Below are 144,179 nucleotides of genomic sequence, written 5' to 3'. Positions count from 1 at the left end.
AGACACTAGTAAAAGAAATTCAATAATAATATGTTATTGTTGTTCAAATTTAAAAAAAAATATATGGTTAGAAAGATTAGAAGATGGGTGAAAATATGGTGGCAATTTTAGAAATACCCACTTGATGAAGTGTAAACCCGATGATGACAAAGTCAAGAAACCAAGTTGATAAAATAAAACACATCAAAAAGGAGGGAAATGGAGGGAAATCAAACTTCCAACCCATAGCTTTGCCATCGAGGCCTATTTCCAAGTCTAAAAAGTCAAAAGCGCATACGAGGTACCTATGGTATAAGAAGCACGTATGCGTTGTCTTTACTATAAACAGTGCATACGTGCTACTTTTATTTAAAATTTGGGAGTGTGTATAATATGTATAATACGATATTGTATATATAATATGTGTATATACCTATAATATATAATATATATTAAGTATATATACACACACATATGTGTGTATGTATGTGTATTGTCTCCCTCTCTCCCCCTCTCAAGCGTGTATAGGGTCTCTCTCTCTCTCTCTCTCTCTCTCTCTCTCTCTCTCTCTCTCTCTCTCTCTCTCTCTCTCTCTCTCTCTTCTTCTTCTCCCTTCCTCCATACCCCATCCCTCTCTCTCTCTTCTTCTCTCCCTCCCCACTCTTTCTCTCTCCCTACCCCCTTTATCTCCCTTACTTTATATTGTTGTATTGCAATTAGGTTTGCCATGTAGTGGTCACCATTTGGGTGAATAGTAGACCTAATAATCCCAAGGTCCATAGTTTGAGCTCAAGAGGCTATGATTTCCTTTATAGACATAGCATTTGACTCAGTGTACAAAACCCATTGTGCATCATCCCTCCACCACACTCCTCCTGTGGTGGGCTTTGGGCAATCATCTCTCTCTCTCTCTCTCTCTCTCTCTCTCTCCCTCTCTCTCTCCCTCCTGCTTGCTCCCCCTCCCCCTCTCCATGCCCCTCTCCCTCTCCCTCCCTCCCTTTTCCTTCACATTTACTTTACTACAAATAGCGTGTACAGGGTACTAAGCCTATTAGTTTTCTGCCCTACCATAACATTTTTAAGGCCTAGGAGTGCATACAGGGTGCCAAAAAATACCGTTGGGCTTGCAAATATTTTAGGGACTAATAGCGCATATGCGGTACTTAGACATAACTTTAGTTGCCCAAGAGCCTCAACAGCGTCAAAAGAAGTTTTTGAGGTCATTGAAGGCCCCACTGCAACTGTGTCTGCACTTCTGTCACTGTTTTATACATAGAAGTAAGTGAATTTTTTATTTTTTCATGATTTCAAAAGATTGAATTGTTGTTCTTATTAGTTTTGTCAATATTATTGTGATTGTTTAATAGTTTTGATTCAAAAAATTTCTTTCATTTACATATATATGTAATATGACTCTATTTAGGACAACCAATATCAACCATGGGAAAGAACAAGCGAGGAATGATGGAACAAGGAGAGGCTAAAAAGGAAAGACAAAGGTAGTGTATGAGGAAATTATGTGACATAAGAACAATGGGACAAGAAGGTATGTCATCCTCAACATATCAATTCCATTTACCAAATGAACATAATGCACCTAATGCAATTGAAGAAGACACAATTGATTTACCATATGAACCTAATGCAATTGAAGAAAAGACATCATTGAATAATCAATTAAATGATGAACATACACCTCCACACAATGCATGCAATGCACCAATGTTAACACCTCCTAGATGTTGCCATTGAGTTGTCATTGATGTCAACTGGTATTGCAGGCTACCGGTAGGGTATGTCAATATTGAAGAAGATTGAACCGACATAAGGTAGTTTGACATGTAGGCTTGTCAACAGGTATGAAGGCATGCAAGACAAGTGGGTATTGAGATTGTCAGTGACACTACTGGTAAGAAGTGATATGAGGTTCGTTGTCAGCATCACCAGTTGTAACTGGTATGAAGGTTGGTTGTTTGAATGTGATAATGTTCATGATAAAGACGCAGAGTGACAAAGAGACCACAAACCACCATAGGTGAAGTTGAACTACCAGTGTAGCATATACTACTCGATAGCAGCAGGAGAAGGTTTCACCGATAAGGGCTTGTGCCAGTATGAGTTTGTTGAATGTTCAAGACTAAACCAACCCAGTGTCAGTGAGCTGAGTGTATGTCGATGTGATGCCACATGGAGCTGAGGTGGCGAGCATGTAGAGGCCGGTCAAGTTTCCATCGACATGGTTGTTGGAGCAATTAGTCGACATTAAATGAAACAACCACAAATCATGAGTCAATAACAGATTGTTGCGGCTTGAGGAGGAATGAACGATAGATAAAGATTAGGGAGTAGTTGGCACCTAGATTGAAGAAAGGAAATCAGATTGCAAGAGGACCTTGAGAACGAAATGGCTGAGACATAAATGAGTCGACAGATTTCAAGGCCGGAAATCATGGTCATGTTTGCTATTTTTTGCAAACATACCTTGGATAGATGGAAAACGCATGATGGCTTATTCCTCCAATGCAAGTGTGTGATCCAAGGCGGATTGGATTAGATTGAATGCAGATTTGGTCAGTAGAAAGAAACCCTAGCCACCTTCTGTCTGAATTAATTTTTGGCGGGATATGGTGATCTAAGATAGATAGATGTGTTGCTAAAGTGTGAAGGAGAGAGTGAAATTGTTGTCTGAGAGCCAAAGAGAAAAAAAATTGAAGTGTTTGTAAGAAAACATTATATCAGTAAGGAGAAGTAGGATAAATAGGTGTAAGGAACAAATCGACAAAGAAAACATAGAATGTAGAGGTGACAAACTGGAAAAAGCAGTACCTGATAGAAAGTGACCAAGAGTGATTTGAATTCAACAGATCAGAGGAAGAGAAGATTAAGAAAAGTCAGAACTAGCGGAAAGGCGAAGTTGTAGCGTGTGTTGAGTTGATACAAACCGATTAGATAGAAATCAGTAGTGCAAAGCTTTGAAGGGTTGAAAAACTTCATTTACATTAAGGATCTCATTTGTATATCTGAGTTTCATATTGTTTTCACTAAGTAGGTGTTTAGTGCAGGGGTTGTAGCTCTTTTAGATTGTAGCCTATAAATTGTGTAGAGGTTGGTGCTTCTTTGAGTTGGTGCTCATAAATCAAGGGTTGGTTCTCCTTGGGTTGATACCCTAAAGTTTGTAATCAGATATTTTTATTGTGAGGCTGGATTGGAGCAGAATATCTCCAACAGCTATTCTCACCAAGGTTTTTCCCACATTGGGTTTTCCTCGTACATATGGTGTTATGTGTTGCATTTTCATGTGTGTGATGTATTAAACTTGTAATTATTTCTCTTACACACATTGTGTGCACTATTTTGGTAACCAGTCTGCATCTTGGGTATTTCATATTGAACCAGTGTAGCTTTGATTAAGTGAAAATTTCTTAAATCACTAATTCACCCCCCCTCTCAGTGATTCATTGTGTCCAACAATTGGTATCAGAACCTAGGTTCCCTATTTTGTAAAAGTGTTCTATAGCTTGGGTAGATCGTGTTAAGTTTTCACAATGGCAAGAAATGAATCAGCCTCCTCAAAAGCCCCTATGTTTGATGGTATCAACTATGCCTTTTGGAGTAGAAGAATGGAAACCTATTTGTCCTCTCTAGGTTGTGATGTATGGATGTTGGTTGTGAATGGGTATATAGTCCCTAATAATCCTCCTACTATTTCAGAAGCTGAGAAGGAATATGAGAACAATGCTAAGGCAAAAAATGCTATTCTTTGTGGGTTATCTGATAATGAGTTTGTTAAGGTCATGCACTGCTCATCTGCCAAAGCAACTTGGGATAAGTTGCAGAAAATATTTGAAGGTGATGCTAAAGTCAAGGAAGCCAGGTTACAAACATTGAGAGCACAGCTTGAGGGTTTGAAGATGGGAGATGAAGAGAAGATTGTTGACTTTCTTCAAAGGATTGATGAAACAACAAACACCATTAGAGGGTTTGGGGAAGAAATAAAAGATGAGGTGGTAGTGAAGAAAGTACTTAGATCCCTCACGCCTAAGTATGATACAAAGGTTTCAACAATAGAAGAAGCAAAAGTTTTGAAAGTCTTTACAATGGATGAGTTGTATGGTTCCCTAATCGATGTCAATACTCAGGCTGTGAAGAAGGAAGTTGCATTCAAAACATCAAGAAAAGGAAAAGAAGTGTCTGTTCATGATGGAAACGGTGCAAACTCTGATGATTACATGGAAAATTTTGTCAAAAGACTCAAGAATGGTTTAAGAAAATACAAAGGCAAGCTACCCCTAAAATGTTTCAATTGTGGAAAGATTGGACATTTTGTTGCCAAATGTCCTTATAGTGTTAAGAATGAAGATGATCAATCAAGTGGTAATAGATCATATGGTAAGGATAGGAATAAGAATGTCTACCGGTATGGTAGAAGAGGCAACAGGAAGTAGAACAGGCTTTACACCCATGAAAATGATACCACAGATGAGGAAAGTATCTTAGATGACTGTTGCAGTGAAGATGGTGTCAGTACAACCCTTTTCATAGCCCAAGAAGTTTTGATACCTAAAGAAGGACAAGAGGAAGAGCACAAAGGAGAAGTGGATCTTGAAGCAGAGCTCATCAACGCCTTGGAAGAGCTGAAGAAAACAAGAAGAAATCTGAAGAAGCTGGAAAAGGTTGCAGCTGAAGAACAAGTGATGTTGGAGAAATCTCTTGAAGAGTCTAGGAAAACAATTGCAGATCTAAAAATTCAATTGGAAGAAGCCAAGAGGATCTGTGAAGTTACTAGCATCGATTTGAGTAAAAAGGAGAAGAAGCATCAGAACCTAGAAGAAGAAATTGTCAAGTTGTGGAAAGAATTAGAGAAAAGCAAGGAAGAAATGAAAGTGAGAAGCAAATATGAAGGCAACACCGAAGCTTTAGACAAGATGTTGAGAAAATAGAAGCAATCTAAGGATACCAATGGCTTAGGGTTTGAAGAAGGTCAAATCTCAAATATCAAAGACACATCTAGTAAGGAGATAATGTTTACTTCTTTAAATGAAGGTGAAGATAAGAAGACATTCACGGTAAGCAAAGATACCGGTAAGAAGACATATGCAGATGTTGTTAAGAATTGTCACACAAACCGATATATACAATCAATGAACTGGAGACCATACTCAATGCACCGACATGTAGATCCAAGGAGAAATACAAGAGTTGATCATTAAGGATTTACCAGTGTTAGTAGCATGAAAGGAAGACCCCCGGTGAGGCAGCCATTTGCAGGACCAACACAATCTAACCAGTATGTTCCAAACATTCATGGTTATTGTCACCGGCGTAATAAGTTCGCTCATAAAATGGTAGACTATAGGAAAATAATTGAAAACCCTAGTTTCTAGAGTAGAAACTCATTTGCTGCATTACAGAGTACAAATGTCACTTGCTATAACTGCAATGAGTTTGGTCATAAGAGTTATGAGTGTAGGAGAAGTGTGCAGATGTCCTATAAGAAAGCTTTGGATACACCTTTCAATGCTAATATAAAATGTTATAAGTGTCAAAATAAGTGTCAAGTCAGGTGGTTGTAAGGCTGAAAGGGGCACATGAGGCTACATGCTTGTAGGTTGAAGGAATGTTTTTAGGTTGGCCATATGCTTTTAAGATGGGCATACCATGCATGAGAATTATTGCATCCAAATTAATAGATTTTTATGCGTATGTGTAGGATCATGAGGGGCCAAAAATGGCAATATTCTGACTAAAGTCTTGATTAATAGGCTGATTGAAAAATATCTATAACTTTCAAATGCTATCACATTTTTTGAATCCAAAATATGTGTCACATTCTATGATTTGTATACTATAGGATTAAGAAAAAAAAATGAATTTCATGAAGTTTTGACCAAGTTATGGTGGTCAGGCATACGAGTTTTTTATATTTTTAAAAAGTCGTAGTAAAGAAATCGTAATTAATTATTTATTTCAAAAAAAATATATGTCACATTTAAACATGATTATTTTACTTATGTCTAAAATCTTATTAAAAAGTATTATGATTTGAATGTGGTTAGGGTGGTCAGACAAACACCTACTTCTTTTTTTTTTCTTGAAATTTTAGTACTACTACATTGAAATTTCAAATTTTCGTCAAATAGATTTTTATTTTTTCAGAAAACAACTAGTAGCTTAGAAATTACATTCAATTTGTTATAGATTCTATTCTTACATATTCTTGAAATAATGTTGGTCACTTAATCAATTTTTTACGTCAAGTTGCATAACTCTGTTTTTCTGATTTTCATTTCTACTTAAGGGTTTGTTTGGTCCACCATGATCCTACACATACCCTTATAATGTTTCTTTTTTTATGAAAAATAAAATCCTTATTGCCTGGGCCTCTTTGATATTTTTTAATTTCTTTTACAAATAGAAACATGAGATTTTTTAAAAATAGCTAGTTTTCAAGAAAAATGAATAAAAAATCAATGATTATTTTTTATTTTAAAATCTTTTGGGGCCCTATTTTTATATTTTCTATGAAAGCGAAAGGCTAAAAACTAGAGAAAAATTGAGTTAGAGAAACAAATAAAAAAATCTAGTTACAAAAAAATCATTGTACCTATGCAAATAGATTGAAAAATTTGCAACAAGATTGCACAAATTTCTATTCAAAGATATTGCCACCAATTTTTTTAAAACTTCTTGGATTTTGGAAAATTGATAGTCAATAGTTATGTTTTGGGCATTGTGAACACAATGGTGAGGCTAAATTTAACATAAAGTACACCAAAATTTCTCTTAATATTAGATGCCTCAAAATTTGAACAAGAACCTAGCAGATATGGATCTCTAATACCATGTTGGAATTATGTGTTCAACCCCAAAAACTCATGAACCACTTGCATGCAAAAAACCTATCACAAATGGAGATCAAGATAGATTTTCTTAATAACCTAGAAATTGTATTGATACACAAAAGATTCATCATAAAATGAATGAATGAATCATATGAAAATTCCATGTTCACGTAACCGTAGACTAAACCCTAGAGAAAGATTAAAAAATATTTTAACAAGTGTTAACATCATAATGAATGAGACAATAGGTTCAATATATAGCTCAATCTAATTACAGATAAAAGAACTTGTAAGTTTAGCTTAAGTGAATAAAGTAATATAGGACCTAATTAGTAAATTAATTAAGTGACTATCTTAATTGCACTAACATACATACATACATGCATGCATGCATACATATATACATATACATATACATATAGATGTGTGTGTGTGTGTGTACATACATACATATTCTTGTACGTGTAAAGGTATGTAGAAATATAATTGTTGGCTAGCATGGCAAAGTGGTCTTTTAATGATGAAAATGAAGGAACCCGCATGGTCATTCATTGCCGAGGCACTTGCTGGTACACCGTATACGAGCAGCACTGGCAAAGTGTAAGGCTTACGGCAGTAGGGCCTAGGCTATGGGGTGTTGTTTAAAGGGCCTCATAGCTAGTGCCCATTGCCAATGGGAAAAATCCGTGCAAAATAAAGACGTCTTACAGCGAGCGCCCCAAATTGCGTAAATTTGTAAGCAAGCCCACTTCTTTTTGGGTACGAGTTTTCATTCTGTGATAGTGGAAAAGTGAGAAACACCATTGTAAAAGAGGCCAGAATTTTTTTTCTTAGTGGCAAGTTACATTATAAAAATTAGATTGAAATAATGAAAGAATATAAATATTTTGGGATTGATTTTTACTCTAAGTTCATTTGGGAGACTTATAGAATAAAGAGGTTAAGGGAGGTTGGAAGGCTATGAGGTTAAGGGAGGTTATGTTTCTAAACAGGGCCTCGTTATGGTCTGGGACCCATTAACAACGAGGCCCCATTTTTAATTTTTGTATCTGGTCCCCGAAGCATAACAAGGCCTCATTCCTAGCAGTACACTTTCCAATGCGTGCACTTCCCTCAAAGTTGGACTCAAATTTATGCGCATACCCAATGGTGCTATGTTGAATTATTGAAGAAAAGTTTCAAGTGAATGTACTAAAATATAAAATACCTTGGGATCTACAATAAAAAAAAATGATATTAACTAATATTCAACTTCGAATCAAAATATTCCTCTTTCTTTATACATGGTTGATTCTATAGACACAAATTTGTCCTTACTTTCTTTTCTAAAAATAGGTTAAACCATGTAGAAGAACTACTAAATTTAATGTAGAGGTACAAAAAAATTGATATCATAAAATCATAAGAAGTGTATCTAAATTTATAATATGTTGGCTCATGTTGACCTATTTCTTGCCCTTAAAGAAAAGAGATATATTCTTAAAAGAGATCCTAGTGTTCCAATTAAACCATATGTTAGAACTCAAAGTGAGCACCTTTAGGAGCAATCTTTAAAAGATCATTGATCCTAAGGAGAAAGGGAAAACCATTGAGTTCATTGATGTGGAGGATGTAGCAGAAGAGGTTTTAGGACAAGAGACTTTGAAGACTGAATCTTGATATTCAAGAGTAATTGTGCCAATTTTTCATACAAGTGAGAGATATTGAAACCTTAAGGTTACCAAAAATAACACAAATGATATCAGACCTATGGCCTATTATAAATTTTTGGCTAATGATGATTTAATAAAGACCCAAGAGTTTAGATATTTTGTGATGAGGGTCAAAAGACATGAAGATCAAAAAAGGGTTTTTTTTATGAAAGAAATAAAGTGTACCCTTCTCATTAGCAAGAGGTGACAAATTAGATATTGCCACAAATTAATTTCAAGGCTGATAATATCACTCATAAAGAACAATGGGACCTAAGAGAGTGGATTATTGTTGCTTTCCAATTAAGATATTACTATTGCATTGTCTTTTGATACTATTTGGAAGTAGAATAAAGAAGTATATAGTGGTGAGGAGCAAGCATAGAAGGTTTTTTGAGGTTCAAGGTTTAGCCCTAGTTTTGAAACATTGGCAATTTGGGCCTTAGCCCCAAATAGTAACAAGCCAAATATTGTTCCTAGTGTTGAGGATCTAAGAGGAGATATAATTATAAAGAGGGTGTGAGATAGCCCTACTCCATAAGGTGCATCATTGGTAGCAAACATCATTATGTTCAATGAGGCCACAATCATGAAATTATAGGAAAACTATGATAAACATAAGATAAAACCTACTGCAGTGAATCACAAGAAGGAAAAATAGTCACATTATCTACATCATCGAGTGTAATAGGTGTTGTGATATCAATAGGAAGAGATGAAATGCAAGGCTCAAGAATGGGGTCACATTTGAGAATCCCCAAGTTCAAGTACCCAAACTTCTCCTCAAAATTTGAACCATCACAATAAGTGTGATCATCATATGTAAAATCATCCTCATCAATAGGAACAAAATCTGAAAAGGAGTATAACCGAGATGCATGGTCCACATCCCCAGTCGCAATGATAGCTCTACTCTCCAAGTCTCTAATGATAACTGACTAAGGTGCGAACTCCACATTTTTCTTTGCTGCCCCATGTGTGATTTGATAGATGGAAAGAAGATTGTTTGTCAAATGGGGTACACACAACACATCATTGAAGGAGTTATCCCTAATGGCAATAGATACTTTCCCAATCACATCCATATATGTATGATTTCCCATCAAAATATACGGAATGGTGCAAGGCTCAAATGTAGAAAACATAGACTACAAAGATGCTATATGATGAGAAGCCCCTGAATCTAGAAGCCATTTCCCTGAATCATGACTTGAAGTAGCAAAAAGAGATTGTTCATTTCTTGTCCCAAAAGAGTGAGTCTTCCCACTTTTTGTTACCATAAATGCTTGTACTTTCCCCTTTGATTGTGAGGAAGTGGAAGGTGATGAATCCTCCTTCTTGTAGGCATTAGGCAAATCGATGTTGTTCATTTTGAGGATATGGAGGAGCTCATCAATCTTCTTAGAATGGTAATGACACTCCTCATGACCAACCTTTTTACAATAGACACAAGTAGGTCTCTCCTTCTTTAGTGAATTGTCCTTCTTGGAAGAGGATGAATCTCCTTGTGGTGGAGAAGGTCGGCGCTTTGTACTTAGGCTTTGATTGGCCTTTCTTCTTGTTTGAGTTGTCCTTTCCTTGATTTCCTTTGTTCCCTTGAGTTGCCACATATGCTTGACACATAGAAGTCTTAAGAATGCCCATGCTTATCAACTTAGTTTGTTCAATCATCAACATGTCGGTGAACATACACTGTCGATTGGATAAGCTGCTGAGAGGATACACTCAAACAGGTCCTCTAGGGAAGACTAGGATAACAAATAGGGCTAGGATTGACAATTCTGTGATAGAACATACGTTACCAATTAGGAAACTACTCAAGAGGATTCACTCAAGCATAGGCCCTAGGATAAGATAGATCAAGGCACTTTGTGATGAACAGTGAGTATCAAGATATAGTACTTTGTGATGAACAGGGAGTACTAAAATATGAGCAGCACTTTGTGATGAACAGTGAGTGCAAATGTGAGCAGCACTTTGTGATGAACAGGGAGTGCCAAACACATAGTACTTTGTGATGAATAGGGAGTACCACTAGGATAGAAGCAACACTTTGTGATGAACAGTGAGTGTCACTAGGGCTGAGATGATTGATTTGTGTGACTGCAGGAGTATTTGCCTATGCTGGAGTCACGGGAGAGATTCCCATCGACTTAGAGGTTGCGACCTGAGCTAACATTCGAGGACCGAGCTGCTATTGAGGTTATGGGTCTGAGATACATTCTGTATGTGCCTGAGTTTCGGGTGAACATGGGATTGCTGACTGCACTGGCAGAGAGGTGACACTCTGAGACTTGCGCTTTTCATTTGTCGATGGGGGAGATGACAGTCACCCTGGAGGATGTATACAGGATTCTGCGGATACCGATCGATGGGGAGCTGATTCCATACGATCGAGATGGAGACAGGGATGCCCTTAGATGAGTGTTCTAGGATCCGGGACTAGAGATGAGGGTGGGACATGTGGCATGGGATACCATGACATGGACAGGATTAGCACTACCAATAGTGTTGGCAGGAGTTATCAATGGGTTCTTGTGTCTGGATAGGGTGACACAAGGATTGGTTGTAGCCATATGTATTTTGACATCATTGTATCATGACACTTATGATTTTGATATATATATGAGATGATTCATCTTTGTGGCAGCTATATGCATGTGTACCTATATGATGATATGTTTCATGATGTATGTTTCTATGATATGGATGCAAATATGTATATGATGCAATGCAATATTTTTTTTTTGTTCTTTTATGTTTTATATGTGTATGCATGATGCAAATGTGAATGTATGTAATGCAGATGAATATGATAATGCAAATGTAAATTATGCTAACAGGTGTTGTGTGCAGGATGTGATGCAGTTGTGATATCTATATGTATGTATGAAATGCTTATATGTGGTAATGCAGGTGCAACTACATGAAATGCAAATGTTTTCGGTGTGTCATTATACTCAGTCATGTGATAGCAAGCTACGCGGACTCGAGAAGGATGATGGAAGTCAATCAAGAAAGGGGGATGGAAGATAGAAGATATGAAAGTGAAAGAGCTTCTTGTGCGTTATCATCATTGAGCTTTATTATGGCAAGTAGGTTATGACAATCAAGGCATATGTTCGACCCAGAAAGTCATTGTACCTGTTTGCATGGAGATAAGACAGTCACAAACAAGGAATGCCCCAGTTCATACTAGACTCACAGTGTCCTCATATCCTTGGACAAGTCATAGCATTACTAAGAGACAATCCACAAACAACAAATACAAATAGGTGACGATACCTCATCCTCGCCTTTCTAGTCAAAGACATCCTGGAGATAGAATCTCTAGTCAGAGACATCCTGGAAAAGCTAAAAGACATGTGACCAAAAGATAAAATCAAAAGAAAACCAAGACTCGACACCAACACCACTGTAGTCCTCAAGTTTAGTGTCTCTTGTCACTTGTATAAGTCTTATTTGATTGTGGTCACAATGTTTACTTTCACAAAAAGGATAGATAGCACTGAACCATAATGTTGTCTAAGTCTATTGAAAGATTTGATTTGTTGAAGTTCATTGTTGTTGTTGTGTCTCATCTAAAACTGACTAAATCCATGAAACTGATACTTTATTGCAGAGAAGACCGAACTTTATTGTGGATCTGTGATGCAAATGCTGCTTTATTGTGAATTGTACGCGGATAGACTAAAGGAAGCTGGAAGAAATTGCACTCCTCGAAACATGTGATGCTCTTAGTTCCACACCCATCACTAGACGTAGGATTTGCCTTAGCCACAGATAGGAGCTGATTTATTATGGATGGAAAGGAGGTTTATTATGAATGGCTAACCAATCTTGGGTAGATCAATAACAAGCCATGATGGGAATGTGTAAGTTTATTATGAACGAATAGGTTGTGAGTGTGTGCAAAGTGAAGGATGAAATGGAATCCTGAAGAAGGGAGGAGCAATGTCTCTACGCATGGCATTAGTGACCCAGTTTTCACCATGGTACTTGCCCAGGGTGCCACCAAAGTGGTTTTCACCGTTGGACAAAATTATTTCTCTTTCCTTTTTTCAATTTTTCAATGTTTTTTGTGTCACAAGGCGCCTGTTTGCCAGGTTTTCACCAAGTAACGATTTTTTTTGTTTTATAATTTTTTTGTATTTTTTAATTTTTTAATTTTTTTGTATTTTTGAAATTTTTTATTTTTTTTGTATTTTTTGAATTAGGATATTCCAAAGAGCTATGTGTAGAACCTGCGAAGGTGCATGTTGTTGATAGGATCCTCCAAAGGTTCACCTTCTGTAGTTGAGAGTTGATATGCCCCAGATCCATATGCTGCTGTAATGATGTAAGGACCAAGCCAATTTGGTTCGAACTTGCCCTTCTTCTCTCTGTCTTGCTGATTTTTGGGGTTTTCTCTAAGAACCAAATCACCTACCTCAAATGTGCGAGGCTTGACTTTATGATTGTAGTTGCATTGTTCTTTGACTGAATGATGTGTAGCTTGAGTGACTGTCTTCCTTGATAAAGGAACTGAGATAGAATTACTAGTGTGTGGACTACGTAGGCCCATATGTGTGTCACCTGAAGAAGTTTGGGCATCACTGATAGAAAAGTCCTTCGAGGAAGCTCCATTAAAGGTCCATGATGTATCACCAAAAGGGGATGGATGTGCGGAACAAGTGGATGAGTTATGAAGGCTTATGATTGTGAAAAGAAGTGAAAGTAGGATAGCATGATGGAGACTTAGGATCAACAAGTAATCTTTTTGACTTGCAATTGTAGAATTTTTGCCCCCAGTTATTTTGATATTAGGGGAGATCAACTCTTGCTCTTTTTCTTTCATAGGATTTTTATCCTTGACTTTGATTAGTGTAGAGTCCAATAGCTTTTGATTTTGATTTGGACTAAAGGACTTTTCTTTATTTTTGACTTTTAAATTTTTCTTTTCAAAGTGTGATTTTTGATCCCCAGTTAGTAAGGGCTTTTGTAATTCTTGTTGATCCAAGTCTGGGAGAGAAGTGGAAATGGAATTAGTGGATGAAATGGTAAAGCTATGTGAGTTATCAAGAGGGTTGGTGATACACTCAATAGATTCTTTGCTAGAACCACTCTTAGGACTATTGATATCAAGAGTTTCTTGCACCACTAGAGGAGATTTGCATTTGCACTTAGTAGCCACAACACTAGGTGGTTCACACCCAATTCCTTGGCATTTCAAATTGTTTGTAGATTGTTCCTGTCGACTGAATACCTTAGGAGATAGTGGGAGTTTATCAACATGAAAGATATACTCACCACATCTCAAGTCTTTAAACTTGAACTTTTCTTTGAGCTCTGTTTGTTTTGATGTAGAAGCTTTCAATGATTCTGGATCCACATATGCTGAAGATGGAACATCTTCTCGATTAGCTAGAATTGTTATTTCTGATCTAGGTCATAGATTGTTGCAATATATGAATGGATTTGGATCTGCTTTGATAGTCACTTCAACTCCATTGTGTGGAAACTTGATACATTGATGATATGTAGATGGGACTGCACTCATCTCATGAATCCATGGACGTCCTAGCAATATGTTGTATGTGAGATCTAGGTCTAGGACTTGACAAACCACATCCTTTGTAACTGGCCCAACTCTGAGAGGTAAAATGAATGTACCCTTAGATGAACGCTCTTCATCATCATATGCTTTGATAGTAATTTTGTTTGTAGAATTCACAGCTTTGTCGGAATATCCCAATTGTTTAATAGTGCTCAATGTACAAATGTTTAGACCTGCACCTCCATCTATTAGGACTCGTTTGATTCTATGTTTGTGTATGAAGGCTTCAATGTGTAAAGGTGCATTATGTGGCTGACTTACAGAGGCTTCATCGATTTCTGTGAATGTAAGGGAGTGTGGAATGGAAAGGTATCCCACCATGGCTTGAAACTGGTCCACGTTCAAATCAGTAGGAATGACGGTGTCTCTCAAGGTTTTGTCAAGAATGGCTTTATGAGCGGGGGATATGCGTAAGAGCTCAAGGATGGAGATGAGCGCGGGTGTCTTCCCTAACTGTTCTACAAGGTCATACTTAGGTTTGGTTGATGAGGAGGCAGTGTTCTTGGCTGGAGCACCTTGCAAAGTGATTTTACCTCGACGAGTTGTGACATGACATTCAGAGGTAGGTTCAGAAGAAGATTTAACGCCGTTTAGGACAATCCTAGATCTCCGGGTAGAATTCTCAGACGTTTTGTCCTTGATGATAATGGTAGAGACATAATTGTCCATCGAGATGTGATTGATAGCTGAATCATAGTTGTAGGATGCTCTTGTATAGTTGGTTTGATCCTCTGTGGCTTTAATTTTTCCCTTGTCATGTTTTGGGAATGGTTCCTTAAACATCTCATGTTCTTGATTGGAGGAATGTCCCTCAATCTCAACGTCACCTCTATCAATGAGATCTTGTATGATGTTCTTCAGTCGATGACAATTTCCTATCTTATGACCCTTGCTCTTATGAAATTCACAATACTCATCATCATTCCACCAATTTGGTTTAACCTTTGGTTCATATGGAGGAAAATCTGGAACTGTGATTACCTTATTTGCCACTAGCTTTTTGAAAATTGACTCAAGTGGTTCTCCCAATGGGGTGTACTTCCTTCATGATTTAGAAGTTGTTTGAGTTTTCACCTGATTTGATCCGAAAAAAATGAATTTGGGTCGCACTGTATTGGCATCAACAACACCATCATTGACTGTGTTCTTGTTTTTATTCCAAAATCTTGGCTTGTCTTTTCCTTTAAAGTCATCTTTGTTTTCCTTGAATATCTTAATGACTCCTTGTTCAATTAGGACCTTCTCTGTCGCTAAGCCTTTTTCAATGACATCCTTGAAGGTGGACAAACAAGCTTTCCTTAAGTCATAACCAATGTCTTTGTTAACATTTTGGGTGAACATTTCTACCATTTGTTTTTGTGGAATTTCACAAGAGCATCTGCTAGCTAGATTCCTCCATCTTTGTAAAAATGATGAAAAAGACTCTCCATCTTTTTGCTTGGTGTTGCACAAAGTAGTGACTGATATGTCTGTCTCTATGTTGTAGGAGAAATTTTGAATAAATGCCTCTGCTAGATCACCCCATGACTTAATTCCAGGTGGGAGTTAGGAGAACCATTCCATAGCTTGATCAACTAGGCTTTGTGGGAATAATCTCATCAAATATGTCTCTTCTACTGCTACCTCAATGCAAGCTGTGAAAAACTGTCTTATGTGTGCCTTAGGATCTCCTTTTCCTCTATACTTATCAAACTTAGGTGTCACAAAGTATGTAGGAAAAGGAGGCATTGGAATGCTCTTGTCAAATGGATAAGGACATATGTCTCTCATTGTGTATGTTGGCTTCGGTGTATTTATGTCCTCCATTTTCTTTTGTAAGTCCTTGATTTGTTGCTCCAAATTGCTCTTAGGTGGAGATCGACTTCTTGGACCATACCCCATGCTTGAGGCACCAATAGGAGGAGGAGCATGTTGCATATATGGATGATATTGATCATACACATGTTCATATGGAGGAGGTCTATAGTGATGCTACATATATGGACCACTTGGTATAGATTCATGTTGAGGAACGAAATATCTATTTTGTCCATGTATACCATACTCTACAGGCATGTCATGTTCTAATGTGTTGCCCCCAAATTTGACACGGGGTTTCCTTGTGTCCAAATTTTGAGCATGCCTTTGAATATCCAATTACTTTGGTGGTTGATCCTTAGCATTGATATGTGATTGAGCATATTTCTCTGCATAAGACTTCCATAATGGTCTGCGAAGGTGAGTATCATATGCTTGACCATGTGTATGTGGGACCTCTGGTTTTTGAAACAAAGATGATGGTGATTCAGGCACAAGATGTTGTCTTCTATTGCCTCCACTATTAGGCCTCCTTTGATCCATGTTGGAGTGAGGTTGTTGCAAAGGTCAATTTTCCATTATTTGAGACATGTCAAAATCATGAGGTATCTTGGCTCCACTTTGTGCCATCATTTGTGAGAAGTATTGTCTATCCCTCCTCATTATTTCCTCAACCAATCAATTGAAACGGGGATCCATAATGGATTCTTCCACATCTGCTGAATGTACTGAAAAGTTGTCCATATCATCACTGTGTGTATCATTGTTGTTTGTAGTGTCCATGTTCTCAACATTTGGAATGTTTCTATAGGCATCCATGTCAGGTAATGTAGTATGATCAGAATTGAAAAAGATATCATTGTCATACTCATAAGAACTCATGTTTGCGGACTCTTGAGCCTCTTTAGTTTCTCTCCTAGATTTTTGAAGACGGGTTTCAACCATGAACTAGGTATTGACCAAGATGTGTGAGACTAGATGAAAATGGAAAGAGTATGGAAGACTAAGAGTTGGATGGAATGTAAATTAATCTGAGGTGTACTTGCAATGTCCAAAGTGTAAGACCAAGTATGTATGTAGTACAGTAGGTGTGACTTCCAAAGAGAGGATAGTTTCTCTTGATGAGGTAAGTTGACATTGACTCTAAGTAAGACCAAATCAGACCCAAAAGTAAGAAACCTTGATGAGGAACCACTTAGCAAAATGTTGTTGTATGTAGTGTGTTGACAAAGTATGATGAGGACAAGCAAGTGACCTTTTGACTCAAGTTTAGACAAATGTGAATGTAATGTAAGGTGTAAAGCAATGATGGATTTTGTGAGACCCAAAGACAAGTTGAATGGTAGATGAAAACCTGGAGAAACAACCTAGGAAGCTCAAGAATTCTGAAACTAATTGCTCTTGTTTGCTAGACTATAAAAAATTTTCAATTTGTGAAGTTTTTGGTTGTGACCAAATCTGAATGTTTGACTATTTTTCGTGACAAGAAGACACAATGTTGATGAGGACTCAATGTTTGCAAGTGTTTAGACTCAAAATGACTCCAAGAAAAGTGTGTTGTTTGATTTAAAAATGTTTTGCATACACTTGAAGACACAAAAGACACAATGTTTTGCTGTTTGGTCTTGAATGTTTTGAATGTTTAAAATAAGTCAAGCAAAATTCTTATGGCTGGCCAAGACAATAGTTGTTGATCCCACATGAGGTTTTACCCTCGAGGCTACGCTATTCAGAGCGGATACTTAGATGCTTGACCTCACTGGCTCCACCCTCGGCACTCACTTCTCGGGTCAGCCAAGCATCAGTCCCCACGAAAACTCCCCGTGGCAAACTTTGTATCTCTACTAAGAACCGTATGTGTGTGGGCCGCTACTAGAGGTCTGACCTCCTGCCCCAACAACTAGAAGGATTTGGGCTTCTAAAACAAAAAGGTTCTAGTAAGGGCATCCGCTCGTGTGGCCATACATGCGGCACTTTCAACTCTGTAAATACAAAAGGCTCCCAGTCGGTAGGGGTTACGCCCTACAAATGATCAAATAAATTTAATCAAACGGGTTTATGGGGAGACATAGTGTCGGTATGAACCAATCAGCACACGTTATCCATAGTTTTCACCATGAATACAGTTGTTTATAGTGGTTCAGAAGAGGTGGGTTTTCCTCACTACCACTTGGGTCGTTCTCTTCTCACTAGTAGTCCTAATGACCACACGGGAAGACAAGCCCTCTAAAGATTAAACAAAAAGAGCCTATTGCTCAAGACACAAAAGACAATGATTCAATTTTAGTGCACCAATTGAAGTGTTTGCTAGTCTATGAAAACAAGGCACAGAAAAAAAATCCAAAAACCCTTGCCAAGGACCTACAATAAAGATTTATTAGTAGTTTGGATTGTTTCAAATGATCACCCCTTCTTGCAAGCACACAAGTTAGGTAAATTTTAGATCCAAAAGACTTTGTGAAATAGGGGCATTCAATAATGCGTTTTGTTGACCAATTCAAAGATCTAATTCATCATAAAAAAAGACCACCTGTAAAATTTCAAGAGATTTCAAGAAATGTAAGAAAATCCAAAAAATTTGCTAAATTTCTCCACAAATTAATTTTTTATGAAAAATCATAAAAAATTCATATAAAATGCAAAATCGATGCAAAAAATCTGAAATTTTTACTGGAGAGTCCTGATGGTCTTCCAAACCTGCACAAAAACTTTTTTCAACAAATCCAAGCAGTTTGTGAGATATGAGTAAAATAATGCAAAACCCTAATTTTCAAAGATCTGATTTTTGAGGAATGATTTTGCATCAAATTTAAAATAACAAAGAACAGATCCTATGTATAATTCTGAGAGATTTCCAAAAATGTAAGAAAATCCGAAAAATTCACTAATTTGCTCTCAAAATTAATTTTTTATGAAAAATCATTAAAAGTTCATATAAATTGACAAAATGATCCAAAAAATCTGAAATTTTTATTGAATGCTTCCAATATGTTTCCTGACCTGCACAAACAATTTGATGTCAAAATTCGAAGTCGTTTGTGAGATTTGATCAAAATAAGGAAAAACCCTAATTTTTAAAGATCTGATTTTTAGGGAAATATTTTGCATCAAAATTAAAATCACAAAGAATAGATCCTATGTATAATTATGAGAAATTTCCAAAAATGTAAGAAAATCCAAAAAATTCTCTCATTAATTTTTTATGAAAAATCATAAAAAATTCATAGAAAATGAAAATGTGCACCAAAAATTCTAAATTTTGGATTGAGAGCTCCTGATACTTTCTTCAACCTGCAAAAAAAATTTGGTGCAAAATTTCATAGCCGTTTGTGAGATATGATTGAATCTCTCCAAGATCTTGATTTTGTGTCCAAAACCCTAGCTGCACAAGATTATTCTCCAAATTGTTTTACAAAACAGCAATATAGGGTTAGAAAAATCTGCAAAAAACACATATCTAACAAAAATCCATGTCCCACCAGGCGTGCCAAAATGTATATGGTGAAAATGGATAACAATAATAACGATATTGAAAGGCTAAATGAATTCAACCACAAAACCCTAGCCTAACAACAACAAAGATCCACCATAACATATGAAGATTACCTAAGACAATGCAAATCAAATTAAATCACAAAGATTATACCATCAAATGTCCAATAGGGTTTGGATCTCCATTCTTCAATTCTCCATTGATCTTGTTTGATGTATTTGCTCTCAGATTTTATGTGCACAAGAGCTCAACAAAGAATGGAATGTGGTTGCAAGTAGGATTACATATGCCAAGTAGTCAATTGATCGAGTAGTTAGGTCATTAGGATGATTGATTAGAATGCATAGAATGATTAGGGTTTGATAATGAAGGAAGCATCTCCTTATATAGAAGACACTATATGAAATGGAGGGATAAGATTGAGAGGTGTAAAAGGAGGTCGGCTATGATTAGAGGGTAGGTAAAAGAAATAATAAAATAATGAAAGGGGTAGGTAGTGTATGAATTAAGAGATGAATGACATGTATCATGGGTAGAAAAGACTAATGAATTAATTAAATAAATAAAGATTTATTTAATTAATAGAAGAAGTGGGATCAAATTAAATAAATAAGATATTTATTTAATTTTAGGAAAAGGATAATTTAAATAAATAAATGAATTTATTTAATTGAGAAATAAGGCTAGAAGAGGATAAATGAATTAATTAAATAAATAAAGATTTATTTAATTAATAGAAGAATTAAGCTTAGATAATTAAATAAATAAAATATTTATTTAATTAGACTGGACAATTTTGGGTGTCTACAGTACCATATAGCCAAATTGGCTAAATTTTTCCTCTAGTGGCCAAAATTTGATTTTCACCCAATATAGGCAAACTTATAGTCAAAATTCATGGAAATGCCCACCCAAATGCAATAGTGAGGTCAAATCTGGTCTAGGACACCTCTATAAGATGCTTCTCCTTGGATCTACCTCTTGACCTCCTTCAATGATGCAATAAAATCTCTCTAAAGGCTATGCAATGGCGCTCCAACCACTTTGATACCACGTGAGATTATTCTTGAAGAAACCAATATCAAAGAGACCAATAGATAGCACAATGACAAGAGAGATAAAATTTGACAAGAATAAACTATATTCCTGTCAAGATGTAAAAGAGATCAACTGGATCATTAAGAATTGTTACATACAATGTAGATGAGCATGCTTATAAAGGTAAGACTAAGAGACAAGAGAGCACACAATGTTGACATGTGGCTCAATGACATGCAAGGGTAGGTAGGGGTAGGTAGGAGAAATAGTAAAATATTCTACATGAGGTGGATCACCCACCGAAGGTGGAATGTAACAATAATATCACACGATAAAAGGTGGAAATTCTCCAATATACACACTCCCAATATATGCACATCTCCCTAGGTGTCTCATATGCAAACTACAATGTTATGCATGTACCTATGTAAACTTAAGTAAAGTGTAATTATATCCAACATGAATAAATAATTACACCAACAAAAACAAACTTATTTTTTGATGATTTTAATTTTCCAAATAGAGGACATATATATGCAGTGTTAAAAAAAAATTCAATTATATTTTGATGTATATTTATCTCGTAATAATATTTTAAAGTTCAACATAGCTGAATTTGGTAGTTTTCAGTCAGTGTGACCTTTTGTCTACTAAATTTATGATTATCAAAAAAAAAATTATACCCTTTTGAAGAAGATTCTTTCATCTAGTGAAAAATATATTTTTTAAATTATTTTAATATCATTTAATATATATTTTTAATTTCTAATCAGTTTCATTTTTAACTTAAAAAACCTACTCGTGATGTTTAATTAATAAAAAATATTAAAATTAATCAAAATCCTAAACAAAATTATATGTCTAGATTCGTGACTTCAAGCTCTACAAAAGGGTATTTTTTTATTTTTGTAAAAAAATATTCTACCTGGAGAAAAAATTGAGCAAAAGTGAAAATTTTCAAAAATATAGACAAAATAGGTGATTTAGATGCCACATCACCTTCCACATAAGGGAGTCCAACCGAACTCAGTCCGGTCGAACTATTTTGAATTTTTTTAAAATTTCCAAGTTCAAGGGCTCACAAAAAGCACCTAAATGGTGCCAAGAGTCTAGCCAAAGTCTTGGCACCATGAGGCACCACATGGCATGGTGGTAGTCTGGCCAGACTACCCCCAGTTAGCCCCAAGTGCAACACATCTTCATTCTTTTGCACCCTAACTATAAGCAATAGCAAGCTATCTATGACATCATCGCCAATATAATTGTCAAAAACTCTATTCAATGTGAATAGAGTTTATTAAACATCATAGAGGCACCACATGGCAGGGTGGTAGTCTGGCCAAACTACCCCCAGTTAGCCCCAAGTGCAACACATCTTCATGCTTTTGCACCCTAACTATAAGCAATAGCAAGCTATCTATGACATCATCACCAATATAATTGTCAAAAACTCTATTCAATGTGAATAGAGTTTATTAAGCATCATACACTATTACTATAGATTATATTGAACAACTATATCTCGTACTCCAAAACCTTTTTCTCATAGCAATACAAATACCCATGTAACCAAGGTGACAAAGAACAATCCTTGCTAAATAGAATTCACATTAGACAATTTTACAAGATCTATACATATCCAATATCTCATAGGAGAAATACACAATCAATGCTCTCATGATAGAACAAATGGATTAAAAAACACATTAGTATCATGCAAAATAGAGGTAACTATATATAACATGTATATTTCCAAGAATTAAACATTGTGATCTATATCATAAGTAATTTACAAAATAAATCCACATTAGAGTAGTAATAGATCAATTTGAACTTAACAAGCGGTCTTGCAAATTTGTATTTGTTTCCCTCTAGAAATCTCCAAGTGTTTGAACACAATATTTCCACGTATATATAAAACCACTAATTTTGGTTAACATGTAAGACTTGCAAAACATCTCTCTTTGAATATAAATCCACTTAAACATCTAGAAATTCACAACATCAAATATTTAATCTAAAAAAATAGAATACCCTAGATCTACAAACCCATATTTTTTAGAATCATGAAAATTATAAAACTTACCAAAAAAAAAAACTAAGTCATCCAAAAGCATTCAAATCATAGAATGATTTACTCCACAACTCACAATGAAATACATGAAATAACTTGTCCAAAATATTATAAAATATAAAACATACTAACTTTACAATCCACCAAAAAAAGCATTGGACAATCATCTAGTGCTTTCATATAACCAAGGACTAAATCCATGAACGCAATCTAAGCACTTCATATAATTGTCTAAATAGTAACTGCTTTTCCATGTGATAAAGGGGTCAAAAGCACCCACCAAAAATGAACACCCTTTCACGGACATGACCACAAAGCAAAGAAACATAAACGTTGTATAAGAGAATAGTGGCATAATGCAAATCGTGAACTTCAGGTCACCACCATGCAAGAAGAAAATACATTATAAACAAGATCCTCACCCATGGGCTTCTACAGATCCCATTCCATTGATAATATCTATCCTTAAAACTATAAATTTTGCTTTCAGATCTATAAAAAGCAAATATCAAGCAGCACGGGTGATTAACCTTGACTCCTTCTGAATGGGCTTAAAGTCTTAAGACAGACCTAAAACTGTGGAATTTGAAACAGAGAAAATAAACACAAGCAGCTACAGAAAACAAAGGAAACAGAGAATGCTTTTCTAACATATAAAAATCTTTGTTCATTCAATCTGAGAAACTCCATTACATCATGCCTTTTTAGAGCTCTTTCTTTGGGTCGGCAGTTACTCTCTTCACGCTGATTACTCCTCCTATATCCTTTGGTGGCAGGGATTAAAAAAATATGCAGCAGCCTGATGTGTATGTGTGTTCCGCATAACACACATTGTGTGGTTTTGGTTTCCTGTTTTCATCATTTTGCTCAAAGTTGCCAGTTTGGAGTTGCCTGGCAAAATGAGGGAAAAAGTGAGTTTTCAATGTGTTTTTGTTTCGAAAGTGTTTATACATGTTTGGTGTTGGTTTTTAGGTGTGAATAGTGTTTCTAGTTGATTTGTAATGTTTGAGGTCAACCTTGCATCATCTAGGCATTAAAAGTTGTCATTTTGGACATGAAAGTGTCAAATTTGAGTGCTCTTGGACATGTACCTATCCGTACAGGAGGATAACTGACATGTAGAGGTATTTATTCTCTTGTTTGAACCATTGTAAGGGTTGATCATTCAAAGTTATTAAGCATTTTGAAAGTTTGCACTCATTTTACCTTGTTTTCCTCGATGTTTTGACTCCATGTGAATAGCAGTCCGTACACCTCCTGTACTTGTCTGTACTGTTTTTACAATTTCATGTTCTCTTATGCTTCTTGAAGCTTTTCCTTTTGGTGGCATCAAGTTTCATTAAGTTTTGAGTAAAATTATTTTGTTTTTACTGTTTCACTGCCTTGTCTAGGAAATTGGCAAGGATGCTTGACCAACTTGGCTTCTTGAAGTCCTAAATGTTCATGGCTTCCCAAGAACTAGTTGGTCAACTTGTAGGATATGTAAATACATGCTTTTATTTCAAAAATGCAGGTGCAAGAGGTTTTGTGGCCACAGAGCCCTAGGCAAGTGTGCTATTCGGCTAGGGTCTTTGAAGAAATTTGATGCTTTGCTCTTCTATAGCAAATGCATTTATGAAATGGACAAACTTGCTTTGATGTTTAAGGTTGTATGTCAAGGCAAAGAGGCTTTCTAAGCTATAATGAGGATGATTTCAGTTTTAGTTTGTGAAAAAGATGTAAAAGATAGTGAGTCATTGTTTTGGAGTTAATTTCCTTTCACTTGCTTACTCTCCACCATACATTGGAGTTTGTAAAGCATTGTACCTCTCTCTATTTGTTTGCAAACAAGATCAAGGAATGGTTTTTGACCCTGCCCATGGGTCTTGAGGTTGCCAAAGATCAATTAATGATCCTTTAGGCCTGGTTGTAATGCCCAACTGGCTGTCACAGTCATTTATGACTGATTTTTGTATTCTTGGTTGATTAGTTTTTGTAATTTTCCTCTTTCAAGTGGTAGGTATGAAAGACATCAAGCATCCAAAGGCAGAGCATTGCTAAAAAGAAGAAGCACAAATCAGACCTTCAAATAAGAATCTTGACAATGTAAAGTGCAGGTCTAAAGTGAAAAACAGTGAGAAGGCAAAAATGCAGTCATAATTTCCTTGACAGTGAACAACTCTTTGTTTGTAATTACCTAATGCCTTTTGTGCAGGGCTAATGTGATTCTTTTGTATTTCTAATGATAGATGAATTCACATGATTTGAATGTATTTGGGTACTCATGTAACTGATGTGTTTGTAGACAGTAAGAATGGAAAAGTTGTCAATGTTGCATACTCCTTATGAGCAACTTTTGTAAATCTTGTTCCCTAACCTTGGAAGGGTGTGAAACTGTCTTTTTGTGGCTTAACTAGCATGTAACATGGTAGAACCAAGTTGGTATGGTTCATATTGAAGGTCTTTTACTTGTTAGTCCATGTTTGCCACCCAAACCCTTCCAAACCCTCCTTTTTGCACCCATTTTTGGAACAGTCATGGAGAAGGCCTAATGGACCTTAAAACTTAGAAAATCTTCAAGAACTCCCAAAAGGGTATCCATAAATGAGATTCTTTCAGTCTGGAAGTCCATCATTGGAGCAGGGTGAGCACAAAACCCCAAAAGGAGGGCTAATTCCTTGTAGCCCATTTTAGGCCTCAAAATTGGTTTTTTGTCAAATCGGGTACACAAATGGAGGATGTAAAGCCTAAAACCCATCAAATCCAGTTGAGACAAGTTGTTCTTGCATACAGTTGACTTATTTGGTGAGGTAGACTCCATAAGTTGGTTTGTAGCACTTGTGAAGGATCACTATACTCCAAAACGTAGAATGCCAAAGACACCCATGGGGGTATAACTTGACACAAACTTGCAATCCAACCCAAGGAGACCTTGTGTAGTCAGAGAATAGATTAGGGACAGAGGGGATGAATCCCAAATGAGAGATTAAGGTGTCAGACCACAAAGCCAACAATTATGGAGTTGAAACCCTTGAGCAACCAAGGAGAGTTTGACTTAGGGAGGTGGAACTACGAGAGTTGCTAGGTTACCTTTGAGCTTTTTGCACTCTGATTTTGGTGACTACACTTTGAAACTAGCAAAGAACCTCTCACCTAATAACATACAAGCCTACTGAGCAACCCACTTGCACTACAACCCTATCATAGTGGTATCAGAGCACAGTTACACTTGGGAAGAAGTAGCAATTTGGCAACCATGGTGATAGATGTAGAATTAGCAAAGAAAGTGGAAGACCAGGAAGAAGAAAATAGGTTACTCAGAGTGAAGCTAGACCTCCTAGAGCAAAAGTTGGGTGAAGTAGAAGTGAAGGCAGATGAAGTCAGCAATAAGATAGAAGGAATAGAAGACAGGGGTAAGCTATTAGCTATAGAGGATGAAATCCCTCTACCAAACCCTGTGATAGAGAATGAACCCTTTTTTAAGGCCTTAAAGGCTATGAGTGGAAGAACACTAGAAGGAGTCCTACTATTCAGTGGTAAAATGGACCCAGAAGTGGTCATGGAGTGGATTGAGGGTCTTGAGAACCATTTTGAATTTGATGGCATGACAGAGGCCCAAAAGGTGAAGGTGGCTAAGTCCAGGTTGAGGGGAGCTGCCTTAACATGGTGGAAGTTCATTCGGGATGAACGTGAGAAAGAGGACAAAAATCCTATAGCAACTTGGAAGGGAATGTTGTCCAAGATCAGAGAGGCTTACATTCCTGAGGACTATGAAATACAGCTTCATAGGAAAAGGCAAAACCTTAGGCAAAAGGAATTAGATGCCAGTAGTTACACCGAGGAGTTTCAAAAGCTACGCCTTAGGTCAAAGATCCAAGAGGATGAAAATGTCAAGGTTGCTAGGTATCTCAATGGTTTGAGATGGAACATACAGGAAGAGTTAAGTTTGTTGTGTCCTACAACAAGTCAGAAGTGCTATAAACTTGCACTTAAGGTAGAGGAAAGGAGTAGGAAGAAGCAAGAGTAGCGCAACAGAGGTAGAGGAAGAGGCAGAGATGCAAGAGGCCATAGAGGCAGTTTTGGAGGAAGACACATAGATCAAAGGTCTCAGGGAGAATCTAAGCTTATAGAGAAAAGCGAGGATTCTCAGAGAAAGCACAACTACAGGGGTAGGGGATCAAGCAACCCAGGAAGGGGTAGATCTAGTGGCCCAGGTAGAGGGTCTTACTTCTCCATAATGAAATGCTATAACTATTAGAAATTGGGTCATCCCGCTTATAGGTGTCCAGAAAAGCCTAGTTCTTCTCATGGAGGTGAAAAGAGAGTGAACTATGTTCAGGAGGAAGGAAGTAGTACAAGAACTCCAGCAATGAACCTAGCACCCAAAGATGGTGAGAGTCTAATGATGAGGAGAGTATTGATGCAAGAACCTCACAAGTGTGAAGTGTCTCAGAGAAGAGCATTGTTCAGGATAAAGTGCAAAATATTGGGCAAGGTATGTAAGGTGGTTATAGATTCAGGTTCCACAGATAACATTATCTCAGAGGAGGCAGTTAGCAAATTGAACCTACCTAGAATGAGGCACAGTGAACCCTACAAGGTAACCTGGTTGAACAAGGGGCAACATGTCCTAGTTAATGAAAAAGCATGGATAGACTTCAACATAGGTGAATACAAGGATAGGATACTATGTGACATCCTTCCTATCGATGCTTGCCATCTACTATTGGGTAGACCTTGGCAATTTGACAGAAGGGCACACCATGATGGTGAAAAAAACACATATTCCCTTCAAAAGAATGGCATCATCTACAAAATTTAGTCCCTTAGTGAAGAGACAGAGAACAACAAACCACAGGCACCTAAAGTGTTATTAGTCAATGAAAAAGAGTTCATCCAAACCATGGAAGAGGGAGATGGGATTGGTTATGCACTTGTAGTGAAACCTAAGGAGGAGAAGAAAGAAAAACAAGTTGAGATCCCACAAGAAATGCAGCAAATTCTTGATAACTTTAAGGACATCATCAGTGATGGACAACCAGCAACATTACCTCCTCCTAAAGCCATTAGTCATCAGATTGACTTTATACCAGGAGCTTCTTTGCCAAACAAAGCAGCATATAAGATGACTCCTAAACAGAACAAAGAGGTAGCTAAACAGATTCAAGAGTTGTTGGATCAGGGATTAATAAGAAAGAGTATAAGTCCTTGTGTCGTACCCACTATGTTAGCACCTAAGAAAGGGGGCACATGGAGACTATGCACAAACTCCAGAGCCATCAACAAAATCACAATAAGGTACAGATTCCCTATTCCCAGGATAGAAGATTTGATGGATTGTTTAGGGGGTGCAAGGTATTTCACAAAAATATACTTAAAGAGTGGTTACCATCAGATAAGAATAAAAGAGAGTGATGAGTGGAAAACTTCTTTCAAAACAAATGAGGGTCTTTATGAATGGTTGGTTATGCCTTTTGGACTCTCTAATGCTCCCAGTACCTTTATGAGGCTAATGAATGAAGCATTGCAGGATTTTCTTAGTAAGTTTGTGGTAGTCTACTTAGATGATATTCTCATTTTTAGTAAGACTAAAGAGGAGCATTTGAAACACTTAGCCATTGTTTTGCAAAGATTATCTGATGAGCAGTTAACCATAAACCTTGAGAAATGTGATTTCATGAAACAAGAACTAGTTTATCTTGGTTTTGTTGTGTCTAGTGGAGATCTCAAGATGGATCAATCCAAAGTTGTTGCCATAACAAGTTGGCCAACCCCAAATTTAGCCAGTGAAGTTAGAATTTTTCATGGTCTAGCCCAGTTTTACAGAAAATTTATCAGAGGATTCAGTGAGATTTGTGCACCCATGTTAGATACAATAAAGGGTGGTCATAAGGTTAAGTTTCAATGGACATAACCAGCCAATAAGGGGTTTGAGTTACTAAAAACTAGAGTTGCTACACAACTAGTGTTAATCCTTCCTAGTTTTGATAAGCTCTTTACTATAGAATGTGATGCCAGTCATCTTGTAGTAGTTGCAGTCTTGAGTCAGGATAATAGACCAGTTGCTTTCTTTAGTGAAAAATTGAATGATGCAAAGAAAAAGTACTCATCTTATGATTTAGAGTTATATGCATTTGTGCAGGCACTCAGGAAGTGGAGGCATTAATTGCTTCCTGAAGAGTTTGTTGTAAATACAAACAACCAGACAGTCAGTTTCTTGAATTCTCAGGATAAACTCAACCATAGGCATGTGAAATGGGTAGAATACCTACAAGCATATACTGTTACTCTTAAGCACAAGAAAGGTCAGTGTAACAAGGTAGTTGATGCTTTAAGTAGGAGATTGTTGACTATTCAGGAGATCTAAGTTAAGAGTATTGGTATTGTTTGCTTTTAGGATTTGTATCCTAATGATGATGATTTTGTTGTTGCTTATAAAGTTTGTCTTTCTTTTGAAAATCATTTCCATAGCGAGCATGCTGACTATACATTGCAGAATGGTTTGTTATCCAGGGGAGGACAACTGTGTGTTCCCAAAGGTTCCATGAGAGAAAATCTTATCCAAGAGAAACACAATGGGTGTTTGAGTGGCCATTTTGGTCTCAATAAGACCTTAGAATTGGTTCAACGCTTCTATTACTGGCCTAAGATGCAGAGAGATGTCGTGAGATATGTTGAGCAGTGTATGGTATGTCAGAAGGCCAAAGGTAATAGCACTAATGCTGGTTTATATCAGCCACTTCCCATTCTTTCTAGGCCATGGGAGTGCATCAGCATGGATTTTTTTGTAGGTTTACCAAAGACAAAAGCAGGGTATGATAGTATCTTTGTGGTTGTTGACAGATTTAGTAAAATGGCTCAGTTTATACCTTGCAAAACTACTAATGATGCTAGTCATATTTCTTTCCTTTTCTTTAAAGAAGTTGTCAGAATACATGGTTTTCCATCTAGCATTGTATCAGATAGAGATGTTAAGTTTTTGGGTCATTTTTGGAAGACTTTGTGGAAGAAATTGAGTACTAACTTGTCTTTTGGCTCAGCTTATCATCCATAGCTAGATGGCCAAACAAAAGTGGTGAATAGAACATTGGGTAATCTACTCAGATGTCTCACCAAGGAGTATGGACAAAGTTGGGATCAGCTCATTCCACAGGCTGAATTTGCCTATAATGATAGTGTAAACAGATCCACTGGTAAGAGTCCATTTCAGATTGTTTATGGTATGCATCCAAGAGGTGTTTTTGAGTTACATGATGTGACTAACTTGCAACATGTTAGTGGGATAGCAGAGGATATGGTACAGTCTCTAAAAGAGATCCATGAACAGGTTAAGAAGTCTTTGCAGGACACCACAGTAAGAGTCAAGGCAAGGGTGGATGCTTCAAAGAGGGATGTCCAATTCTCAGTTGGAGATTTTTTGATGATGCATCTCAACAAGTCTAGATTGGAAAATGGAGTTCCTAACAAGTTACAAATGAGAAGGATAGGGCCTTGCAGGATTTTGGCTAAGTATGGTCCTGATGCTTATAAGATTGCTTTACCTATTGATGTTTCCTTGTCTCCTATCTTTAATTTTGTAGATTTGGTACCTTTCAAGGGGTAGCCTCCAGAAGAGAATTAGAGAGCTTCAAACATTTCACATTCCCTTTCTGATCTATCTCTCCCCTCTTCTTCTTTTCCCATTCCTGAACAGGTACTTGATTCTAGAATCATCAAGAAGACTAGGCAACATACCTGCTTTGAATATTTTATCAAGTGGAAAGACCAACCAGCCTTAGAAGCCATAATTTCCTTGACAGTGAACAACTCTTTGTTTGTAATTGCCTAATGCCTTTAGTGGAGGGATAATGTGATTCTTTTATGTTTCTAATGATAGATTAATTCACATGGTTTGAATGTATTTGGGTACTCATGTAACTGATGTGTTTGTAGACAACAAGAATGGAAAAGTTGTCAATGTTGCATACTCCTTATGAGCAACTTTTGTAAATCTTGTTCCCTAACCTTGGAAGGGTGTGAAACTGTCTTTTTGTGGCTTAACTAGCATGTAACATGGTATAACCAATTTGGTATGGTTCATATTGAAGGTCTTTAACTTGTTAGTCCATGTTTGCCACCCAAACCCTTCCAAACCCTCCTTTTTGCGCCCATTTTTGGGATAGTCATGGAGAAGGCCTAATGGACCTTAAAACTTAGAAAATATTCAAGAACTCCCAAAAGGGTATCCATAAATGAGATTCTTTCAGTCTGGAAGTCCATCGTTGGAGCAGGGTGAGCACAAAACCCCAAAAGGAGGGCTAATTCCTTGTAGCCTGTTTTAGGCCTCAAAATTGGTTTTTCGTCAAATCGGGTACACAAATGGAGGATGTAAAGCCTAAAACACATCAAATCCAGTTGAGACAATTTGTTCTTGCATACATTTGACTTATTTGGGTGATCTCCATAATTTGACTATTAAGGACAAATTGTATTGGAAACAACGGTCTAGCATTTAATGGGTCAAGGAGGAGGATAAAAATATGAAGTTTATCCATCAATCTGCTATTCATGATAGAAATAAAAGCTGTATTAAGGAGATTTAGAGGTTTTATGGTACCTCGGTGACTAGGGAATTGGATATTAGGTAGGTTTCTATCTCTCACATCTCTTCTCTACTCAATCCTAGGCCTTCCTTGGATCTTGTTGTTGATGAGACCTCTACCAGATTGGTCAATTGAATTCCCTCTATTAGCAACCATGATGACACCTTGTCCATGGAGTGGAATTTCTCCAAAGAGGAGGTTCAGGTTGTGGTTTTCTCCTTTGGCCCCTTCAAAGCCCTCAACCTGGATGGGTTTCTACCCATCTTTGTTGAGGATTTTTGGGATATTGTTGGTCCTGACATTATCTTGGCAGCTAGGGAATTTCTTTCCTCTACCAAGATCCTCCAAGAAATTAATAAAAAATTTAGTGTTATCATCCCTAAGAAATATGGGGCTAAGAGAATGTTTGAATTCAGGGCCATTAGTCTCTGCAATAATTTGTACAAAAATTTAGCAAAAACTTGTTGTTAATAGAGTCAAACCTCTCCTCAATTCCCCGATCCATGCTAATTAGAAAGGTCTTGTTCCTGGGCACCAAATCATTGATGCTACGTTGGAAGTTCATGAAACCTTGCACTCTATAGATCATAATGACAAAGAGGGTATTATTCTTAAACTGGATATTTTTAAAGCTTATGATATGGTTTCTCAACCCTTTCTTTCTTTGGTATTGAGGAAATTTGGTTTTGATGGCAAGATCCTTCAGACTATTCAGGCTTGTGTTAAAACTCCAATGTTCTCGGTCCTTGTCAATTGTTTCCCCCATGGTTCCTTTAATTCTATTGGTGGCTTGCAATAGGGAGATCCCCTCTCACCCTACTTTTTCATCCTCATGGAGAAGGTTTTGGAGAGGAATTTAATTCTTTCTCTTCAAAATGGTGTCATTAAAAGGGTTAAACCATCCTTGGGTCTCTTTGTTATCCCCCATCAACAATTTGTGGATGATACCCTTCTCCTTAGTGAGGTTTCCATTGTTGAAGCTAAATACTGGAGGATCATTCTCTTAGACTATACCTTTGCTTCTGATCAAAAACTCAATTTGGACAAAAGCACTCTCTACTTTATGAACTCCAATTAGGCCATCTAGAATATAATTGAAAATATCCTTAATTGCAAGATTGCTTGTGTCCGATCTTCTTATTTGGGTCTTCCTCTCAGTGATAGGAAGGTGGAAAATCCATTTTCGGTCTTTCTTGAGATAATTTAGGGGAAATTAGCTGGGTGAAAAGGTTCTATTCTAAGTTGTGTTGGTAAGCTTCAACTCTTAAAAGCCTCCTTGAAAAGTACTTGCATTTATCTACTCTCCCTTTTCCATATTTTGATTTTTTGGGCAAAATAATTTGTTCAAATTCAAAGATGCTTCCTTTGGGCTGGTGTGGAACAACGTAATAAAATTTCCATTGTTGATTGGCAGAAAGTCTTCTATACTAAATATGCTATCAGTCTGAGTATCAGAGGCTCAAGGCTAGTTAATGAAGCACTTTTGGCTAATATTGGTTGAATACTTCTGTTTGAGGTTGCCAAGTGGTCTTTGATCATGGCTAGTAATTATTTAAATGGGAGAGAACTATCTTTCTTGGATTTGAATGCTATGATTAGAGGGTCTCATATCTAGAATAATTTTCTCAAGACTCAATAATTTCTCTCTAAAGGTTTGATTTGGCAACCTGGGAATGGTCTAATCATTCACTTTTGGAAAGATCCCTAGATCTCCCCCACCCCTCTCGAGTTCCACCCTATCCGCTCTATTGTTGAAGCAGAGCTCTCTGCCAGACTTGGGACCCACCTTTATGATTATTGGGTCCTCTATTCACCCCTTGGAATGGAAATGTAAAGCTACTGAATTCCCTCAACCCCTCAAACCTATTGTGATTGAGCTCCTTGGAATACTAAGCACTGCCAAATTTTATATAAGAGAGGAAGATGATATCTTGATTTGGGCTGCCTTGAAGGATGGTAACTTTTTGGTGAAATCTAGCTTTAAGCTCACCAATTCTTACTTGGTGCCCACTTTTAAGTGGGACTTTATCTAGAGGATGTCTACTCTGCCAAAGATCTGTTTCTTTTGGTGGATTATTTGTCATGGTAGAATCCTTACTTTGGATAATCTTATGAAGAGGGGCTTTCATTTAGCCAATAGATGTGTTCTCTACTAAAATGAGTTAGAATGCATTGATCATCTCCTGTTTCATTGTCCTTACTCTTGGAATGTTAGAAAAAAAATCATTGGTATGTTTTCTTTTGAATGGGTTTGGAACTCTCTGGCCAAGGATACTCTCTTGGGTGGCTTTCCCTCTAAGCACCCCTATCTCTCAATCTTTGGAAACAATCTTTCTTTCAAACTAGTTGGTGTTTGTGGAAGGAGTGAAATAATAGAATTTTTAGAGGAAAAAGTATGGCTGGGAGGATCTATCCAATAGAATTATTTCAAATGTCAAAGAAAATTTAAGTTGTTTTGTGAAATAAACCTATTCTCACCTCCAATTCATTTGGATTGAGCGAGTGCTAGCTCCTAGAAATGAAACCTACCCTTTTTGAACTCTTGGCCCCTCTAGGTTGGCTTCAGAAATGCTATTAAATGGACCCCCCCACACTACATGGATAAACTTGAACTTTGACAGGTCATCCTGTGGTAATCCAGGTTAGGCAGTAGTGGGTGGTGTCATCAAGGATACACATGGTAATCTAATCCTCACATATGTAGCCAACCTAGGTTTCCAAACCTCTAGCATCATGAAGTAGCTATCGTGTTTCATGGATTTGACATGGCAAGAGAGATGGGTATTTCTAAACTCATTGTGGAAGGTGACTCTCAAAAAACCATTATGATGTTGAATGAAGAGGATAGGCCAAACTAGATTGTTGCTCCTCTCATCGACAAGTGTTGACCCTCTGCCTTACATTTGATGAAGTTATATTGTGCTACGTGCGATGTGAGGGAAATAAGGTGGTAGATAAGTTAGCTAGACTGGACATGTTGATTAAAAAATCCTTCTTGCATGGCCAAGTTCAGGTCCATTATTGCCTCTAAAAAAGACATTGTTGAGGAACCCTAGATTAAGGAGCAAATGGAGGTGGAAATTGTTGAGTTTTCGGAGTCTTCCTCCATTTCCTCTGAGGAATCGAACTCCTCTAAAACCACGAGCTCTAATTGGTCCCCTACCAAGAGTACTACTGAAGATGCTAACCCTCCTTCCCCTTTGACAAACACCGCCTTCTATTAACACTAAGACCCCAGACTCTGTCACTATCCACACCAAGCTTGTGAAGAATATTCATGATGACATGCAAAGGAAAGATGGCCTACTCAAATGGCTTTTTGGGCAGGTGAATATTTGCTATTAGGAAGAATAAAAAGTTGGAGGTGGTTGCAGAAGTTGAAGTTAAAGCTAATACTTGGGTTGAGGATGCAGATGAGGACAGACTCTGAAAGGTGACCAATGATTTTGGTTGGACTTGTGGACAACTAGGTTAAGATGAAAGGGAGAATTGATGACGTGGATGCTAAGATGGGAATGACTGGAATGAAGGCTAAGTTGGAATAAATTTGGCATTCCCAAGAATCCTTAAAATCAAAAATCGAAGAAGCCAATTTAGCTTGCATGAATGTTGCCAACATGCATAACTCCTCTCTATAGGCTATCTAGACCATTCACTAACTAAGCCTTATAATTAATGACCTCATATACTGGAGGGTCACTATCCACCAGCTCACGATTAGGGACATGGTATGGAAGCCATATCGGGAGATGATTGTCTGAAAGAAATATAAAATTGGAACACAAATAATTTATTCTATAGATTCAAGAGATTACATGAACTTCTTGATCAAATGACCAAGGATCGAACTAACTGATAGAGAATGAATTACAATTTCCTCGTTATATAGATGTCTTTACTTTCTTCAATAGCAATTACTACTGGGTCAAATTTAGGAGGAAGACACCTCAAAAAAAATCCTACAATTTTTTGGTCTGATATTGGTTCACCTTGAGTGCTAAGTTGATTCATAATACCTTGAGTCCTAGTAATAAATTCATGAATGGACTCAGATTCCTTCATCCTCAAATTTTCAAATTCTCTTCGAAACATTTGAAGTCTTACCAATTTGGTTTTATCTGTACCTTGGTATGCAGCTTGTAGAGCCTCTCATGCATCCTTTGATTTTGTCATACTTGCAATTAAAGGGAATATTGAAACATCCAAGGGAGATTGAATGGTGAAAAGAGCTTTATTATCCTTATTTCTATCTTCTTTCAACTGATTTTTTGTTGTGGTGTCCATGTATTTAATGTATTTTGATTAGCAGGTTCTCAGTATCCACCTTCCACTAGTTCCCAGAGATCTTGGGATAGAAGTAGGGTCTTCATCATTCTATCATCATTTCATCTATTGAATATGTGAATAGAAACTACTTCTCTACATTGACTTGTATTTGGTTCATGAGGGTCATCATGAAGAGTAAAAGGTGGTAACCTCAACCCTATTGATAATCAAGTAGTAGCTAGAACAAATGGTGGATCAGATATTTTGCACCCTCAAATTTACATGACCTGATATTTTATTTACTTCCAGGATCCAAACATTCTTGACAGTGCAATGTACAAAAATACAATTAAAATATAAATGAAACAACTTAATTATCATAACAAAGACACTTCCCATTTCCTCCGTATAAAAAAATATCACATACATTACTACTACACATATCGATCAAGATTAGTGATTTCTTGTAAAGCAAGAAGTATTTGAAATGACTGAAATGACCAATTCAATTATTTGAGATCCTGTACATCTCACAGTTCAAGAGATTACATGATCTATTCTTGATCAACTGACCAAGGATCAAACTAACTGATAGAGAATGAATTACAACTACCTCATTATATAGAGGTCTTAGATACATATAGATATTGGACAACTTGTCTTATTGGAAATAAAGAAAAATAAAACTAAAAAACTAAAACAACTTTTATGATAGTCATCCCAAATAAAGCTAAAAAATTAAAACACATAAAGCTATGCAAGTGGGAGGAATTACTAAATAATATTCCAACAATCTCTCCTTGATTTCAACCACTAATTGACGTAACACAAAGAAAAAAATTATTTTCAACTGGCTTCAATGACCTCAACTCCTACCATGACCGATCTTTGTTTAGACTGCAAATTATTTACTTTTAACTCCTTCAAGCATTTTTTAAGACTTGGATCTGACTTCCTCACACGATTTCATATTGGTGGCTTAAATTATTTCTCCATCTTTCACAAAACATGTGTTCTTCTCTCCTTTCGTAGAAGGCTTCTCTCCTTTTTTTAACAAAAAGCACTATAGCCTCTTCAAAGACCATGATTGGGCTTCCTCAAAAATTGAGGGCTTCACCATGCATAGATGGTTTTAAACTTATAGTTTGTGCCAAATTGCAATCTCCTCTTTCAAGTATTGACTTCACCTCATTGAAGAAGGCTTGATGTTGTTGGACTCAAAAATACTTCACCCTTTGAACATGGGTGGATTGCTTTGATTGAAAAAAGGTATCACAAAAAACATGTGATCTTAATCAATCTCCTCTAGCGGCTTCCTGTGGATTGCTTATTTTGTCTTCGCCTATGAATGGATTTAGTAATTGCTTCAATGTTTCGACTGGTTCTTCAACCCACATTCTCTCGCTTCTTCAAATTCATGAACCTTGAAAACTTTGTCAAACCCGCTCTGATACCAAATGAAAGAAATATAATTTTAAATACACAAAGAAAAAGAGCTAAAGAAGAAGACTTCAATTGAAAGAAATATATTGATATTGAAAAACTTGAACCCAGAAAAATATTGTATTCTTAACTTGAATGAAAAAAATTAAATATGTCTCTCATATATAGAGAGAGCTAATCATTGATTAAAACAAAGCAAAAAAACTAAAAACCAGTCGATGACTACCTTACTACATGCACAACATGAACTTCTTGATCAAATGACCAAGGATCAAACTAACTGATAGAGAATGAATTACAACAGCCTCATTATATAGAGCTCTTAGATACATCTAGATATTGGAAAACTTGTATTATTGGAAATAAATCAAAAAACTAAAATTAAAAAACTAAAACAACTTTTATACATTTTCATCCCAAATAAAGTTAAAAAATTAAAAACATAAAACTATGCAAATGGGAGGAATTACTAAACAATATTCCAACTATCTCCCCCTTAATTTCAACCACTAATCAATGTAACACAAAGAACAATTGTATTTTCATCTTGCTTCAATGGGCTTAACTCCTACCATGATCCATCACGCAGTGATCTCTGTTTAGACTACAAATTCTTGACTTTTAACTCCTTCTAGCCTTTTCTAATACTTGGATCTAACTTCCTCACACAATTTCATATTGGTGGCTTAAAATAATTTCTCCAGCTTTCACAAAACTTATGATATTCTCTCCTCTCATAGAAGGATTTTCTCCTTTTTTTGACAAAAAACACTATGTCCTCTTCAAAGACCATGATTGGGCTTCCTCACAAATTGAGGGCTTCACTTTTTTGGAAGTGGTTTTAAACTTATAGCTTATGCCAAACCGCAATCTCCTCTTTCCATGGTTGACTTCACCTCATTAAGGAGGTGGCTTCTACATTGAAAGCAAGCTTGACATTGTTGGCTTCAAAAATATTTCACCCTTTGAACACTGGTGACTTACTAATGCAAAAATATCATAGAAATGGTTTGTGATCTTCACCGATCTCCTCTGGAAGCTTCCTTAGTTATGAATGGATTTAGTAATTTCTTCAATGCTCCAACCAGTTCTTCAGAATCTTTAACCTCTCATTTCTTGAATCAAAATACATTCTCAAACCTACTTTGATACCAAATGAAAGAAATATAAAATTAGAACACAAATAAACTATTTATTGATTCAAGAGATTACATGAACTTCTTGATCAACTGACCAAGGATCATATTAACTGATAGAGAATGAATTACAACTGCCTCGTTATATAGAGGTCTTAGATACATCTAGTTATTGGAAATAAAGAAAAAAAACTAAAACAACTTTTATGCATAGTCATCCCAAATAAAGTTAAAAAATTAAAAACATAAAACTATGCAAATGGGAGTAATTACTAAACAATATTCCAACACGGTATGGGTCATAGATCGGACATAGCTTCCACAAACGTATCAAGACAATATCCTACTCAGGCAACAAGATCACACAGTCATCTCATATTACTGATGTCGGTGCATGCAGTCATTTAGACAAGTGCAAAAGATTTTATTATGCATATCCTCTTTGATAGATTGGGAAGGAAGATCCTTATCATCTAAGGCCTCACCTTTACTTAATGTTATCTGGGGAGATAGATCATAAATGAAATTCATAGTATCATCTTGTCTACAAATGTTTTGATAATTAAGATAGGCTCTAGGAGAATAAGGGGGATCTAGAGAGATGGAAACACCAATATTTGGTTCTTGCCCCTCTTGTGCTAGGGTATGTCTATGAGAACAAGATGGTGCCATGTTTCTCTTTAATTATTTCTCTCCATTACATAGATCATTGATTGGAGTATTCACTTGTTCTTCATTCATATTAGACACCCTAGGAGAGGTACAAGTATTAAGATTTTCATTAATATCTCTAGGATTGGGATCTACAAAAGCTTTTAGGTAATATACATATGAAATGCATTTCCATAAACATATCACCATAAGACAACATGCACTATGGATGAAAGATTTGATACCTAATTTATTGATAGAAAGCAACTTGGAAACTCTAAAAATACAATATGTCAGTGCTATGAATGAAAAGAAGCAATGTAAAATGAATGAAGCCATTATCAAACACATGATTATGAGAAATAAAAGTGAAAATCAATGTAATCATATGTGAAATAGAAAATAAATCAAATCTATTAAGTGTCATTATTGATGTTAAAAATCAGATCTGAAAATTGATTTTAAAAATTATGCAAACCATGAATCAAATTAACCAAAATAAATTAGGGTTTTTGTGAATGAAACCTCTAAATTTATGTAATTTGATTAAAATAAGATCTATGAATGAAAATTTTGAAAATTAGAATGTTCACAAATCAGATCTGAAAATAAATAATCCAAATTAGACAATCGACATGTTCAATTTTAAAATCATGAATTTGGGTTTTGTGAAACCAAGACCTCTAAATTTATTAAATTTAATTGGAAATTAAACTTGTAAATGTAAATTTGAATTTTAAATTGCATAAATACACATATCTGAGAATGTAATTGGAATTAAGGGTGTAAGACATCGATTTCACCAAAATGTAATGGTGAAAAATTAGAGTTTCCACCATAGGAGAGAGAAGATCACAAATTTTCACTTAGAAACCATTACCTTAAAGAGGGGTGAACCTAATAGATCTAGCCTCAAATAAAAAAGGATAGGGCTAATAATTCTTATTAGATTCACTAGGTTTGGATTTCATTCACTGGATTTTTATAGTTGAATGGTGAAAATGCTAAAATTAGGGTAAATGTGTTGGAATGTAAGTAATTATGCACAAAGAGTGAGCTACAGTCATCGAATCGAGCCACAAACGTAGATCTGAGAAATGTAAGAGTATGTAAACCTATTCCTAGAAGGATCTCTTGAAATGTCAGGACTTGTATGTTTGTTGCTATGGTCCTCACACTTTTCATCGTCTAAAGGGGAACCTATTCATCTTAATGAATAAAGCCAATCCTAAATACCACAGCTCCATACATGTTACTGCGTATAGTAGGGAGGGGAAATATGTTGGGAATAGGGGTTTTCCTAGGTCAAACCCAGGTTTAGGAATTAACCTTGAATGAAATGTTGTGAATACTGAAATAAATGGTGGAAGGATATACCTCAAATTTGCAATTTTTTATAATGATGCTTTTCTTCATAAATGTAATCACATATATTATATGAAATGGTATGAACATGAAAAAACCCTAATCACAAACACATGCTTGCATAGTTTTTGATGTAATTTTGCTCTACAATGGTTTAATGAAGGATATGCAACCTTGAAGACCTTTGAAAATGCTTGATGATAAACGCTTGAACTCTTGAATGCTTTAGGTCAAAAACTTATGATGCTTGGATGAAATTAAGTTGATCAAATGTTTTATATATGGGGATCTAAGTTAATTTACCAATTAGGCTAACCTCTAATGATCATTTTGAACCATCAATTTCATTTCCCACTAGAGAGATAGGTCCCATCCTCCACCTTAAAATTAGGCCCAACTGAGCGGGACCAGGGCCCTCGTTACTCTGGTCCTAGGACTAGGTTAGCACCCTAGCCCTCCTCAATCAAGGACCATGATTTTGTCCTAGAGAGGACACCTATCCAAAGAATCATTTGGTATGTATACATGACATCAAAATTGGAATTTGGGCACTAAAAGAACCCAGATAAGTGATGAGGGGAAGACACACTAACATAGGGGTACAAAAATGAGGTGTAAATTGGCTTGTCGACAATTTACAATACTATGTAAATAGACAAAATCCTTCAAATCAAGTCTTGCTTCACCATGATAACAACAACCATGCAAGACTAATGTAGTATTCTAAGGAAAATAGAAGATCTTCATATTGCAAATACATCATCCAAATACCCAATGTTGGTGCAACTTGAACAAGTATCCAGAATTAAACTTAGAACAATTAATAAGGCTCAAGATAACTTTGCATTGTAGCTTACAATCAACAAACTACCAAAAGAATGAATCAAGGAGTTCATCGCAATATCTTCATAACCATTTACCATAATGAGTGAACTTTAATTAAACTATGAGAAGTAGAGACCATGCAACACATTGAAATAGAACACCAAAATTCACCATATCTTCAATGAAAAGTATGTTCATTACAATAAGCTTTTGGCAACAATCTCTTTTCCTCCTACTCTACTCTAACTATTTGGCTATTATCTATTGTTTATTATTGATCTATCAACTATTCTTTGCTACTCTCTATTGACCTTTACAAATGAGAATCTCGAGTCTTATATACAAGGCTCATTACATTTTAATGGCTTAGATTGATTCTCAAACCAATGGCCAAGATTTTACAATAAAACCTAATTAGGGTTTTTTATAACAAACTCATTTTGGCCAGTAATAAAACTACAATATATTTAATAAGCAATGAGAAAATACGAGCTATTGCAATAATTTAATATCTTACACTCATATATTCTACTTCATTGCACCTACACATGTCTAACTTGGAAGCCTTTGATTGGTTCATTGATGATTGGGATGCCACTTGAGCGTGCCTTAAAAATTTGATTCCTTATCATGAAGAAGTATTGATACCCTAGGCAATATCTCTTGACACTCAAAATTCCCAATTACTTGATGTGATGAAGATGTTGGGACATAGTCCCGAATTGCATCATCTTTGGATGATCAAGTCTTCTAACTTTGATTATTTCTTCTTAAATTGTCTTTCCTTCTTGATCATTCTTACATTTTCCTCTCATATTTGATATTTTTTCTCCTTTGTAATATATTTCATCCTTGATCTTTTCTTTAGTCTTGAATTCATTTACATGATGTAGGGATACCACCATGTTGAAATGTTTCTCAACCAAGATCACCTCTTTGTACTAACTCATATTCTTGGATTTTTGAAAGAAAATCAAGATTTTTAAATTTTCATATCTTCATTGTGATGTCTTAAATTTATTTAACTTGTAGACCAATCATCATTTATTAGTTGCAATTCCCTGAATCCTTCATCTTCATGTTGATTTTCTTTTGAATGCAATCTTTCATCTTCATTGTCCTCGTGAATTCCTTGATATTGTCTTGGCATTTCATGATGTTGATCGTCATTCTCTTGGATTTTTCTTTTATGGTCTTCTTATATTCCTTCTTGAAGTGTGAATGTTGTCCTTTCCTTGTATAGTTTCCTACTATCCACTTCGTTGAACCTTTTTGAACATATTGATCTCTCTCGCATTGTGAAGTTATTTGTATTACTTAGAGCTTGACCTTGATCCTTTTTACAATATTGAGTCCTTGAACATCTTGATGATGTCCTTCTTCACATAAAACCTGAAAAAGACAAAGAAAACATTTAAATCTTGATTATGAATGAAACCTTAAGCAAGAAAAATGCAAGGCAATTCACAACACACAGTTCTTGAAACCCTTCAAAAATCTAGAAATTGTCCTCTCAAAACTTTTTTAATTGATGTTCTAGATATGATTTTAGCAAAAATCACTCTCTTCTATCCTTGTGTGTAATTTTCATGATCTGAATTCCTTATGGTTGTTGTGGTGAATATTTTCTTCCCTCTTGTATGAATTTATTTACATCTCTTTGAGAAAACTTGGAGCAATTATCCACTTAAAAATCACAAGCTTGATGGTTATGATCTTTTTTCTAACTTGGAGACAATCGATCTTGGAATTTGAATGGTTGAATTACTCTTCCTTAATCCTCTTTTATAAGCTTACAAGTCTTCTCTTAAGGAGGTCGTCTTATGTGATTTTTCCCTTTTTGTTTTTTCTCTTTAGAGATTAAAAACAATAAATATTTCTATTCTTCCCTTCTCATAGGTGATTTATAAAAAAAAAATTGTTTTAAAGGTTTGGATTTCTTTTTTCTCCTTTTTTTCTTTTAAAACCCTATTTTCAAAAAAGCTCAAAGGGTGTGATTTGTCCTTATGAAATTCGTTTTACCTAAAAGTAGTTTTTCAACTTAAACCCAATTACCTCTTCACTTGGAAAATTCATTCTCTGAGTGTATTTTCTCTTTGGAATTTCATTTTACCTCACAAAGAATTTTCAAGGAATTAGGAACATTTTTCTCACCTCTACTTTTGAAAATTGGACCTCAAGTGGACTTTTCCTCTTGCCAAGTGGATTTTCCTCTTTAGCTTCAACTTGGGAAAATTGGACCTTAACTGGATTTTTCTTCTTTTCAAGTGGATTTTACTCTTTACCTGGAATAGGAATTTCTACACTTCCTTGACGAATTTCTTTTCACAGTACCTTTCCACAATAGTAACCTCTATTACTAGCACTTTCTAAAAATAGAACCTTTTCCAATCGACCCATCAGTGCTAAAAAGAAACATTCTAAAAAAAGCAAAAAGAAACTCTCTAAAAAATAGAAAGTTCTCCAATTGCATCCTAACAAGTTGCATTCTTCTTCATTAACCTATTTGAAAACACTTGTAGTATCATAATATCCTTCCAACCATGTTGACACCAATTTGAACACCGACACTAGTTATAATACTATGAGAGAGACCTATTTTCTCTTCCTAGCCAAGGCATTTGCAATAGTGACTTGATGACATCTTTAAACCCGATGAAACGCCCCAAAAAATAACTTGACACTTTACACAAGCAAGAGAGTGAAGAATCAAACCAAGACACCTAAACACTACCCTAAAAGCAAAAACAAGGGGCATCCTTATTTGTAATGGGGTGATCTATGGAAACATCACAACAGGTTCAAACTAGAATCCATGGTTATTCATGAGGATACTGGGACATTAAAAGGTATGCCACACACTTGCGGATTGATTTATTGTTGATCTATGACATTTCAGTTTGTTGTCATGATGGGTTGTTTGTAGATTTGGGGTTTGAAAAATATTTGGTCAAATGGGTTTCCTGTGGATGTATTTATGAAATATCCCCTGCGGTAGGTAGACTGAATGTGCAAGGAATCAACTGCATGTTATGTGGTTTATATGTTTTGCGTGTTATGCTGATTTGTGTTTTAGTCTGATATAATGCATGTCATTGACATCACAGCACTAATGCAGCTTACAAAATAACTTCTGTAATGTTTAAACTAGTAGCACAATGCATGAACGATTTCTATTTAACCTTTCCAATGTATATACATAACTTTCAAAGAGAGAATATGAATCTACAACAAACTGACATTTAATCAAATAGTTGGCATACCATTATATGACACATAAGATCTGAATGCAACCTTATCACTCCTTGATTTAGATCAATAGTCATCTTATAATGACTTGAATGAATGCCAAATACTTGTCCATTAACAGTGAACTTCAGAATGTCTGAAGACACATGACAATCATTAATATATGCATACAACTAGGAAATATTTAGAGAAAATGATACCCAAAATGAACCTGGTAAAATCACCTTGCTTGGAATTTGAAGAAGTAAGCAATATCACCAATCTTTGGGCCTCAAATGATCAATTTTTACCCTCCTACCAAATTGCCCCTATTGTTTTCATGAAGGTCTGAGAACTATTAATTGCCAGCGTCTAAGTCTTCTTTCTCTCACCAAAAGTAGTCACTATCTTTCTGAAATCAAGATGCCAATGTCAGATGCCAAATTCAATACAAATATGGTTGTCTTGGAGCAAAGTCATGGGACTCAGCAGTCTGATATAGTTTGTCTTCAGAACTGATTTGGGACTGGTTTCCTCTTGAATGCTCTTTTGAAATACTCCCAAAAGGATCGCCTTATGCTTCCAAAACCAGAGCTGACCTTTAATGAAAGTTGTGATGCTTCAATGAAGAGATACTAGCAAAATCGTGGTGTGAGAGGACTGTTATATAGCTTGACTATAGATTTCTATTTATCACTGAATCCTTCTTAATTCTCCCTTCAAATGTTCCTAATAGTATCGCCCTTCACTCCTTGCACCAACGCTACCCATCTTGATGAGATTTGATGCCACTATGGAAATCTATAAGTAAATTTTGTAGGGAATGGAGGTCTGATACGTTTTTGACTTCAGACCTGATTTGCCACCAAATCCCTCCTATTTTCTTTCCCAAAAGCTTCAATATGAAATGCCTCAAGTCCTCAATGATATCGTTGTCATCAATGTGTGTTATGCTGCATTCAGTGATGATATAGGAACAAAATCATGGGTTTAGAGGAGGAAACCTGATTTTATCTCAGACCTACAATTTAATCAGCAAACTCACAATCTCCACATTTAATTATCCTTCAATAAGATATCCTCTTTCTCACATAAAAATCGGTGCACTAGGGACGTCCAATATAATGATCTGAAAATACCATGAATCCCAATCACCATGAAATTGAAATAATCCCAATAAGCACAATATGGAAGACTGAGTTGTCTCCCACTCTCAGCTACAACTCTTTGGAAGGTATTTCACTCCTTCAGTTATGATATCAATGGGAATTTTCGTTCCCAAAGACAATAGTCTACAGACACCCCTTGGTTCTACAAAACTCAATCAATATCAAAATCTAATCCCCAAGATACTTTGAAGCTCAATTAGATCTCCCTTTATACTTTTTCCGGCCCATCTCTAGAAGCTTCTAGAAATAATATTAAAATTATTTTACTCTAGTGACTTTATGATATAATATTTAATTAAGTCATTTTATTAAATTAATTAAATATAAATTCATCTTTTAATTTTTAATTTATTTGATAACTTTATAAATAATTAACAATATTATTAGTTAAAATAATTAATTAAGCTATCCATGAAAAATAATAATAATTTGGTTAATTTAACTAATTAAATTAATTATTTAATTCCTCTCCAAAAATGGGGACATTACAATTTAACTAAGGGTTTTTTGGGGGGATTTTGCAAAACTATCTTCTTGGAAAAAAAAGACCTCACCATTAGATCCATGTTGGCTAAAAGACAAAGATTGATATAAAATTTGATCCCTTTTAGCCAAAATTGAAAACAATGCAAAAAAAATTTGTTTTGATGATCCAACAACCATCAAACTTGGGATGGCACTTAGCAAAATTCAAAAATAATTATATCAATCCCACAACAAAATTTGTAATTGCAAAGTTTCAAAATTAAAAAAAAATGTGATTAATAATCATGGGGGGAGGCATTTTTGTTTTATTTTAAATAATAAAAAAATAAAAAATTATATTGGGCAGAGTTGGGCCACCACACACGACCCCCGTACCACCCTATAGCAATGGAAACAACAATACCTACTGACAACATGTATTGTTAGCATTGCCAATAGTATCTACTGCGGACAAGTACCCTGGCCCCCACCATCGATGGTTGTGATACCATGTGCAGTGGCCCAATTACCTTACTCAATACTTCTTACAAAATCATTGCTAAAGCAGTAGCCTTGGGGATTTTACAAAGGATATTGTCAGGCCAGAACAAATTGGATTCCTTGGTGGGAGATTTACACTTGACAACCTTATTCTTACTTGAGAAACAATAGAATTAGCACACCATTTAGATCAAAATGCTCTCCTAGTCAAACTATATTTTTATAAATCTTAAGATAAGATGTGTTTGAGCTTTGTTCTCAAAATTATACAATGGCTAGACTTTGGTCCTAAATTATTTAATCATGTTCATATTTTCTTCAACTATGCCAATGCCCAACTCGTGACAACTAAAGTGTTTTTTGATATTTTTTCTTTGCAACATTCAATTAGATAGGGTTTTCCCTTGTCCCCTTTTCTATATGTTCTTGTGTTGATGCTCTCGGGTACCTGGTACAAAAACATAATTAGATAAACTTGATAAGGATTAATATATTCTCATTAATGTTGTAATTATTAACTCTTGTTTTGTTGATAACAACGTGTTTTTTATTCAAAATTCTAAAAGGGAGATTAGTAATGTAATGGAAGTTCTTAATGTGTATAGTGAAGTTTTATGCTCAAAGTTAGCTCACCATAAACTTTTTTTTTAATGGTACGATTGGATCTAGTTTGTGAATCTAAGTACAAAATATTAGGAATGGGACTAAGATTTTTTTCAACTAAGCGATAGACAAGAAATGGTAAAGAACAAAGAAGTTTGGAGAAGTTGTATGTGGATTTTTTTTAAGCATTAAAATTTCATGTTACAAATAATCAATTTTCTAACTCTTTTGTGTCCTATGAGAAATTAGTCAATATTATTCCTATTACTTTTCATTCTAAGTATTTATTTTATTTTTATATAGAATTTTAGTAACTTTAAATTAAAGATAAGTCTAGCATTGAGTATAATTAGACCATGCAATTTTATTGTCATTAATCGTATGTTTTTTTTTATCTATCTTATGGAGGATGTGTTCATTTTCAGCCACTTCCCATTCTTTCTAGGCCATGGGAGTGCATCAGCATGGATTTTGTTGTAGGTTTACCAAAGACAAAAGCAGGGTATGATAGTATCTTTGTGGTTGTTGACAGATTTAGTAAAATGGCTCACTTTATACCTTGCAAAACTACTAATGATGCTAGTCATATTTCTTTCCTTTTCTTTAAAGAAGTTGTCAGAATACATGGTTTTCCATCTAGCATTGTATCAGATAGAGATGTTAAGTGTTTGGGTCATTTTTGGAAGACTTTGTGGAAGAAATTGAGTACTAACTTGTCTTTTGGCTCAGCTTATCATCCATAGATAGATGGCCAAACAGAAGTGGTGAATAGAACATTGGGTAATCTACTCAGATGTCTCACCAAGGAGTATGGACAAAGTTGGGATCAGCTCATTCCACAGGCTGAATTTGCCTATAATGATAGTGTAAACAGATCCACTGGTAAGAGTCCATTTCAGATTGTTTATGGTATGCATCCAAGAGGTGTTTTTGAGTTACATGATGTGACTAACTTGCAACATGTTAGTGGGATAGCAGAGGATATGGTACCGTCTCTAAAAGAGATCCATGAACAGGTTAAGAAGTCTTTGCAGGACACCACAGTAAGAGTCAAGGCAAGGGTGGATGTTTCAAAGAGGGATGTCCAATTCTCAGTTGGAGATTTTGTGATGACGCATCTCAACAAGTTTAGATTGGAAAATGGAGTTCCTAACAAGTTACAAATGAGAAGGATAGGGCCTTGTAGGATTTTGGCTAAGTATGGTCCTAATGATTATAAGATTGCTTTACCTGCTGATGTTTCCTTGTCTCCTATCTTTAATTTTGTAGATTTGGTACCTTTCAAGGGGTAGCCTCCAGAAGAGAATTAGAGAGCTTCAAACATTTCACATTCCCTTTCTGATCTATCTCTCCCCTCTTATTCTTTTCCCATTCCTGAACAGGTACTTGATTCTAGAATCATCAAGAAGACTACGCAACATACCTGCTTTGAATATTTTATCAAGTGGAAAGACCAACCAGCCTTAGAAGCCACCTGGATACCTAAAAGTGACTTCCACAAGGCTGGTATTCCTCTCTCTTTTCTGCCCAAAGGAGTCACATGACTTCTTTGTCACCGGGGGAGTATGGTGCAAGAGCACCTAGCTTCTTTTCAAGCTTCATTTCATTACAGGTTTGATAGCAAGTTTGATTTTCATTATTTTTGAGTTGGAAAGTTTGTCCAAGATGTTTTTAAGTTGTTATAGGTTGTTTGGATGAGTTTTGAACTCATTGTGTTGTTTTGGTTTCCTGTTTTCATCATTTTGCTCAAAGTTGCCAGTTTGGAGTTGCCTAGCAAAATGAGGGAAAAGGTGAGTTTTCAATGTGTTTTTGTTTTGAAAGTGTTTATACATGTTTGGTGTTCTTTTTTAGGTGTGAATAGTGTTTCTAGGTGATTTGTAATGTTTGAGGTCAACCTTGCATCATCTAGGCATTAAAAGTTATCATTTTGGACATGAAAGTGTCAAATTTGAGTGCTCTTGGACATGTACCTGCCCGTACAGGAGGATAACTGACATGTAGAGGTATTTATTCTCTTGTTTGAACCATTGTAAGGGTTGATCATTCGATGTTATTAAGCATTTTGAAAGTTTGCACTCATTTTACCTTGTTTTCCTCTATGTTTTGACTCCATGTGAATAGCAGTCCGTACACCTGCTATACTTGTCCGTACTATTTTTGTAATTTCATGTTCTCTTATGCTTCTTTAATCTTTTCCTTTTGGTGGCATCAAGTTTCATTAAGTTTTGAATTTTGAGTACAATTATTTCGTTTTGATTGTTTCACTGCCTTGTCTAGGAAATTAGCAAGGATGCTTGACCAACTTGGCTTCTTGAAGTCCTAAATGTTCATGGCTTCCCAAGAACTAGTTGGTCAACTTGTAGGATATGTAAATACATGCTTTTATTTCAAAAATGCAGGTGCAAGAGGTTTTGTGGCCATGGAGCCCTAGGCGAGTGTGCTATTTGGCTAGGGTCTATGAAGAAATTTGATGCTTTGCTCTTCTATAGCAAATGCATTAATGAGATGGATAGACTTTCTTTGATGTTTAAGGTTGTATGTCAAGGAAAAGAGTCTTTCTAAGCTATAATGAGGATGATTTCAGTTTTAGTTTGTGAAAAAGATGTAAAAGACAGTGAGTCATTGTTTTGGAGTTAATTTCCTTTCACTTGCTTACTCTCCACCATACATTGGAGTTTGTAAAGCATTGTACCTCTCTTTATTTGTTTGCAAACAAGATCAAGGAATGGTTTTTGACCCTGCCCATGGGTCTTGAGGTTGCCAAAGATCAATTAATGATCCTTTAGGCCTGGTTGTAATGCCCAGCTGGTTGTCACAGTCATTTATGACTGATTTTTGTATTCTTGGTTGATTAGTTTTTGTAATTTTCCTCTTTCAAGTGGTAGGTATGAAAGACATCAAGCATCCAAAGGCAGAGCATTGCTAAAAAAAAAGCACAAATCAGACCTTCAAATAAGAATCTTGATAGTGTAAAGTGCAAGTCTAAAGTGAAAAACAGTGAGAAGGCAAAAATGCAATCATAATTTCCTTGACAGTGAACAACTCTTTGTTTGTAATTGCCTAATGCCTTTTGTGGAGGGCTAATGTGATTATTTTGTGTTTCTAATGATAGATGAATTCACATGGTTTGAATGTATTTGGGTACTCATGTAACTGATGTGTTTGTAGACAACAAGAATGGAAAAGTTGTCAATGTTGCATACTCCTTATGAGCAACTTTTGTAAATCTTGTTCCCTAACCTTGGAAGGGTGTGAAACTATCTTTTTGTGGCTTAACTAGCATGTAACATGGTAGAACCAATTTGGTATGGTTCATATTGAAGGTCTTTAACTTTTTAGTCCATGTTTGCCACCCAAACCCTTCCAAACCCTCCTTTTTGCGCCCATTTTTGGGACAGTCATGGAGAAGGCCTAATGGACCTTAAAACTTAGAAAATATTCAAGAACTCCCAAAAGGGTATCCATAAATGAGATTCTTTCAGTCTGGAAGTCCATCGTTGGAGCAGGGTGAGCACAAAACCCCAAAAGGAGGGCTAATTCCTTGTAGCCTGTTTTAGGCCTCAAAATTGGTTTTTTGTCAAATCGGGTACACAAATGGAGGATGTAAAGCCTAAAACCCATCAAATCCAATTGACACAATTTGTTCTTGCATACATTTGACTTATTTGGGTGATCTCCATAATTTGACTATTAAGGACAAATTGTATTGGAAACAACGGTCTAGCATTTAATGGGTCAAGGAGGAGGATAAAAATATGAAGTTTATCCATCAATCTGCTATTCATGATAGAAATAAAAGCTATATTAAGGAGATTTAGAGGTTTTATGGTACCTCGGTGACTAGGGAATTGGATATTAGGTAGGTTTCTATCTCTCACATCTCTTCTCTACTCAATCCTAGGCCTTCCTTGGATCTTGTTGTTGATGAGACCTCTACCAGATTGGTCAATTGAATTCCCTCTATTAGCAACCATGATGACACCTTGTCCATGGAGTGGAATTTCTCCAAAGAGGAGGTTCAGGTTGTGGTTTTCTCCTTTGGCCCCTTCAAAGCCCTCAACCTGGATGGGTTTCTACCCATCTTTGTTGAGGATTTTTGGGATATTGTTGGTCCTGACATTATCTTGGCGGCTAGGGAATTTCTTTCCTCTACCAAGATCCTCCAAGAAATTAATAAAAAATTTAGTGTTATCATCCCTAAGAAATATGGGGCTAAGAGAATGTTTGAATTCAGGGCCATTAGTCTCTGCAATAATTTGTACAAAAATTTCTCAAAACTTGTTGTTAATAGAGTCAAACCTCTCCTCAATTCCCCGATCCATGCTAATTAGAAAGGTTTTGTTCCTGGGCACCAAATCATTGATGCTATGTTGGAAGTTCATGAAACGTTGCACTCTATAGATCATAATGACAAAGAGGGTATTATTCTTAAACTGGATATTTTTAAAGCTTATGATATGGTTTCCTGACCCTTTCTTTCTTTGGTATTGAGGAAATTTGGTTTTGATGGCAAGATCCTTCAGACTATTCAGGCTTGTGTTAAAACTCCAATGTTCTCGATCCTTGTCAATTGTTTCCCCCATGGTTCCTTTAATTCTATTGGTGGCTTGCAATAGGGAGATCCCCTCTCACCCTACTTTTTCATCCTCATGGAGAAGGTTTTGGAGAGGAATTTAATTCTTTCTCTTCAAAATGGTGTCATTAAAAGGGTTAAACCATCCTTGGGTCTCTTTGTTATCCCCCATCAACAATTTGAGGATGATACCCTTCTCCTTAGTGAGGTTTCCATTGTTGAAGCTAAATACTCGAGGATCATTCTCTTAGACTATACCTTTGCTTCTGATCAAAAACTCAATTTGGACAAAAGCACTCTCTACTTTATGAACTCCAATTAGGCCATCTAGAATATAATTGAAAATATCCTTAATTGCAAGATTGCTTGTGTCCGATCTTCTTATTTGGGTCTTCCTCTCAGTGATAGGAAGGTGGAAAATCCATTTTCGGGCTTTCTTGAGATAATTTAGGGGAAATTAGCTAGGTGAAAAGGTTCTATTCTAAGTTGTGTTGGTAAGCTTCAACTCTTAAAAGCCTCCTTGAAAAGTACTTTCATTTATCTACTCTCCCTTTTCCATATTTTGATTTTTTGGGCAAAATAATTTGTTCAAATTCAAAGATGCTTCCTTTGGGCTGGTGTGGAACAACGTAATAAAATTTCCATTGTTGATTGGCAGAAAGTCTTCTATACTAAATATGCTATCAGTCTGAGTATCAGAGGCTCAAGGCTACTTAATGAAGCACTTTTGGCTAATATTGGTTGAATACTTCTGTTTGAGGTTGCCAAGTGGTCTTTGATCATGGCTAGTAATTATTTAAATGGGAGAGAACTATCTTTCTTGGATTTGAATGCTATGATTAGAGGGTCTCATATCTAGAATAATTTTCTCAAGACTCAATAATTTCTCTCTAAAGGTTTGATTTGGCAACCTGGGAATGGTCTAATCATTCAGTTTTGGAAAGATCCCTAGATCTCCCCCACCCCTCTTGAGTTCCACCCTATCCGCTCTATTGTTGAAGCAGAGCTCTCTGCCAGACTTGGGACCCACCTTTATGATTATTGGGTCCTCTATTCACCCCTTGGAATGGAAATGTAAAGCTACTGAATTCCCTCAACCCCTCAAACCTATTGTGATTGAGCTCCTTGGAATACTAAGCACTGCCAAATTTTATATAAGAGAGGAAGATGATATCTTGATTTGGGCTGCCTTGAAGGATGGTAACTTTTTGGTGAAATCTAGCTTTAAGCTCACCAATTCTTGCTTGGTGCCCACTTTTAAGTGGGACTTTATCTAGAGGATGTCTACTCTGCCAAAGATCTGTTTCTTTTGGTGGATTATTTGTCATGGTAGAATCCTTACTTTGGATAATCTTATGAAGAGGGGCTTTCATTTAGCCAATAGATGTGTTCTCTACTAAAATGAGTTAGAATGCATTGAGCATCTCCTGTTTCATTGTCCTTACTCCTGGAATGTTAGAAAAAAAATCATTGGTATGTTTTCTTTTGAATGGGTTTGGAACTCTCTGGCCAAGGATACTCTCTTGGGTGGCTTTCCCTCTAAGCACCCCTATCTCTCAATCTTTGGAAACAATCTTTCTTTCAAACTAGTTGGTGTTTGTGGAAGGAGTGAAATAATAGAATTTTTAGAGGAAAAAGTATGGCTGGGAGGATCTATCCAATAGAATTATTTCAAATGTCAAAGAAAATTTAAGTTGTTTTGTGAAATAAACCTATTCTCACCTCCAATTCATTTGGATTGAGCGATTGCTAGCTCCTAGAAATGAAACCTACCCTTTCTGAACTCTTGGCCCCTCTAGGTTGGCTTCAGAAATGCTATTAAATGGACCCCCGCACACTAGATGGATAAACTTGAACCTTGACAGGTCATCCTGTGGTAATCCAAGTTAGGCAGTAGTGGGTGGTGTCATCAAGGATACACATGGTAATCTAATCCTCACATATGTAGCCAACCTAGGTTTCCAAACCTCCAGCATCATGAAGTAGCTATCGTGTTTCATGGATTTGACATGGCAAGAGAGATGGGTATTTCTAAACTCATTGTAGAAGGTGACTCTCAAAAAACCATTATGATGTTGAATGAAGAGGATAGGCCAAACTAGATTGTTGCTCCTCTCATCGACAAGTGTTGACCCTCTACCTTACATTTGATGAAGTTATATTGTGCTACGTGCGATGTGAGGGAAATAAGGTGGTAGATAAGTTAGCTAGACTGGACATGTTGATTAAAAAATCCTTCTTGCATGGCCAAGTTCAGGGCCATTATTGCCTCTAAAAAAGACATTGTTGAGGAACCCCAGATTAAGGAGCAAATGGAGGTGGAAATTGTTGAGTTTTTGGAGTCTTCCTCCATTTCCTCTGAGGTATCGAACTCCTCTAAAACCACGAGCTCTAATTGGTCCCGTACCAAGAGTACTACTGAAGATGCTAACCCTCCTTCCCCTTTGACAAACACCGCCTTCTATTAACACTAAGACCCCAGACTCTGTCACTATCCACACCAAGCTTGTGAAGAATATTCATGATGACATGCAAAGGAAAGATGGCCTACTCAAATGGCTTTTCGGGCAGGTGAATATTTGCTATTAGGAAGAATAAAAAGTTGGAGGTGGTTGCAGAAGTTGAAGTTAAAGCTAATACTTGGGTTGAGGATGCAGATGAGGACAGACTCCGAAAGGTGACCAATGATTTTGGTTGGACTTGTGGACAACTAGGATAAGATGAAAGGGAGAATTGATGACCTGGATGCTAAGATGGGAATGACTGGAATGAAGGCTAAGTTGGAATAAATTTGGCATTCCCAAGAAACCTTAAAATCAAAAATCGAAGAAGCCAATTTAGCTTGCATGAATGTTGCCAACATGCATAACTCCTCTCTATAGGCTATCTAGACCATTCACTAACTAAGCCTTATAATTAATGACCTCATATACTGGAGGGTCACTATCCACCACCTCACGGTTAGGGACATGGTATGGAAGCCATATCGGGAGATGATTGTCTGAAAGAAATATAAAATTGGAACACAAATAAATTATTCTATTGATTCAAGAGATTACATGAACTTCTTGATCAAATGACCAAGGATCGAACTAACTGATAGAGAATGAATTACAATTTCCTCGTTATATAGATGTCTTTACTTTCTTCAATAGCAATTACTACTGGGTCAAATTTAGGAGGAAGACACCTCAGAAAAAATTCTACAATTTTTTGGTTTGATATTGGTTCACCTTGAGTGCTAAGTTGATTCATAATACCTTGAGTCCTAGTAATAAATTCATGAATGGACTCAGATTCCTTCATCGTCAAATTTTCAAATTCTCTTCGAAACATTTGAAGTCTTACCAATTTGGTTTTATCTGTACCTTGGTATGCAGCTTTTAGAGCCTCTCATGCATCCTTTGATTTTTTCATACTTACAATTAAAGGGAATATTGAAGCATCCAAGGGAGATTGAATGGTGAAAAGAGCTTTATTATCCTTATTTCTATCTTCTTTCAACTGATTTTTTGTTGTGGTGTCCATGTATTTAATGTATTTTGATTAGCAGGTTCTCAGTATCCACCTTCCACTAGTTCCCAGAGATCTTGGGATAGAAGTAGGGTCTTCATCATTCTATCATCATTTCATCTATTGAATATGTGAATAGAAACTACTTCTCTACATTGACTTGTATTTGGTTCATGAGGGTCATCATGAAGAGTAAAAGGTGGTAACCTCAACCCTATTGATAATCAAGTAGTAGCTAGAACAAATGGTGGATCAGATATTTTGCACCCTCAAATTTACATGACCTGATATTTTATTTACTTCCAGGATCCAAACATTCTTGACAGTGCAATGTACAAAAATACAATTAAAATATAAATGAAACAACTTAATTATCATAACAAAGACACTTCCCATTTCCTCCCTATAAAAAAATATCACATACAGTAGTACTACACATATCGATCAAGATTAGTGATTTCTTGTAAAGCAAGAAGTATTTGAAATGACTGAAATGACCAATTCAATTATTTGAGATCCTGTACATCTCACAGTTCAAGAGATTACATGATCTATTCTTGATCAACTGACCAAGGATCAAACTAACTGATAGAGAATGAATTACAACTACCTCATTATATAGAGGTCTTAGATACATATAGATATTGGACAACTTGTCTTATTGGAAATAAAGAAAAATAAAACTAAAAAACTAAAACAACTTTTATGCATAGTCATCCCAAATAAAGCTAAAAAATTAAAACACATAAAGCTATGCAAGTGGGAGGAATTACTAAATAATATTCCAACAATCTCCCCTTGATTTCAACCACTAATTGATGTAACACAAAGAAAAAATTTATTTTCAACTGGCTTCAATGACCTCAACTCCTACCATGACCGATCTTTGTTTAGACTGCAAATTATTTACTTTTAACTCCTTCAAGCATTTTTTAAGACTTGGATCTGACTTCCTCACACGATTTCATATTGGTGGCTTAAATTATTTCTCCATCTTTCACAAAACATGTGTTCTTCTCTCCTTTCGTAGAAGGCTTCTCTCCTTTTTTTAACAAAAAGCACTATAGCCTCTTCAAAGACCATGATTGGGCTTCCTCAAAAATTGAGGGCTTCACCATGCATAGATGGTTTTAAACTTATAGTTTGTGCCAAATTGCAATCTCCTCTTTCAAGTATTGACTTCACCTCATTGAAGAAGGCTTGATGTTGTTGGACTCAAAAATACTTCACCCTTTGAACATGGGTGGATTGCTTTGATTGAAAAAAGGTATCACAAAAAACATGTGATCTTAATCAATCTCCTCTAGCGGCTTCCTGTGGATTGCTTATTTTGTCTTCGCCTATGAATGGATTTAGTAATTGCTTCAATGTTTCGACTGGTTCTTCAACCCATATTCTCTCGCTTCTTCAAATTCATGAACCTTGAAAACTTTGTCAAACCCGCTCTGATACCAAATGAAAGAAATATAATTTTAAATACACAAAGAAAAAGAGCTAAAGAAGAAGACTGCAATTGAAAGAAATATATTGATATTGAAAAACTTGAACCCAGAAAAATATTGTATTCTTAACTTGAATGAAAACAATTAAATATGTCTCTCATATATAGAGAGAGCTAATCATTGATTAAAACAAAGCAAAAAAAACTAAAAACCAGTCGATGACTACCTTACTACATGCACAACATGAACTTCTTGATCAAATGACCAAGGATCACACTAACTGATAGAGAATGAATTACAACTACCTCATTATATAGAGCTCTTAGATACATCTAGATATTGGAAAACTTGTATTATTGGAAATAAATCAAAAAACTAAAATTAAAAAACTAAAACAACTTTTATACATTTTCATCCCAAATAAAGTTAAAAAATTAAAAACATAAAACTATGCAAATGGGAGGAATTACTAAACAATATTCCAACTATCTCCCCCTTAATTTCAACCACTAATCAATGTAACACAAAGAACAATTGTATTTTCATCTTGCTTCAATGGGCTTAACTCCTACCATGATCCATCACGCAGTGATCTCTGTTTAGACTACAAATTCTTGACTTTTAACTCCTTCTAGCCTTTTCTAATACTTGGATCTAACTTCCTCACACAATTTCATATTGGTGGCTTAAAATAATTTCTCCAGCTTTCACAAAACTTATGATATTCTCTCCTCTCATAGAAGGATTTTTTCCTTTTTTTGACAAAAAACACTATGTCCTCTTCAAAGACCATGATTGGGCTTCCTCACAAATTGAGGGCTTCACTTTTTTGGAAGTGGTTTTAAACTTATAGCTTATGCCAAACTGCAATCTCCTCTTTCCATGGTTGACTTCACCTCATTAAGGAGGTGGCTTCTACATTGAAAGCAAGCTTGACATTGTTGGCTTCAAAAATATTTCACCCTTTGAACACTGGTGACTTACTAATGCAAAAATATCATAGAAATAGTTTGTGATCTTCACCGATCTCCTCTGGAAGCTTCCTTAGTTATGAATGGATTTAGTAATTTCTTCAATGCTCCAACTAGTTCTTTAGAATCTTTAACCTCTCATTTCTTGAATCAAAATACATTCTCAAACCTACTTTGATACCAAATGAAAGAAATATAAAATTAGAACACAAATAAACTATTTATTGATTCAAGAGATTACATGAACTTCTTGATCAACTGACCAAGGATCATATTAACTGATAGAGAGTGAATTACAACTACCTCATTATATAGAGGTCTTAGATACATCTAGTTATTGGAAATAAAGAAAAAAAACTAAAACAACTTTTATGCATAGTCATCCCAAATAAAGTTAAAAAATTAAAAACATAAAACTATGCAAATGGGAGTAATTACTAAACAATATTCCAACACGGTATGGGTCATAGATCGGACATAGCTTCCACAAACGTATCAAGACAATATCCTACTCAGGCAACAAGATCACATAGTCATCTCTTATTACTGATGTCGGTGCATGCAGTCATTTAGACAAGTGCAAAAGATTTTATTATGCATATCCTCTTTGATAGATTGGGAAGGAAGATCCTTATCATCTAAGGCCTCACCTTTACTTAATGTTATCTGGGGAGATAGATCATAAATGAAATTCATAGTATCATCTTGTCTACAAATGTTTTGATAATTAAGATAGGCTCTAGGAGAATAAGGGGGATCTAGAGAGATGGAAACACCAATATTTGGTTCTTGCCCCTCTTGTGCTAGGGTATGTCTATGAGAACAAGATGGTGCCATGTTTCTCTTTAATTATTTCTCTCCATTACAGAGATCATTGATAGGAGTATTCACTTGTTCTTCATTCATATTAGACACCGTAGGAGAGGTACAAGTATTAAGATTTTCATTAATATCTCTAGGATTGGGATCTACAAAAGCTTTTAGGTAATATACATATGAAATGCATTTCCATAAACATATCACCATAAGACAACATGCACTATGGATTAAAGATTTGATACCTAATTTATTGATAGAAAGCAACTTGGAAACTCTAAAAATACAATATGTCAGTGCTATGAATGAAAAGAAGCAATGTAAAATGAATGAAGCCATTATCAAACACATGATTATGAGAAATAAAAGTGAAAATCAATGTAATCATATGTGAAATAGAAAATAAATCAAATCTATTAAGTGTCATTATTAATGTTAAAAATCAGATCTGAAAATTGATTTTAAAAATTATGCAACCCATGAATCAAATTAACCAAAATAAATTAGGGTTTTTGTGAATGAAACCTCTAAATTTATGTAATTTGATTAAAATAAGATCTATGAATGAAAATTTTGAAAATTAGAATGTTCACAAATCAGATCTGAAAATAAATAATCCAAATTAGACAATTGACATGTTCAATTTTAAAATCATGAATTTGGGTTTTGTGAAACCAAGACCTCTAAATTTATTAAATTTAATTGGAAATTAAACTTCTAAATGTAAATTTGAATTTTAAATTGCATAAATACACATATCTGAGAATGTAATTGGAATTAAGGGTGTAAGACATCGATTTCACCAAAATGTAATGGTGAAAAATTAGAGTTTCCACCATAGGAGAGAGAAGATCACTAATTTTCACTTAGAAACCATTACCTTAAAGAGGGGTGAACCTAATAGATCTAGCCTCAAATAAAAAAGGATAGGGCTAATAATTCTTATTAGATTCACCAGGTTTGGATTTCATTCACTGGATTTTTATAGTTGAATGGTGAAAATGCTAAAATTAGGGTAAATGTGTTGGAATGTAAGTAATTATGCACAAAGAGTGAGCTACAGTCATTGAATCGAGCCACAAATGTAGATCTGAGAAATGTAAGAGTATGTAAACCTATTCCTAGAAGGATCTCTTGAAATGTCAGGACTTGTATGTTTGTTGCTATGGTCCTGCACACTTTTCATCATCTAAAGGGGAACCTATTCATCTCAATGAATAAAGCCAATCCTAAATACCGCAGCTCCATACATGTTCCTACGTATAGTAGGGAGGGGAAATATGTTGGGAATAGGGGTTTTCCTAGGTCAAACCCAGGTTTAGGAATTAACCTTGAATGAAATGTTGTGAATACTGAAATAAATGGTGGAAGGATATACCTCAAATCTGCAATTTTTTATAATGATGCTTTTCTTCATAAATGTAATCACATATATTATATGAAATGGTATGAACATGAAAAAACCCTAATCACACACACATGCTTGCATAGTTTTTGATGTAATTTTTCTCTACAATGGTTTAATGAAGGATATGCAACCTTGAAGACCTCTGAAAATGCTTGATGATAAACGCTTGAACTCTTGAATGCTTTAGGTCGAAAACTTATGATGCTTGGATGAAATTAAGTTGATCAAATGTTTTATATATGGGGATCTAAGTTAATTTACCAATTAGGCTAACCTCTCATGATCATTTTGAACCATCAATTTCATTTCCCACTAGAGAGATAGGTCCCATCCTCCACCTTAAAATTAGGCCCAACTGAGCGGGACCAGAGCCCTCGTTACTCTGGTCCTAGGACTAGGTTAGCACCCTAGCCCTCCTCAATCAAGGACCATGATTTTGTCCTAGAGAGGACACCTATCCAAAGAATCATTTGGTATGTATACATGACATCAAAATTGGAATTTGGGCACTAAAAGAACCCAGATAAGTGATGAGGGGAAGACACACTAACATAGGGGTACAAAAATGAGGTGTAAATTGGCTTGTCGACAATTTACAATACTATGTAAATAGACAAAATCCTTCAAATCAAGTCTTGCTTCACCATGATAACAACAACCATGCAAGACTAATGTAGTATTCTAAGGAAAATAGAAGATCTTCATATTGCAAATACATCATCCAAATACCCAATGTTGGTGCAACTTGAACAAGTATCCAGAATTAAACTTAGAACAATTAATAAGGCTCAAGATAACTTTGCATTGTAGCTTACAATCAACAAACTACCAAAAGAATGAATCAAGGAGTTCATCGCAATATTTTCATAACCATTTACCATAATGAGTGAACTTTAATTAAACTATGAGAAGTAGAGACCATGCAACACATTGAAATCGAACACCAAAATTCACCATATCTTCAATGAAAAGTATGTTCATTACAATAAGCTTTTGGCAACAATCTCTTTTCCTCCTACTCTACTCTAACTATTTGGCTATTATCTATTGTTTATTATTGATCTATCAACTATTCTTTGCTACTCTCTATTGACCTTTACAAATCAGAATCTCGAGTCTTATATACAAGGCTCATTACATTTTAATGGCTTAGATTGATTCTCAAACCAATGGCCAAGATTTTACAATAAAACCTAATTAGGGTTTTTTATAACAAACTCCTTTTGGCCAGTAATAAAACCACAATATATTTAATAAGCAATGAGAAAATACGAGCTATTGCAATAATTTAATATCTTACACTCATATATTCTACTTCATTGCACCTACACATGTCTAACTTGGAAGCCTTTGATTGGTTCATTGATGATTGGGATGCCACTTGAGCATGCCTTAAAAATTTGATTCCTTATCATGAAGAAGTATTGATACCCTAGGCAATATCTCTTGACACTCAAAATTTCCAATTACTTGATGTGATGAAGATGTTGGGACATAGTCCCGAATTGCATCATCTTTGGATGATCAAGTCTTCTAACTTTGATTATTTCTTCTGAAATTGTCTTTCCTTCTTGATCATTCTTACATTTTCCTCTCATATTTGATATTTTTTCTCCTTTGTAATACATTTCATCCTTGATCTTTTCTTTAGTCTTGAATTCATTTACATGATGTAGGGATACCACCATGTTGAAATGTTTCTCAACCAAGATCACCTCTTTGTACTAACTCATATTCTTGGATTTTTGAAAGAAAATCAAGATTTTTAAATTTTCATATCTTCATTGTGATGTCTTAAATTTATTTAACTTTTAGACCAATCATCATTTATTAGTTGCAATTCCCTGAATCCTTCATCTTCATGTTGATTTTCTTTTGAATGCAATCTTTCATCTTCATTGTCCTCGTGAATTCCTTGATATTGTCTTGGCATTTCATGATGTTGATCGTCATTCTCTTGGATTTTTCTTTTATGGTCTTCTTATATTCCTTCTTGAAGTGTGAATGTTGTCCTTTCCTTGTATAGTTTCCTACTATCCACTTCGTTGAACCTTTTTGAACATATTGATCTCTCTCGCATTGTGAAGTTATTTGTATTACTTAGAGCTTGACCTTGATCCTTTTTACAATATTGAGTCCTTGAACATCTTGATGATGTCCTTCTTCACATAAAACCTAAAAAAGACAAAGAAAACATTTAAATCTTGATTATGAATGAAACCTTAAGCAAGAAAAATGCAAGGCAATTCACAACACTCACTTCTTGAAACCCTTCAAAAATCTAGAAATTGTCCTCTCAAAACTTTTTTAATTGATGTTCTAGATATGATTTTAGCAAAAATCACTCTCTTCTATCCTTGTGTGTAATTTTCATGATCTGAATTCCTTATGGTTGTTGTGGTGAATATTTTCTTCCCTCTTGTATGAATTTATTTACTTCTCTTTGAGAAAACTTGGAGCAATTATCCACTTAAAAATCACAAGCTTGATGGTTATGATCTTTTTTCTAACTTGGAGACAATCGATCTTGGAATTTGAATGGTTGAATTACTCTTCCTTAATCCTCTTTTATAAGCTTACAAGTCTTCTCTTAAGGAGGTTGTCTTATGTGATTTTTCCCTTTTTGTTTTTTCTCTTTAGAGATTAAAAACAATAAATATTTCTATTCTTCCCTTCTCATAGGTGATTTATAAAAAAAAAATTGTTTTAAAAGTTTGGATTTCTTTTTTCTCCTTTTTTTCTTTTAAAACCTTATTTTCAAAAAAGCTCAAAGGGTGTGATTTGTCCTTATGAAATTCGTTTTACCTAAAAGTAGTTTTTCAACTTAAACCCAATTACCTCTTCACTTGGAAAATTCATTCTCCAAGTGTATTTTCTCTTTGGAATTTCATTTTACCTCACAAAGAATTTTCAAGGAATTAGGAACATTTTTCTCACCTCTACTTTTGAAAATTGGACCTCAAGTGGACTTTTCCTCTTGCCAAGTGGATTTTCCTCTTTAGCTTCAACTTGGGAAAATTGGACCTTAACTGGATTTTTCTTCTTTTCAAGTGGATTTTACTCTTTACCTGGAACAGGAATTTCTACACTTCCTTGACGAATTTCTTTTCACAGTACCTTTCCACAATAGTAACCTCTATTACTAGCACTTTCTAAAAATAGAACCTTTTCCAATCGACCCATCAGTGCTAAAAAGAAACATTCTAAAAAAAGCAAAAAGAAACTCTCTGAAAAATAGAAAGTTCTCCAATTGCATCCTAACAAGTTGCATTCTTCTTCATTAACCTATTTGAAAACACTTGTAGTATCATAATATCCTTCCAACCATGTTGACACCAATTTGAACACCGACACTAGTTATAATACTATGAGAGAGACCTATTTTCTCTTCCTAGCCAAGGCATTTGCAATAGTGACTTGATGACATCTATAAACCCGATGAAACGCCCCAAAAAATAACTTGACACTTTACACAAGCAAGAGAGTGAAGAATCAAACCAAGACACCTAAACACTACCCTAAAAGCAAAAACAAGGGGCATCCTTATTTGTAATGGGGTGATCTATGGAAACATCACAACAGGTTCAAACTAGAATCCATGGTTATTCATGAGGATACTGGGACATTAAAAGGTATGCCACACACTTGCGGATTGATTTATTGTTGATCTATGACATTTCAGTTTGTTGTCATGATGGGTTGTTTGTAGATTTGGGGTTTGAAAAATATTTGGTCAAATGGGTTTCCTGTGGATGTATTTATGAAATATCCCCTGCGGTAGGTAGACTGAATGTGCAAGGAATCAACTGCGTGTTATGTGGTTTATATGTTTTACGTGTTATGCTGATTTGTGTTTTAGTCTGATATAATGCATGTCATTGACATCACAGCACTAATGCAGCTTACAAAATAACTTCTGTAATGTTTAAACTAGTAGCACAATGCATGAACGATTTCTATTTAACCTTTCCAATGTATATACATAACTTTCAAAGAGAGAATATGAATCTACAACAAACTGACATTTAATCAAATAGTTGGCATACCATTATATGACACATAAGATCTGAATGCAACCTTATCACTCCTTGATTTAGATCAATAGTCATGGGACTCAGCAGTCTGATATAGTTTGTCTTCAGAATTGATTTGGGACTGGTTTCCTCTTGAATGCTCTTTTGAAATAGTCCCAAAAGGATCGCCTTATGCTTCCAAAACCAGAGCTGACCTTTAATGAAAGTTGTGATGCTTCAATGAAGAGATACTAGCAAAATCGTGGTGTGAGAGGACTATTATATAGCTTGACTATAGATTTCTATTTATCATTGAATCCTTCTTAATTCTCCCTTCAAATGTTCCTAATAGTATCGCCCTTCACTCCTTGCGCCAGCGCTACCCATCTTGATGAGATTTGATGCCACTATGGAAATCTATAAGTAAATTTTGTAGGGAATGGAGGTCTGATACGTTTTTGACTTCAGACCTGATTTGCCACCAAATCCCTCCTATTTTCTTTCCCAAAAGCTTCAATATGAAATGCCTCAAGTCCTCAATGATATCGTTGTCATCAATGTGTGTTATGCTGCATTCAGTGATGATATAGGAACAAAATCATGGGTTTAGAGGAGGAAACCTGATTTTATCTCAGACCTACAATTTAATCAGCAAACTCACAATCTCCACATTTAATTATCCTTCAATAAGATATCCTCTTTCTCACATAAAAATCGGTGCACTAGGGATGTCCAATATAATGATCTGAAAATACCATGAATCCCAATCACCATGAAATTGCATCCCAATCACCATGAAATTGCAGTAATCCCAATAAGCACAATATGGAAGACCGAGTTGTCTCCCACTCTCAGCTACAACTCCTTGGAAGGTATTTCACTCCATCAGTTATGATATCAATGGGAATTTTCGTTCCCAAAGACAATAGTCTACAGACACCCCTTGGTTCTACAAAACTCAATCAATATCAAAATCTAATCCCCAAGATACTTTGAAGCTCAATTAGATCTCCCTTTATACTTTTTCCGGCCCATCTCTGGAAGCTTCTAGAAATAATATTAAAATTATTTTACTCTAGTGACTTTATGATATAATATTTAATTAAGTCATTTTATTAAATTAATTAAATATAAATTCATCTTTTAATTTTTAATTTATTTGATAACTTTATAAATAATTAACAATATTATTAGTTAAAATAATTAATCAAGCTATCCATGAAAAATAATAATAATTTGGTTAATTTAACTAATTAAATTAATTATTTAATTCCTCTCCAAAAATGGGGACATTACAATTTAACTGAGGGTTTTTTGGGGGGATTTTGCAAAACTATCTTCTTGGAAAAAAAAGACCTCACCATTAGATCCATGTTGGCTAAAAGACAAAGATTGATATAAAATTTGATCCCTTTTAGCCAAAATTGAAAACAATGCAAAAAAAATTTGTTTTGATGATCCAACAACCATCAAACTTGGGATGGCACTTAGCAAAATTAAAAAATAATTATATCAATCCCACAACAAAATTTGTAATTGCAAAGTTTCAAAATTAAAAAAAAATGGTTGTGATACCATGTGCAGTGGCCCAATTACCTTACTCAATACTTCTTACAAAATCATTGCTAAAGCAGTAGCCTTGGGGATTTTACAAAGGATATTGTCAGGCCAGAACAAATTGGATTCCTTGGTGGGAGATTTATCCTTGACAACCTTATTCTTACTTGAGAAACAATAGAATTAGCACACCATTTAGATCAAAATGCTCTCCTAGTCAAACTATATTTTTATAAATCTTAAGATAAGATGTGTTTGAGCTTTGTTCTCAAAATTATACAATGGCTAGACTTTGGTCCTAAATTATTTAATCATGCTCATATTTTCTTCAACTATGCCAATGCCCAACTCGTGATAACTAAAGTGTTTTTTGATATTTTTTCTTTGCAACATTCAATTAGATAGGGTTTTCCCTTGTCCCCTTTTCTATATGTTCTTGTGTTGATGCTCTCGGGTACCTGGTACAAAAACATAATTAGATAAACTTGATAAGGATTAATATATTCTCATTAATGTTGTAATTATTAACTCTTGTTTTGTTGATAACAACGTGTTTTTTATTCAAAATTCTAAAAGGGAGATTAGTAATGTAATGGAAGTTCTTAATGTGTATAGTGAAGTTTTATGCTCAAAGTTAGCTCACCATAAACTTTTTTTTTAATGGTACGACTGGATCTAGTTTGTGAATCTAAGTACAAAATATTAGGAATGGGACTAAGATTTTTTTCAACTAAGCGATAGACAAGAAATGGTAAAGAACAAAGAAGTTTGGAGAAGTTGTATGTGGATTTTTTTTAAGCATTAAAATTTCATGTTACAAATAATCAATTTTCTAACTCTTTTGTGTCCTATGAGAAATTAGTCAATATTATTCCTATTACTTTTCATTCTAAGTATTTATTTTATTTTTATATAGAATTTTAGTAATTTTAAATTAAAGATAAGTCTAGCATTGAGTATAATTAGACCATGCAATTTTATTGTCATTAATCATATGTTTTTTTTTTATCTATCTTATGGAGGATGTGTTCATTTTTAGCAAGTATAAAAGGGAGGAAACAATTAGAGATCTTTATAAAAAAAAATATTTTATCTTTAAAGAACATTGGTTTGAAGATAAGAATAGTTATACAAAATTAAAGAAATGAAACAAGAAAAAATATAAAATGATTATATCAAATTGAGGTTAATATTTTAGAAACATTTATTGCATTAAAAAAAATTACTTAAAAAAGATCTCCTAACATATTTTATATAAATTTAGCTAATAGGATATTTTAAGTGGAGAACCCCCCCACCGCATCCCACAATTCTCAAACTGGAAAAAAACTTGATGTCGAAAAGTCTCATCGGCTAAAAAAATATGTTAAGAACATGACATTTTCTCCATTTTTGGGACACGAACCCAATCTAAATTTCCTCATGGGAAGCCAAAATTTGCTTGGCTAAAAGTGTTTGCAATCCTCAACTACTGTCATTCAAATGATTATAAAACCATGAAACCCCAAAAAAAGATACAAGAACAAAACATCCAATAGAAAGAAGCCCTAAAATTGTCACAAAAAGGAAGGCTCCTATAGGGATCAATAAGGAAATTAAAATAATTGAAACAAGGGCCAACACCAATATGGCTAGCCTTATCAAAAACCAAAAAAAATTCCCTAGATGTAACTAGGGTTGTAGCACCCAAAACTTTCCTAGACCTTGGTGCATATGATAACCATGAGCCATCTTCAAACACCAAAGTAGTTTCAAAACTCTACTTTGTAGATCTAGGTTTCTTCAATCTATTTTTTCATAGAACTTATAGTAGATTTCCTATCTTAATATTGGTAAATCTAATGTTTGAGGACTAGAATACATAAGAATAAAATTGGCAATATAGGTGAGTGTGGCATTTGATCTTTGAGATGCAATTACTTAGTTCATAATTTAAATGACTACTTTATATATTCCTGAAAATAAAGGATTTATTGTTTTCATTAAAAGAAGAGGTTTTCCTATGTTTATTAAGTATTAATTATTTAACTTCGCTCAAAATTTTGGGGCTCAATTTTAGTTCTACAATAATTTTGATGCTTTCACCTTGGAATATTTGATTGCTTCGAAGGTAAAGAATTATAGGATAGGAAGGGATTAGATAAACAATTAATTTAGGTTTAAGAGTTGAAATTTGTATCGACAATTTAATTAACATAGAATTTAAGTAGAATAATAAAAAGTATTTTTTTTAGACTTAATGGAGATATTATAAATCATTTTTCATAGGATCAAAAAAATGGGTTGTAAATTTATTTAGTTCACTTTTATGAGTCTAGGAATGATTTTGAAGTGTATGAACTTGAATTAATGTGTGGGTTTTACTTAGAGTCATGGATCTGAAGAAAAAAAAAATCTAGGCTTTTTTAATATATGTTTTTCTTTGTGTATGTGATTTATATATAGAAAAATGATGTTTTCAAAAAGCATTAGAGCACTTATCAAGGGAGGGTTTTGTTCTCCTCAATCAATTGCCTAATCCTAATAATGATCTCAATAGTGATGAACCAAGATTTAAGACAATTAATTATATAGATTGCTTAAGATAAAGATGCAACCAAATGATGTATTTATGATACTCTATGATGTTGTAGTTATTGTCTCATATATTTCTCCTATGATAAACTTAGATGGTTAAAATGAATTAGGGTTATTATCATATCCACTATCCAAATATAATCTAATACAAGTTGCACTTTAACTATGCTTTTTTAATATGTTTGTTTATATTATACTTCAAATATTTTCTATTTTATATCGGTTCTTATTGTGTTTGCAAAGATGTATTTGGTAGTGTGGAAGCATCTTCAATAATATTAAATTGTATAATTTTTTGAAATAGTTTATTTATGATCATTTTAGTCTAACTTTTAATCTTTGGACAATTTATATTTTTCTATTTTTATTTTCTCCACAAATTAAAAAACTAAGGATAACAAATTTGAAAAGGATTTTTTGAAAGGAATAATGTTCACTTAGATTTTCATTTTTCCATACTAAATTCTTGTTATATTCTTAAAATACAAAAAATTATTCTACATATCCTATTATTTAATTTTGTGTGTTGGAGTTATTCTAAATTCCATTCTATTCTTTCATTTCACTTCTCCACTCGAACATTCTATTTTCTTAATTACACTATACTCTACGTTTTTAGCTTTTTATTAATATAAAATTATTAGAAACCAGACCCGAAACCCCATATGTCTTTCTATATGTTATGCAGATTTTTTTAATAATATTATTTCTAGTTTTCTATGAAACACTTAATCTTTCACAAATCCTGATTTCATTTATGCAAAAGAACAATAACAACCTTCATAAATTATTATGACTACCAAAATTCAAATTTCACATTCTTCCATTTCATACACTTCAATATATTATTTAATATAACTAACATAACAAGTAGTAGTGAAGGAAGGATGCCTCAAGGGCTAATCGTCTCTTCTGGCATCAAATCCTTGGTGATAAGAAATAATCAGCTCAGCGGATCCTTCCTTCCTTCATTTACCAATGGTACATATTTACAAGTACTTGATATTGGGCACAACAAATTCACAGGACATCTTCTAAAGTCAATTAGGAATATTTCATCTCTACAAGTGCTAGTGATGAAGGACAATCAGATCAGCGGTAACATTCTTCTAGAAATCAGCGAGTTGAAGCAGCTCTAGATCTTAGACCTTTCATCCAACAAATTATCAGACTCTATTCCACGCAGCATTGTATTTTTACGCGCAATGGTTGTAGCAAGAGAAGATGACTATGTGTTGCAGAGTGAACTGGCGTACGGGCGTTGTGGTATCATGAAATCTTCTCTTGGATTGGATATGACTCCCAAAGGTACAGAACTACACTACCCATATATTCTTTCCACACTCACTAGCATAGATCTCTCGAGCAACTAATTGAATGGAGATGTTTCTCTTGATCTGGGAAAGTTGAAAGGGTTGATGTTTCTAAACCTATCCATGAACAATCTTAGTGGAATTATTCCACATAGTTTGGGGGATATGAGTGGAAATATTTTTGCATAATACCTTACTGATGAGTATATAATTGTAAAAAAAAATTATATGGATTATAAATTTGAAATTGTGTTGCAGTAAGATTGTCTTAGATGTTGGGATCAAATCTTATACTAATGAAATGGTAATTGTACTAAGAGAATTTAAAACATACGTGTCTAAGCTAGAACAACAGATAAAGAGAAAATCACAATTATTGGAGAGCATAGAGAAGAGGATTATGCCCTACATTTTGGACATGAATGGGATCATCGAGTCACTAGACTAGTGGAAGGTGGATTTGGTATAGTGATTCCCACATTGTCTTCATTCATTTGTGCCAATAAAAAACTAGTTACCAATCTTTTGAACAACACAACAGATAAGCTATTTGCACTAGAAATAAGCCTAGATAGTTTCAATAAGGAAACAAAGGCAATTTTTTATGCAAAGTACAATGTTCACAACAATAAGGTCACAAGATTGTTTTCATTTCAATGTCCTACAAAGAAAATTTATGTAGCATGGATACAATGAATAGAGCATATTTGCATTTAAATCAGTCATCAAGCTTTAATATCAATATCCTACTCATCAAATGGCAATGTATGACAAATTTCAGAATCTTCAATGGTTTTACAATGATGCAACAATTTTGGTTCAACTTTTGGATTATATGGCATGGTCACTATTAGCTCCAACTTCTTTCAACAGTTTCAACATATTCAAAAAGTTTATTTTAGAAAGTTATTGTATCTTGAACCAGGCTCAGTCCCCACTCAACTGCAACAAAAAAGTGAAAAGTGAATTATAAATGTGAATAAGTCACATGAGTCTTGTGACTTTTGTCGTGTTCTTGCATGCTCACCTTTTCTACTTAAAGGGATTTATGTTTTCATTTGAAGGGTTTTAAAAATGTAATCAGGGGGCATTAGACAAAGAAGTCAGTTTTGTCTAAATAATAGGAAAGGTGACCAAGGCCAATAAATTTCAACCTTTATAACAATAATTTTTAATTCAATTTCAAGATATGAAGAAGATGTATCTACTTGCAACTATATCCATGATGTACACCATGAAATCTTATAAAATAAAATGATAGAGGATCTTTGATTTCATCTATATGAATTTCTTGTTTTGGATATTTTGTATACTATTTCTATTCAGGTAATAGATAAAAATTTATAAACAAACTATGGAGAATTGTTTGTTTTTTATTAAGATAAGTAGGGGAAAGGCCCCCAACTCATAGATCCGCACATAGAGAGTCAAAAAACAACCAAGAGTCTTGTAGATCAAGCTAGAAAAATATAGCTTACAAGATGACCATGCGAATTAGATAGAAACTATAAAATATATCAATAGGTACAAAAAATAGCTCAAAGTTACCCAGGAGATAAGCAAAGTTAGGAATGAAAATCATTTGAAACAAAATTAGACACCTCCACATCTTTCTTCCTTCTTTGAACTATCATCCAACTACAGTTGTTTCCGGGAAATCAAAGACCTAATTGAAGGGGAAGAGGAAGCCCATTTAGAAGCCCCGAATAAAACATTATCTTTATAAATAATCCCTTCACATGGCCCATTAATTACATAAAATTTCATTGTATATGTAATAAAATCATTTGACCATCTCTTTATGTCTATGGTAGTTGGTTGATTTTGGTGTAGTTCAAGATAATTTTAGCTATTGGTTTTGTCTCTGGTCCTTTTTCTTTTTAGTGGTCTTTTGTTGTTTTTTATTTTTGGTCTCTTTTTGCTAGGTGTGCACTTCTCATGTGGCCTAGGTGGCATTTTAGAGGATATGTAAAGGTATGGGCTTGACCCACATTTTATTAATTAGAACCATTCAATAGAGATCATAAGAATTCTTAAAATTTTAGAAATTTAATGGTTAACAACTCAAAGTCTTTTAGAAAAAATTGATAAAAATAATTTAAACATTGTCCTAAGGTGGCATGATATTTTCATTCATTTCTTCTTTGTCTTAAATGTGAGATTGTGGTGTTTGAGATAAAACTTCGGACTTGTAGACACATAATTCCTTAATCATATTGTTGATCCTCAACTTCTAGGTAGACCTATTATGTCAATGTTTGCCAATTTTCTTTGTAATATGGTCAAATTGTGAGATTTTGCCAAGATCAAGAGGCAATGGAAAGCACAAATAAGAGAGACAAAATATATGATAGAAATAAACTGTATTCTATCAACATGAAAATACTGACTAACTGGATCATCAAGCGTTATATACAATGAATATGAGCCTGCTTATATAGGTAAGGCTATATGGATATGTGACCACACAAACATGACATGTGGCTCAATAAGAAACAAGGGTAGGTAGGAAATAGGTGTGGGTAGGTAGGAGAAACAATATAATATTCCACATGAGGTGGATCACCCACTGAATGTGGAGTGTAACAACAAGATCAACACCATAAAAGGTGGAAATTCTCCTACACACACTATCCCAATGTGGCACAAACACCCAAGTGTCTCATACCCAAACTACTATGAAATGCATTTCCTAAGTAAACTTAAGTAAGGTGTAATAATATCCATGATGAATAATTATTTACACCAACACCCCCCCTTAAGTGCAACTTAGGGGAATGCACTTAACTCTACAATGCAACTAAGTAATGCAAGATGGGTCCCAGCTACAAGGCCATGTTAGGTACCCATGTACAAATGCAAATGCATGCAAACCAATGCAATTAAATCTCTCACAAAGCGGGGAAAGAGAGAAAAACCCAATGGGAAAAAACCCTCCCCCAAAAGAGAGATGAAAACTAGATACAAAGAGCTCATATAGAAGTATGTGAAGGACAAAACCCCATGTGAGGACTAGGAAGCCCCCCCTCATTGTGGAATCTACACCAATGATAGAAGCTCGAAGATGAATGAAGAAACTGCTCCATGAACATCGAACAATATTCCTCCCCTTAGGAAGAAACAAAACCACAGGTGTATCCAAAGAGTCTTTGTAACCATGAAAGGAAGATGGAGAAAAAATACTCATGATGAAAGGAATCTCTGAAAACTGCTCAAGTGTCCCCATGTCGATGTTGAAAGGTACTCCCTCCAAAGGTGGTAGACTGTGCCACACTATTGAAAAAGGAACTCCAAGATCTAGTGGAGATGAATGTAGAACAATTTCCAAAGACTCATATGTCTCCTCAAAAGATAAAGAGACCTCCTCCAAGTGTTGTACAAAAATATCCACAATCATGTCAACCTCTAAAGATTGATCATGTAGAGAATGCACAAGAGGGTCAGAGTGCTCCCTTGCAACAATCGAAGAAGGATCATCTTCATCAAAGAGAAGATGAATATCATCAATGATGTCTCCCAAATCTGTAATGTAGGACTCCACAAAAAAACCTACAATGTCTGTCAAGTAGGCATCCCAATCAATTGAAGCTAGAAGACATGTAATATCCTGCTGCACTGAATCAAAAGAAGGCAAAACTATCACACTAGCTGCATCATCAGGTGCAATAGGTGGTGTGATATCAATAGAAGGGGATGATATGCAAGGCTCAAGAATGGCGTCACATGTGAGAATCCCCAAGTTCAAATGCCCAAAGTTCTCCTGAAAATCTAAATCATCAACATAGGAAGAATCAACCTCATCAATAGGACCAAAATCTAAAAAAGAGTACAACCGAGAAGCATGATCAACCAACCCAGTCACAATAATAGCTCCACTCTCCAAGTCTCTAATGATAACTAAATCAGGTGTGAAATCCACAGTTTTCCTAGTTGCCCCATGTGTGATTTGATAGATGGAAAGAAGATTATTTGTCAAGTGAGGTACACACAACACATCATTGAAGGAGTTATCCCCAATGGCAATAGATCCTTTCCCAATCACATCCATGTATGTATGATTGCCCATCAAAATCTGTGGCATGTGGCAAGGCTCAAATGTAAAAAACATAAATTGAGAAGATGCCATATGATGAGAAGCCCCTGAATCTAGAAGCCATCTCTCTAAATCGTAACTTGTAGTAGCATAAAGAGCTTGTCCCTTCCCTTTATCTATCCCAAAAGAGTGATCCTTTCCTTTATGCTTGGAAGAAGAAGCCAATGCAGACATTCTAGAAGGTAGGTTTATTCTATTCTTCTCAAGAAGATTCTTCAACTCATCAATATCCTTCTTATAACAATGATGTTCATCATGTCCTGACTTCTTGCAATATCCACAAAAAAGATTGTCCTTATAAGATTTCCTCTTAGGTGAGAATGGTGTATCACCTTGTTGTGGAGAGGAATATTGTGCTCCATCTTGTTGTGGTTTTGACTTAGGTTGTTTTTTATTCTTGCCTTTTCCTTGATTACTTTGATTCCCTTTGTTAGCCACCAAAGCTTGTGACTTTGAAGATTTGAGAATCCCCATCGTGGTCAACTTAGATTGCTCAAGTATCAACATCTCCGTGAATGAATCAAATGAGGGAGAAATGTATGAGGAACCTTGAGCTAACCTATGGGTGTGAAAGCTAGATACAAAGGTTGCATACTCTAAAGGAAGCTTGTCCAACAAGTTATAAACCAATTGAGCATCTTTTTTGTCAATTCCACAATCCTTTAGCTTTTCTCTTAGCTTAGTTTCTTTTGTGACATAATCTTGGATTGTATCAAAATCATTGGGATCCAAAGTTGTGAGTTCACTATCAAGCTTGTAGCCCTTAATCTCATCAATTGGACCATACAATTTCTAAAAAATATCCCAAGCCTCTTTAATTTTTGTAAACTTATCAATGTGAAAAATGAGGTCATCTGATAAATGCTTTCTAAGAGTTACAAGTGCCATAGCATTCTTAGTAAGTCATTCAATTTGAGTATTAGGATTGGCTTGAGGATCAGGTGTTGCTGTAATAGTTTCATTTACATAATGAATGAGTCCTTTTTCCTTTAGTTTACTCCATGCCTTAATCTTCCATGATGCATAATTATGAAGAGTTAAAAGTGGAAATTTAGGAGAACCCATAGCACCAAAATGAAAAAACATAAGATAGAGAGAGGCACAATCACACAAGACACCCCCCCAAAATACTCAATCAAGAAACCCCCCCAAAATGGTGATTTGACACTTTATACTTAGTGCGTATACAATGGGCCACTTGAAAGACAAGGCAAAGTGGACTTCTGATTTCAATTTACAACTTCTCAAAATAAGATCTAAGAGACTTCAACAAATACTTCTAGTGATCTAAACTGAGATCCAAGCGAAATACAAGTACCAAATAGGCCAAAAATGACCAAATACTGAAAGTACAATTTCTACTCAAAATCACTGCAAACAAATGGCATATTACGAAAGTAGATAAAAAATTATGCACTTTCATAAAAAATGACACCTGAAAAGGAGTCCATATGAGCCCAAACAAAGCCTCCAAAGTTGTAAAAATCAGGATTTCACAATTTCTAAAAAACCTGTATCCGAAAATCAGAAAACTCCTACACCATTGTATAGATCACAAAATTCTACCCCAAAACAAAAAAAAATTGCTCGAAAAAAGGAGTCCGGATGAGTGAGATATCGCTATTTGAAAATTGCCTAGAAAATTATAATTTTTCAAAAAATTTCGTTGCAACTTCAAACTTCAAATGTCTCTAGATTCGACCTCCGAAGTCCGATTTGGATGAAACAAAAGGCAAAACTGACTTTCTTGGACCTCCTTAATCCAATGGTGACCTCAGATTTGACATATTAAGCTCCAATAATAATCTGCAATATAAATCTCCAAAATATACAACCCCAAATAGCATCAAATTTCTCTCAATTGGCAAACCAATGACACTCTAATGGCTCTGATACCATGTGAGATTTTGCTAAGATCAAGAGGCAATGGAAAGCACAAATAAGAGAGACAAAATATATGATAGAAATAAACTGTATTCTATCAAGATGAAAATACTGATCAACTGGATCATCAAGCATTACATACAATGAATATGAGCTTGCTTATATAGGCAAGGCTATATGGATATGTGACCATACAAACATGACATGTGGATCAATAAGAAACAAGGGTAGGTAGGAAATAGGTATGGGTAGTTAGGAGAAACAATATAATAATCCACATGAGGTGGATCACCCACTGAATGTGGTGTAACAACAAGATCAACACCATAAAAGGTGGAAATTCTCCTACACACACTATCCCAATGTGGCACAAACACCCAAGTGTCTCATACCCAAACTACTATGAAATGCATTTCCTAAGTAAACTTAAGTAAGGTGTAATAATATCCATGATGAATAATTATTTACACCAACACAAATAATTAGTACAATGTATCATGATTATGTTTATTGTGCTCATTTTTTTATAGCTTCTACATTAAAAGTATTTAGTAAAAGACTTTTTAATCATTTCTTTCAATCTTACCTTGATAGATTGAGTGTACATGATATATAAAATTACTCTTTTTTTCTAAATATTTGAGTTGATTGACAGAAAAATGGTATGATTTTCAATCTTCAATTGATCATATTATTTTAAGAGTTTGGTCTTCTCCAAGATGTTTTGTCTAATGGATAATATTTTTCACTCAATTATTTTTGTTGTAAACTTGAGTTGTGTTGTTACATATGTTGTCATTGATGTCATCATATTTGATGTTGTCATTGATGTCACTGTGTGTAGTGCAGATGTTGTAGATGGTTTAGAAGTGAGTTCTCAGATGTTGTTGTGTGGTCTAGTGGTGATATTAAGTAAGTATGAGGCCTTTTCAGAAGGTTGGTGTAGTGCAAGTTTCAGTATGCAGAAAATAATATTTATATGCACGAAAGAGTATTTAATATTTTTTGTGGTCTTGATGTTCATTGCATGTAGTTTTGGATATAATGTCTATGTTCTTTGGATATTGTAGTATCATGTTTTCAAGTTCCCAATTGCTAAGATGATGTAGTTCATTGTGGTAGTTTACTAACAATGAGATTTCCTATCAAGATCGGTCTATATAATAATTTACATTGCTCCGCTATGTTGATTATATGTTGTAGATTGGTGAAAATTTTTATATGGTTCATGTGGCATTCCAGTTCAGTTTTCAAATGATAATTTGAATGGCAAGTGATCAATGTTGTCAACTATGTTGATCTCTGGCTAACTCAGGTGGTATAAAATATTTGGATCATACATTTTAGTTTGTATATGCATTAGAGGTTGAGTTAGGATATTGATATGGCTCTCATGGTGGCATGTGTAGATCCACATTGAGCATCTTGCAATAGGTAGTGCATTTGGGTCAACTAGTTAACATTTCTCATTGTAGTTCTACATGTTATGATTGATGTTGACTTTGGTGAATGTTCTAGCATGTGTGATTCATTACAACTAGCTTAGGAAGATGTTTTGTGATGTTTTGGGTCCCCTTTATCTCCTGGAGTGAACTACATGGTGTAGTTTTGGTCTGGGTGGCCTACCTTTTGTAATTCATGTTTATGTTATCTATGGTTTCAATGTATGACCTCGTGTAAACAGATGTGTGAATGTATGAATTGAGGTATGGAATGTGTGTGAATTATTGAGAATTGGATATGAATGAGTTATAAGCAACAAAAGTGTGAATTTTAGTTTGTGATGAGCTTTGATGATCATATCTTCGGTGTGATAGTGTGTTGAGATAGTGAATGAAGTCAATGATGTTTTCCATGATAGTGTTCATTTTATCTAGTGGTTCAAGAACCATTTCATGATTGGGAGATATTGGTCATTACAATTTATTATTATTTGTACTTGGTGAAAGACAGTGAGTCCTTTGGTAGTTTGTCCACCTCTTTGTATCTTTCCCTGAGATTGCGCACCTTAGTATTGCAAGTACTAGGTATTTTCCCCTAAGTTTTTGTGCCTTGGTTTTGCAATTCATATCAAGTGCAGTGAGCTCCTTGGCCTTGATACTGAAAAATTGTTATTAATTATCCATATTGTGAGTGTGATTCTCACTATTGTTTTTTCCTCCTTGGGTTTTCTGCATAAATTTGGTGTTCTTGTTGTGTTGTGATTTGTTCTTTCAAATTTCATAATTGCAAATATATTATAATTCTAGTATGAATTTTGAAAGAGCATAGGTAATTTGATTCATGGTTCAGACTGATTCACTCCCACTTCCCAGTCATGTGGTGTGTTCGACACTTTTCTTTCCACAAGAAGTACATATTCTTATTTGTATTTTGAAAGATCTATTTTGTAGCCTATTTAACATTTCCTATCTTAGTTATTTCCTTGATATATTTATCTACTCATGTCCAAATTATTTATTCCTAGCTTGATGTATTCATCTTATCATCAATATCCTTTTTGGTAATTTTAATTTTTTTTGTACAATTTATTTTCCTCCTCGATGAATTTTAGTCCTTTGGTTACAATCTCATTCACCCAATTGAACTATGTTTCCATAAGATTGATACATATTTTTTAATTTCCTCTTTTCAACTTCCTAATATAGGATCAAAAGAGTAATCAATGTCATCTAGTTGTTAGGATGAGGTGTTGACTATGGACTCAAGGCAAGTAGTTAAATACTTTATCTATTACTTAAGTTCATATTAGTAATGTTTATCATTTTCTCTTATCTCAACAAGTTTGATGTAGGAGAATTGGGGTACATGAGTGATCTCACATCGACCAAAAATATTTTTATTTTTAATTTTGGTTTTTAATTCAGTATTGTAGTTTTGGACTCGTTGGTGATGGCAAGGCAATTAAAGAAAATTAGTTGCAATTTCTTAACAAAATATTGTTTGGTTGATGTATACTTTGGCTATGTAAATTTTATTGTGGATTTAGTTGAATTTAATTATCCTTTTCTTTTGGAAGCTTGATCAGTGACAAAATAAAATTATTATTTATTCAATTACCAAGCATAGATTGGTCATGTTTTATAAAGTCTATAAATTATCACATGTAAGTGTTTACAAATACAAGATCAAAGAATTTTATTTTATTCTAGCATACTAACTTTGCACCAAAAATTGAATAAGAAGATAAATAACCTTATTCCATTTTAATTTGTTGAAAAAGACAAAAATAAAGGAAGTTATTGGGTTTTGTGGAATGGAATTTGAAGTGGAAATGATATATGATATCTATGGTGGAAAAGAGAGAGGAAAATACTGACATAGTACAGTTAAAGTTTGTGCAGAGATAGAAATGAAAGACATGCATGAAGAATGGAAAAGAGTAAGTTTAAAACCAACACAAAGAAGCATATTCCCCTTGGATAGTGTTTGATAGAAAGGGAGAAGAGAATATGTGAGGATAATTTGTAAGGTGAGTATAAGGGAGAATGAGAAGACCACGTTAGAGAAAAAGAAGGCAACGTGGAAGATAGAAGAGATGCTTATAGATTAAGAGTAAGAAGAGCATGGGAGTGAATAGGGAAAGGTGAATTTGCATAGAGTAGAAGAATGTATAGAAGTTGATCATAAACTTCCACATCCAGTATCAGAGTGTAAGGAAAGCAGAGTACAGAAACGCCTTCCAAAATGTCAATTTCTTAAAGGAGAGAAGCACGGATTATTTTTTAATTCTAATTATAGGCATTAAGATGCACAATGAAGAAAACAGAGCAACACAAAGAATTTACAAACATGGAATTAACACCATATTTTCATGTAGGAAAACCCTTACGGGTGAAAAACCCACACACCAAAGCACTACCCACTTGTATTACAGTAAAAATTAAATACATACAAGATACAAGATACAAGATTTCATGCTCTGACCTAGCCTCTATTCAAGAAACAACATAGATTATCGAATAGTTTCAAATGACACAAATTACAAACACAGTCGGTCTGCACTTTAGTATCCAACAGAACCATCAATTGACCATCATCATTTGTAACTTTTTTTTTCATAAGTTTATATCTCCTACATAGAAAATGGTTCAATTTAGTTTTCGTGGCTTCCAACCGTCTAACCCATGATCTGTCGAACAGACATAGATAACTCTAATGAATTCCCAATGCTCCAACTTGGACCAATCATTTATAGACAACTCAACAGGTCAGCATGAGTCCATCATGTTCCCACCATATTTCATGGCTTATCAACAAGAGGTTCACCTTCGACAATGACGTAGAACTCTCTCATCGAACTTCAATGTCTTATAAAAATTGATTGTATTATCCAGACAATCCTCCTATCTTATCAACATGGTCTTATTAGCCAAGAGTATGTCTTTAGAATCCTCCTTGACAAGTCTTATCGAACCCTTAAGTCACACTGAAAAGAACATCTCATCGCCAAGACTCAACAACGTCTCAATGACATGGTCTTATCGACCAAGAGTATGTCTTTGACAACCTCCTTGACATGTCTCGGCGAACACTGAAGTTACCCCAAAAATATCTCTTTGCCAAGACCACTCGAATGAAATACTGATATGGTATATCATCATAGAAAGATGTGAATTCGGCTTGACTTCTTGGAGAGTCTTACTGAACTCCAAAGTCACATCGAAATCCCTTCATCACCAAGACTGAACAAAGTCCTATCGATATGGTCTTCATTGGAAAAAGCACATAACTTTGGCTAGCTACTAGAAATGTCTTCCCAAAATTGAGTCTCACAAAAAAATTCCTAACTTCACCAAGACCCATCAACCATCTTATCGATGTCATAGAACATTAGCAAGAAACATGCCTCTGGCAAACTAATCGAACTGTCTCACTGAACACTAATGTTATATCGAAAAAATATTTGTTCAAATTCGCCAAGACACTGAATAGGTCACACCAAACTTTCTAAAACTAGTCCTTTGTGAGAGGTTTCAACCAATAAGTTTGAGGCATACTACCTCAACACAGAGTTGTCTTGTCAAGCTCCTATCTGCATGCCTGAGAGATCCAACTTGGGGTCAATTTTTTGTGCACTTTGGGCTCAAATGGATGTTTGCATCATTTCTACAACATCAAAAAACCAAGTCAAATTGGCTAAGGGCACAAAAATCGGGAAAAGTTAAAAATCAAAGCACTTTGAAGAAAACATAGGTCACCATCATGCTTAAAAGGCCCAAAAACCCTAGAATTGCACGTCCAAACATAAAAATTAGAGGTCAACGAATATTTTGATAAATTTTGGTGGGGCACAATTTTCCATACTAACCATACAAATTTATATGGTTGTACAGAGCTATATGTCATACTGCACAAGTTCCTTGGTCAACTCCCACACAAGGGGTAGAAACTTTTACTTTCCAAAATATTATCAATTTTTTATTAAACATTTCATTATAACCTAGGTGAAATTTTTTAAGGAGGTTTAAATGCTTTTTCAAAAAGTGAACACACTATCTAGTTAGCATACCAAGTTGTCCCCCCCACATAATGCACAACCATTTGCTTACATTTGTGAATTGTTTGGGGATTTTTTTGCTAAGTTTAGAGTTGGCCTATTTTTAGTGGAGCTCCTTTAATTTTGGTGATAGGGGAATATTCTAAGGAATCTTGGAGAGAATTTTATAGGGAGGCTATTTTTTTCTTTTTATAATAAGAAATATTCAAAGAATATTTTATTGACATCAACAATTGACCACTTTGACCCTATTCCTCCAAGCCCTAAATACTTGTAGTTGTTTTTTTGCCTATAACATTGTCATACAAAGTTGAAATCAATAAAACCATGTCTTGTCGAAAGATAGTTCCATCTTTGATCTACTCATGGTAGTGGTTTTGTCAGATCCTACATTGATTTTTCATATCAGGCCTCTAAAGTCAACCTTTAGTTTTGCACTTTCAGGGCCACAACTTGCACATCTGGACTTCATCTTTTGAAAACTAGACATCATCAGAAAAATATTTGAGTCCCCTATTCAGATATTAGGTCATTTTCTACAAATTTTTTCTCAAGTACAAAAAGATTTCAATCTTCTCCTTTTGTTATTCTTTCTTGAAAAATGTGCTAATAAGTTGTTTTCCCAGTGATTCAAGTGAATTTTTTGGCAATTAAGAGGATATATATTGTTGTATTTCTACTGCTTTTTAATATTTTTTTATGGATCCAAATCATATGTCTCACCTTACTCCATTCAACTACCATGGGATGAAAAAATAAATGGAGATTCACGTGAAGCACAAGGGGTTATATAGAGTGACTGTGGGTACAAAAGTTGAGCCTACAACTACTAATAAGAAGACAAAATGATATAATAGGTGTTATGAGACTTTTGGAATATTATGCATGTCTATGTCTCTAGATCTTCTCTTTCATGTTGAGTCTTGCACCACATCTAATCAGATCTAGACTATATTGGAGCCCTGATTTGGGAAGCAAGATGCATTGAAGGATTTTTAGTTAGAGAATGAGCTTATTGGCTTGAATCCTAATGTTTTTGATAGCATCTAGGAATTCTTCACCAAACTCAATTCTCTAAGGTTACAATTGAATAAATAAAAAATTGAGAAGACAGACTCTCAATTGATTCTCTCTATCCTTGTCAAGCTTGGCCCAATTTAGTCCAAATAATTCAATTCTTGTTTTTGCATTTTATGCTCCTAAAGATGCTCTTGGTACTCATTATACCATGCCTTCACTTGATGATTTTTATTATCAACTCACACTAGAGAAAACCAAGTTGGTTTGGATGGGGAGATTGAAGTCTTCCAAATCACAAGCTCTTGTTCCTTCCCAAAGTTCCACATATCAAAAAGTTTCACATGGCAAAAACAAGAAACAGAAACACAAGGATTACAAGTCACATGAGAAGCCCAAGGACACAAAATCACATGATTCTTTGGATTCTTCTTCCTCTTCCAAGAGGCCACCATTGAAGAAGGATAAGCCAAAGTGTGCATATTGCACTAGGCCAAGACATGATGAGTAAGCTCAAACTTGTCCTTAGGTACGCAACATGAAGTATTCTCAACTCCAAACTCTTGTTTCCTTCAAGAATCATCAAATGTAACTTGAGAGATACCTCTACCTTCAATTAAGTCCAAAGCATCCATGCATTCCTCATTGATTCCTAAGAATATAATTTTGGGGGATGTAGGGGACAATCTATTTTTCTATGACTTTTTCAAGTAAAAACATAGTCTTCTAAAGGATTGTTTATTTCCACATCATCTTAAATATTTTGTCTCCCTCATGTACATTCATTTATAGTAATCTCTATATTTCTTCAACAACAAAAAAATTCCTTATTCTAGAATTACTTACTCCATCTCAACACAACATCTTTGAGTGTTATTGGAAGAGATTCATTCAATGTGTATTTGTAGTATAGCTATAGCTTCTAAAAAAACATTAAATTTGAATAATAATTTATTTGAGGTTCATAGAATCCATGAATATGGAACTAGCTCCATACGTACAATATGATCTAGGGTGGTAAACAAGACATGTAGAAAATTAAATTTTATTTTTTTGAAAGATATAATGACGACACAAAACAAAATCACATAAAATTATATATGTCACTTATAAAAAAATTATTACACAAAAGATAGTCTGATCTAAATAAACACAAGAAAGAAAAAAAGACTACATTTTTTGCCGCTACAACAATTAATTCAGAATTAATTCACATCAATCTATTAATAAACTATTTATATAAGTTATATTACTCCAAATTTTAAATATCTTAGAAAATTAAATCAAAAGGAAAGCTTATTATTTTCTCCAACATTTAATTCATATGTTTGCATATTCCACATGACGTGGATGTAAGATTGTGCCAATGTCAACTGAAGGGCCCAAGAGGAATGATAACATCGTTGACATTTTTCTTCCATACCTAGTTGATATGGATGCAAACCAAAAACACACGGAAAGGGAACGACTTGACCTTTACTGAATGGTTGAAACTCCGCTTTCTCAGTAACGCAGCTGCCCCGATTGAAACGTTGAATGACTCGCTAGCTAATATGGACTATCCATTCGAATGCTTACACGTTGATTTTATCTTTCTTTATTTCAAGCTATGTCGTTAGCATTTGCAATTTCAACTCGCCCTTTTCTATCACCCCATGTAAATCATGAGTGCATTGACAATAGCATTGTTTTCTGTTTACCCGAGGGCTGGGGTCGTTCTCCCCTTTCGTGCAGTCAATGAATTACAGGAGTATTAGAATTAATCTATCCATCTAATTTTATGTGTTCACTATGTTAAACTCCTTTCCATGGCTAGTTAATGCCACTAATATGTTTCAGTCAACTCACTGGAAGGTTATATTACAAATATGCATCTAAGTAAGATTTTCTGTTCTTTGCGTCTTCATTCAAGCAATGGTTGTTTCTTCAATTAAGTTTGCCTTTGCCAGCGCAGTTTATATTATCCTTTTCACAAACCCATCTGTTTCTCTATTCCATTGTCCTACCCAAGAATCCCAAGCTCTTCTTTCCTTCAAAACAGCCTTGAACGTCTCTGATGGCAATCTCAGTTCATGGGTTAATGGAAGTGACTGTTGCTCCAAATGGGATGGCATATCATGAAGGGCAGGGCGTGCAGAGTGAAACCTTCCTTTCTTGGTAATATTCCTCCATGTCTACAAACCAACTAACTAGAGTATTGCCTCCATGTCTACAAAAACTCCCTTTGCTTAAGTTCTTAGGTCTACAAATTCCATGGAAAACCTCAGTGGAGTTATTCTACACAGTTTGGGGGAAATGAGTCAGTTAGAATCAAAGGACCTTTCTTCAATCTCTAACTTCATTGGAATGCTTAGATTTGTCCAACAACAACCTCTCAGGCAACATACCTCAAGGAGGACAGATGATCACATTTGACAACACGTCATATTCTGGAAATCCATATTTGGAAGGATGCCCACTTCCAAATAAATGTTCTTGGCCACAATTTGCTCCTCCCCTAAACTCTACAAATGAAATGCAAGATAGAAATGAAGGTTTTAGAAAGCAAATATCATGGTATGTGATTGGACTAGGATTTTCACATGTAGCTGGTTTTTTGTTGTGTAATGCTACTGCTTGCAGTGAGAAAGGCGTGGAGGGAGAAATACTTCAATAGGGTTGATAAGATTTTGAAGATTTCGTTTCCATCCATACGAAATAAGAGATTATGAAGGCTTATTTCGACAACGAGATCAAGTAAGACTCTACTACGATGGTTCGAGACTTCAGATTTTTAATTGACATTCATTATGTTTTGTATTGTGAAAGTCTAGTATTAAGGTATTAGGATGTGAGCTCATAAATAAAAATACAAATATATGCTCTCACGAGATTAAATGTCTCTAAACGGTGGCCCGTCGTCACCCCGTGTGAATGTTTCACTCTGTATCTTGCTTGCATGGAATTATCCACTTTTTACGTCTGTGTATTATCACTAATTATTAGAATATTTATATTTAAGAAAATATATGAAGAGATATTATTTTAAAGTATGTATTTTATTTTATTTGACAAAATGTCACAAAGAAAAATAGTTTTACAGGTTTCAATGATAGAAAGATATATTCAAAATGAGTTTATTGAAAATACTTGAAGAACTCTCATACAAATGAAATTGAGAGATCCAAAATCAGAGATCATGAACAAATAAAACATAGACTATTAAAATGATGTTTAATATCAATTCCCATAGTCATATTGCTTGTAAAATCTTGTAATTATGTTATTCTCAATTACAGTCAATCATAATGCTATAAAATACAAACAAAGATAATTTTTTCCATTTAAACATACATACTTGACATTGTTCACAAGGTTAAACAACTAAAATAATGACTATAAATAACTTTATATAGTGATATGCATGCCTACACACAAATATGATCAAATGTACATGGTTATAGGTGTCATTACACCATAGTATTTAAAAATTAATGGTATTCAATAGATGTGGAAGATGTCATGGCCTTATAGGCCATGCAAGAAAATAGAATATACAAACTCCATTTTCGCGGTCCTAGCAACCCTATTGCAAAGTTAGATAAGCATGAACAAAGTTTAAGGACTATATGTTTAGGCTCCATTGCTATTATAAATATATAATAATATTATAATATGTGAACACATTAATCATTTGATATCTAGTCAATATGCTATCCTCTTTTAGCTTGTGACAGGTGACTCATCAAATAATATTGTTTACATTTATTCTTCATACAATGAGTCTACATGTGAATTGTGGCCAAGTAATAAATATTTCTAAGAGTGCTTGAATGGGATGGCCCAAATAATCATCTAGTCCTTGTTGAAAATAACAATAGCTCCAAGGCTCCAAGCAAAGTTGGTGCATGTCCCTGTGATGGGAGTCATAGCCAAGTGAACTAGGAAAAAGGTAAATCCAATTGGGAGGGTGGCCAAAAGCTACAACACTCTCTCAAGGGTTACTAAAAAAATAGTAGGTATGTCAATGAATAGCTAAAGGGAGAAGAAAGCAACATACCAAAACATGGGAATCCATCACGCTTTGCTCGGCATCAATGACATGAAATATGGAAGGCCATGGAGAGGCAAAGCAGAGAGAGCTCCTAGTATCTGTATTGGAGTTAAAACCCTTAAAACACAACAAAGATAAGCTCTGATACCAAATGTTAGAATTTAAACTCCCCCCAAAAAAACACAAACCATAAAGGTTGTTGCTCAGTTTGCCAATCAAGTAGCAATGCAGAAAATAAAACCCAAAACAAACAGAGCTGAAGACGAACAATACTTGTCTTCTTCTATTAAATCATAAAATTAACATTTACAAATAAGATTCAAACTCATGTGGCAATATTTAATACAAAATAATTTATCTACAGCAATCTAGAGCTGCACTCAACCACACACAATCTGGAGCTACTTAAAACTCCTTACTTTGTTCATGTGGAGCTTTACATTGACTTCTTATTTTGTCTAGAGATATCATGTTGCTCACTGCACACTTCTTCACAACCACAAGTGCTGCTACACATTCCTTCTACTCAAAATTGTTGTAAAAAAAATCTCTCACAAACTCAAACTAATTGTCTATTACAACGTTATTCCTATTTGTCTCTTGTTTACCACTTTTGATTACCACTCAAAATTCAAATTTAACTTACCTACCAACATTAAACTTGCTATCAAAATGTTGATGTGTGTCAGGAGCAAGAGGGATCAAGATCCCAAGAAATCAACAAGATGCTCCTAACAAGTAAGTTGCTAATGGGGAAGCTCATGAAAAATCAATTTTCTAGCATTCCACCTATATCTTGAGCCATCATCCATGTTCAAACTACATCCAAATCAACAATTCCCGAATTTCTTCTTAGGTGCTCAAAACTTTCTCTCCTTAATGGCTTTATGAAAATATTAGCAAGTTGCTACTCAGGCCTACAATACTTAACTTTTATATCACCATTTTCAACTAGCTCCCTAATGAAATGACATTTGATTTAAATATGCTTGCTTCTTCCATTCAAAAAATATATATTTTTCATCAAATCTATTGATGATAGATTGTCACAAAATATAGTTGTACCATCCACTTGTTCTTCATTCAAATTAGCTAGAATTCTCCTTAGCCGAATAGCTTGGCCTGTTGTTGCATTTCTTGTTATATACTCAGTCTCGACTATAGAAAGGAAAACTACAGGATTTCTCTTGGAAGACTATGAGATAGCTCTCAATCCCAAATGGAACACATATCCCAATATGCTCTTTCTATCATCTACACTTCCTACCTAATCACTTTCCATGTATCCAACCACCCTAAACTCATTTTTTGTAGTATAGAAAATGTCATATTCTTTGGTCCCATTCACATACCTCAAGATTCTCTTACCAACTTGCCAATGTGTCTACTTTGGAGTCTCCATAAATCTAGATAAATTAGGCTTATTGTATGCATAATATCAGGTCTATTTGTTGTCAAATACACCAAACTTTCGATTGAACTTTTAGACATAGTTGGATTCACATTGCTACTATAATATTCCTTGCTCAAATTTAGACTTATGGTTGTTGGTGTTGGTTTGGGTTTACTATTTTGCATTCTAAATCTCTTTTGCATAATTTTTTTGAGAGATAAATATACCATCATGTATTTTTTACTTCTATGGCCTCCTTAAAATCGACAATGAGGACATCATCATCGTAGTAAAAACTAAATCATCTACATACAAAAGAACAATAAAAATCTTACAATTAGCTTCCTCGATGTAAAGAGTGGGATCACCATCACTTTTACTAAAGTCATTGCTCAACAAATATGATTCAATCCTAATACACCACATGCTCATGGTGCTCGATTTCACCCATGAAGAAATTTCTTCAGCCTATACACTTTGTTTTCTTGACCTTGAATTTCATAACCAAGTGGATGTTCCACATACAGTTCCTTTTTCAATGCTCCATTCAAGAGCGTAGACTTCATATCCATTTGAAAGACCTTACACTTGTATTGGGATTCCTTTTCTATAATTGCCCACATAGTTTCCATCCTAGCAACTATAACATATGTCTCATCATAATCTATATAAAATTGTTCTTTGTACCCCTTGAAAATCAATCTTTTCTTATGCTTCTCTATTCTTCATTTGGCATTGCTCTTGGACTTATAGACCCATTTCATTCAAATAACTTGCTTACCAAGAGGTAAATCAATTAGCTCTTATATTTTATTACTCTCTATTACATCTATTTTCTCATCCATGTCCTCAAGCCATTTCTCTTGTTTCACAACATCCATAAAATAAATCAAATCACCATGAGAAAAAAAATGCAAAATTCACATTTTCATCAAACTCATTATCATAACTTTCATTTTGTTAAACGTCCCTTAGACTTTTGGTCTTTCTTGGTATTAGGAAGGGACAATGAGGTCTAAACTATTACTAATATTGCTGCCTTAATGTGTAGAGTGTGTCTAGACCTATCTAGAGCCTGTATTCATTGTCTATGTAGTGGTATGGAGCTATCTTGAGCTTTCTCCAAATAAACTTTGCAATTGTCTATTTAACTATCTATCTATGTTAAGAGTTGTCTGGAGTTTATTGTTTGGCTACCTATGTGAGTCTATAGCTCTTTGGAGCTATTTGTTCATCTTCATACCTTCTATAGAATCACCTTGTTTCTCTTCATTTTCTTCTTCTTCATCATCAAGAGGTACTCTAATAATTGAGATACCCAAAGAGCTCTCCACTAATCTATCCCATGACTCATTTTCAATAAACATGGCACCTATGTTCATCACTATATTTTTGGTGGTTGGGTTATACAAACTATATTCCTTAGACTACTCACTATATTTCATGAATATGCACTTATCACCCCTTTAATCCAACTTTTTCCTATTATCCTTCAACAAAACTACATATGCCACACATCTGAACACTCTTAAGTGCTCAATCATCCACTTGTGTTTTCTCCATTCCTCTTGTAAAATCTTCTCATGAATAATCTTTCTGGAACTTCTATTTATCAAATAGACTATTGATGATATAGCCTAACCCCAATATTAATTAGGGAGCCCCTTAGCTTTCAATGTACTCCTCGTCATTTCCATGATGGTCCTATTCTTCCTCTTAGCCACTCCATTTTGATGCTTGCAAAAATTCACAAAATAATTTGAGGTATACTTTCCTTCTCAATTTGGGCCTTAAAAACCTTGAACTTCTCAAATACTTCTAATCTATGTTTCTAAAAGTAGACCTATGTATTATGGTTGTATTCATCTATTAAGGTCATGAAATATTGACTCTTCCCTATTGAAATGGTTTGCATAGGGCCACAGAAATCAATGTGCGCCAATTGGTGCTCTTTCCCTTTTAGAGTTGTCCAATTGAAAGGGTTACTTATATTGCTTGCCTAAAATGCAGGCTTCATATCTACCACTAGGCTCTACTATGGTTGGAAAACCTCTAGCCATACCCTCCTTGGACAAAAGACTCAAACTAGCATAGCCTATATTTCCATACCTTAAATACCAAAGTCTAGAGGGATCTTGAATGAAAGTCATAAATAATGATTGTCATTGTACACTGATATACATTTTTCATGCTTGGTAGGTGTAGCTACGAACTAATATGGGAACAATTTATCTACCCTCAAAGGAAGCATCTATTTCTTTGTCATTTGAACTGCTATAATAATACTCTCCCATTCTTCTCAAAAAGGACACATTCACCCTTCTCTATCAACACTTTGTAATCTCTCTAGATCAGTTGTCCAACATTCAAGAGATTATGCTTTATACTATGACAAAAATAAATTATGAGTAAGTGCACAAAGATGGTGGTCAAAAAGGGGGGTATAAGTGGACACTTTTTTTTCTGAAATTAGGTGAACCTAAATTTGGAGGCAAAATTTGAAACTCATCCGCTCAAGATATGAAGATAATCAAAGAACAAATATTGTAGTACTCTGAATCTAGTTTCCAAACTACTAAACTTTTTCAAAATTGGATAAGATTAAGGGGGTCAAATCCTTCACGCACGAAAAAAAGACCTTGATTTTTTCTGAAAACATAACATAGCGTCTGACGTTGGCATCAAAAAAGTCATAATTAGATTTCGTAATTTGACAAATCCTTTGGCAGAAAAGATAGTTAAGAGTGAGCACTAGAATTTGTGTATTTTTTTGTAATTTCTGGTTGAGTATTTATTTTTTTTCATGACTTTTCCAATCGAGCACATCTTGAGAATTAGGTACCTATTCGTGTGCAAAGTATAACATGAACTAAAAAAATTGAAAAATACAAAAAAAAAAATTACATTGTAAAGAATCAAGTGCACTACAATAATATATAGTTTTTTAAATTGGGATAAGTATATCAAAAGTTATTAAAAAAATGGTACGTGTATGTCTATGAGAACTATTGAGACACTAGTAAAAGAAATTCAATAATAATATGTTATTGTTGTTCAAATTTAAAAAAAAATATATGGTTAGAAAGATTAGAAGATGGGTGAAAATATGGTGGCAATTTTAGAAATACCCACTTGATGAAGTGTAAACCCGATGATGACAAAGTCAAGAAACCAAGTTGATAAAATAAAACACATCAAAAAGGAGGGAAATGGAGGGAAATCAAACTTCCAACCCATAGCTTTGCCATCGAGGCCTATTTCCAAGTCTAAAAAGTCAAAAGCGCATACGAGGTACCTATGGTATAAGAAGCACGTATGCGTTGTCTTTACTATAAACAGTGCATACGTGCTACTTTTATTTAAAATTTGGGAGTGTGTATAATATGTATAATACGATATTGTATATATAATATGTGTATATACCTATAATATATAATATATATTAAGTATATATACACACACATATGTGTGTATGTATGTGTATTGTCTCCCTCTCTCCCCCTCTCAAGCGTGTATAGGGTCTCTCTCTCTCTCTCTCTCTCTCTCTCTCTCTCTCTCTCTCTCTCTCTCTCTCTCTCTCTCTCTCTCTCTTCTTCTTCTCCCTTCCTCCATACCCCATCCCTCTCTCTCTCTTCTTCTCTCCCTCCCCACTCTTTCTCTCTCCCTACCCCCTTTATCTCCCTTACTTTATATTGTTGTATTGCAATTAGGTTTGCCATGTAGTGGTCACCATTTGGGTGAATAGTAGACCTAATAATCCCAAGGTCCATAGTTTGAGCTCAAGAGGCTATGATTTCCTTTATAGACATAGCATTTGACTCAGTGTACAAAACCCATTGTGCATCATCCCTCCACCACACTCCTCCTGTGGTGGGCTTTGGGCAATCATCTCTCTCTCTCTCTCTCTCTCTCTCTCTCTCCCTCTCTCTCTCCCTCCTGCTTGCTCCCCCTCCCCCTCTCCATGCCCCTCTCCCTCTCCCTCCCTCCCTTTTCCTTCACATTTACTTTACTACAAATAGCGTGTACAGGGTACTAAGCCTATTAGTTTTCTGCCCTACCATAACATTTTTAAGGCCTAGGAGTGCATACAGGGTGCCAAAAAATACCGTTGGGCTTGCAAATATTTTAGGGACTAATAGCGCATATGCGGTACTTAGACATAACTTTAGTTGCCCAAGAGCCTCAACAGCGTCAAAAGAAGTTTTTGAGGTCATTGAAGGCCCCACTGCAACTGTGTCTGCACTTCTGTCACTGTTTTATACATAGAAGTAAGTGAATTTTTTATTTTTTCATGATTTCAAAAGATTGAATTGTTGTTCTTATTAGTTTTGTCAATATTATTGTGATTGTTTAATAGTTTTGATTCAAAAAATTTCTTTCATTTACATATATATGTAATATGACTCTATTTAGGACAACCAATATCAACCATGGGAAAGAACAAGCGAGGAATGATGGAACAAGGAGAGGCTAAAAAGGAAAGACAAAGGTAGTGTATGAGGAAATTATGTGACATAAGAACAATGGGACAAGAAGGTATGTCATCCTCAACATATCAATTCCATTTACCAAATGAACATAATGCACCTAATGCAATTGAAGAAGACACAATTGATTTACCATATGAACCTAATGCAATTGAAGAAAAGACATCATTGAATAATCAATTAAATGATGAACATACACCTCCACACAATGCATGCAATGCACCAATGTTAACACCTCCTAGATGTTGCCATTGAGTTGTCATTGATGTCAACTGGTATTGCAGGCTACCGGTAGGGTATGTCAATATTGAAGAAGATTGAACCGACATAAGGTAGTTTGACATGTAGGCTTGTCAACAGGTATGAAGGCATGCAAGACAAGTGGGTATTGAGATTGTCAGTGACACTACTGGTAAGAAGTGATATGAGGTTCGTTGTCAGCATCACCAGTTGTAACTGGTATGAAGGTTGGTTGTTTGAATGTGATAATGTTCATGATAAAGACGCAGAGTGACAAAGAGACCACAAACCACCATAGGTGAAGTTGAACTACCAGTGTAGCATATACTACTCGATAGCAGCAGGAGAAGGTTTCACCGATAAGGGCTTGTGCCAGTATGAGTTTGTTGAATGTTCAAGACTAAACCAACCCAGTGTCAGTGAGCTGAGTGTATGTCGATGTGATGCCACATGGAGCTGAGGTGGCGAGCATGTAGAGGCCGGTCAAGTTTCCATCGACATGGTTGTTGGAGCAATTAGTCGACATTAAATGAAACAACCACAAATCATGAGTCAATAACAGATTGTTGCGGCTTGAGGAGGAATGAACGATAGATAAAGATTAGGGAGTAGTTGGCACCTAGATTGAAGAAAGGAAATCAGATTGCAAGAGGACCTTGAGAACGAAATGGCTGAGACATAAATGAGTCGACAGATTTCAAGGCCGGAAATCATGGTCATGTTTGCTATTTTTTGCAAACATACCTTGGATAGATGGAAAACGCATGATGGCTTATTCCTCCAATGCAAGTGTGTGATCCAAGGCGGATTGGATTAGATTGAATGCAGATTTGGTCAGTAGAAAGAAACCCTAGCCACCTTCTGTCTGAATTAATTTTTGGCGGGATATGGTGATCTAAGATAGATAGATGTGTTGCTAAAGTGTGAAGGAGAGAGTGAAATTGTTGTCTGAGAGCCAAAGAGAAAAAAAATTGAAGTGTTTGTAAGAAAACATTATATCAGTAAGGAGAAGTAGGATAAATAGGTGTAAGGAACAAATCGACAAAGAAAACATAGAATGTAGAGGTGACAAACTGGAAAAAGCAGTACCTGATAGAAAGTGACCAAGAGTGATTTGAATTCAACAGATCAGAGGAAGAGAAGATTAAGAAAAGTCAGAACTAGCGGAAAGGCGAAGTTGTAGCGTGTGTTGAGTTGATACAAACCGATTAGATAGAAATCAGTAGTGCAAAGCTTTGAAGGGTTGAAAAACTTCATTTACATTAAGGATCTCATTTGTATATCTGAGTTTCATATTGTTTTCACTAAGTAGGTGTTTAGTGCAGGGGTTGTAGCTCTTTTAGATTGTAGCCTATAAATTGTGTAGAGGTTGGTGCTTCTTTGAGTTGGTGCTCATAAATCAAGGGTTGGTTCTCCTTGGGTTGATACCCTAAAGTTTGTAATCAGATATTTTTATTGTGAGGCTGGATTGGAGCAGAATATCTCCAACAGCTATTCTCACCAAGGTTTTTCCCACATTGGGTTTTCCTCGTACATATGGTGTTATGTGTTGCATTTTCATGTGTGTGATGTATTAAACTTGTAATTATTTCTCTTACACACATTGTGTGCACTATTTTGGTAACCAGTCTGCATCTTGGGTATTTCATATTGAACCAGTGTAGCTTTGATTAAGTGAAAATTTCTTAAATCACTAATTCACCCCCCCTCTCAGTGATTCATTGTGTCCAACAATTGGTATCAGAACCTAGGTTCCCTATTTTGTAAAAGTGTTCTATAGCTTGGGTAGATCGTGTTAAGTTTTCACAATGGCAAGAAATGAATCAGCCTCCTCAAAAGCCCCTATGTTTGATGGTATCAACTATGCCTTTTGGAGTAGAAGAATGGAAACCTATTTGTCCTCTCTAGGTTGTGATGTATGGATGTTGGTTGTGAATGGGTATATAGTCCCTAATAATCCTCCTACTATTTCAGAAGCTGAGAAGGAATATGAGAACAATGCTAAGGCAAAAAATGCTATTCTTTGTGGGTTATCTGATAATGAGTTTGTTAAGGTCATGCACTGCTCATCTGCCAAAGCAACTTGGGATAAGTTGCAGAAAATATTTGAAGGTGATGCTAAAGTCAAGGAAGCCAGGTTACAAACATTGAGAGCACAGCTTGAGGGTTTGAAGATGGGAGATGAAGAGAAGATTGTTGACTTTCTTCAAAGGATTGATGAAACAACAAACACCATTAGAGGGTTTGGGGAAGAAATAAAAGATGAGGTGGTAGTGAAGAAAGTACTTAGATCCCTCACGCCTAAGTATGATACAAAGGTTTCAACAATAGAAGAAGCAAAAGTTTTGAAAGTCTTTACAATGGATGAGTTGTATGGTTCCCTAATCGATGTCAATACTCAGGCTGTGAAGAAGGAAGTTGCATTCAAAACATCAAGAAAAGGAAAAGAAGTGTCTGTTCATGATGGAAACGGTGCAAACTCTGATGATTACATGGAAAATTTTGTCAAAAGACTCAAGAATGGTTTAAGAAAATACAAAGGCAAGCTACCCCTAAAATGTTTCAATTGTGGAAAGATTGGACATTTTGTTGCCAAATGTCCTTATAGTGTTAAGAATGAAGATGATCAATCAAGTGGTAATAGATCATATGGTAAGGATAGGAATAAGAATGTCTACCGGTATGGTAGAAGAGGCAACAGGAAGTAGAACAGGCTTTACACCCATGAAAATGATACCACAGATGAGGAAAGTATCTTAGATGACTGTTGCAGTGAAGATGGTGTCAGTACAACCCTTTTCATAGCCCAAGAAGTTTTGATACCTAAAGAAGGACAAGAGGAAGAGCACAAAGGAGAAGTGGATCTTGAAGCAGAGCTCATCAACGCCTTGGAAGAGCTGAAGAAAACAAGAAGAAATCTGAAGAAGCTGGAAAAGGTTGCAGCTGAAGAACAAGTGATGTTGGAGAAATCTCTTGAAGAGTCTAGGAAAACAATTGCAGATCTAAAAATTCAATTGGAAGAAGCCAAGAGGATCTGTGAAGTTACTAGCATCGATTTGAGTAAAAAGGAGAAGAAGCATCAGAACCTAGAAGAAGAAATTGTCAAGTTGTGGAAAGAATTAGAGAAAAGCAAGGAAGAAATGAAAGTGAGAAGCAAATATGAAGGCAACACCGAAGCTTTAGACAAGATGTTGAGAAAATAGAAGCAATCTAAGGATACCAATGGCTTAGGGTTTGAAGAAGGTCAAATCTCAAATATCAAAGACACATCTAGTAAGGAGATAATGTTTACTTCTTTAAATGAAGGTGAAGATAAGAAGACATTCACGGTAAGCAAAGATACCGGTAAGAAGACATATGCAGATGTTGTTAAGAATTGTCACACAAACCGATATATACAATCAATGAACTGGAGACCATACTCAATGCACCGACATGTAGATCCAAGGAGAAATACAAGAGTTGATCATTAAGGATTTACCAGTGTTAGTAGCATGAAAGGAAGACCCCCGGTGAGGCAGCCATTTGCAGGACCAACACAATCTAACCAGTATGTTCCAAACATTCATGGTTATTGTCACCGGCGTAATAAGTTCGCTCATAAAATGGTAGACTATAGGAAAATAATTGAAAACCCTAGTTTCTAGAGTAGAAACTCATTTGCTGCATTACAGAGTACAAATGTCACTTGCTATAACTGCAATGAGTTTGGTCATAAGAGTTATGAGTGTAGGAGAAGTGTGCAGATGTCCTATAAGAAAGCTTTGGATACACCTTTCAATGCTAATATAAAATGTTATAAGTGTCAAAATAAGTGTCAAGTCAGGTGGTTGTAAGGCTGAAAGGGGCACATGAGGCTACATGCTTGTAGGTTGAAGGAATGTTTTTAGGTTGGCCATATGCTTTTAAGATGGGCATACCATGCATGAGAATTATTGCATCCAAATTAATAGATTTTTATGCGTATGTGTAGGATCATGAGGGGCCAAAAATGGCAATATTCTGACTAAAGTCTTGATTAATAGGCTGATTGAAAAATATCTATAACTTTCAAATGCTATCACATTTTTTGAATCCAAAATATGTGTCACATTCTATGATTTGTATACTATAGGATTAAGAAAAAAAAATGAATTTCATGAAGTTTTGACCAAGTTATGGTGGTCAGGCATACGAGTTTTTTATATTTTTAAAAAGTCGTAGTAAAGAAATCGTAATTAATTATTTATTTCAAAAAAAATATATGTCACATTTAAACATGATTATTTTACTTATGTCTAAAATCTTATTAAAAAGTATTATGATTTGAATGTGGTTAGGGTGGTCAGACAAACACCTACTTCTTTTTTTTTTCTTGAAATTTTAGTACTACTACATTGAAATTTCAAATTTTCGTCAAATAGATTTTTATTTTTTCAGAAAACAACTAGTAGCTTAGAAATTACATTCAATTTGTTATAGATTCTATTCTTACATATTCTTGAAATAATGTTGGTCACTTAATCAATTTTTTACGTCAAGTTGCATAACTCTGTTTTTCTGATTTTCATTTCTACTTAAGGGTTTGTTTGGTCCACCATGATCCTACACATACCCTTATAATGTTTCTTTTTTTATGAAAAATAAAATCCTTATTGCCTGGGCCTCTTTGATATTTTTTAATTTCTTTTACAAATAGAAACATGAGATTTTTTAAAAATAGCTAGTTTTCAAGAAAAATGAATAAAAAATCAATGATTATTTTTTATTTTAAAATCTTTTGGGGCCCTATTTTTATATTTTCTATGAAAGCGAAAGGCTAAAAACTAGAGAAAAATTGAGTTAGAGAAACAAATAAAAAAATCTAGTTACAAAAAAATCATTGTACCTATGCAAATAGATTGAAAAATTTGCAACAAGATTGCACAAATTTCTATTCAAAGATATTGCCACCAATTTTTTTAAAACTTCTTGGATTTTGGAAAATTGATAGTCAATAGTTATGTTTTGGGCATTGTGAACACAATGGTGAGGCTAAATTTAACATAAAGTACACCAAAATTTCTCTTAATATTAGATGCCTCAAAATTTGAACAAGAACCTAGCAGATATGGATCTCTAATACCATGTTGGAATTATGTGTTCAACCCCAAAAACTCATGAACCACTTGCATGCAAAAAACCTATCACAAATGGAGATCAAGATAGATTTTCTTAATAACCTAGAAATTGTATTGATACACAAAAGATTCATCATAAAATGAATGAATGAATCATATGAAAATTCCATGTTCACGTAACCGTAGACTAAACCCTAGAGAAAGATTAAAAAATATTTTAACAAGTGTTAACATCATAATGAATGAGACAATAGGTTCAATATATAGCTCAATCTAATTACAGATAAAAGAACTTGTAAGTTTAGCTTAAGTGAATAAAGTAATATAGGACCTAATTAGTAAATTAATTAAGTGACTATCTTAATTGCACTAACATACATACATACATGCATGCATGCATACATATATACATATACATATACATATAGATGTGTGTGTGTGTGTGTACATACATACATATTCTTGTACGTGTAAAGGTATGTAGAAATATAATTGTTGGCTAGCATGGCAAAGTGGTCTTTTAATGATGAAAATGAAGGAACCCGCATGGTCATTCATTGCCGAGGCACTTGCTGGTACACCGTATACGAGCAGCACTGGCAAAGTGTAAGGCTTACGGCAGTAGGGCCTAGGCTATGGGGTGTTGTTTAAAGGGCCTCATAGCTAGTGCCCATTGCCAATGGGAAAAATCCGTGCAAAATAAAGACGTCTTACAGCGAGCGCCCCAAATTGCGTAAATTTGTAAGCAAGCCCACTTCTTTTTGGGTACGAGTTTTCATTCTGTGATAGTGGAAAAGTGAGAAACACCATTGTAAAAGAGGCCAGAATTTTTTTTCTTAGTGGCAAGTTACATTATAAAAATTAGATTGAAATAATGAAAGAATATAAATATTTTGGGATTGATTTTTACTCTAAGTTCATTTGGGAGACTTATAGAATAAAGAGGTTAAGGGAGGTTGGAAGGCTATGAGGTTAAGGGAGGTTATGTTTCTAAACAGGGCCTCGTTATGGTCTGGGACCCATTAACAACGAGGCCCCATTTTTAATTTTTGTATCTGGTCCCCGAAGCATAACAAGGCCTCATTCCTAGCAGTACACTTTCCAATGCGTGCACTTCCCTCAAAGTTGGACTCAAATTTATGCGCATACCCAATGGTGCTATGTTGAATTATTGAAGAAAAGTTTCAAGTGAATGTACTAAAATATAAAATACCTTGGGATCTACAATAAAAAAAAATGATATTAACTAATATTCAACTTCGAATCAAAATATTCCTCTTTCTTTATACATGGTTGATTCTATAGACACAAATTTGTCCTTACTTTCTTTTCTAAAAATAGGTTAAACCATGTAGAAGAACTACTAAATTTAATGTAGAGGTACAAAAAAATTGATATCATAAAATCATAAGAAGTGTATCTAAATTTATAATATGTTGGCTCATGTTGACCTATTTCTTGCCCTTAAAGAAAAGAGATATATTCTTAAAAGAGATCCTAGTGTTCCAATTAAACCATATGTTAGAACTCAAAGTGAGCACCTTTAGGAGCAATCTTTAAAAGATCATTGATCCTAAGGAGAAAGGGAAAACCATTGAGTTCATTGATGTGGAGGATGTAGCAGAAGAGGTTTTAGGACAAGAGACTTTGAAGACTGAATCTTGATATTCAAGAGTAATTGTGCCAATTTTTCATACAAGTGAGAGATATTGAAACCTTAAGGTTACCAAAAATAACACAAATGATATCAGACCTATGGCCTATTATAAATTTTTGGCTAATGATGATTTAATAAAGACCCAAGAGTTTAGATATTTTGTGATGAGGGTCAAAAGACATGAAGATCAAAAAAGGGTTTTTTTTATGAAAGAAATAAAGTGTACCCTTCTCATTAGCAAGAGGTGACAAATTAGATATTGCCACAAATTAATTTCAAGGCTGATAATATCACTCATAAAGAACAATGGGACCTAAGAGAGTGGATTATTGTTGCTTTCCAATTAAGATATTACTATTGCATTGTCTTTTGATACTATTTGGAAGTAGAATAAAGAAGTATATAGTGGTGAGGAGCAAGCATAGAAGGTTTTTTGAGGTTCAAGGTTTAGCCCTAGTTTTGAAACATTGGCAATTTGGGCCTTAGCCCCAAATAGTAACAAGCCAAATATTGTTCCTAGTGTTGAGGATCTAAGAGGAGATATAATTATAAAGAGGGTGTGAGATAGCCCTACTCCATAAGGTGCATCATTGGTAGCAAACATCATTATGTTCAATGAGGCCACAATCATGAAATTATAGGAAAACTATGATAAACATAAGATAAAACCTACTGCAGTGAATCACAAGAAGGAAAAATAGTCACATTATCTACATCATCGAGTGTAATAGGTGTTGTGATATCAATAGGAAGAGATGAAATGCAAGGCTCAAGAATGGGGTCACATTTGAGAATCCCCAAGTTCAAGTACCCAAACTTCTCCTCAAAATTTGAACCATCACAATAAGTGTGATCATCATATGTAAAATCATCCTCATCAATAGGAACAAAATCTGAAAAGGAGTATAACCGAGATGCATGGTCCACATCCCCAGTCGCAATGATAGCTCTACTCTCCAAGTCTCTAATGATAACTGACTAAGGTGCGAACTCCACATTTTTCTTTGCTGCCCCATGTGTGATTTGATAGATGGAAAGAAGATTGTTTGTCAAATGGGGTACACACAACACATCATTGAAGGAGTTATCCCTAATGGCAATAGATACTTTCCCAATCACATCCATATATGTATGATTTCCCATCAAAATATACGGAATGGTGCAAGGCTCAAATGTAGAAAACATAGACTACAAAGATGCTATATGATGAGAAGCCCCTGAATCTAGAAGCCATTTCCCTGAATCATGACTTGAAGTAGCAAAAAGAGATTGTTCATTTCTTGTCCCAAAAGAGTGAGTCTTCCCACTTTTTGTTACCATAAATGCTTGTACTTTCCCCTTTGATTGTGAGGAAGTGGAAGGTGATGAATCCTCCTTCTTGTAGGCATTAGGCAAATCGATGTTGTTCATTTTGAGGATATGGAGGAGCTCATCAATCTTCTTAGAATGGTAATGACACTCCTCATGACCAACCTTTTTACAATAGACACAAGTAGGTCTCTCCTTCTTTAGTGAATTGTCCTTCTTGGAAGAGGATGAATCTCCTTGTGGTGGAGAAGGTCGGCGCTTTGTACTTAGGCTTTGATTGGCCTTTCTTCTTGTTTGAGTTGTCCTTTCCTTGATTTCCTTTGTTCCCTTGAGTTGCCACATATGCTTGACACATAGAAGTCTTAAGAATGCCCATGCTTATCAACTTAGTTTGTTCAATCATCAACATGTCGGTGAACATACACTGTCGATTGGATAAGCTGCTGAGAGGATACACTCAAACAGGTCCTCTAGGGAAGACTAGGATAACAAATAGGGCTAGGATTGACAATTCTGTGATAGAACATACGTTACCAATTAGGAAACTACTCAAGAGGATTCACTCAAGCATAGGCCCTAGGATAAGATAGATCAAGGCACTTTGTGATGAACAGTGAGTATCAAGATATAGTACTTTGTGATGAACAGGGAGTACTAAAATATGAGCAGCACTTTGTGATGAACAGTGAGTGCAAATGTGAGCAGCACTTTGTGATGAACAGGGAGTGCCAAACACATAGTACTTTGTGATGAATAGGGAGTACCACTAGGATAGAAGCAACACTTTGTGATGAACAGTGAGTGTCACTAGGGCTGAGATGATTGATTTGTGTGACTGCAGGAGTATTTGCCTATGCTGGAGTCACGGGAGAGATTCCCATCGACTTAGAGGTTGCGACCTGAGCTAACATTCGAGGACCGAGCTGCTATTGAGGTTATGGGTCTGAGATACATTCTGTATGTGCCTGAGTTTCGGGTGAACATGGGATTGCTGACTGCACTGGCAGAGAGGTGACACTCTGAGACTTGCGCTTTTCATTTGTCGATGGGGGAGATGACAGTCACCCTGGAGGATGTATACAGGATTCTGCGGATACCGATCGATGGGGAGCTGATTCCATACGATCGAGATGGAGACAGGGATGCCCTTAGATGAGTGTTCTAGGATCCGGGACTAGAGATGAGGGTGGGACATGTGGCATGGGATACCATGACATGGACAGGATTAGCACTACCAATAGTGTTGGCAGGAGTTATCAATGGGTTCTTGTGTCTGGATAGGGTGACACAAGGATTGGTTGTAGCCATATGTATTTTGACATCATTGTATCATGACACTTATGATTTTGATATATATATGAGATGATTCATCTTTGTGGCAGCTATATGCATGTGTACCTATATGATGATATGTTTCATGATGTATGTTTCTATGATATGGATGCAAATATGTATATGATGCAATGCAATATTTTTTTTTTGTTCTTTTATGTTTTATATGTGTATGCATGATGCAAATGTGAATGTATGTAATGCAGATGAATATGATAATGCAAATGTAAATTATGCTAACAGGTGTTGTGTGCAGGATGTGATGCAGTTGTGATATCTATATGTATGTATGAAATGCTTATATGTGGTAATGCAGGTGCAACTACATGAAATGCAAATGTTTTCGGTGTGTCATTATACTCAGTCATGTGATAGCAAGCTACGCGGACTCGAGAAGGATGATGGAAGTCAATCAAGAAAGGGGGATGGAAGATAGAAGATATGAAAGTGAAAGAGCTTCTTGTGCGTTATCATCATTGAGCTTTATTATGGCAAGTAGGTTATGACAATCAAGGCATATGTTCGACCCAGAAAGTCATTGTACCTGTTTGCATGGAGATAAGACAGTCACAAACAAGGAATGCCCCAGTTCATACTAGACTCACAGTGTCCTCATATCCTTGGACAAGTCATAGCATTACTAAGAGACAATCCACAAACAACAAATACAAATAGGTGACGATACCTCATCCTCGCCTTTCTAGTCAAAGACATCCTGGAGATAGAATCTCTAGTCAGAGACATCCTGGAAAAGCTAAAAGACATGTGACCAAAAGATAAAATCAAAAGAAAACCAAGACTCGACACCAACACCACTGTAGTCCTCAAGTTTAGTGTCTCTTGTCACTTGTATAAGTCTTATTTGATTGTGGTCACAATGTTTACTTTCACAAAAAGGATAGATAGCACTGAACCATAATGTTGTCTAAGTCTATTGAAAGATTTGATTTGTTGAAGTTCATTGTTGTTGTTGTGTCTCATCTAAAACTGACTAAATCCATGAAACTGATACTTTATTGCAGAGAAGACCGAACTTTATTGTGGATCTGTGATGCAAATGCTGCTTTATTGTGAATTGTACGCGGATAGACTAAAGGAAGCTGGAAGAAATTGCACTCCTCGAAACATGTGATGCTCTTAGTTCCACACCCATCACTAGACGTAGGATTTGCCTTAGCCACAGATAGGAGCTGATTTATTATGGATGGAAAGGAGGTTTATTATGAATGGCTAACCAATCTTGGGTAGATCAATAACAAGCCATGATGGGAATGTGTAAGTTTATTATGAACGAATAGGTTGTGAGTGTGTGCAAAGTGAAGGATGAAATGGAATCCTGAAGAAGGGAGGAGCAATGTCTCTACGCATGGCATTAGTGACCCAGTTTTCACCATGGTACTTGCCCAGGGTGCCACCAAAGTGGTTTTCACCGTTGGACAAAATTATTTCTCTTTCCTTTTTTCAATTTTTCAATGTTTTTTGTGTCACAAGGCGCCTGTTTGCCAGGTTTTCACCAAGTAACGATTTTTTTTGTTTTATAATTTTTTTGTATTTTTTAATTTTTTAATTTTTTTGTATTTTTGAAATTTTTTATTTTTTTTGTATTTTTTGAATTAGGATATTCCAAAGAGCTATGTGTAGAACCTGCGAAGGTGCATGTTGTTGATAGGATCCTCCAAAGGTTCACCTTCTGTAGTTGAGAGTTGATATGCCCCAGATCCATATGCTGCTGTAATGATGTAAGGACCAAGCCAATTTGGTTCGAACTTGCCCTTCTTCTCTCTGTCTTGCTGATTTTTGGGGTTTTCTCTAAGAACCAAATCACCTACCTCAAATGTGCGAGGCTTGACTTTATGATTGTAGTTGCATTGTTCTTTGACTGAATGATGTGTAGCTTGAGTGACTGTCTTCCTTGATAAAGGAACTGAGATAGAATTACTAGTGTGTGGACTACGTAGGCCCATATGTGTGTCACCTGAAGAAGTTTGGGCATCACTGATAGAAAAGTCCTTCGAGGAAGCTCCATTAAAGGTCCATGATGTATCACCAAAAGGGGATGGATGTGCGGAACAAGTGGATGAGTTATGAAGGCTTATGATTGTGAAAAGAAGTGAAAGTAGGATAGCATGATGGAGACTTAGGATCAACAAGTAATCTTTTTGACTTGCAATTGTAGAATTTTTGCCCCCAGTTATTTTGATATTAGGGGAGATCAACTCTTGCTCTTTTTCTTTCATAGGATTTTTATCCTTGACTTTGATTAGTGTAGAGTCCAATAGCTTTTGATTTTGATTTGGACTAAAGGACTTTTCTTTATTTTTGACTTTTAAATTTTTCTTTTCAAAGTGTGATTTTTGATCCCCAGTTAGTAAGGGCTTTTGTAATTCTTGTTGATCCAAGTCTGGGAGAGAAGTGGAAATGGAATTAGTGGATGAAATGGTAAAGCTATGTGAGTTATCAAGAGGGTTGGTGATACACTCAATAGATTCTTTGCTAGAACCACTCTTAGGACTATTGATATCAAGAGTTTCTTGCACCACTAGAGGAGATTTGCATTTGCACTTAGTAGCCACAACACTAGGTGGTTCACACCCAATTCCTTGGCATTTCAAATTGTTTGTAGATTGTTCCTGTCGACTGAATACCTTAGGAGATAGTGGGAGTTTATCAACATGAAAGATATACTCACCACATCTCAAGTCTTTAAACTTGAACTTTTCTTTGAGCTCTGTTTGTTTTGATGTAGAAGCTTTCAATGATTCTGGATCCACATATGCTGAAGATGGAACATCTTCTCGATTAGCTAGAATTGTTATTTCTGATCTAGGTCATAGATTGTTGCAATATATGAATGGATTTGGATCTGCTTTGATAGTCACTTCAACTCCATTGTGTGGAAACTTGATACATTGATGATATGTAGATGGGACTGCACTCATCTCATGAATCCATGGACGTCCTAGCAATATGTTGTATGTGAGATCTAGGTCTAGGACTTGACAAACCACATCCTTTGTAACTGGCCCAACTCTGAGAGGTAAAATGAATGTACCCTTAGATGAACGCTCTTCATCATCATATGCTTTGATAGTAATTTTGTTTGTAGAATTCACAGCTTTGTCGGAATATCCCAATTGTTTAATAGTGCTCAATGTACAAATGTTTAGACCTGCACCTCCATCTATTAGGACTCGTTTGATTCTATGTTTGTGTATGAAGGCTTCAATGTGTAAAGGTGCATTATGTGGCTGACTTACAGAGGCTTCATCGATTTCTGTGAATGTAAGGGAGTGTGGAATGGAAAGGTATCCCACCATGGCTTGAAACTGGTCCACGTTCAAATCAGTAGGAATGACGGTGTCTCTCAAGGTTTTGTCAAGAATGGCTTTATGAGCGGGGGATATGCGTAAGAGCTCAAGGATGGAGATGAGCGCGGGTGTCTTCCCTAACTGTTCTACAAGGTCATACTTAGGTTTGGTTGATGAGGAGGCAGTGTTCTTGGCTGGAGCACCTTGCAAAGTGATTTTACCTCGACGAGTTGTGACATGACATTCAGAGGTAGGTTCAGAAGAAGATTTAACGCCGTTTAGGACAATCCTAGATCTCCGGGTAGAATTCTCAGACGTTTTGTCCTTGATGATAATGGTAGAGACATAATTGTCCATCGAGATGTGATTGATAGCTGAATCATAGTTGTAGGATGCTCTTGTATAGTTGGTTTGATCCTCTGTGGCTTTAATTTTTCCCTTGTCATGTTTTGGGAATGGTTCCTTAAACATCTCATGTTCTTGATTGGAGGAATGTCCCTCAATCTCAACGTCACCTCTATCAATGAGATCTTGTATGATGTTCTTCAGTCGATGACAATTTCCTATCTTATGACCCTTGCTCTTATGAAATTCACAATACTCATCATCATTCCACCAATTTGGTTTAACCTTTGGTTCATATGGAGGAAAATCTGGAACTGTGATTACCTTATTTGCCACTAGCTTTTTGAAAATTGACTCAAGTGGTTCTCCCAATGGGGTGTACTTCCTTCATGATTTAGAAGTTGTTTGAGTTTTCACCTGATTTGATCCGAAAAAAATGAATTTGGGTCGCACTGTATTGGCATCAACAACACCATCATTGACTGTGTTCTTGTTTTTATTCCAAAATCTTGGCTTGTCTTTTCCTTTAAAGTCATCTTTGTTTTCCTTGAATATCTTAATGACTCCTTGTTCAATTAGGACCTTCTCTGTCGCTAAGCCTTTTTCAATGACATCCTTGAAGGTGGACAAACAAGCTTTCCTTAAGTCATAACCAATGTCTTTGTTAACATTTTGGGTGAACATTTCTACCATTTGTTTTTGTGGAATTTCACAAGAGCATCTGCTAGCTAGATTCCTCCATCTTTGTAAAAATGATGAAAAAGACTCTCCATCTTTTTGCTTGGTGTTGCACAAAGTAGTGACTGATATGTCTGTCTCTATGTTGTAGGAGAAATTTTGAATAAATGCCTCTGCTAGATCACCCCATGACTTAATTCCAGGTGGGAGTTAGGAGAACCATTCCATAGCTTGATCAACTAGGCTTTGTGGGAATAATCTCATCAAATATGTCTCTTCTACTGCTACCTCAATGCAAGCTGTGAAAAACTGTCTTATGTGTGCCTTAGGATCTCCTTTTCCTCTATACTTATCAAACTTAGGTGTCACAAAGTATGTAGGAAAAGGAGGCATTGGAATGCTCTTGTCAAATGGATAAGGACATATGTCTCTCATTGTGTATGTTGGCTTCGGTGTATTTATGTCCTCCATTTTCTTTTGTAAGTCCTTGATTTGTTGCTCCAAATTGCTCTTAGGTGGAGATCGACTTCTTGGACCATACCCCATGCTTGAGGCACCAATAGGAGGAGGAGCATGTTGCATATATGGATGATATTGATCATACACATGTTCATATGGAGGAGGTCTATAGTGATGCTACATATATGGACCACTTGGTATAGATTCATGTTGAGGAACGAAATATCTATTTTGTCCATGTATACCATACTCTACAGGCATGTCATGTTCTAATGTGTTGCCCCCAAATTTGACACGGGGTTTCCTTGTGTCCAAATTTTGAGCATGCCTTTGAATATCCAATTACTTTGGTGGTTGATCCTTAGCATTGATATGTGATTGAGCATATTTCTCTGCATAAGACTTCCATAATGGTCTGCGAAGGTGAGTATCATATGCTTGACCATGTGTATGTGGGACCTCTGGTTTTTGAAACAAAGATGATGGTGATTCAGGCACAAGATGTTGTCTTCTATTGCCTCCACTATTAGGCCTCCTTTGATCCATGTTGGAGTGAGGTTGTTGCAAAGGTCAATTTTCCATTATTTGAGACATGTCAAAATCATGAGGTATCTTGGCTCCACTTTGTGCCATCATTTGTGAGAAGTATTGTCTATCCCTCCTCATTATTTCCTCAACCAATCAATTGAAACGGGGATCCATAATGGATTCTTCCACATCTGCTGAATGTACTGAAAAGTTGTCCATATCATCACTGTGTGTATCATTGTTGTTTGTAGTGTCCATGTTCTCAACATTTGGAATGTTTCTATAGGCATCCATGTCAGGTAATGTAGTATGATCAGAATTGAAAAAGATATCATTGTCATACTCATAAGAACTCATGTTTGCGGACTCTTGAGCCTCTTTAGTTTCTCTCCTAGATTTTTGAAGACGGGTTTCAACCATGAACTAGGTATTGACCAAGATGTGTGAGACTAGATGAAAATGGAAAGAGTATGGAAGACTAAGAGTTGGATGGAATGTAAATTAATCTGAGGTGTACTTGCAATGTCCAAAGTGTAAGACCAAGTATGTATGTAGTACAGTAGGTGTGACTTCCAAAGAGAGGATAGTTTCTCTTGATGAGGTAAGTTGACATTGACTCTAAGTAAGACCAAATCAGACCCAAAAGTAAGAAACCTTGATGAGGAACCACTTAGCAAAATGTTGTTGTATGTAGTGTGTTGACAAAGTATGATGAGGACAAGCAAGTGACCTTTTGACTCAAGTTTAGACAAATGTGAATGTAATGTAAGGTGTAAAGCAATGATGGATTTTGTGAGACCCAAAGACAAGTTGAATGGTAGATGAAAACCTGGAGAAACAACCTAGGAAGCTCAAGAATTCTGAAACTAATTGCTCTTGTTTGCTAGACTATAAAAAATTTTCAATTTGTGAAGTTTTTGGTTGTGACCAAATCTGAATGTTTGACTATTTTTCGTGACAAGAAGACACAATGTTGATGAGGACTCAATGTTTGCAAGTGTTTAGACTCAAAATGACTCCAAGAAAAGTGTGTTGTTTGATTTAAAAATGTTTTGCATACACTTGAAGACACAAAAGACACAATGTTTTGCTGTTTGGTCTTGAATGTTTTGAATGTTTAAAATAAGTCAAGCAAAATTCTTATGGCTGGCCAAGACAATAGTTGTTGATCCCACATGAGGTTTTACCCTCGAGGCTACGCTATTCAGAGCGGATACTTAGATGCTTGACCTCACTGGCTCCACCCTCGGCACTCACTTCTCGGGTCAGCCAAGCATCAGTCCCCACGAAAACTCCCCGTGGCAAACTTTGTATCTCTACTAAGAACCGTATGTGTGTGGGCCGCTACTAGAGGTCTGACCTCCTGCCCCAACAACTAGAAGGATTTGGGCTTCTAAAACAAAAAGGTTCTAGTAAGGGCATCCGCTCGTGTGGCCATACATGCGGCACTTTCAACTCTGTAAATACAAAAGGCTCCCAGTCGGTAGGGGTTACGCCCTACAAATGATCAAATAAATTTAATCAAACGGGTTTATGGGGAGACATAGTGTCGGTATGAACCAATCAGCACACGTTATCCATAGTTTTCACCATGAATACAGTTGTTTATAGTGGTTCAGAAGAGGTGGGTTTTCCTCACTACCACTTGGGTCGTTCTCTTCTCACTAGTAGTCCTAATGACCACACGGGAAGACAAGCCCTCTAAAGATTAAACAAAAAGAGCCTATTGCTCAAGACACAAAAGACAATGATTCAATTTTAGTGCACCAATTGAAGTGTTTGCTAGTCTATGAAAACAAGGCACAGAAAAAAAATCCAAAAACCCTTGCCAAGGACCTACAATAAAGATTTATTAGTAGTTTGGATTGTTTCAAATGATCACCCCTTCTTGCAAGCACACAAGTTAGGTAAATTTTAGATCCAAAAGACTTTGTGAAATAGGGGCATTCAATAATGCGTTTTGTTGACCAATTCAAAGATCTAATTCATCATAAAAAAAGACCACCTGTAAAATTTCAAGAGATTTCAAGAAATGTAAGAAAATCCAAAAAATTTGCTAAATTTCTCCACAAATTAATTTTTTATGAAAAATCATAAAAAATTCATATAAAATGCAAAATCGATGCAAAAAATCTGAAATTTTTACTGGAGAGTCCTGATGGTCTTCCAAACCTGCACAAAAACTTTTTTCAACAAATCCAAGCAGTTTGTGAGATATGAGTAAAATAATGCAAAACCCTAATTTTCAAAGATCTGATTTTTGAGGAATGATTTTGCATCAAATTTAAAATAACAAAGAACAGATCCTATGTATAATTCTGAGAGATTTCCAAAAATGTAAGAAAATCCGAAAAATTCACTAATTTGCTCTCAAAATTAATTTTTTATGAAAAATCATTAAAAGTTCATATAAATTGACAAAATGATCCAAAAAATCTGAAATTTTTATTGAATGCTTCCAATATGTTTCCTGACCTGCACAAACAATTTGATGTCAAAATTCGAAGTCGTTTGTGAGATTTGATCAAAATAAGGAAAAACCCTAATTTTTAAAGATCTGATTTTTAGGGAAATATTTTGCATCAAAATTAAAATCACAAAGAATAGATCCTATGTATAATTATGAGAAATTTCCAAAAATGTAAGAAAATCCAAAAAATTCTCTCATTAATTTTTTATGAAAAATCATAAAAAATTCATAGAAAATGAAAATGTGCACCAAAAATTCTAAATTTTGGATTGAGAGCTCCTGATACTTTCTTCAACCTGCAAAAAAAATTTGGTGCAAAATTTCATAGCCGTTTGTGAGATATGATTGAATCTCTCCAAGATCTTGATTTTGTGTCCAAAACCCTAGCTGCACAAGATTATTCTCCAAATTGTTTTACAAAACAGCAATATAGGGTTAGAAAAATCTGCAAAAAACACATATCTAACAAAAATCCATGTCCCACCAGGCGTGCCAAAATGTATATGGTGAAAATGGATAACAATAATAACGATATTGAAAGGCTAAATGAATTCAACCACAAAACCCTAGCCTAACAACAACAAAGATCCACCATAACATATGAAGATTACCTAAGACAATGCAAATCAAATTAAATCACAAAGATTATACCATCAAATGTCCAATAGGGTTTGGATCTCCATTCTTCAATTCTCCATTGATCTTGTTTGATGTATTTGCTCTCAGATTTTATGTGCACAAGAGCTCAACAAAGAATGGAATGTGGTTGCAAGTAGGATTACATATGCCAAGTAGTCAATTGATCGAGTAGTTAGGTCATTAGGATGATTGATTAGAATGCATAGAATGATTAGGGTTTGATAATGAAGGAAGCATCTCCTTATATAGAAGACACTATATGAAATGGAGGGATAAGATTGAGAGGTGTAAAAGGAGGTCGGCTATGATTAGAGGGTAGGTAAAAGAAATAATAAAATAATGAAAGGGGTAGGTAGTGTATGAATTAAGAGATGAATGACATGTATCATGGGTAGAAAAGACTAATGAATTAATTAAATAAATAAAGATTTATTTAATTAATAGAAGAAGTGGGATCAAATTAAATAAATAAGATATTTATTTAATTTTAGGAAAAGGATAATTTAAATAAATAAATGAATTTATTTAATTGAGAAATAAGGCTAGAAGAGGATAAATGAATTAATTAAATAAATAAAGATTTATTTAATTAATAGAAGAATTAAGCTTAGATAATTAAATAAATAAAATATTTATTTAATTAGACTGGACAATTTTGGGTGTCTACAGTACCATATAGCCAAATTGGCTAAATTTTTCCTCTAGTGGCCAAAATTTGATTTTCACCCAATATAGGCAAACTTATAGTCAAAATTCATGGAAATGCCCACCCAAATGCAATAGTGAGGTCAAATCTGGTCTAGGACACCTCTATAAGATGCTTCTCCTTGGATCTACCTCTTGACCTCCTTCAATGATGCAATAAAATCTCTCTAAAGGCTATGCAATGGCGCTCCAACCACTTTGATACCACGTGAGATTATTCTTGAAGAAACCAATATCAAAGAGACCAATAGATAGCACAATGACAAGAGAGATAAAATTTGACAAGAATAAACTATATTCCTGTCAAGATGTAAAAGAGATCAACTGGATCATTAAGAATTGTTACATACAATGTAGATGAGCATGCTTATAAAGGTAAGACTAAGAGACAAGAGAGCACACAATGTTGACATGTGGCTCAATGACATGCAAGGGTAGGTAGGGGTAGGTAGGAGAAATAGTAAAATATTCTACATGAGGTGGATCACCCACCGAAGGTGGAATGTAACAATAATATCACACGATAAAAGGTGGAAATTCTCCAATATACACACTCCCAATATATGCACATCTCCCTAGGTGTCTCATATGCAAACTACAATGTTATGCATGTACCTATGTAAACTTAAGTAAAGTGTAATTATATCCAACATGAATAAATAATTACACCAACAAAAACAAACTTATTTTTTGATGATTTTAATTTTCCAAATAGAGGACATATATATGCAGTGTTAAAAAAAAATTCAATTATATTTTGATGTATATTTATCTCGTAATAATATTTTAAAGTTCAACATAGCTGAATTTGGTAGTTTTCAGTCAGTGTGACCTTTTGTCTACTAAATTTATGATTATCAAAAAAAAAATTATACCCTTTTGAAGAAGATTCTTTCATCTAGTGAAAAATATATTTTTTAAATTATTTTAATATCATTTAATATATATTTTTAATTTCTAATCAGTTTCATTTTTAACTTAAAAAACCTACTCGTGATGTTTAATTAATAAAAAATATTAAAATTAATCAAAATCCTAAACAAAATTATATGTCTAGATTCGTGACTTCAAGCTCTACAAAAGGGTATTTTTTTATTTTTGTAAAAAAATATTCTACCTGGAGAAAAAATTGAGCAAAAGTGAAAATTTTCAAAAATATAGACAAAATAGGTGATTTAGATGCCACATCACCTTCCACATAAGGGAGTCCAACCGAACTCAGTCCGGTCGAACTATTTTGAATTTTTTTAAAATTTCCAAGTTCAAGGGCTCACAAAAAGCACCTAAATGGTGCCAAGAGTCTAGCCAAAGTCTTGGCACCATGAGGCACCACATGGCATGGTGGTAGTCTGGCCAGACTACCCCCAGTTAGCCCCAAGTGCAACACATCTTCATTCTTTTGCACCCTAACTATAAGCAATAGCAAGCTATCTATGACATCATCGCCAATATAATTGTCAAAAACTCTATTCAATGTGAATAGAGTTTATTAAACATCATAGAGGCACCACATGGCAGGGTGGTAGTCTGGCCAAACTACCCCCAGTTAGCCCCAAGTGCAACACATCTTCATGCTTTTGCACCCTAACTATAAGCAATAGCAAGCTATCTATGACATCATCACCAATATAATTGTCAAAAACTCTATTCAATGTGAATAGAGTTTATTAAGCATCATACACTATTACTATAGATTATATTGAACAACTATATCTCGTACTCCAAAACCTTTTTCTCATAGCAATACAAATACCCATGTAACCAAGGTGACAAAGAACAATCCTTGCTAAATAGAATTCACATTAGACAATTTTACAAGATCTATACATATCCAATATCTCATAGGAGAAATACACAATCAATGCTCTCATGATAGAACAAATGGATTAAAAAACACATTAGTATCATGCAAAATAGAGGTAACTATATATAACATGTATATTTCCAAGAATTAAACATTGTGATCTATATCATAAGTAATTTACAAAATAAATCCACATTAGAGTAGTAATAGATCAATTTGAACTTAACAAGCGGTCTTGCAAATTTGTATTTGTTTCCCTCTAGAAATCTCCAAGTGTTTGAACACAATATTTCCACGTATATATAAAACCACTAATTTTGGTTAACATGTAAGACTTGCAAAACATCTCTCTTTGAATATAAATCCACTTAAACATCTAGAAATTCACAACATCAAATATTTAATCTAAAAAAATAGAATACCCTAGATCTACAAACCCATATTTTTTAGAATCATGAAAATTATAAAACTTACCAAAAAAAAAAACTAAGTCATCCAAAAGCATTCAAATCATAGAATGATTTACTCCACAACTCACAATGAAATACATGAAATAACTTGTCCAAAATATTATAAAATATAAAACATACTAACTTTACAATCCACCAAAAAAAGCATTGGACAATCATCTAGTGCTTTCATATAACCAAGGACTAAATCCATGAACGCAATCTAAGCACTTCATATAATTGTCTAAATAGTAACTGCTTTTCCATGTGATAAAGGGGTCAAAAGCACCCACCAAAAATGAACACCCTTTCACGGACATGACCACAAAGCAAAGAAACATAAACGTTGTATAAGAGAATAGTGGCATAATGCAAATCGTGAACTTCAGGTCACCACCATGCAAGAAGAAAATACATTATAAACAAGATCCTCACCCATGGGCTTCTACAGATCCCATTCCATTGATAATATCTATCCTTAAAACTATAAATTTTGCTTTCAGATCTATAAAAAGCAAATATCAAGCAGCACGGGTGATTAACCTTGACTCCTTCTGAATGGGCTTAAAGTCTTAAGACAGACCTAAAACTGTGGAATTTGAAACAGAGAAAATAAACACAAGCAGCTACAGAAAACAAAGGAAACAGAGAATGCTTTTCTAACATATAAAAATCTTTGTTCATTCAATCTGAGAAACTCCATTACATCATGCCTTTTTAGAGCTCTTTCTTTGGGTCGGCAGTTACTCTCTTCACGCTGATTACTCCTCCTATATCCTTTGGTGGCAGGGATTAAAAAAATATGCAGCAGCCTGATGTGTATGTGTGTTCCGCATAACAACACCAGCAATCTCCTCTTTGTTATGCAAATCAACCAGACTATATTTCTTTCTGACCGTCGACGGCAACAACGTTGTAACAAACCCTTGATTTTGCTTTACTTGGTATATATTGTTCTTGGCAATCTGTTTTTCTTTTAACAATGGCAATCTTTGGCAAATCTTGAAGTTTGCTTACCTTCAAATTGCACACGCATGATTTATTTGATTTTTCCTACAAATTCTTAATTCTTCTGTGGATCCTTTCTACTCTGTTCTGACCCCAATTGTAAATTTGAAAACTCAAAGAATATAATCACAAGCTTCTACAGAAGACGCAAATTCAATATGAATTCTGAAAACAATGTAACTAACATACAGAAAATACAATTTGATTTCAGACAAGAACCTTTCTATTCAATCAACTTCTCTGATGGATTACATTTTGCAGATCACATATCAAACATCATAATTAAGCAGTATTTAATAGAGGTTGCAGCCTCAATTCATAGCAACAATCATGCATTGCACAGCTATTTCAAACTGGGAGATGAACGATGAAACAAAGTCTGTTACCTAAAATTAGCGATAAATCTTTATTTAGTCATAACTGTCCCATTCCATGGACAAAATAAAAGTTACTAAGAAAACAAACTGAAGACTAGCATCGATTTTGCAAACAATTCAATGCATTGATCGTAGGGACCTGGACGTATTTCGATTGGAGCTGGATGATACCGACGCAGCACCAATACTCACAGGGTCCAATGGAGGAGAGAAAGTTTTACTTGTGTCGTACAAATATAAAGGGACAGAGGGCAATTCAACATCGAATCTTAAAATTTTCATCACATATCTCATTTCCGGTCTTGCTTTCGGTTCCTGCTGACAGCACAACAATCCAACGACCATGAGCCTCTGCATTTCTTCTTCATTGAAGTTTCCACCGAGCCTTTTATCAGCCGCATCCAGAAGCTTTCCCTGTTTATACAAATCCCAAACCCATTCTACCACTCTGCAATTGTGTTCAGATAACCTCAAGTCAACAGGCCGCCTTCCGCAGGCAATTTCCAGAGCCACGACACCAAAGCTGAAAACATCCGATTCTGGACTTGTCTTTCCTGCCACTGCACATTCTGGCGCTAAATACCCCAAAGTTCCTCTAGGTGATGTTGTGTGAGAAGCAGGGCCATCGTGTTTCACTATTCTGGCCAGACCAAAATCTCCCAGCTTGGCATTGAGACTAGAATCCAATATCACGTTGCTGGTCTTCACATCTCTGTGCACAATACAATTGTCCAACTCGTCGTGAAGGTACACAAGAGCAGAGGCTATGTCACAAGAAATTCTGTACCGTTGGTCCCAATCCAAAGGCTCCTTCTCCTCATCGAATAAGTGCTTGTCCAGGCTTCCGTTTGGCAGGAACTCATAAACCAGGAGCAACTCGCTGCTTTCATGGCACCATCCCAAGAGCTGGATCAGGTTACGGTGTCTCAGCCTGCTGATGATAGTGACCTCTGAAACGTATTCGCTTTTGCCCTGTCTAGATCCATGGGATATTCTTTTCACTGCCACAACCTCATTTGTGCCGGGCAAAATGCCTCTGTAGACGCCTCCGAAGCCGCCCTCTCCTAGCTTTAGGTTTTCACTGAAACTATGAGTGGCAGTGCTGAGGTCAGCATAGGAGAAGCTGCGGGGACGCTGAGCAAACTGTTCCTCCAATTCCACATATCTTCCCCGAGGGCACCTGTTTTGCCTGGTTTTGAAATAACAGTACCACAAAACGAATAAAAATCCGCAGACGGCAAGTAAGCAGACAGAGAGAGCTATAAAAATGGCATTTGTTCTACTTAAACTGGAAATGTTTTGCCCCGTTTTTGAACTGGGAACGTCTTGCACTGGGCTTGAGCTGGGAATTTCGGAAGAAGTAAAATTCCAAGTGTAGACTTTGTGACTCTCAGAGGTTGGAAGCTGCGATGAGCCGGTGGAAGAGGAAAACCCCACCCTGACATTCTCCGGAAGAATCTCGCGCAGATTTATGTTGAAACCCAAAATTGGGGTTTCTGGTTTGGAGATATTGTTGCTATTGCCAGAAGGGTTAGATAAGAGATATACCTCAAGCCAATTCGTTCCGCCATTGTATTCCACCCACGCATCCCAATATAAGCCGTTCTTGAGACTCTGATTTTCAGAATTTTTGCCCAATGGAATTTTGTCGACGGAAACAATGCTATTGATATCAATTCCAATATGGTTGTCGTCCTCATCGAAATGGTCCTTGAACGTGTCAAACTCTACAGCAACTATCTGATTAGATGGTGCTTTATCTGTGCTGCCATTGAAAAGGCCAAGCCACCAGCCCGATGATGCCGAGGGCGGTTGAAAGTCGAAGGGCGCCATGAAAACAGCGAGACCACTGCCTGGTGAACTATTATTATTCGCTTTGCCAATGACGAACTGAAAATGTGTAGTGAAATTGGCGACAGCATTTGAAACATTGTTCCAGATGGGAATTGGTTTGTCGTAAGCCGCACAGCCGTAGCTTTCTGGATGAAGGTTAGTGATGTTTCTGGTGAGCATAATGGCATCCTGAGGGGTCCGCTGAAAGCTGGCATCCCTGTAAAATCTGATATCCGTTTGGGGAGGAAAATTAAAATTAACACTCCCCGCAAAACCGACGAAGAAGAGGAGGAGGAGACACAACATTGCAGGATGGAAGTTTCCCATGCGTGCCACCGCTTTTACAGAAGTTTTTTTGTGATAGATCAACCTCGAACGGTCAGGCTTACAGAGCTACGGTGCTGCTCTCAGCAGTCGGCTGTCAGTCTCCAGGTTAAGTAATCCAGCTACCTAAACACATTGGAGGTTTAAATCTATTAAAAAATTATTAATAAATAAACAACACAACACCTTGCTTTCCATATTAGAGGAACCAAATCCTTTAGAAATCATCATTGCAAAATGCCAAGAATCATGCTTAATCATGATTGCAACAAATATTTACGAGGGATTTAATTTTTGAGTGGAAAGTTATGGAATTTGGTTAATGTATTGTAATAGTCTTTGTCTATTTCTCCTTAAGTACGTGAGAAGAAGAGTCTATAGTGGACCGGGTCCAAGTCTTTGTCTATTTCTTCTTAAGTAGGTGAGAAGAAGAGTCTATAATGGACCGGGTCCAATATTGGAATGGTAGTTGGGCATTTTGTCTTTTAGTGGAGCACAAAGTTAATACTCATTTTCAAAAAGATTTCAATAAATCTAAAAAACAGCTGATTATGTGATGCCACATAAGTGCACCAATAAACATGACTTACTGCACAACTATGACGCAAAGGTAGAGTGGTCCACTATAAGGACCCCAATCTAAGATTGTCAAGTTCTATAGGTTTAGAGTGCACACATTTGTATTTATCCTTTTATATATCAAATAATTTTTTGTATCAAAATTTTCATTTTTTTATTTTCATTTGTATACTCACAATAGGACTATCATTGCCATCATTATGAGACATTGATAATATATTATGCTATCATGTTGTTATGGACTTATGGTTATGACTGTTGTGGTTGGACTAATGACATATCACATTTGAGCATGGTACGCTCGATGATAAATTAGATGATAATATACTTATATGTGTCCACATGTGGTTAATTATCTTAATGATCTTGATTAATTGAGTTATGCATGGCCAATTTTATTATTGAAAATTATGATAAACTTATGTGTTAGGTAGTTATTACTCCTAGTGAGAAATGATAAGTAATGAATGATTGCCATGAAATGTATAGTAGGTGATGATATATGTGATTTTGTTACAACGAGTGTTTTTAAAGTTGCTTTAGCTATAAATGCTATCATTATGAACTAATAGATGCTTGAGTGTGTAGAATTCCCAAGGCCAAGTGGAGTGGGGAGATGGTGCAGGAGCACCTAGCTTCTTTTCAAGCTTCATTTCATCACAGGCTTGATAGCAAGTTTGATTTTCATTAGTTTTGAGTTGGAAAGTTTGTCCAAGATGTTTTTAAGTTGTTATAGGTTGTTTGGATGAATTTTGAACTCATTGTGTGGTTATGGTTTCCTGTTTTCATCATTTTGCTCAAAGTTGCCAGTTTGGAGTTGCCTGGCAAAATGAGGGAAAAAGTGAGTTTTCAATGTGTTTTTGTTTTGAAAGTGTTTATACATGTTTGGTGTTGGTTTTTAGGTGTGAATAGTGTTTCTAGGTGATTTGTAATGTTTGAGGTCAACCTTGCATCATCTAGGCATTAAAAGTTGTCATTTTGGACATGAAAGTGTCAAATTTGAGTGCTCTTGGACATGTACCTGTCTGTACAGGAGGATAACTGACATGTAGAGGTATTTATTCTCTTGTTTGAACCATTGTAAGGGTTGATCATTCAAAGTTATTAAGCATTTTGAAAGTTTGCACTCATTTTACCTTGTTTTCCTCGATGTTTTGACTCCATGTGAACAGCAGTCCGTACACCTCCTGTACTTGTCTGTACTATTTTTACAATTTCATGTTCTCTTATGCTTCTTGAAGCTTTTCCTTTTGGTGGCATCAAGTTTCATTAAGTTTTGAGTAAAATTATTTCGTTTTTACTGTTTCACTGCCTTGTCTAGGAAATTGGCAAGGATGCTTGACCAACTTGGCTTCTTGAAGCCCTAAATGTTCATGGCTTTCCAAGAACTAGTTGGTCAACTTGTAAGATATGTAAATACATGCTTTTATTTCAAAAATGTAGGTGCAAGAGGTTTTGTGGCCACAGAGCCCTAGGCAAGTGTGCTATTCGGCTAGGGTCTTTGAAGAAATTTGATGCTTTGCTCTTCTATAGCAAATGCATTTATCAAATGGACAAACTTGCTTTGATGTTTAAGGTTGTATGTCAAGGCAAAGAGGCTTTCTAAGCTATAATGAGGATGATTTCAGTTTTAGTTTGTGAAAAAGATGTAAAAGATAGTGAGTAATTGTTTTGGAGTTAATTTCCTTTCACTTGCTTACTCTCCACCATACATTGGAGTTTGTAAAGCATTGTACCTCTCTATATTTGTTTGCAAACAAGATCAAGGAATGGTTTTTGACCCTGCCCATGGGTCTTGAGGTTGCCAGAGATCAATTAATGATCCTTTAGGCCTGGTTGTAATGCCCAACTGGCTGTCACAGTCATTTATGACTGATTTTTGTATTCTTGGTTGATTAGTTTTTGTAATTTTCCTCTTTCAAGTGGTAGGTATGAAAGACATCAAGCATCCAAAGGCAGAGCATTGCTAAAAAGAAGAAGCACAAATCAGACCTTCAAATAAGAATCTTGACAATGTAAAGTGCAGGTCTAAAGTGAAAAACAGTGAGAAGGCAAAAATGCAGTCATAATTTCCTTGACAGTGAACAACTCTTTGTTTGTAATTACCTAATGCCTTTTGTGCAGGGCTAATGTGATTCTTTTGTATTTCTAATGATAGATGAATTCACATGATTTGAATGTATTTGGGTACTCATGTAACTGATGTGTTTGTAGACAGTAAGAATGGAAAAGTTGTCAATGTTGCATACTCCTTATGAGCAACTTTTGTAAATCTTGTTCCCTAACCTTGGAAGGGTGTGAAACTGTCTTTTTGTGGCTTAACTAGCATGTAACATGGTAGAACCAAGTTGGTATGGTTCATATTGAAGGTCTTTTACTTGTTAGTCCATGTTTGCCACCCAAACCCTTCCAAACCCTCCTTTTTGCACCCATTTTTGGAACAGTCATGGAGAAGGCCTAATGGACCTTAAAACTTAGAAAATCTTCAAGAACTCCCAAAAGGGTATCCATAAATGAGATTCTTTCAGTCTGGAAGTCCATCATTGGAGCAGGGTGAGCACAAAACCCCAAAAGGAGGGCTAATTCCTTGTAGCCCATTTTAGGCCTCAAAATTGGTTTTTTGTCAAATCGGGTACACAAATGGAGGATGTAAAGCCTAAAACCCATCAAATCCAGTTGAGACAAGTTGTTCTTGCATACAGTTGACTTATTTGGTGAGGTAGACTCCATAAGTTGGTTTGTAGCACTTGTGAAGGATCACTATACTCCAAAACGTAGAATGCCAAAGACACCCATGGGGGTATAACTTGACACAAACTTGCAATCCAACCCAAGGAGACCTTGTGTAGTCAGAGAATAGATCAGGGACAGAGGGGATGAATCCCAAATGAGAGATTAAGGTGTCAGACCACAAAGCCAACAATTATGGAGTTGAAACCCTTGAGCAACCAAGGAGAGTTTGACTTAGGGAGGTGGAACTACGAGAGTTGCTAGGTTACCTTTGAGCTTTTTGCACTCTGATTTTGGTGACTACACTTTGAAACTAGCAAAGAACCTCTCACCTAATAACATACAAGCCTACTGAGCAACCCACTTGCACTACAACCCTATCATAGTGGTATCAGAGCACAGTTACACTTGGGAAGAAGTAGCAATTTGGCAACCATGGTGATAGATGTAGAATTAGCAAAGAAAGTGGAAGACCAGGAAGAAGAAAATAGGTTACTCAGAGTGAAGCTAGACCTCCTAGAGCAAAAGTTGGGTGAAGTAGAAGTGAAGGCAGATGAAGTCAGCAATAAGATAGAAGGAATAGAAGACAGGGGTAAGCTATTAGCTATAGAGGATGAAATCCCTCTACCAAACCCTGTGATAGAGAATGAACCCTTTTTTAAGGCCTTAAAGGCTATGAGTGGAAGAACACTAGAAGGAGTCCTACTATTCAGTGGTAAAATGGACCCAGAAGTGGTCATGGAGTGGATTGAGGGTCTTGAGAACCATTTTGAATTTGATGGCATGACAGAGGCCCAAAAGGTGAAGGTGGCTAAGTCCAGGTTGAGGGGAGCTGCCTTAACATGGTGGAAGTTCATTCGGGATGAACGTGAGAAAGAGGACAAAAATCCTATAGCAACTTGGAAGGGAATGTTGTCCAAGATCAGAGAGGCTTACATTCCTGAGGACTATGAAATACAGCTTCATAGGAAAAGGCAAAACCTTAGGCAAAAGGAATTAGATGCCAGTAGTTACACCGAGGAGTTTCAAAAGCTACGCCTTAGGTCAAAGATCCAAGAGGATGAAAATGTCAAGGTTGCTAGGTATCTCAATGGTTTGAGATGGAACATACAGGAAGAGTTAAGTTTGTTGTGTCCTACAACAAGTCAGAAGTGCTATAAACTTGCACTTAAGGTAGAGGAAAGGAGTAGGAAGAAGCAAGAGTAGCGCAACAGAGGTAGAGGAAGAGGCAGAGATGCAAGAGGCCATAGAGGCAGTTTTGGAGGAAGACACATAGATCAAAGGTCTCAGGGAGAATCTAAGCTTATAGAGAAAAGCGAGGATTCTCAGAGAAAGCACAACTACAGGGGTAGGGGATCAAGCAACCCAGGAAGGGGTAGATCTAGTGGCCCAGGTAGAGGGTCTTACTTCTCCATAATGAAATGCTATAACTATTAGAAATTGGGTCATCCCGCTTATAGGTGTCCAGAAAAGCCTAGTTCTTCTCATGGAGGTGAAAAGAGAGTGAACTATGTTCAGGAGGAAGGAAGTAGTACAAGAACTCCAGCAATGAACCTAGCACCCAAAGATGGTGAGAGTCTAATGATGAGGAGAGTATTGATGCAAGAACCTCACAAGTGTGAAGTGTCTCAGAGAAGAGCATTGTTCAGGATAAAGTGCAAAATATTGGGCAAGGTATGTAAGGTGGTTATAGATTCAGGTTCCACAGATAACATTATCTCAGAGGAGGCAGTTAGCAAATTGAACCTACCTAGAATGAGGCACAGTGAACCCTACAAGGTAACCTGGTTGAACAAGGGGCAACATGTCCTAGTTAATGAAAAAGCATGGATAGACTTCAACATAGGTGAATACAAGGATAGGATACTATGTGACATCCTTCCTATCGATGCTTGCCATCTACTATTGGGTAGACCTTGGCAATTTGACAGAAGGGCACACCATGATGGTGAAAAAAACACATATTCCCTTCAAAAGAATGGCATCATCTACAAAATTTAGTCCCTTAGTGAAGAGACAGAGAACAACAAACCACAGGCACCTAAAGTGTTATTAGTCAATGAAAAAGAGTTCATCCAAACCATGGAAGAGGGAGATGGGATTGGTTATGCACTTGTAGTGAAACCTAAGGAGGAGAAGAAAGAAAAACAAGTTGAGATCCCACAAGAAATGCAGCAAATTCTTGATAACTTTAAGGACATCATCAGTGATGGACAACCAGCAACATTACCTCCTCCTAAAGCCATTAGTCATCAGATTGACTTTATACCAGGAGCTTCTTTGCCAAACAAAGCAGCATATAAGATGACTCCTAAACAGAACAAAGAGGTAGCTAAACAGATTCAAGAGTTGTTGGATCAGGGATTAATAAGAAAGAGTATAAGTCCTTGTGTCGTACCCACTATGTTAGCACCTAAGAAAGGGGGCACATGGAGACTATGCACAAACTCCAGAGCCATCAACAAAATCACAATAAGGTACAGATTCCCTATTCCCAGGATAGAAGATTTGATGGATTGTTTAGGGGGTGCAAGGTATTTCACAAAAATATACTTAAAGAGTGGTTACCATCAGATAAGAATAAAAGAGAGTGATGAGTGGAAAACTTCTTTCAAAACAAATGAGGGTCTTTATGAATGGTTGGTTATGCCTTTTGGACTCTCTAATGCTCCCAGTACCTTTATGAGGCTAATGAATGAAGCATTGCAGGATTTTCTTAGTAAGTTTGTGGTAGTCTACTTAGATGATATTCTCATTTTTAGTAAGACTAAAGAGGAGAATTTGAAACACTTAGCCATTGTTTTGCAAAGATTATCTGATGAGCAGTTAACCATAAACCTTGAGAAATGTGATTTCATGAAACAAGAACTAGTTTATCTTGGTTTTGTTGTGTCTAGTGGAGATCTCAAGATGGATCAATCCAAAGTTGTTGCCATAACAAGTTGGCCAACCCCAAATTTAGCCAGTGAAGTTAGAATTTTTCATGGTCTAGCCCAGTTTTACAGAAAATTTATCAGAGGATTCAGTGAGATTTGTGCACCCATGTTAGATACAATAAAGGGTGGTCATAAGGTTAAGTTTCAATGGACATAACCAGCCAATAAGGGGTTTGAGTTACTAAAAACTAGAGTTGCTACACAACTAGTGTTAATCCTTCCTAGTTTTGATAAGCTCTTTACTATAGAATGTGATGCCAGTCATCTTGTAGTAGTTGCAGTCTTGAGTCAGGATAATAGACCAGTTGCTTTCTTTAGTGAAAAATTGAATGATGCAAAGAAAAAGTACTCATCTTATGATTTAGAGTTATATGCATTTGTGCAGGCACTCAGGAAGTGGAGGCATTAATTGCTTCCTGAAGAGTTTGTTGTAAATACAAACAACCAGACAGTCAGTTTCTTGAATTCTCAGGATAAACTCAACCATAGGCATGTGAAATGGGTAGAATACCTACAAGCATATACTGTTACTCTTAAGCACAAGAAAGGTCAGTGTAACAAGGTAGTTGATGCTTTAAGTAGGAGATTGTTGACTATTCAGGAGATCTAAGTTAAGAGTATTGGTATTGTTTGCTTTTAGGATTTGTATCCTAATGATGATGATTTTGTTGTTGCTTATAAAGTTTGTCTTTCTTTTGAAAATCATTTCCATAGCGAGCATGCTGACTATACATTGCAGAATGGTTTGTTATCCAGGGGAGGACAACTGTGTGTTCCCAAAGGTTCCATGAGAGAAAATCTTATCCAAGAGAAACACAATGGGTGTTTGAGTGGCCATTTTGGTCTCAATAAGACCTTAGAATTGGTTCAACGCTTCTATTACTGGCCTAAGATGCAGAGAGATGTCGTGAGATATGTTGAGCAGTGTATGGTATGTCAGAAGGCCAAAGGTAATAGAACTAATGCTGGTTTATATCAGCCACTTCCCATTCTTTCTAGGCCATGGGAGTGCATCAGCATGGATTTTGTTGTAGGTTTACCAAAGACAAAAGCAGGGTATGATAGTATCTTTGTGGTTGTTGACAGATTTAGTAAAATGGCTCACTTTATACCTTGCAAAACTACTAATGATGCTAGTCATATTTCTTTCCTTTTCTTTAAAGAAGTTGTCAGAATACATGGTTTTCCATCTAGCATTGTATCAGATAGAGATGTTAAGTGTTTGGGTCATTTTTGGAAGACTTTGTGGAAGAAATTGAGTACTAACTTGTCTTTTGGCTCAGCTTATCATCCATAGATAGATGGCCAAACAGAAGTGGTGAATAGAACATTGGGTAATCTACTCAGATGTCTCACCAAGGAGTATGGACAAAGTTGGGATCAGCTCATTCCACAGGCTGAATTTGCCTATAATGATAGTGTAAACAGATCCACTGGTAAGAGTCCATTTCAGATTGTTTATGGTATGCATCCAAGAGGTGTTTTTGAGTTACATGATGTGACTAACTTGCAACATGTTAGTGGGATAGCAGAGGATATGGTACCGTCTCTAAAAGAGATCCATGAACAGGTTAAGAAGTCTTTGCAGGACACCACAGTAAGAGTCAAGGCAAGGGTGGATGTTTCAAAGAGGGATGTCCAATTCTCAGTTGGAGATTTTGTGATGACGCATCTCAACAAGTTTAGATTGGAAAATGGAGTTCCTAACAAGTTACAAATGAGAAGGATAGGGCCTTGTAGGATTTTGGCTAAGTATGGTCCTAATGATTATAAGATTGCTTTACCTGCTGATGTTTCCTTGTCTCCTATCTTTAATTTTGTAGATTTGGTACCTTTCAAGGGGTAGCCTCCAGAAGAGAATTAGAGAGCTTCAAACATTTCACATTCCCTTTCTGATCTATCTCTCCCCTCTTATTCTTTTCCCATTCCTGAACAGGTACTTGATTCTAGAATCATCAAGAAGACTACGCAACATACCTGCTTTGAATATTTTATCAAGTGGAAAGACCAACCAGCCTTAGAAGCCACCTGGATACCTAAAAGTGACTTCCACAAGGCTGGTATTCCTCTCTCTTTTCTGCCCAAAGGAGTCACATGACTTCTTTGTCACCGGGGGAGTATGGTGCAAGAGCACCTAGCTTCTTTTCAAGCTTCATTTCATTACAGGTTTGATAGCAAGTTTGATTTTCATTAGTTTTGAGTTGGAAAGTTTGTCCAAGATGTTTTTAAGTTGTTATAGGTTGTTTGGATGAGTTTTGAACTCATTGTGTTGTTTTGGTTTCCTGTTTTCATCATTTTGCTCAAAGTTGCCAGTTTGGAGTTGCCTAGCAAAATGAGGGAAAAGGTGAGTTTTCAATGTGTTTTTGTTTTGAAAGTGTTTATACATGTTTGGTGTTCTTTTTTAGGTGTGAATAGTGTTTCTAGGTGATTTGTAATGTTTGAGGTCAACCTTGCATCATCTAGGCATTAAAAGTTATCATTTTGGACATGAAAGTGTCAAATTTGAGTGCTCTTGGACATGTACCTGCCCGTACAGGAGGATAACTGACATGTAGAGGTATTTATTCTCTTGTTTGAACCATTGTAAGGGTTGATCATTCGATGTTATTAAGCATTTTGAAAGTTTGCACTCATTTTACCTTGTTTTCCTCTATGTTTTGACTCCATGTGAATAGCAGTCCGTACACCTGCTATACTTGTCCGTACTATTTTTGTAATTTCATGTTCTCTTATGCTTCTTTAATCTTTTCCTTTTGGTGGCATCAAGTTTCATTAAGTTTTGAATTTTGAGTACAATTATTTCGTTTTGATTGTTTCACTGCCTTGTCTAGGAAATTGGCAAGGATGCTTGACCAACTTGGCTTCTTGAAGTCCTAAATGTTCATGGCTTCCCAAGAACTAGTTGGTCAACTTGTAGGATATGTAAATACATGCTTTTATTTCAAAAATGCAGGTGCAAGAGGTTTTGTGGCCATGGAGCCCTAGGCGAGTGTGCTATTTGGCTAGGGTCTATGAAGAAATTTGATGCTTTGCTCTTCTATAGCAAATGCATTAATGAGATGGATAGACTTTCTTTGATGTTTAAGGTTGTATGTCAAGGAAAAGAGTCTTTCTAAGCTATAATGAGGATGATTTCAGTTTTAGTTTGTGAAAAAGATGTAAAAGACAGTGAGTCATTGTTTTGGAGTTAATTTCCTTTCACTTGCTTACTCTCCACCATACATTGGAGTTTGTAAAGCATTGTACCTCTCTTTATTTGTTTGCAAACAAGATCAAGGAATGGTTTTTGACCCTGCCCATGGGTCTTGAGGTTGCCAAAGATCAATTAATGATCCTTTAGGCCTGGTTGTAATGCCCAGCTGGTTGTCACAGTCATTTATGACTGAGTTTTGTATTCTTGGTTGATTAGTTTTTGTAATTTTCCTCTTTCAAGTGGTAGGTATGAAAGACATCAAGCATCCAAAGGCAGAGCATTGCTAAAAAAAAAGCACAAATCAGACCTTCAAATAAGAATCTTGATAGTGTAAAGTGCAAGTCTAAAGTGAAAAACAGTGAGAAGGCAAAAATGCAATCATAATTTCCTTGACAGTGAACAACTCTTTGTTTGTAATTGCCTAATGCCTTTTGTGGAGGGCTAATGTGATTATTTTGTGTTTCTAATGATAGATGAATTCACATGGTTTGAATGTATTTGGGTACTCATGTAACTGATGTGTTTGTAGACAACAAGAATGGAAAAGTTGTCAATGTTGCATACTCCTTATGAGCAACTTTTGTAAATCTTGTTCCCTAACCTTGGAAGGGTGTGAAACTATCTTTTTGTGGATTAACTAGCATGTAACATGGTAGAACCAATTTGGTATGGTTCATATTGAAGGTCTTTAACTTTTTAGTCCATGTTTGCCACCCAAACCCTTCCAAACCCTCCTTTTTGCGCCCATTTTTGGGACAGTCATGGAGAAGGCCTAATGGACCTTAAAACTTAGAAAATATTCAAGAACTCCCAAAAGGGTATCCATAAATGAGATTCTTTCAGTCTGGAAGTCCATCGTTGGAGCAGGGTGAGCACAAAACCCCAAAAGGAGGGCTAATTCCTTGTAGCCTGTTTTAGGCCTCAAAATTGGTTTTTTGTCAAATCGGGTACACAAATGGAGGATGTAAAGCCTAAAACCCATCAAATCCAATTGACACAATTTGTTCTTGCATACATTTGACTTATTTGGGTGATCTCCATAATTTGACTATTAAGGACAAATTGTATTGGAAACAACGGTCTAGCATTTAATGGGTCAAGGAGGAGGATAAAAATATGAAGTTTATCCATCAATCTGCTATTCATGATAGAAATAAAAGCTATATTAAGGAGATTTAGAGGTTTTATGGTACCTCGGTGACTAGGGAATTGGATATTAGGTAGGTTTCTATCTCTCACATCTCTTCTCTACTCAATCCTAGGCCTTCCTTGGATCTTGTTGTTGATGAGACCTCTACCAGATTGGTCAATTGAATTCCCTCTATTAGCAACCATGATGACACCTTGTCCATGGAGTGGAATTTCTCCAAAGAGGAGGTTCAGGTTGTGGTTTTCTCCTTTGGCCCCTTCAAAGCCCTCAACCTGGATGGGTTTCTACCCATCTTTGTTGAGGATTTTTGGGATATTGTTGGTCCTGACATTATCTTGGCGGCTAGGGAATTTCTTTCCTCTACCAAGATCCTCCAAGAAATTAATAAAAAATTTAGTGTTATCATCCCTAAGAAATATGGGGCTAAGAGAATGTTTGAATTCAGGGCCATTAGTCTCTGCAATAATTTGTACAAAAATTTCTCAAAACTTGTTGTTAATAGAGTCAAACCTCTCCTCAATTCCCCGATCCATGCTAATTAGAAAGGTTTTGTTCCTGGGCACCAAATCATTGATGCTATGTTGGAAGTTCATGAAACGTTGCACTCTATAGATCATAATGACAAAGAGGGTATTATTCTTAAACTGGATATTTTTAAAGCTTATGATATGGTTTCCTGACCCTTTCTTTCTTTGGTATTGAGGAAATTTGGTTTTGATGGCAAGATCCTTCAGACTATTCAGGCTTGTGTTAAAACTCCAATGTTCTCGATCCTTGTCAATTGTTTCCCCCATGGTTCCTTTAATTCTATTGGTGGCTTGCAATAGGGAGATCCCCTCTCACCCTACTTTTTCATCCTCATGGAGAAGGTTTTGGAGAGGAATTTAATTCTTTCTCTTCAAAATGGTGTCATTAAAAGGGTTAAACCATCCTTGGGTCTCTTTGTTATCCCCCATCAACAATTTGAGGATGATACCCTTCTCCTTAGTGAGGTTTCCATTGTTGAAGCTAAATACTCGAGGATCATTCTCTTAGACTATACCTTTGCTTCTGATCAAAAACTCAATTTGGACAAAAGCACTCTCTACTTTATGAACTCCAATTAGGCCATCTAGAATATAATTGAAAATATCCTTAATTGCAAGATTGCTTGTGTCCGATCTTCTTATTTGGGTCTTCCTCTCAGTGATAGGAAGGTGGAAAATCCATTTTCGGGCTTTCTTGAGATAATTTAGGGGAAATTAGCTAGGTGAAAAGGTTCTATTCTAAGTTGTGTTGGTAAGCTTCAACTCTTAAAAGCCTCCTTGAAAAGTACTTTCATTTATCTACTCTCCCTTTTCCATATTTTGATTTTTTGGGCAAAATAATTTGTTCAAATTCAAAGATGCTTCCTTTGGGCTGGTGTGGAACAACGTAATAAAATTTCCATTGTTGATTGGCAGAAAGTCTTCTATACTAAATATGCTATCAGTCTGAGTATCAGAGGCTCAAGGCTACTTAATGAAGCACTTTTGGCTAATATTGGTTGAATACTTCTGTTTGAGGTTGCCAAGTGGTCTTTGATCATGGCTAGTAATTATTTAAATGGGAGAGAACTATCTTTCTTGGATTTGAATGCTATGATTAGAGGGTCTCATATCTAGAATAATTTTCTCAAGACTCAATAATTTCTCTCTAAAGGTTTGATTTGGCAACCTGGGAATGGTCTAATCATTCAGTTTTGGAAAGATCCCTAGATCTCCCCCACCCCTCTTGAGTTCCACCCTATCCGCTCTATTGTTGAAGCAGAGCTCTCTGCCAGACTTGGGACCCACCTTTATGATTATTGGGTCCTCTATTCACCCCTTGGAATGGAAATGTAAAGCTACTGAATTCCCTCAACCCCTCAAACCTATTGTGATTGAGCTCCTTGGAATACTAAGCACTCCCAAATTTTATATAAGAGAGGAAGATGATATCTTGATTTGGGCTGCCTTGAAGGATGGTAACTTTTTGGTGAAATCTAGCTTTAAGCTCACCAATTCTTGCTTGGTGCCCACTTTTAAGTGGGACTTTATCTAGAGGATGTCTACTCTGCCAAAGATCTGTTTCTTTTGGTGGATTATTTGTCATGGTAGAATCCTTACTTTGGATAATCTTATGAAGAGGGGCTTTCATTTAGCCAATAGATGTGTTCTCTACTAAAATGAGTTAGAATGCATTGAGCATCTCCTGTTTCATTGTCCTTACTCCTGGAATGTTGGAAAAAAAATCATTGGTATGTTTTCTTTTGAATGGGTTTGGAACTCTCTGGCCAAGGATACTCTCTTGGGTGGCTTTCCCTCTAAGCACCCCTATCTCTCAATCTTTGGAAACAATCTTTCTTTCAAACTAGTTGGTGTTTGTGGAAGGAGTGAAATAATAGAATTTTTAGAGGAAAAAGTATGGCTGGGAGGATCTATCCAATAGAATTATTTCAAATGTCAAAGAAAATTTAAGTTGTTTTGTGAAATAAACCTATTCTCACCTCCAATTCATTTGGATTGAGCGATTGCTAGCTCCTAGAAATGAAACCTACCCTTTCTGAACTCTTGGCCCCTCTAGGTTGGCTTCAGAAATGCTATTAAATGGACCCCCGCACACTAGATGGATAAACTTGAACCTTGACAGGTCATCCTGTGGTAATCCAAGTTAGGCAGTAGTGGGTGGTGTCATCAAGGATACACATGGTAATCTAATCCTCACATATGTAGCCAACCTAGGTTTCCAAACCTCCAGCATCATGAAGTAGCTATCGTGTTTCATGGATTTGACATGGCAAGAGAGATGGGTATTTCTAAACTCATTGTAGAAGGTGACTCTCAAAAAACCATTATGATGTTGAATGAAGAGGATAGGCCAAACTAGATTGTTGCTCCTCTCATCGACAAGTGTTGACCCTCTACCTTACATTTGATGAAGTTATATTGTGCTACGTGCGATGTGAGGGAAATAAGGTGGTAGATAAGTTAGCTAGACTGGACATGTTGATTAAAAAATCCTTCTTGCATGGCCAAGTTCAGGGCCATTATTGCCTCTAAAAAAGACATTGTTGAGGAACCCCAGATTAAGGAGCAAATGGAGGTGGAAATTGTTGAGTTTTTGGAGTCTTCCTCCATTTCCTCTGAGGAATCGAACTCCTCTAAAACCACGAGCTCTAATTGGTCCCGTACCAAGAGTACTACTGAAGATGCTAACCCTCCTTCCCCTTTGACAAACACCGCCTTCTATTAACACTAAGACCCCAGACTCTGTCACTATCCACACCAAGCTTGTGAAGAATATTCATGATGACATGCAAAGGAAAGATGGCCTACTCAAATGGCTTTTCGGGCAGGTGAATATTTGCTATTAGGAAGAATAAAAAGTTGGAGGTGGTTGCAGAAGTTGAAGTTAAAGCTAATACTTGGGTTGAGGATGCAGATGAGGACAGACTCCGAAAGGTGACCAATGATTTTGGTTGGACTTGTGGACAACTAGGATAAGATGAAAGGGAGAATTGATGACCTGGATGCTAAGATGGGAATGACTGGAATGAAGGCTAAGTTGGAATAAATTTGGCATTCCCAAGAAACCTTAAAATCAAAAATCGAAGAAGCCAATTTAGCTTGCATGAATGTTGCCAACATGCATAACTCCTCTCTATAGGCTATCTAGACCATTCACTAACTAAGCCTTATAATTAATGACCTCATATACTGGAGGGTCACTATCCACCACCTCACGGTTAGGGACATGGTATGGAAGCCATATCGGGAGATGATTGTCTGAAAGAAATATAAAATTGGAACACAAATAAATTATTCTATTGATTCAAGAGATTACATGAACTTCTTGATCAAATGACCAAGGATCGAACTAACTGATAGAGAATGAATTACAATTTCCTCGTTATATAGATGTCTTTACTTTCTTCAATAGCAATTACTACTGGGTCAAATTTAGGAGGAAGACACCTCAGAAAAAATTCTACAATTTTTTGGTTTGATATTGGTTCACCTTGAGTGCTAAGTTGATTCATAATACCTTGAGTCCTAGTAATAAATTCATGAATGGACTCAGATTCCTTCATCGTCAAATTTTCAAATTCTCTTCGAAACATTTGAAGTCTTACCAATTTGGTTTTATCTGTACCTTGGTATGCAGCTTTTAGAGCCTCTCATGCATCCTTTGATTTTTTCATACTTACAATTAAAGGGAATATTGAAGCATCCAAGGGAGATTGAATGGTGAAAAGAGCTTTATTATCCTTATTTCTATCTTCTTTCAACTGATTTTTTGTTGTGGTGTCCATGTATTTAATGTATTTTGATTAGCAGGTTCTCAGTATCCACCTTCCACTAGTTCCCAGAGATCTTGGGATAGAAGTAGGGTCTTCATCATTCTATCATCATTTCATCTATTGAATATGTGAATAGAAACTACTTCTCTACATTGACTTGTATTTGGTTCATGAGGGTCATCATGAAGAGTAAAAGGTGGTAACCTCAACCCTATTGATAATCAAGTAGTAGCTAGAACAAATGGTGGATCAGATATTTTGCACCCTCAAATTTACATGACCTGATATTTTATTTACTTCCAGGATCCAAACATTCTTGACAGTGCAATGTACAAAAATACAATTAAAATATAAATGAAACAACTTAATTATCATAACAAAGACACTTCCCATTTCCTCCCTATAAAAAAATATCACATACAGTAGTACTACACATATCGATCAAGATTAGTGATTTCTTGTAAAGCAAGAAGTATTTGAAATGACTGAAATGACCAATTCAATTATTTGAGATCCTGTACATCTCACAGTTCAAGAGATTACATGATCTATTCTTGATCAACTGACCAAGGATCAAACTAACTGATAGAGAATGAATTACAACTACCTCATTATATAGAGGTCTTAGATACATATAGATATTGGACAACTTGTCTTATTGGAAATAAAGAAAAATAAAACTAAAAAACTAAAACAACTTTTATGCATAGTCATCCCAAATAAAGCTAAAAAATTAAAACACATAAAGCTATGCAAGTGGGAGGAATTACTAAATAATATTCCAACAATCTCCCCTTGATTTCAACCACTAATTGATGTAACACAAAGAAAAAATTTATTTTCAACTGGCTTCAATGACCTCAACTCCTACCATGACCGATCTTTGTTTAGACTGCAAATTATTTACTTTTAACTCCTTCAAGCATTTTTTAAGACTTGGATCTGACTTCCTCACACGATTTCATATTGGTGGCTTAAATTATTTCTCCATCTTTCACAAAACATGTGTTCTTCTCTCCTTTCGTAGAAGGCTTCTCTCCTTTTTTTAACAAAAAGCACTATAGCCTCTTCAAAGACCATGATTGGGCTTCCTCAAAAATTGAGGGCTTCACCATGCATAGATGGTTTTAAACTTATAGTTTGTGCCAAATTGCAATCTCCTCTTTCAAGTATTGACTTCACCTCATTGAAGAAGGCTTGATGTTGTTGGACTCAAAAATACTTCACCCTTTGAACATGGGTGGATTGCTTTGATTGAAAAAAGGTATCACAAAAAACATGTGATCTTAATCAATCTCCTCTAGCGGCTTCCTGTGGATTGCTTATTTTGTCTTCGCCTATGAATGGATTTAGTAATTGCTTCAATGTTTCGACTGGTTCTTCAACCCATATTCTCTCGCTTCTTCAAATTCATGAACCTTGAAAACTTTGTCAAACCCGCTCTGATACCAAATGAAAGAAATATAATTTTAAATACACAAAGAAAAAGAGCTAAAGAAGAAGACTGCAATTGAAAGAAATATATTGATATTGAAAAACTTGAACCCAGAAAAATATTGTATTCTTAACTTGAATGAAAACAATTAAATATGTCTCTCATATATAGAGAGAGCTAATCATTGATTAAAACAAAGCAAAAAAAACTAAAAACCAGTCGATGACTACCTTACTACATGCACAACATGAACTTCTTGATCAAATGACCAAGGATCACACTAACTGATAGAGAATGAATTACAACTACCTCATTATATAGAGCTCTTAGATACATCTAGATATTGGAAAACTTGTATTATTGGAAATAAATCAAAAAACTAAAATTAAAAAACTAAAACAACTTTTATACATTTTCATCCCAAATAAAGTTAAAAAATTAAAAACATAAAACTATGCAAATGGGAGGAATTACTAAACAATATTCCAACTATCTCCCCCTTAATTTCAACCACTAATCAATGTAACACAAAGAACAATTGTATTTTCATCTTGCTTCAATGGGCTTAACTCCTACCATGATCCATCACGCAGTGATCTCTGTTTAGACTACAAATTCTTGACTTTTAACTCCTTCTAGCCTTTTCTAATACTTGGATCTAACTTCCTCACACAATTTCATATTGGTGGCTTAAAATAATTTCTCCAGCTTTCACAAAACTTATGATATTCTCTCCTCTCATAGAAGGATTTTTTCCTTTTTTTGACAAAAAACACTATGTCCTCTTCAAAGACCATGATTGGGCTTCCTCACAAATTGAGGGCTTCACTTTTTTGGAAGTGGTTTTAAACTTATAGCTTATGCCAAACTGCAATCTCCTCTTTCCATGGTTGACTTCACCTCATTAAGGAGGTGGCTTCTACATTGAAAGCAAGCTTGACATTGTTGGCTTCAAAAATATTTCACCCTTTGAACACTGGTGACTTACTAATGCAAAAATATCATAGAAATAGTTTGTGATCTTCACCGATCTCCTCTGGAAGCTTCCTTAGTTATGAATGGATTTAGTAATTTCTTCAATGCTCCAACTAGTTCTTTAGAATCTTTAACCTCTCATTTCTTGAATCAAAATACATTCTCAAACCTACTTTGATACCAAATGAAAGAAATATAAAATTAGAACACAAATAAACTATTTATTGATTCAAGAGATTACATGAACTTCTTGATCAACTGACCAAGGATCATATTAACTGATAGAGAGTGAATTACAACTACCTCATTATATAGAGGTCTTAGATACATCTAGTTATTGGAAATAAAGAAAAAAAACTAAAACAACTTTTATGCATAGTCATCCCAAATAAAGTTAAAAAATTAAAAACATAAAACTATGCAAATGGGAGTAATTACTAAACAATATTCCAACACGGTATGGGTCATAGATCGGACATAGCTTCCACAAACGTATCAAGACAATATCCTACTCAGGCAACAAGATCACATAGTCATCTCTTATTACTGATGTCGGTGCATGCAGTCATTTAGACAAGTGCAAAAGATTTTATTATGCATATCCTCTTTGATAGATTGGGAAGGAAGATCCTTATCATCTAAGGCCTCACCTTTACTTAATGTTATCTGGGGAGATAGATCATAAATGAAATTCATAGTATCATCTTGTCTACAAATGTTTTGATAATTAAGATAGGCTCTAGGAGAATAAGGGGGATCTAGAGAGATGGAAACACCAATATTTGGTTCTTGCCCCTCTTGTGCTAGGGTATGTCTATGAGAACAAGATGGTGCCATGTTTCTCTTTAATTATTTCTCTCCATTACAGAGATCATTGATAGGAGTATTCACTTGTTCTTCATTCATATTAGACACCGTAGGAGAGGTACAAGTATTAAGATTTTCATTAATATCTCTAGGATTGGGATCTACAAAAGCTTTTAGGTAATATACATATGAAATGCATTTCCATAAACATATCACCATAAGACAACATGCACTATGGATTAAAGATTTGATACCTAATTTATTGATAGAAAGCAACTTGGAAACTCTAAAAATACAATATGTCAGTGCTATGAATGAAAAGAAGCAATGTAAAATGAATGAAGCCATTATCAAACACATGATTATGAGAAATAAAAGTGAAAATCAATGTAATCATATGTGAAATAGAAAATAAATCAAATCTATTAAGTGTCATTATTAATGTTAAAAATCAGATCTGAAAATTGATTTTAAAAATTATGCAACCCATGAATCAAATTAACCAAAATAAATTAGGGTTTTTGTGAATGAAACCTCTAAATTTATGTAATTTGATTAAAATAAGATCTATGAATGAAAATTTTGAAAATTAGAATGTTCACAAATCAGATCTGAAAATAAATAATCCAAATTAGACAATTGACATGTTCAATTTTAAAATCATGAATTTGGGTTTTGTGAAACCAAGACCTCTAAATTTATTAAATTTAATTGGAAATTAAACTTCTAAATGTAAATTTGAATTTTAAATTGCATAAATACACATATCTGAGAATGTAATTGGAATTAAGGGTGTAAGACATCGATTTCACCAAAATGTAATGGTGAAAAATTAGAGTTTCCACCATAGGAGAGAGAAGATCACTAATTTTCACTTAGAAACCATTACCTTAAAGAGGGGTGAACCTAATAGATCTAGCCTCAAATAAAAAAGGATAGGGCTAATAATTCTTATTAGATTCACCAGGTTTGGATTTCATTCACTGGATTTTTATAGTTGAATGGTGAAAATGCTAAAATTAGGGTAAATGTGTTGGAATGTAAGTAATTATGCACAAAGAGTGAGCTACAGTCATTGAATCGAGCCACAAATGTAGATCTGAGAAATGTAAGAGTATGTAAACCTATTCCTAGAAGGATCTCTTGAAATGTCAGGACTTGTATGTTTGTTGCTATGGTCCTGCACACTTTTCATCATCTAAAGGGGAACCTATTCATCTCAATGAATAAAGCCAATCCTAAATACCGCAGCTCCATACATGTTCCTACGTATAGTAGGGAGGGGAAATATGTTGGGAATAGGGGTTTTCCTAGGTCAAACCCAGGTTTAGGAATTAACCTTGAATGAAATGTTGTGAATACTGAAATAAATGGTGGAAGGATATACCTCAAATCTGCAATTTTTTATAATGATGCTTTTCTTCATAAATGTAATCACATATATTATATGAAATGGTATGAACATGAAAAAACCCTAATCACACACACATGCTTGCATAGTTTTTGATGTAATTTTTCTCTACAATGGTTTAATGAAGGATATGCAACCTTGAAGACCTCTGAAAATGCTTGATGATAAACGCTTGAACTCTTGAATGCTTTAGGTCGAAAACTTATGATGCTTGGATGAAATTAAGTTGATCAAATGTTTTATATATGGGGATCTAAGTTAATTTACCAATTAGGCTAACCTCTCATGATCATTTTGAACCATCAATTTCATTTCCCACTAGAGAGATAGGTCCCATCCTCCACCTTAAAATTAGGCCCAACTGAGCGGGACCAGAGCCCTCGTTACTCTGGTCCTAGGACTAGGTTAGCACCCTAGCCCTCCTCAATCAAGGACCATGATTTTGTCCTAGAGAGGACACCTATCCAAAGAATCATTTGGTATGTATACATGACATCAAAATTGGAATTTGGGCACTAAAAGAACCCAGATAAGTGATGAGGGGAAGACACACTAACATAGGGGTACAAAAATGAGGTGTAAATTGGCTTGTCGACAATTTACAATACTATGTAAATAGACAAAATCCTTCAAATCAAGTCTTGCTTCACCATGATAACAACAACCATGCAAGACTAATGTAGTATTCTAAGGAAAATAGAAGATCTTCATATTGCAAATACATCATCCAAATACCCAATGTTGGTGCAACTTGAACAAGTATCCAGAATTAAACTTAGAACAATTAATAAGGCTCAAGATAACTTTGCATTGTAGCTTACAATCAACAAACTACCAAAAGAATGAATCAAGGAGTTCATCGCAATATTTTCATAACCATTTACCATAATGAGTGAACTTTAATTAAACTATGAGAAGTAGAGACCATGCAACACATTGAAATCGAACACCAAAATTCACCATATCTTCAATGAAAAGTATGTTCATTACAATAAGCTTTTGGCAACAATCTCTTTTCCTCCTACTCTACTCTAACTATTTGGCTATTATCTATTGTTTATTATTGATCTATCAACTATTCTTTGCTACTCTCTATTGACCTTTACAAATCAGAATCTCGAGTCTTATATACAAGGCTCATTACATTTTAATGGCTTAGATTGATTCTCAAACCAATGGCCAAGATTTTACAATAAAACCTAATTAGGGTTTTTTATAACAAACTCCTTTTGGCCAGTAATAAAACCACAATATATTTAATAAGCAATGAGAAAATACGAGCTATTGCAATAATTTAATATCTTACACTCATATATTCTACTTCATTGCACCTACACATGTCTAACTTGGAAGCCTTTGATTGGTTCATTGATGATTGGGATGCCACTTGAGCATGCCTTAAAAATTTGATTCCTTATCATGAAGAAGTATTGATACCCTAGGCAATATCTCTTGACACTCAAAATTTCCAATTACTTGATGTGATGAAGATGTTGGGACATAGTCCCGAATTGCATCATCTTTGGATGATCAAGTCTTCTAACTTTGATTATTTCTTCTGAAATTGTCTTTCCTTCTTGATCATTCTTACATTTTCCTCTCATATTTGATATTTTTTCTCCTTTGTAATACATTTCATCCTTGATCTTTTCTTTAGTCTTGAATTCATTTACATGATGTAGGGATACCACCATGTTGAAATGTTTCTCAACCAAGATCACCTCTTTGTACTAACTCATATTCTTGGATTTTTGAAAGAAAATCAAGATTTTTAAATTTTCATATCTTCATTGTGATGTCTTAAATTTATTTAACTTTTAGACCAATCATCATTTATTAGTTGCAATTCCCTGAATCCTTCATCTTCATGTTGATTTTCTTTTGAATGCAATCTTTCATCTTCATTGTCCTCGTGAATTCCTTGATATTGTCTTGGCATTTCATGATGTTGATCGTCATTCTCTTGGATTTTTCTTTTATGGTCTTCTTATATTCCTTCTTGAAGTGTGAATGTTGTCCTTTCCTTGTATAGTTTCCTACTATCCACTTCGTTGAACCTTTTTGAACATATTGATCTCTCTCGCATTGTGAAGTTATTTGTATTACTTAGAGCTTGACCTTGATCCTTTTTACAATATTGAGTCCTTGAACATCTTGATGATGTCCTTCTTCACATAAAACCTAAAAAAGACAAAGAAAACATTTAAATCTTGATTATGAATGAAACCTTAAGCAAGAAAAATGCAAGGCAATTCACAACACTCACTTCTTGAAACCCTTCAAAAATCTAGAAATTGTCCTCTCAAAACTTTTTTAATTGATGTTCTAGATATGATTTTAGCAAAAATCACTCTCTTCTATCCTTGTGTGTAATTTTCATGATCTGAATTCCTTATGGTTGTTGTGGTGAATATTTTCTTCCCTCTTGTATGAATTTATTTACTTCTCTTTGAGAAAACTTGGAGCAATTATCCACTTAAAAATCACAAGCTTGATGGTTATGATCTTTTTTCTAACTTGGAGACAATCGATCTTGGAATTTGAATGGTTGAATTACTCTTCCTTAATCCTCTTTTATAAGCTTACAAGTCTTCTCTTAAGGAGGTTGTCTTATGTGATTTTTCCCTTTTTGTTTTTTCTCTTTAGAGATTAAAAACAATAAATATTTCTATTCTTCCCTTCTCATAGGTGATTTATAAAAAAAAAATTGTTTTAAAAGTTTGGATTTCTTTTTTCTCCTTTTTTTCTTTTAAAACCTTATTTTCAAAAAAGCTCAAAGGGTGTGATTTGTCCTTATGAAATTCGTTTTACCTAAAAGTAGTTTTTCAACTTAAACCCAATTACCTCTTCACTTGGAAAATTCATTCTCCAAGTGTATTTTCTCTTTGGAATTTCATTTTACCTCACAAAGAATTTTCAAGGAATTAGGAACATTTTTCTCACCTCTACTTTTGAAAATTGGACCTCAAGTGGACTTTTCCTCTTGCCAAGTGGATTTTCCTCTTTAGCTTCAACTTGGGAAAATTGGACCTTAACTGGATTTTTCTTCTTTTCAAGTGGATTTTACTCTTTACCTGGAACAGGAATTTCTACACTTCCTTGACGAATTTCTTTTCACAGTACCTTTCCACAATAGTAACCTCTATTACTAGCACTTTCTAAAAATAGAACCTTTTCCAATCGACCCATCAGTGCTAAAAAGAAACATTCTAAAAAAAGCAAAAAGAAACTCTCTGAAAAATAGAAAGTTCTCCAATTGCATCCTAACAAGTTGCATTCTTCTTCATTAACCTATTTGAAAACACTTGTAGTATCATAATATCCTTCCAACCATGTTGACACCAATTTGAACACCGACACTAGTTATAATACTATGAGAGAGACCTATTTTCTCTTCCTAGCCAAGGCATTTGCAATAGTGACTTGATGACATCTATAAACCCGATGAAACGCCCCAAAAAATAACTTGACACTTTACACAAGCAAGAGAGTGAAGAATCAAACCAAGACACCTAAACACTACCCTAAAAGCAAAAACAAGGGGCATCCTTATTTGTAATGGGGTGATCTATGGAAACATCACAACAGGTTCAAACTAGAATCCATGGTTATTCATGAGGATACTGGGACATTAAAAGGTATGCCACACACTTGCGGATTGATTTATTGTTGATCTATGACATTTCAGTTTGTTGTCATGATGGGTTGTTTGTAGATTTGGGGTTTGAAAAATATTTGGTCAAATGGGTTTCCTGTGGATGTATTTATGAAATATCCCCTGCGGTAGGTAGACTGAATGTGCAAGGAATCAACTGCGTGTTATGTGGTTTATATGTTTTACGTGTTATGCTGATTTGTGTTTTAGTCTGATATAATGCATGTCATTGACATCACAGCACTAATGCAGCTTACAAAATAACTTCTGTAATGTTTAAACTAGTAGCACAATGCATGAACGATTTCTATTTAACCTTTCCAATGTATATACATAACTTTCAAAGAGAGAATATGAATCTACAACAAACTGACATTTAATCAAATAGTTGGCATACCATTATATGACACATAAGATCTGAATGCAACCTTATCACTCCTTGATTTAGATCAATAGTCATGGGACTCAGCAGTCTGATATAGTTTGTCTTCAGAATTGATTTGGGACTGGTTTCCTCTTGAATGCTCTTTTGAAATAGTCCCAAAAGGATCGCCTTATGCTTCCAAAACCAGAGCTGACCTTTAATGAAAGTTGTGATGCTTCAATGAAGAGATACTAGCAAAATCGTGGTGTGAGAGGACTATTATATAGCTTGACTATAGATTTCTATTTATCATTGAATCCTTCTTAATTCTCCCTTCAAATGTTCCTAATAGTATCGCCCTTCACTCCTTGCGCCAGCGCTACCCATCTTGATGAGATTTGATGCCACTATGGAAATCTATAAGTAAATTTTGTAGGGAATGGAGGTCTGATACGTTTTTGACTTCAGACCTGATTTGCCACCAAATCCCTCCTATTTTCTTTCCCAAAAGCTTCAATATGAAATGCCTCAAGTCCTCAATGATATCGTTGTCATCAATGTGTGTTATGCTGCATTCAGTGATGATATAGGAACAAAATCATGGGTTTAGAGGAGGAAACCTGATTTTATCTCAGACCTACAATTTAATCAGCAAACTCACAATCTCCACATTTAATTATCCTTCAATAAGATATCCTCTTTCTCACATAAAAATCGGTGCACTAGGGATGTCCAATATAATGATCTGAAAATACCATGAATCCCAATCACCATGAAATTGCAGTAATCCCAATAAGCACAATATGGAAGACCGAGTTGTCTCCCACTCTCAGCTACAACTCCTTGGAAGGTATTTCACTCCATCAGTTATGATATCAATGGGAATTTTCGTTCCCAAAGACAATAGTCTACAGACACCCCTTGGTTCTACAAAACTCAATCAATATCAAAATCTAATCCCCAAGATACTTTGAAGCTCAATTAGATCTCCCTTTATACTTTTTCCGGCCCATCTCTGGAAGCTTCTAGAAATAATATTAAAATTATTTTACTCTAGTGACTTTATGATATAATATTTAATTAAGTCATTTTATTAAATTAATTAAATATAAATTCATCTTTTAATTTTTAATTTATTTGATAACTTTATAAATAATTAACAATATTATTAGTTAAAATAATTAATCAAGCTATCCATGAAAAATAATAATAATTTGGTTAATTTAACTAATTAAATTAATTATTTAATTCCTCTCCAAAAATGGGGACATTACAATTTAACTGAGGGTTTTTTGGGGGGATTTTGCAAAACTATCTTCTTGGAAAAAAAAGACCTCACCATTAGATCCATGTTGGCTAAAAGACAAAGATTGATATAAAATTTGATCCCTTTTAGCCAAAATTGAAAACAATGCAAAAAAAATTTGTTTTGATGATCCAACAACCATCAAACTTGGGATGGCACTTAGCAAAATTAAAAAATAATTATATCAATCCCACAACAAAATTTGTAATTGCAAAGTTTCAAAATTAAAAAAAAATGGTTGTGATACCATGTGCAGTGGCCCAATTACCTTACTCAATACTTCTTACAAAATCATTGCTAAAGCAGTAGCCTTGGGGATTTTACAAAGGATATTGTCAGGCCAGAACAAATTGGATTCCTTGGTGGGAGATTTATCCTTGACAACCTTATTCTTACTTGAGAAACAATAGAATTAGCACACCATTTAGATCAAAATGCTCTCCTAGTCAAACTATATTTTTATAAATCTTAAGATAAGATGTGTTTGAGCTTTGTTCTCAAAATTATACAATGGCTAGAATTTGGTCCTAAATTATTTAATCATGCTCATATTTTCTTCAACTATGCCAATGCCCAACTCGTGATAACTAAAGTGTTTTTTGATATTTTTTCTTTGCAACATTCAATTAGATAGGGTTTTCCCTTGTCCCCTTTTCTATATGTTCTTGTGTTGATGCTCTCGGGTACCTGGTACAAAAACATAATTAGATAAACTTGATAAGGATTAATATATTCTCATTAATGTTGTAATTATTAACTCTTGTTTTGTTGATAACAACGTGTTTTTTATTCAAAATTCTAAAAGGGAGATTAGTAATGTAATGGAAGTTCTTAATGTGTATAGTGAAGTTTTATGCTCAAAGTTAGCTCACCATAAACTTTTTTTTTAATGGTACGACTGGATCTAGTTTGTGAATCTAAGTACAAAATATTAGGAATGGGACTAAGACTTTTTTCAACTAAGCGATAGACAAGAAATGGTAAAGAACAAAGAAGTTTGGAGAAGTTGTATGTGGATTTTTTTTAAGCATTAAAATTTCATGTTACAAATAATCAATTTTCTAACTCTTTTGTGTCCTATGAGAAATTAGTCAATATTATTCCTATTACTTTTCATTCTAAGTATTTATTTTATTTTTATATAGAATTTTAGTAATTTTAAATTAAAGATAAGTCTAGCATTGAGTATAATTAGACCATGCAATTTTATTGTCATTAATCATATGTTTTTTTTTTATCTATCTTATGGAGGATGTGTTCATTTTTAGCAAGTATAAAAGGGAGGAAACAATTAGAGATCTTTATAAAAAAAAATATTTTATCTTTAAAGAACATTGGTTTGAAGATAAGAATAGTTATACAAAATTAAAGAAATGAAACAAGAAAAAATATAAAATGATTATATCAAATTGAGGTTAATATTTTAGAAACATTTATTGCATTAAAAAAAATTACTTAAAAAAGATCTCCTAACATATTTTATATAAATTTAGCTAATAGGATATTTTAAGTGGAGAACCCCCCCACCGCATCCCACAATTCTCAAACTGGAAAAAAACTTGATGTCGAAAAGTCTCATCGGCTAAAAAAATATGTTAAGAACATGACATTTTCTCCATTTTTGGGACACGAACCCAATCTAAATTTCCTCATGGGAAGCCAAAATTTGCTTGGCTAAAAGTGTTTGCAATCCTCAACTACTGTCATTCAAATGATTATAAAACCATGAAACCCCAAAAAAAGATACAAGAACAAAACATCCAATAGAAAGAAGCCCTAAAATTGTCACAAAAAGGAAGGCTCCTATAGGGATCAATAAGGAAATTAAAATAATTGAAACAAGGGCCAACACCAATATGGCTAGCCTTATCAAAAACCAAAAAAAATTCCCTAGATGTAACTAGGGTTGTAGCACCCAAAACTTTCCTAGACCTTGGTGCATATGATAACCATGAGCCATCTTCAAACACCAAAGTAGTTTCAAAACTCTACTTTGTAGATCTAGGTTTCTTCAATCTATTTTTTCATAGAACTTATAGTAGATTTCCTATCTTAATATTGGTAAATCTAATGTTTGAGGACTAGAATACATAAGAATAAAATTGGCAATATAGGTGAGTGTGGCATTTGATCTTTGAGATGCAATTACTTAGTTCATAATTTAAATGACTACTTTATATATTCCTAAAAATAAAGGATTTATTGTTTTCATTAAAAGAAGAGGTTTTCCTATGTTTATTAAGTATTAATTATTTAACTTCGCTCAAAATTTTGGGGCTCAATTTTAGTTCTACAATAATTTTGATGCTTTCACCTTGGAATATTTGATTGCTTTGAAGGTAAAGAATTATAGGATAGGAAGGGATTAGATAAACAATTAATTTAGCTTTAAGAGTTGAAATTTGTATTGACAATTTAATTAACATAGAATTTAAGTAGAATAATAAAAAGTATTTTTTTTAGACTTAATGGAGATATTATAAATCATTTTTCATAGGATCAAAAAAATGGGTTGTAAATTTATTTAGTTCACTTTTATGAGTCCAGGAATGATTTTGAAGTGTATGAACTTGAATTAATGTGTGGGTTTTACTTAGAGTCATGGATCTGAAGAAAAAAAAAATCTAGGCTTTTTTAATATATGTTTTTCTTTGTGTATGTGATTTATATATAGAAAAATGATGTTTTCAAAAAGCATTAGAGCACTTATCAAGGGAGGGTTTTGTTCTCCTCAATCAATTGCCTAATCCTAATAATGATCTCAATAGTGATGAACCAAGATTTAAGACAATTAATTATATAGATTGCTTAAGATAAAGATGCAACCAAATGATGTATTTATGATACTCTATGATGTTGTAGTTATTGTCTCATATATTTCTCCTATGATAAACTTAGATGGTTAAAATGAATTAGGGTTATTATCATATCCACTATCCAAATATAATCTAATACAAGTTGCACTTTAACTATGCTTTTTTAATATGTTTGTTTATATTATACTTCAAATATTTTCTATTTTATATCGGTTCTTATTGTGTTTGCAAAGATGTATTTGGTAGTGTGGAAGCATCTTCAATAATATTAAATTGTATAATTTTTTGAAATAGTTTATTTATGATCATTTTAGTCTAACTTTTAATCTTTGGACAATTTATATTTTTCTATTTTTATTTTCTCCACAAATTAAAAAACTAATGATAACAAATTTGAAAAGGATTTTTTGAAAGGAATAATGTTCACTTAGATTTTCATTTTTCCATACTAAATTCTTGTTATATTCTTAAAATACAAAAAATTATTCTACATATCCTATTATTTAATTTTGTGTGTTGGAGTTATTCTAAATTCCATTCTATTCTTTCATTTCACTTCTCCACTCGAACATTCTATTTTCTTAATTACACTATACTTTACGTTTTTAGCTTTTTATTAATATAAAATTATTAGAAACCAGACCCG

The 144,179-nt window shown here is 35.3% G+C and overlaps 1 protein-coding gene across 1 annotated transcript; it reads right to left on the bottom strand.

Moving 5' to 3' along the window:
- Positions 1–113,580: 113,580 nt before the first annotated feature.
- LOC131869716 (L-type lectin-domain containing receptor kinase IX.1-like) lies at positions 113,581–115,971 on the bottom strand. Its single transcript, XM_059215759.1, has one exon. The coding sequence runs from the start codon at positions 115,877–115,879 to the stop codon at positions 113,837–113,839; it is 2,043 nt and encodes a 680-aa protein (XP_059071742.1). The 5' UTR covers positions 115,880–115,971; the 3' UTR covers positions 113,581–113,836.
- Between the last annotated feature and the right edge of the window lie 28,208 nt (positions 115,972–144,179).

This window comes from Cryptomeria japonica, unplaced genomic scaffold, assembly GCF_030272615.1.
Source record: "Cryptomeria japonica unplaced genomic scaffold, Sugi_1.0 HiC_scaffold_260, whole genome shotgun sequence".
Classification (NCBI taxonomy): domain Eukaryota; kingdom Viridiplantae; phylum Streptophyta; class Pinopsida; order Cupressales; family Cupressaceae; genus Cryptomeria; species Cryptomeria japonica.
Note: the sequence above shows the minus strand (reverse complement) of the source record. Positions and strands in the feature narration are given on the sequence as shown.

Bases quoted from the DNA above. Each gene is read 5' to 3' on its own strand.
- LOC131869716 (XM_059215759.1), bottom strand. From the start codon at position 115,879: ATGGGAAACTTCCATCCTGCAATGTTGTGTCTCCTCCTCCTCTTCTTC.